Source organism: Strongylocentrotus purpuratus, unplaced genomic scaffold (genome assembly GCF_000002235.5).
Source record: "Strongylocentrotus purpuratus isolate Spur 01 unplaced genomic scaffold, Spur_5.0 spur5_scaffold_11, whole genome shotgun sequence".
Lineage (NCBI taxonomy): Eukaryota > Metazoa > Echinodermata > Echinoidea > Camarodonta > Strongylocentrotidae > Strongylocentrotus > Strongylocentrotus purpuratus.
Window position 1 is genome coordinate 24,926,337 of NW_022145596.1, and position 121,209 is coordinate 25,047,545.

Here is a 121,209-nt window from a genome sequence, read left to right on the forward strand (position 1 = left end):
ATATCACTGGACCCTGGTAAACTAGCTATACATCACAATATTTTATATTACCCCCTTAATTATACCTATATAAGTTGTCTGTGTCAAACATATTTAAATCAACATATTTGTCATTTTCATCATCATTATCATCAACATCATCACCATCATCATCAGGAGCATGTACCATTACCATTTATTCTTTTAACCATCCACCCCCCCCCCCCCCCCCACCACCACCACCTCCACCTCGGGCTATCAGTATCACGCTCAGGCTTTCAAATGTGATAGGAGATTTTCTTAATGAATAATATATTATGTTATTAATTGCATTTTGCTTTAATGTCAATATTTTTGTTAATATTGTATTGTGTACACGTGAACAAAAATTGATATATTTTGTATATGTGGGCCTATCGCTGAAATGTTAATTGATATGTATGTTGCAGAAGAAAATAAGTTCAAATCATTTAAAAGGGAAATGAGGGAACTAAATCTGACAGAGACTCAAACAGAGAACAGAGGAAAGTGGAGACGGAGGATTGGCAGCCCTTAGCGGCCGACCGCATTCATGTTCCCCAAATCTCTGGTAAAGGAGTATTCAAACATAGTACAAAGTCCGGTCCGGGTGGCGTTATTTTTTTCTGCGGCACAGATTGGGGTAATTAGGTGCGTGTTGAGCCCATGGGAAAGTTTAGGGTTAGGGTAAGGGTTAGGGTTAGGGTTAAATCAAGACCTCTTTTTAAAAAAAAAGCCCCAATCTGGCCGCAGAAAAAAAATGACGCGTCCGGGTGCTTTAAAAAATCTAGCACGTATTGACTTTAGACACCGGAGATAGGGGGTGCTTTCAAAGGGAGGGAACATGCATACACCCTAAATAACACTGAGTGGAGAGGGGGGCAGCCCTAATAAGTAGCAGTAACCGAGTAGTGGTAGGTATAGGCATATCGATTTATTGAATGGAATCCTTAGAAAAGCAAATGGTAGATGTTGAAAATGTGTGATCAAAGGGATTAAATTGCCTTTTTTTCTTTCATTCTTTATCTTCTTTCTTTATGTCAGTATATTTTCTCCTTTTTCTCCTTTCCTTCTTTTCCTAAATTTCTTTATTTTTTTATTTTTTTTATATATTTTTTTTATTATGGCGGCGTAGAATTTTTTTCATCAGGCAGCAGCCCCCACCCCCTCCCCTCCACAAGTACGTCAGTGTTAATATAATATATATATATGTTGAATATAAAACGAGCATGCACATATTTATATGTGTATATATATATATTGACATGTAGATCTACATATTATATACATATAAATTTATATTATATATATATATATATATATATATATACACACGTATATATATGTAAATAAACTAAATATTATGTAGATACATATATGTTTATATGTACTTTGGCCCTCCTACAGTTACCCTCTTGCAAACATTATTAGAATTTTCTTTTTCGTTTTGCCTATTTGAGGACACTTGAAGACTGTCATTTCTAGTAAAATGAATGTTGAGAGTGGTGCCCCTAGCTCCCTAAAGCTATGGCTAGTCATTTTTCTCTGTATGCCCACGGGATGTTATCAGTGGGTCTCAGCATCTTTGCCCATTCACTCAGACAATTTAACAGGTAAGCGAACAAATCGCACCATTACAAAGTTCGCTATTATAAGTATTATTTATTAGGCAGTGCAGCGAATGTTTGCATGTACTATAAACTGGCATGATCATGTAGCGTTCAAAAAATTGTAGTCTAGATTTGTAGACTTGAACCAAAACAAAAATTATGTGTGTTACTCTGTGTGGGCGTGGGTACACACGCGATGACCAATGATTGAGTAGTGGCTTACTTTAGCTTTAAATACGAGAAGGCCCACATTTCTAATGATTAAATATTCTTCTCGCTTAGAGCTCCTTCGCCCATTTCCCTCTTACTTTGCACCCTTCCTTTTTAAAAGTTTTTCTCTTTCTCCCTCTCGCTCTCACTCTCACTCAGATCTCTCTCTCTCTCTCTCTCTCTCTCTCTCTCTCTCTCTCTCTCTCTCTCTCTCTCTCTCTTTTATCTCTTTTGTCTCTTGATCCCCATAAAACATAGGCCTACAAACAGATAAAATACTCATGATATCTCTCTCTTACTTAGAATTATCCCTTTTCCGTCCGCCAAATGACTTTTTGGTTTCCTCTCTTCAAATTGATGTAAATCACTCATGCCTGAAATATGCATTATATGAGTAGTATCAGATGAAAGAGGAGGATCTAAGCTTTACAAATATGTGTCATTTATCGATTATAATTGTGATTAAGTTATGATACAACATCGATAATTCTCGGTCTTGTTTTTTCTGGGATGCACTGTATATGTTTTTGAATGCTTTTTTATATGATTGTATGTTTGATGTAAACTTGCATTTTTTAGTCTTTGGATTTTTTGACGAGATTGAATAAAACCTAATTTGAATTGAATTGAATAATTACAGCCTCATTATAGACAGACATATATGTAGTGAACAAATTAGTCATTAAGTAGACATGGTCATTAGCAGGACATGTTCGTATCCTGTTAACGATTGAACAAAAGAAGTACTGCCCTCTACTTACGTTTGCAGGCAGAGGAAACTTAAAGGCCTTCCAAGAAACAATAGGTTTAATCATTAGTCATTAGTTTAATTAGTTATATTGTTCTTAATTTAGGGTTAGGATTAGGATTAATATATCAGTTTTTATGATGTCCAGTTAATACACCATGAGGGTATATATAGATGTCCTGATAATATAACAAGTTGGTATATGATATGTATATAGATTTACTGAAGGTGTCATTGAACAGAAATTTGGAGTGAAAAAGAGAGTCATTAAGTATACATACATGCATGGTCATTAGCAGGACAATTTTGTGTCCTTTTAACTATTGCATTTTTTATTTCTCATAAAAGGACTATATATTTATAAATATCTCTCTCTCTCTCTCTCTCTCTCTCTCTCTCTCTCTCTAGATATGGATTCCATATAGGAAAAAAAAAGAAAAAAATTTGGGGGGCTACTTTTCAATCTTGCCTGCATAAAATAACATTCTAAAATTTGTTTTGCATTGAACTCTATGCAAATTAATTTAAAGGGGCTCTTTTCTGATTTTCGGGGGCTATTTCGCCCTGAGCCCCCATGTATTTTTTACACTGATTCCATAGATATGTGTGTGCATGTAATAATATATGAAATACATGCATACGGTATGTCTGCCAAGGAGAATGTAAAAGGGTGAACATTCACAAAGCACAGTCACCTGCCATTTAAACTACCTTTTCCCAGGGAGGTGGGACTATACTCCCTACTTTTCCCCAATACTAATGATACACCTGTAGAATCTAGAAAGTACAAAATTCCATTGTTAGAAAAAAGTCAGTAACACAGTCGGCACATAACGAATTTCTGACCAGGCAGTGGTGGGAGGGGGTTATCTATAGATCTGCATTTTCAATATGATTTTCCATATTATTAACTTCTCTTTACAGGCAGACCCAATGTTCTGTTCATTGTGGTGGATGACCTTCGACCTTCTCTCAACAGCTATGGGGGTCCCATTCTTTCTCCTAATATTGATAACCTTGCGGCGCAATCTGCAGTGTTCCAACATGCAATGGTTCAGGTGAGAATTGATTCCAATCACAGTCGGTAAAAAGTGTACCTTTAACACAGATTTGTCATGAGCAGCCTAAATATTAGTCCACTGCCTGGACTGTTTCCGTGTGGCACGCCCAATCGGCTGAGAAAATAACACACCCTCACTGTTAAAACAAAGACAGTCCTTGCCTGTAGAGATATCTACATATGATCCTTGAGACAATGTGGTAATTTCACGGTTCTTTGTTTATTAACACAAGAAAGGTTATCATATTTTCAGTAGTCTATTTGGTTCAAATGTCAAAATGTGAAAAGGACGGACTTTATGGTGGCATGAAATGCAGATGATATTTACTACCAAGCTATATAGGAGAGGGTGTGGGGGGGGGGGGCAAGGGCTAGTTATGCCCCCTCAAATCACTAAAGGAACTAATAGAGTACTGAAGTGTTAACATCATTTTCACTCGTCGTTCAGGTTACTGGTTCTGAACAACAGAGCCTGCACATAAGGTTAACTGTGAAATCATTTAAGTAACAAGCTGAAACAGGGCAAATTTGTTGTTTTGGGGCTCTTGTGATCACCTCCACATTGTTTAGCACAAAATTGTTTGGAACCAGCAACCTTAATTGGCATATTGGCCAGTACGACGCCACACTTCCTTAACCTTCTATTAAAGGGATCCAGTAACTTTGTCTCAGATCCTTAAACAAAATCCTTGATTTTTTAGCTCATGCTGCAATCATAATTATAAACCTTTAAAGGGATCGTTTAACAATGTTAAATCTGAGATACACGGTCCTACATGTTATTAGTGTCTGTGATATGGTGTAACGTTGAAGCCCTAACAAAATCGCGCTTCAAAATGATCAAGAAGTGCCTCAAAAAAGTAAAAATCTTTGAGTGACCGGTTATACCATACTCGTTTTCCCCAATAGACTGTAGTGTTATGAAGACCGTCAGGCGAACGGTTTTCAAAATTTGTAATTCCAATCATAAATATCTTGATAATCGGACAGGCGATCGGCTTGTAAAAGTCATGGGGTTCCTGACTGACCTAAAGGTTTATAATTATCATTGCATCATGAGCTAAATCCAGAATTTTATTTCAGAATCTGAGACAAAGTTACCGGATCCCTTTAAATCATTCAGGAATCCCATGACCTTTACAAGCCGATCGCCTGTCTGATTATCAAGATATCTTTGATTGAAATTTCATTTTGCATTTTCCTAACGGTTTTGATAACACTACAGTATATTGGGGAAAATGAGTACCGTTATGGTAAAAACCGGTCCCTCAAAGATTTTTACTTTTTTGAGGCACTTCATGATCATTTTGAAGCGTAATTTTTTTAGGGCTTCAATATTACACCATATCACAGACACTGATAACACGTAGGGCCCAGCTTCTCAGATTTAACATTGTTTAATAAACGATGCCTTTAAGCTATTCTGGTCGTTGTTTTGTAGCAAGCAGTCTGTGGACCGAGCCGTATCTCCTTCATGACCAGCAGGAGACCAGACACCACCAAGCTCTATGACTTCTACTCTTACTGGAGAGAAGCAGCAGGAAACTACACCACCTTACCTCAACACTTCAAAGAGAATGGATACTTTACTGCTTCAGTTGGCAAGGTCTTCCATGGAGGTATAGAATATGATCGAAAAAAAGAATTGAAACAAGAAGATTTTTCACCTTTTAAATGCCTCCCATCCCCCCCCCCCCATATCTCAAGAACCTTTAGAGAAATGAGGCTTAAACCTGGTGATAGCATGTCACAACATATGATGATCATGTGATAAGATTTCGGATACATAGGTCAAAGGTCTAACAACACAAAGGTCAATTTTTGAAATTACAGGTTTTAGCCTTAGGCCTAAAAAAAAAAATTGATGACTTGGCGTAACGGGTCACTGAAAATTAGGGTAGGTAGGGCGATTTTTTTTTTTTTTTTTTGTGTTTTTTTGTTTGTTTGTTGTTGTTGTTGCTTATATTTGCATACATGAAATTAGCCATTTATACACATACATACATACAGTGGCGTAGATAGGTCCTCAGACCTTGGGGATGATCTGATGAGAGGGGTAGACCACAATATGTTCAAATAACTCCACGCACACACACACACACATATATGGACACACACACTGTGTGAGCAAACGGTGAGCAAGAAATTGTTGAAATCTTGATCACCTTGGGACCTGGGGGATGCATACATACACCTGGCCCCCCCCCCTGCATACATACATGTACATGTACATACACCCTCATGTATCGATACCCGAAATCTTGTAATAGTGACACTGTTTCAGACAACAGCAAATCAGAAAACGGACCACAGTTTCCTTAGATGCCTTGATGTTCTTAACCACAAAATTATCAGCGGCCAGATCTTGAACGATTTCTCCGATTGTTGCTTCAATGTCCACCTTCCGAAGAACGCTGAATAAAAAGTGAGCACCAAATTTACCCGTGAACTGAACGCCATAGGACGCCATGTTGGGGATACAATCGCCTAGCGGTACTATGGCGTACCTGCCCGCTGCACTCGGCGCGCGAGCTGGCCCAAACACGGCGCGGCAAAGCCCAGAACGAAAGCAACAAACATCCGGGTTTTCCCCACTGCGATATCAATATTTACGCAATCGCAATCGGATAAAAAAAAATAAAAAAGCGTAGGGTCGGCGATAAAAATAGGGTCGGGCGGGTTACGCCAAGTCATCAATTTTTTTTTTTAGGCCTTACTATTGCAATATCTTATGAACCACTAGAGATATGGGGTTCAAACTTGGTGATTGTATACATGTTGTATCAACATTCGGAAGACAAGCTAATTAGATTTCTGGTTAGTAGGTCAAAGGTTACAGAAGTAAATTTATGAAATTAAAGGTTTTTAGCCTTGCTATCTCAAAATCTAAACATGGTGACAGTATTAGTATAGATGATCCAATTGTATTTTGGGGCCAGTAGGTCAAGATCATAGTCGTCAGTTGACATTTAATCATAGACTTTTTGTTTTTAATATGATATGTCATGAATAATATCATACATTTCCTATACTGAATTTAGGGCTAAGACATATAGGAGACGCGGTGGCATTTGTCTTGTTACGAGGCCTTTTGGATGATTTCCAATCCTAAACCTTTTCCACTTTCAATCTACCTCTAATTTTTGTTTTTCATGCAGCAAATATTGCAATATTCCAAGACAAAAATCCCAATTCGAATCAGGTTCTCTTGAATTTCAGGAAGAAAGACAAGCTTTTCTTTCTTGGTCAAAACATATCAAAGATCAAGTAGAAATTATGGGGAAATTGCAGCTTTCTGCACTGAGCATGAAAGCATTAAAGGCTCCGGATATCTGACAAATACTCATTCATCATTTAAAGTATGTGGTTCCTTGCAAAGAGGTGTTTAAGATCTAATAGACTTGAAATGAGATATTGGTATTTTAAACTATTCAAATAAGGAACTAGAATATTTTAAAGTGTCATTATCTCAATACAGGTAAAGCTTCAAATGGAACCGATGACTACCCATACAGTTGGTCTGTAGAAGCATGGCATCCTCCAACGCAGGAATACAAGAGAGCTAAGGTATGATTAGTAAAGAATAAACCACATTTTGTTTGGCCAGGTTTGCAGCCAATGCTGTGGGGCTTGCAAGTTATGCCCCCCCCCCCCCCCCCCCGGGACTACTAAAACATCCCCTACAGGAAGTCTTGTTCTTAACCTTCCAAACTCTCCTTGAAGAAAAAAAATATATAGTTGAAAATGTTCAAGAGGCTTTTAGAGGGATATAGGGAAATTTAGAGGGTATGTTGTGACTGTGTACTGTGTAAGTGTTGGATATAATCCAAACTCATATAGACGTGATGCTTTTTTAGATAAATCACATTTAACTTGAATAATAATTGTTTAATAGTATAGTATTAATGACTGCTTTGAGAGAAGTAGTTGTTTTTATACGCTCTCGGGAAGGTTACAATTGGGCTGTTGCCCTCGGCACGCCTCGGGGCAATAGCACAATTCTAACCTTCCCTTGAGCGTATAAAAACAACTATTTCTCGAATATTAAAGCAGTCATTAATACTTTTATATGCCAAAAAAAAAAAAAAAAAAAAAAAACTTTTGTCGAAGATGAGATTCGATCTCTTGCGTACCAAAGGTGATGTATCGAAAACCGCCGCCTTAAACCGCTAGGCTATCGCGCTCTGTTACCATACGTTGCAGTTTTTTCTTATATATATACATTAAAATGGATTGAAAACGGCTTCGCGTGGTGGAAGCTTCGCGGCTGCTCCATTAAACAGGCCCTTCTTTTACTTTTGCAATGCATATTGGCACGAATTTAGATCAAGATCTATCGGCAGATGTTTTTTGTTTTTGGAAGTTTATTTTCGTCTTAATGTCAACAATGCAAGATAAAATTGTCGGTAAGATCGATCGAGATTCAATTGTATTGAAATTACCGACCAATTCTTCGCACACGTACGGTATCCTCGATCGCTCAGACCATTTTTTAACATGTAAACCTATGGGGTAACCATGGAGACTGACCTATTTTCCCAATAACCATGGTTATTGGGATTTTGAACTGTTTTTTAACCATGGTTACCGGGAATTTTCGGGAACAGTTTAAGTTTATGAATGCAATTTCGACCAATCAGATTGCTGGATTACTTAAGTGAGGTATATAATAATTACTCTTGTTTCATATATAGTGCTTTTCCAATTCAGTAACTAATCAAATCCCACCGCTGCCACCAGTATTAGTGTGATGCTATCATTTTTTCTTATCTTGTTGGAAACAGGTATGCAAGAACATGGATGGCACTCTTCATCAGAACATCATATGTCCTGTCAATGTCACAGAGATGCCCTTGCAGAGTCTCCCTGACATTCAAAGTACCGACCACGCCCTTGACCTTCTCCAACAATTTGCCTCAAGGTCACCTCAACCCCTTTCACCCTCCTCACCATCTCGCAAGTCTGCCTCAAAAGAGAGTGGCTCCCAGCACACCAAGGATACCTCACAGCCCTTCTTTCTGGGCGTGGGGTACCATAAACCACATGTTCCCTTCAAGTACCCCCAGGAGTACCGTGCTCTCTACCCCCTTGAAGAGGTGGAGATTGCCCCCAACCCTGACCTGCCTCCTAAGTTACCACCGGTGGCATTTGAGCCCTACACAAGCCTAATGGAGCGGGATGACATTGGTGCTCTCAATATCAGCTTCCCTTATGGTCCTATCCCTAGACCTTATCATGTAAGTAAGAAAGGAGGGGAATATTTATGATCTCGTCTATTTGCCTCTTACATACACTGACATAAGAAGAAGACAAAAAGTTAGGGTAATTGTTTCAAGGAACTGTCAAGTAAAAGTTCGCTGAAATCCCAATGAAACATCTGTTTTAAAATTAATACACGCTTCAGTGGGATTTCAGCAAACATGTAATTATTACAGTTTTATTAAATGATGCCGTAGTCTCAATTAGTTTCTGTGTTACATTGGTTTCAGGCGTTAGTCATTTAGATGGCTTCAGTACGAATCCCACTGCTGTCACCCAATGTAAACTAGAATTTCTAGCTATAAAATATAGAACTAATGTGGAGTTGAAATAAAATAATCTTACTCTCCTTTTAGAATTTAGAACTCAATTGTAACTATAGCAGACCTATAATTAGTATTATTTTTCATTTATGCTGTTGGAAGTTTTCTTTTTTTGTTGGCCTGCAAATGGGACATAATTCCTTTAGTCCTTTTCAAGGCACAGCAATGTCAGATGACAGGACATTTATCTTTATTTACTACTCTCCACCCTAGTGTGAAACGGGTACCGGTAGAATGCTAACATTAATGCTAACGTTGGAGTATGTGGTATGTGTGCAATTGTAAAACAGCGCCTGGCCTGAATACTCCCCAGGGTGCAGAGCACATGCACTATCATGTGCAGATTAGCATTGAATCTACCGTGGTAATGAAAATAAGAATGTAAAATAAAAACATACTACTTTTAGTAAGCGATTTACAAATATGACTATTGTTAGTATTATTGATATTATTATGGTAAGTTATATGCTTTGTCATTGTAATGTGTATCAGGTAATATATTTTGTATTCTTTCCATACGTCAGTATTTACTTAGGCAGAGCTACTATGCCGCTGCCACATACACAGATTTCCAGATGGGACGATTGCTTCAGGGCTTGGAAGACAACGGCTTTGCGAACAACACCATTATTGTCTTTGTTGGGGACCATGGTATGTACAACAATTTGCTCACAAAATTAATTGAATTTGTCGAGAATAATGCCAATTTTCTTCTCCATTATATAGTATTTGTTTTATTCATATATCTTCTCTTAGGGAAGGGGTTTTCTGTCTGTATTTTAATAACCTTTATGCTGGTTCTGGGCCTCATTTCATAAAACTAATAACAAGTTTAAATTTGATAACAAATCAAATGCAATAATTTCAGTAGCTTATAACAGTTAGTTTAACTCAGTTTTTTATAGGAAGTTTCATGAAAAGGGGCCCAGGAGTTTGGCAATGGGTTTATAAATGATTAGACTTCTTGAGTCTTAAGGTAAACAGTGGCATCTTTTTTATCTCATGAACATTGGGTCTATAGTGACAACCTGCATAATTATAACGACCACATTTTCTTGTCTCTCTTAGTTGAATGATCTCTATATACAGGTTTCTCTGTATCTTGATCTTAGGTTTGTGGAAAATGAATGTAGTACTTTTTTGTATTTAGCAGGCTCAATAAAGATTCACCAGTACCAAGCACTCCTGGACCTCTAGGAAGAACAGAGCCGTTTTAATAATGGCTCTGAATAGAGCATTCCAGCCGTTTTTAATTCTTGATTTGTATTGTATTTGTAAATTGTATAATTTTTATACGGAAAATAAAACCAAACCAAACCAAACTCCATTTCATATATTGGGCATGGTTCTGTGCCAAAGTTAGAAGAAATGTTTTCCCAGAAAATTTATCAGATTCTGCTTAAGTTGTGTGTTTATTTTTTGACAGGATGGCAGCTAGGAGAGCATTCAGAATGGTGCAAGTTCTCTAACTTTGAATTGGCCACTCGTGTTCCACTCATGGTTCATGTACCGGGAGTTACAGATGTGCAAAAACAGCCGAGGACAAAGAAGTTTCCTCTGAAGGATCTACTCAAGAATAAAAAGTCAGGTGAAAGGAGGTATTCTAGTGTTCTCAAAGAGGGACAAGTCGTGAATGAATTTGTCGAACTGGTAGATATGTTCCCAACTCTTGCCGAATTAGCTGGACTCCAAGTGCCAAGTACTTGCCCTCCAAATCCGTTCAAGGTTGATTTCTGCACGGAAGGGGTAAGCTTTGCACCCCTCATCACTAGAGGCTTTGGTAGAAAAGGGGTTTCTTACACCCGATGGAAGAACGCAACCTTCAGTCAATACCCACGACCAGGCGATGTGCCAACACTCGAGTCTGACCTCCCCCATTTAGTCAACATCACCATAATGGGATATTCCATGCGAACTAGTGACTACCATTTCACAGAGTGGATCGGATTCAACCATTCCATTTTCCAGGGGGATTGGGAGGATGTTCATGCGAGGGAGCTTTATGTGTTGGCCACAGATCCACTTGAGGACGACAATGTAGCTGACAGTCTAGACTATCAAGATTTAATCCAGGACTTGCACATAAAGCTCATGCGTGGATGGAGGGATTCCTTGCCTGTCTAAATTTAAATTTTATACTAAATGACTATATATGCCTATATTGCTGCTTTTTCTAACTTGCCTTTTTTTTAAAAGTGTGCTACAAAGGGATCGTTATTAATGCAATATTTTTAAGGAAGTTTTTAAATATGTGTATTGTAATTTAAATCCCCCAAATCACTCAAATCCATGTTCATTACTAGAGCCAAGGTAATACTGTGCGTCCCCAAAAACACTTTTGAAATGGCTGCCAAATAAAAAATATATGATTCTGGGGAAAAGTTTTATATGTATGGAAAGCTCATAAACTCAACTTTCATATGACACCAAAAAGTCTGAAAATAATTCATGCTTGGGTGAGCACTGCTCACTTTTGTAAAGGGTATGAAAATTAGGTTGTGCAGGATTTAGCCTTCCAATTTGTGAGAGGTAAATCCTTTGGAGCTCACAAATTTAGGGTGATATGATTGCTTAGCCTTCGTTTGCTTAGCGGCCATGGCTCTTGCAGTCTTCAATCGATTCTGATGTTGTCTGATGTAGCCACTCACCGTTCTGTATCGCTGAGCTTCCCCACCTAGGTCGATATCACAAATAAAAATACATGAAGTGGGTGCATGTAACAATATATATTACTACTATTTTGGTTGAACAAGATTTACCTTTATTGCTCATTTCATTTTCTGGGGTTTCTTCTTGGGCTTCTGCTGACAGATCATCTTCTCTGACTTCTGATGATTCGTCTTCCGAAGAGTACACAATGTCTGTGTGTATGTAAAATATTGATAATAATAATAATAATAATATATTACATTTATAAAGCGCTTAATCGCTGAACAAAAATTAAAAATTAATGTTAGCCTACAAGTTTTAACAATATTATATATGATACATAATTGTGATAACAAATTCCTAATAACAACTAAACTGCCATTAATACTCACACTATGTAGTAAACAAATTTAATGTTCAAATCCGAAACCCTATATGAGAGTCGAATATAATTGTGCTAGCGTCAACAACCACATTTAGAGGACCAGCTAGTCTTTTCATTTTGCACACCTCTTTCCTAAATCTGCTACTTCACAGAAGACAGAAGTTCCTTTTCCAAATTGCTCAGCATATCAGTACTGAAGACATTTGAATCACCCCTGTGCAAGTGATGATAATCCTCTATTGTCATCTTGGACATTTCTCCCTGGCCTCTTCTGTTGAATGCAATGGTCTAGCTGTGAAAGCAAAACCTTTGCCAGTTTCTTCAATGTTTGTTGCTTTGAGTTAAGTTCCGATTTCAGGAAGTTGCATAAGGCTACAACATCTTCGGTTAACGGGATGAGTTTTATGTGGTTCTTCTTTCTTTCATTCAGAGTACGCAGAGCATGACTTGATACTTCCTCGTTCCATTTGCTTTCTAGCAGTTTCAAGAAACCTTTCGCTTTGTGTTCAGCAGTCTCATCTCCCCTTATCAACGCATGACCTAGTTCCATCAGACAAACCTTGTTGAGAGTATGGCCAAGCTTCAATGCAACACTGGGACTTGAGAAGGTATGCAAGTGTTCATCAAAGCCACCAACCTTCCTTGTTGCCTCTGTGACAAATAGGAACTCAGTTGGTTGTACAAGGGTTCTCAGTCCAGCATTGCTTTTACCTTCATATTTCCTGTACTCAATAACAAGCTGGGAGATTTCCCTTAGTAGTTGTCCTGGCTCTTGTCGTGACCCAATTTGCAGCACAGCTTCCTTCCAAGTGCAACAATGCATGGATCACTTCAAATGACTCGAGATATGTGATCATCTTTCAACCCACTCAATACCCTATTACATGGGCCCTCAGAGATACCAGGAGCTGATGGGATTATTTGCTGTCCTGCACGAACTGCACCTCTCTTTCCTTTTTTTCGTTCATCCTTTTCCAAGCAGGTGTGTTTCCACATTTCTTTTCTTGAATACCACCCAAGACACTGCACACATGGACTGTAATGTGAGGAGTCTTCAGTACATGTGGGCCTGTGCACAACAATGATTTCTCCTTTCCCCTCTTCTAGAACCTCAACATTGTGTCTATGGTTACCAAGATTTCTGGCCCTTGTGATGAGATTCGATCTCTTCCTCGACTTTGGTGAAAGTGCTAGCATTTCTGCAACCAAAGTATTATTGGGATGCTGCTTCAGATGTACAGAGAGTATTTTGTGAGGTTTTTTACACATGAAACATTAGGCAATTTTATCATAACACCGTTTGTGCCCGTTTTTGGTTGTCATCACAGTAATAGCCACCTTATTGTCAAGGCTTGTTCCGTCTTCTTGGTCTGATTTGTCATTATGTTCTTCACATTTGCCCTCACTAACTTGATATGCATGACTGGATCTCCAGCGCCTCAAGGACAACGGTAGCACCATTTCCTGCTATCATGAGATTCAGATTCTAAACATGACGACGGAACATACGATTCCGAAGAGGAAATATGTGTATCGGTATGGTCACTAACTTCGTCATCATCACTTATTTCATCTTTGCACGTATCGTCACTGGCTGAGTCCCAAGCACTAATGGCACAGAAATCACTTTGACCTGGCTTCTTCGGTTGCTTCATTTGCTTTTCATTGCAAATTCGTTGCCTTTTTCTTGCTGGGGCTTTTGTTGAAGGACCAGCTTCTGGAGCAGATCCCTTGACGGACCATCTTCTCTGGCTTCATATCACTACAGGGCACTATTTATCATTCATAAAATCGATTTAATTGATTAATTTGTTGTTTTTCCCTCTGGGGATATCCCCAGATCCACACGTATCCCCACAAAGAAGGTGTGTATTCAGATGGTTGTCCCCAGAAACCACCCTATACAAACGCACACACACACACACACACACACACACACACATAACGTACACTTCATACATGGCTACCTCATCTTGTTTTATACATTCATGTACCTGATAGCAATCTGTCAAAAGGGTGTTTTTTACAAGATATTTTATACCGAGACAATGTAGTACTACTAATTATATAATGGGGTAACTTATTCCACTTTTTAACACAGACAGTTCTCAATGATTTTAAGGCAGTATGGGTCCTGGCGTACGACTGATGGATAAGGTTACTCTGACGAGTATGATAATGATGGATGGAAGAGTTTTCCACAAACACATTAGTTACTTTAGTCAAAAATGTATACTGGAGTGATTGACATTTAAACATAAATATTACGCAATTAAGAGATACCAATTCATCAAAAGGCGAAATACGTAATTGCTAAAACAAAGGAGTACTAGGTGAACTATATTCTGAATTTGGACACGACTAAACAAGTAAACAGATCAAATTGTAGAGGAGGAGCCTTCACACATACACACATAAACACCCATATCAACACACACACAACACTAAATACAAAGTAAAAGATCAATGGATACATGTGTAATATGTAAAAAAAAAAAAAAAAAAAAAAAAATCTTACAAGCAAGAAAGATGTTCAGAAAAAGAGTCGGTGCAAAACCTCTGGGATTGATAAAGAGTTACCAGGTATTTAAGAATGTTTCAACTCATTACAAGGTTGAAACTTGTCGAAGGGAAGAGAAGGCCCTTTTCATAGAAATTCCTCCTCACTGGTTTTTAAGGCGGCCATGATCTCCTGTCGATGGACCAAGCAGCCTCAACTTTAGGTTGGTTGGTAAGCTTCATCAGGATCTGGTGATTCGTCTTAGTCAGGTCCTCTTGGATCGAGATTCCAGAACCCTTCAGACGTCTCCTATCCTTCATCATGGCTGCCTTTTACTTGTACGGAGTGAATTTCATGAGGATGGGGCGGGGCTTCTTATCGTCAGGACGAGGATTGCCTGAGTGGTGTGACCGATCAATATCAGAAGGCAAAATTTCGCATGGAAGGTGATCAGACACGGCCTTGATCACAAGTTGGTCAGTGACCTCACCCTTCGACTCAGGAACGCCAAATATGCGGACAGAATTCCTCCTCCTGTACTGCTCAAGATCATTAGCCCGCATGTTGAACATATCCACTTCCTCTGACAGCTTATTCATCGAGAGTGAAAGGACTGAACTTCAGCCTCTTTCTTATCTAGCTGATTCCGCAACTCCATGAGCTCACCTTCCTGCCTATCAAGCCGGTCTTCATTGGCCTGAAGCCGCTTGGCTAGGATCTTCTCCACACACCTCTCCAGGGCAGAGATGAATTCATCCTCGCAAAACAGTTTCTTAAGCATGGTAGACATGTTGGAAAAGTCTGGATCATGACTATCTTGACTCTCAACAGAGATTTTGACTCATCGTCCATCTCTAGTTGAAGATAGGCATTGGTTAAATCCATCTTTGAGAAAACCTGTCTCCCCCCCCCCCTCCCCTTAGGCAACTAAACAAGTCCTCTGCCATAGCTATAGTGTATCTGGCATATTACCTTGTAGTAACTGATTTACTGTTACCTTATAATTCCCACACAGCCTTACACTCCCATATGACTTGGGGACAACTACTACAGGGGTTGCCCATTCACTGCCTTTAACCTTAGTGATTACCTATTGGCTTTCTAGCCTTTTCAACTCTTAAAACCTTCTCTTTCAATGCATATAGGCATCAGTCGTGCCTTGCATTGAATTGGATGAGCATCATTCTTCACTCGCACTTTCGCCTTGAATCAAGTTATCGAGTCTCCTGTCTCACTGAATACCCGCGGGTACTCCTTGCTTAAATCCTCTGTCGTCTTCATGTCCACGTTGACTTGGACTCGACGTTGACTATTTCATTTCAATCTAGCTTGATGTAACGAAGCCAATTTCAACCCAACAATGCAGGCTTCTTGCACTTCACTACAAATAGAGGCAACACAACCTCTTGCCTCTTTTATTTCACTGGAACCTATTTGCTTCCTAACACTGTGATATGTTGACCCGAGTAACTCCTCAACCTGACGCGATCTCAGCATTCATGCCAGGCCAGAAAATGACATCTTGGTTGCTTGACCTTTTTGAAATACTCCTAGACTTTCCATTTGATGTAGTTCCTCTCTGACCTTTTCATGCAGTGCCACATGGCCTCATCTTGGGGCTGAACCACTGCATGGTTTGGCATCACTTTGATCCTCTGCTCCCCTGGCATACAACCAACCCAGTCCTTGAAAAACGTCCTCATATCTGGTCAGAACATCAGCTTGGTTTCGAAAGGATACGTTGGATCAAATTCAGTTCTCTGCATGTTTTCCATCCCAGAACTGGTTGCACCTGCTGTTCGACAAATTGAAATTTAAGGTTGCAATACACATCTTTGTGCTCACAAAGGAAGTTTGTTGTTCCTTTGGGTGTGATCTTGTGTCCTGAGTACAATCACTTGCCGAGCACGAGACCTAGTGATAGCTAGGGCTCTCAACTCCTCTTGTACAACTTGTGGAATAATTACACTGTGCCCCAGTATCTAACTTGAAACGCAGCTTTCTATCATCCACTTCCAGATCAATCATCCAGTCTCCATCATCTTCTGCATGGACAACCTCAACAAAGAATTCAGTATGCCCACCTGGTTTATCTTGTCATTTTATGTACTGTTTTCTTTTGGCTTTTCATTTATCTGGGCTGTTGGCCGAGACTAGCTTGCACATTCTGGCAAAATTTGGCCTGTGGCACTTCCTGCACTCTTGACCATATGCAGGACAGAGTTCTTTTTTCCACTCATGTTGTCTATACCACAGAACTTACAAAGATGTTTAATGTCTCTGTCATCTTTAGTCTTCTTCTGAATTGACATGTCAGGAATCAGCTGATTACATGCATGCCAAACAAGAATACTCATGTTGGCCTTGGACAATTCAGATGCTCAGTGCGCGCATCCTTGGACAAGGTGTTTTGCCCACATTTGTCCCTCAGGTGTAAATGGGTACTTAGTGATACTGAGGCAACGAAAATTGCAGGGCCTACAATACATGTGGCTAACTTCGTGGGGCCTGTCTCACTAAACAGTACTGAGTGTAACGGGACTTAGTGTCGATGCGACGCGTCATACACTAAGACGGGTCTTACTGACGTCCTGTTGGTGTTTCAGTTTCACTAAACCGTTCTTTACTAAGTCCTGTGTGCGGCGCATCTTTAACAATAAAACGTCTCAGTGGATTTTGATTCTCCGAAGCCGAATTTTGTGACCAACGACCTTGTGTGAAGATACAAGTATTTTTCCCCTTAAGTTTTCGTCTGCATCGTCTGCGGTGAAAAAGTGAAAGGCCGCTGAATTGTTAGATAAGACCAAATTATTACAAATTAACAAAAGACTCGACTCCGTTTCGTTGACAATCAGCCGTAGACGAGAGTCTCATTGCATGGCTGATTGTCAACGAAACGGAGTTAAGTCTTTTATCAAATCTGCTTTTTGCTACGGCAGGCACCCAGTGAAAACGAATTCGTTTGTTAAAATTATGAAAATGTAAGGCCTACTTTAAACAAACAGAACTTTGTTATTCCTGTCTCATTTTTCTTGATTGAGGTATCGTGTGAAAGAGCAGAAAATGAACTTTCTGGAAATATGAATTTTTCTTTGAAATTCAGATACCACCCGCCAAATTACTTTTTGGTTTCCTTCCTTCAAATTGCTTTTTATCACTCATGCGTGAAATATGCATAACGTGAGTAGCATCAACTGAAAGAGGAGACTCTAAGCTTTCCAAATATGTATCATTCATTAATTATGGTTGTGATTAAGTTATGATAAAACATCGATACTTCTCGGTTTCGTTTTTCTGGGACGCACTGTATAATCGATAATGAAACCATGCATCTAGTATTTTTGTTCCATGAGATATACACTGTATGTTGTATGATTGATTAAGGCATACTGTATATTCAATTACAAGAGCTAAGAACAAAGACAAGTCCAATGTCTTGTGGCATTTTTAGGCCTTTCTAAGTCATTTGTAAATCTATATAAGGACTTTTCATAATTATCCAAATACTTATATTGATCATCATCCTTACTTCAGTAATTTAATGACCTTGCTTTAATGACTGAATCAAAGAACACTGTGTTTTATATAGATCAGCTCAAAGCTAGGTACATTTGTTGGCACAAAGGTCCAAAAGCTTGTAATACATTGGTACATGCGATAATTATAATGGTGAACTTTACGAACTGTGTCTATCTTAACGTTACCTAAATGTTGCCCAGGAAGGAAAAGGTCAGTTCCAGAACAGATCTACAAACAAAGCAATGTTGAGATAAATCATAGTCTGACATTGCAGACCCTTTTAAGTACTATCAGGTTTTATTTATCCTTCCAGTTGCAATACAAAAAAATCATGAACATGTACCCCTAAATATATGTTGTAGCATTATTGTAAAAATCATACAGCAAATACAATTCACAACTGAAGCCGAAAAAATGATAATGTGTTACAAACCAAAGCAAAACAAACACACCCAACCGCACACACATGAATATAACATAGAGACATTGATATTTAACTTGAGGTAACCTTCAAAGTCATGACTATAACCAAATAATTAGTTGTATTAATTTCTAAGTAAAACATAGAGTTGGTAAATGTTTTATATATATTCTGTGAAATCGGGGAATTATCGTCAATGATGAGTAAATAATAACTAGATTATATATTTAAAATTATGAAAATCATACTAACACTTGCCATCAAATTCAGTTGTGCCACAAATGTTGTAACACAATGAGGAACACTGCGATATACTACTTCTGTTTTTAAATTACATGGTATAACTCATTTCGTCTTGTCTCATTCATTTGATATGAGTATAGTTGTTACTCCCAAATTGCAGGGAGATGAGAGGAGAACATTGATAAGATAAATGTTTCAATGAGGATGGTTGCTGTGGTGGAGAGAATATATATATATATATATATATATATATATTTATCAGAAGAGGGAGATGAATTAATAGAGAAGGGGGTAGAGATAGTGTGAGAGGGGGTTAAAAGGGAGAGAGAGAAAATGGGAGAAATGAAGAAAAGCGACCGGGAGTGATACAGAGAATTGATAGAGAGACACACAGAGAGACGGAGAAGTGGGGTGGTTATAGAGGGGATCACACTATAAACATGACGGACAAAGAAAGAAGACAAAATATACAGTTCCATATTCTACCCTCAACGATTGCTGTGGTAGACAAAGGAACATCCCTTCACGGGAATTATGTAAAAATGTGTTCTACACATTTTTACATAATAGTGGTGAAGGGATGTTCCCTTGTCCATAGCAATTGTTGAGGGTAGAATGAGGAACTGTATATTTTGTCCTCTTTCTTTGTCCGTCATGTTCATAGTGTCAAGCAAGAGATGAAACAGGACGGGTGCGCGGGGTTGAACTTGTTATAACTCGTATTCAAAGAACATTGTGGCTGTTTAATTACAAAAAGATCACTACATTCAACCCTTCCCCTGCAAATGATGATGATGAGGGTACTCTATTACTACTACTACTACTACTGCTACTACTACTACTACTACTACTACTACTACTAATAATAATACTACATCAACTACAACTACTTCTCAGTGTGGTACTCAGGGATGCCAGTTTTCAGTCAAAAGCCTGAATTCAGGCCCGGGCGAGTTAATTTCAGGTCATAGTTTAGGCTTTTTTGTGTACAAAATGGCTCATTCTGTGTGATGTTCATGCCCTCTGATCAATTCTAACTGGCATCCCTGGGTACTTGCTCCCCCCCATGAACTGTCCCAAAAACAAGAGGCGAGAGCGAAAGAATAGATGAAGAAAAAATAAACATGAGATTGCTCGAAAATGCTCTTCAAAGATTATACTATAATGAGAATCCACACCGTGGGGACAACGTGCAGAATCCTAAATAAAATCTATTGAAAGAGGTGCATTTAACGATTATCGAAAAAATGGCTAAATGCTTTGGGGTTCGATCTGCGTCATTAAGGTAGTTTACAACAGAGAATAAGAAATGTAAATAGGAATGAAAGGTCGAAGGCAAACAGGAAAAGAGAGAGAAATGAAAAGGCAAAATATCTTCCCACTCTAAAGGGGCAAAGTGTATATCCCCTTCCGGCCTGGTCAATCAGCCCCCTCAATAGCACACTAGCGTTTTTCAACCGGGTTATATTTTAGTTATATTAAAAAATAAATTTTGGTATAATATCATCTTCATAAAAAGGTATCAGAAATCGCTAGTTGCCAAAATATATTACATTGGGAACTCTCATGAGGAGATAACATTTTATAGATATTAAAGTGTCCATTTCCTCTCTCGATTCACTCGCTTGCAGGTATAGCGAGATCCATGAATATCCCATATTGTTTTAACATAAGATAGGTTTTTTCCTCAATACCAGAAGTAGTACATATCAAAATTATGCAATTTATATCATACTGACTTTACATCACATTCAGAATATTAATCAAAATGCAATACAAAAGTATAATTCTTAATTTACATCAATTGCTAAACAACAATGATATATCGAAAATAATATCGCTAGTGACATTCGTTTGTCTCGCAATGTATGGTCAACAAGGGATCTAAAAGATCACGACGAACGAGTGTGGTGGTGGTTATTTTACCTGACTGCTTGACTGCTAAGAAAGCATAAATGCTTGTAAGTAAGCAACCAGACGACCGACGGCTTTATGTCCTCTCCGAGAGACCTGGTAATGAGGATTAATGCCTTACCAAAGGGCACTAGCGCATCGACTTGGTTTCGAACCCGGGTCACCGGATCACGAGACCACTGCTCTATACGGCCGACTGAGCTACTAGCGATATTATTTTCAATACTATATCCGCAATGAGTTATATATTTAGCATTAACAATGATATATATTTTTGTTTCAAATACAAAATTACAATACAAAAGTATACTATAGTATATTGCAGAATTGATCTTCTTGCAGACAAAAAGATTCCATTGAAAAAAAGTTGAGTACTGATTTTAATATACCTTCCTTTTATTGACTATATTTGGCAACGGAAATCAACCTTAGATGTCACGGAGGGGGGGGGGGGGGTGCAAATTAAAAGAAAGTTAACTTAGTGATGAACATTTTCTTTCGACTCGGATCAGCTATCGTAACAAAAGAAATTCTCCAGTTCTGTTCATTTCCATTGTAAATATGATTCAAACAGAAAATGCAAATACAAACACTTGAAGAAATACATAGAAATGTACAAATATTTGATAAAGTTATAATTATGAATGTAAAAAAGAAAGAGAGGAAACAGAATAGGCATATAAATGACCTCGAGGGTTATGTCTAGGCACCAACCCTTCATGGTATTACAAAAAAGTTGTAGTGATGATACGAATCAATGATAAGATAATTATTTTCTCCCAGGAACAGGTTCATCTAGAGTGACCTCTAATCCCTATAGTCATGTATTTCCAGTTTGCCAATGAAACAAATATATGACGTTAAGTAAATTATGCAACTTTTAATAGTTCTTTTCTCATGAATGCTCAAAAACGGGGTGGCACAGAAGGGTGAATATTAAAAAAAATACGGTTACATCAAAACCTATTTAGTGATCCTAACCTATCTTTTAGTCGATCTGCATACACGGAAGAGAGAAAGAAAAAAAAACTTAACAAGACGTTATAGATCGATACAAATATGGGGGGTCCTGTCTAGTTTGGTAAGCAGTCGCGCCATCCCCTCTGCAGGCGTTGGCTCAGATCTTTCACAAGAGTTCCATACTTGATATATCCTGCAACGTTTTGATTTTGATCCGGATCGAGGGCGTTAATATAGAGTTCCCTCGCTCCGACGTCCGACCAATTCCCTTCAAAGGTTGTGTGATTGAAGCCTATCCATTCGGTATAGTGGTAATCTCTCGTCCGCATGGAGTACCCCATGATGGTGATGTTAGCTAGATGAGGGACGTCCGAACTCTCGCCCGTTGGAACGATACTTGGCCGTGGGTACTGGCTGAAGGTCGCATTTTTCCACCGCGTGAAGTTTGTGACGCGGTTGGAATTACCGCCTGATATATCGCCACGTGTCGAAGTCATCTTGTTTGTTATCAGGGGGGCGAAACTAACACCTTCTGCGCAAAAGTCAACGTTGAAGGATTTCGGCGGACATATTGGAGGAATGCTGATGTTAGCTAGATCAGAAAGAGTAGGGAAGATGTCGACAAACTCCACAAAATCATCCACATGGATGCCATTATTTTGTTCCAAATCGCTGTAGTCTTTGATAAATTCATAACGTTCTTGCTCATCGAGTATTTCCACTTCTCTGATGGCGTTTTTATGTAGGTATCTCTGCAGTTTGATATTCATCTGCTTCTTTTCAACCGCGTCTTTTTTCGTCAGCAGCAGAGGATCAAGGAGTTCGAATTTGTCGGCGGCCATCCAGCGCGTGTCAGTCACACCAGGAACGTGGACGAGGAGTGGTGCTCTTGTCGCCAGTTCAAAGTTTGAGAACTTGCACCACTCTCCATGTTCACCCAGCTGCCATCCTGTGTGAATAGAGATCATTAAAATGATATTGAATAGGCTACCATCATGTGTGAATAGAGATCATTAAAATGATATTGAATAGGCTACCATCATGTGTGAATAGAGATCATTAAAATGATATTGAATAGGCTGCCATCATGTGTGAATAGAGATCATTAAAATGATATTGAATGAGCTACCATCATGTGTGAATAGAGATCATTAAAATGATATTGAATAGGCTGCCATCATGTGTGAATAGAGATCATTAAAATGATATTGAATAGGCTACCATCATGTGTGAATAGAGATCATTAAAATGATATTGAATGGGCTGCCATCATTTGTGAATAGAGATCATTAAAATGATATTGAATAGGCTACCATCATGTGTGAATAGAGATCTTTAAAATGATATTGAATGGGCTGCCATCATGTGTGAATAGATATCATTAAAAATTATATTAAATGATCGAGATATGTTCGAACTTCAGAAAGAAGGTAATTCTCCCCGCCATATGCGATAATAAAACAGTCGGAAATATGAAGAAAAAACTATTTAAATATCGTCACTCAATTTCTATGTCTTTCGGTCAACGTAATTCGCTCCTCTAATTAATGATATAATCCAATAGAATGTCACGCTCGTCTTAATGACATAATCAAAAATATATCTCTTGTGAAGGTTCCGAGTCGGATTAACGCTACCCCGAAATAAACTCTGAAATTATCATAGATATTGATTTTTGACTGAATTGTTCTCACCGTGGAACGTTTATGACAACATATAAACCTACCATGGTCACCAACCAAAACGATGATGGTGTTATTAGCAAACCCAGACTCTTCCAGAACGTTAAGCAAACGACCTACTTGGTGGTCCATAAAGGTGGACGCCGCGTAGTAGTTTTGACGCATAGGTCCCTGGAATAAAGACAATAAAGAAAGACGCATGGATCAGTATAGATTGATGGAAAATGACGCAGTGTTCATGCACAGACGCAACTCATGGACTAAGAGATGCAATTACTTACTTATAGGCTATTGTTGTATGGTATTAATTCCTAATTACCATTACCTTCGGGTAGGACAACCTAGGTTCTCGGCCTGTCAGGGTCTCAACAATTAGATACAAAGGCTACACTTAGAAGAAATGAGGATGCTCATAAATTTCAAACTAGATATGTGGGAAGCTTAGAGCCGACAGCGTTCTGTTTTATCTTCGCAAAATGCACATAACTAATCGAAAACCTTATTCTATTTCCAGAAAAATTGTTATCGTCTTTATTTCTCTCTCTCCCTCTCTCTCTCTCTCTCCCTCCCTCGCTCTCTTTGATGAACCGCTTTTATGATAAGATGCTTGTGATTTGAATTAATTGCCTTTCTTTCCTTCATAATTTTGATGTTTAAAATATTGAGAGTGATCGATATTAAGAGTTATTTACACATTTGTATTCTTGTTATTTTAATTTGTATTATGATTTTTTTTTAAATAGTTTTATGTATATTATGTGAATGTTTTGAACGGGCCTGCTGAAACCCAGCCTTATGGCTGATAGCAGGTGATTCAACCGTGATTACATTAAAACAAAACAAAAAACACAAATACGATACCAACATTTGATCAATGAATGATATGCCCGGCTCCCCCCCCCCCCCAACTCCGAGAACGACGGACCCCATGCGTGTTGCCAAAATGTCCTTTTCGTAACAAAAGAAAAAGGTCGACCCGTATTGACTTTACACACCGGACTTTTGCTGAAAGGGGGGGGGGGGTGCTGAAAAAGGCTCGTATACAAAAGAAAAAGGTCGAGCCGTATTGACTTTACACACCGGACTTTTGCTGAAAAGGGGGGGGGGGTCGGTTGGAACACGCATATGCGTACCCTAAATAACACTGAGTGGGGTGGCCGGGATGATATGCCTTTAGAATTTCAAGGGTCACCCGAGGTCATGAATATCCTATAATCTTACATGGTAGTTCAGCGGAATGGTACCGTATGGCAAGGGTAGCTTTAATGGTCTGAGGTCCGAATGCTTTCTCAACCTTCCGAACACTTCCCATGCCGCACTCGGCATTTCCTCGGGCATGGTCGGATTAGAGGCGATTTCTACCGAGCTAAGGGGGTACAAGGATTCGTACTCCTTCGGGTATTTCCATGGAACGTGAGGCTTCCGGTAGCCGACCGCCAGAAAGAAGGGAGGTGACGAAGCTGTTATAAGAACGAGAAAGAAGTACTTTAACTCAAATGATGGCGCGTCGATAGAAGGTGGGGGTTGCCATCAAATTCTTAAGGTAGAATTGATGGTATATATTGTACATGTGTATAATATATTATGCAATCACTACAATACCACTACCAGGTATATTTACCAGGGGGCAAGGAAAATTTTGAAACTCAATTGACAACATAATGTCATGAAGAGTTACCCCCATTATTTTTGTAATATTAAGGTGTGCCCCCTCTCCCCTTCAAAAAAAAATCTTGAATTATCCGTCCTTGAAGATCAAAACCACTATCGCCAACATAACATATTTTTCTAAAGGATAACCATAAATCAAACTAATGGGAGCATAAGCATATAGAAACAATTGTGTAATCACCGTTAGTAAGGCTGCTTTTCCCATCTTCAAATCTTTCATGCAAGTGCGTTTTCTCCGCCCCGGTAGCTTTGGCAGACGACAGATTTCGGAGGATTTCTGCAGCTCGTTCGAAGGCCTGAAGATCTGGAAGAGTTCCCTCTGGCATCTTATCCACATCTACAGGGCACATCACATTGTCTCCCAGTTTGCCGTCCAGATTGGGACACACCTATTAAGAAATCGTGGATCCAGGATCAAGAATGCCCCTTACACTATGAATATGACGGACAAAGAAAGAGGACAAAATATACAGTTCCTCAGGTAGACAAGGGAACATCCCTTCCCTGCTGTTATGTAAAAATGTGCAGAACAGGTGTCACATGCATATTCACCTGTTCTACACATTTTTACATGATAATAGCAGTGAAGAGATGTTCTTTTGTCTACCACAGCAATTGTTAAGGGTAGAATAAGGAACTTTATATTTTGTCCTCTTTCTTTGTCCTTCATGTTCATAGTGTTATATCCCCAAATTGTCTATAGACCAATTCGTAGTTTAATAGCGAATGTACAAATAAACCCCAAATAAATATGCACAGATCTTTGAAACATGGAGAAGTGCCACTTTGCGCACTTTGAAAAATCAATGCCAGAGAGATGGAATCGCTTTATGAATCATTTTGTTTACCCCTTCAAGATGAATACGTCCGTGTTGGTATCATGAAATTCAGTGTCGGTGTATGAATGCATATTGATTTAAATAACTTTTTACATAACTAAGTATCTCTTTCTGTGGGTTTTACAAAGTGGGCACAAATTTGTACGTGCTCATCTGCAGATTTTTATATTCGAACTGGCTTAAATAGCGCCATAAGTAAATTCATTGGGTCATGGGTGATCCGACATTGCTCCGTCGACAGTTGCTTCGGAATGTATTTTATCAGAGATGCATGATTAGGATTGCAATTGGACTTTAGGTTTAATAAGTTAACCGTATTTTCACTAGGGTTTAGACATAGCGTTTGGTTTAGGGTTTAAGTTAGGAATCGATCCGTGTTGGAAATTAATCACGAAGCAATTACCGCAGGAGCTTATGTCGAACAACCGGCATACTGTTTTATATCGGGGTAGTATTTTTTCCTCCTATAGATCAATTTTGATATGTTTGACGAAGTGTGGAACGAAAATAAAGAATTATCATTAAAAAGACAGAAAATGGCAGGTTATAGCGAATAAATTATTATATATTTTTGTAGGAATGGCAAATTCTTACATAAGCAATATAGCAAATGGCTTTACCTTTGCATATATAAATTGATCGGTTGAGGGATGGTAGGCAGGCACTGACCAGCTGTACGGGTAATCGTCGTTGCCACCACTACTGTTCCCTAAAATTACAAGAATAATGTTGATTAGTAAATTACCAAATGGTACTACCATTATAATAATTACGGTACACTAAATTATATAGAGCCATGGTAGTATTGTCTGTATCATAGTACCGTGGTAGCACTGTAGGCCTACCATGGGTTTTTTTTTTTTTTTTTTTTTTTTTGTAAAGGCTGTCACAACATGATGACGGATAATAGAAACAAATGAATCGCTCCGACCGGAGATATTGGACTCATGATTAGAATTTATATCACATGAACATTTTGTTTTCAATACAATAGCATGGTTTTTTCATTTTATTCTGTTTTCCATGAAAGTGTTCATGCCATTCGCGATTAAATAATGACTGTTTTTTATAAGGCCCTTTGCTACTTAATCGACCAAAGCGTCACTGCATGGATTAAAAACAATTCTGCACTTTACAGTGCAACAGTGCACATTCTTTACCTCACCGGGGGGGGGGGGGGGGCATTAAAGTGAAAAATTGACTCTTTTCACTCCTTTTTGTCTATCGTATTTTGTACCTGGATGGAAGACCTTGCCAACTGAAGCAGTAAAGTATCCATTCTCTTTGAAGTGTTGAGGTAAGGTGGTGTAGTTTCCTGCTGCTTCTCTCCAGTAAGAGTAGAAGTCATAGAGCTTGGTGGTATCGGGGCGCCGTCCCGTCAGGAATGACGTGCGGCTTGGGGCACACAGAGATTGCTGCATGCATAAAATGATACCAAAGCGTGTACATGCTGATATAACATTTTAATTCTGAACATGGAGACATAAACTTATTAGACACATACACATGTAACATTGACATAATGGGTGTCCGGTCCAAACTGTTAAGCGTATTCTCGCCGTTATTCAAAGTATTCAATGAGGGTATCTGAATATAGGAATCCTTATCAAGGGACGATCCTACTTTTATTTTCTTCCAAAGTAACGACATCAAAGCAATGAAGATGTCCAGAAATCATTTTTTAGAAACACACATTCTAGCAATAAGGTTTATTTAAAACATTTCATTGTTTGCCATTGTTCATAATTGAGGGCATTTGAAACGCGATCATTTTCAGGAAAATTTAAAATTCATTAAAATACAATGAGAAAAATTCAGAACAATGTGTTCATCTTTATATACCAGAGTTCAACCTTTTCTTTTTAAATAGCTTTTTCGTCAAGGCTCCAAATATCATATCCATACCAATGTTTTGGACTACTGCTTAATGATCTTCGTTTCGTGTTGTGCTTTGTTTGTATTCTGTATTTGCTGTATTCATTACTATAATTGTAAGGGGAATTGCTGTGTTTTATTGTAAGCCACTGGCTTTTTAATGCGATTTTCCAGATGAAATTTATTACATACTACATCTTTGTATTTTATGAAATTAATAAATTGAATTGAATTATATTAACATTTCCTTACTAAACAAGATGAGCGAAAGAGAGAAAGGGGAGCCTAGTAAATTTGTATTCCATCCTCCTAATGAGACCCCCCCCCCTCCCTCCCTCATCTATGATCAGACCGGTGTCTTCTCAAATGCTGGACCCACTATGCTCCGCTGCCCTAATAATAATTTACTTGACAATCAGCCCATTTTTATATTCAATTTAGAAAAAATGTAAATAATTTCAGTCCCGAGAAGGGGATTTAAGAGAGGGTGGGAGAGAGTGGGAGAGGGGGAGAGAGAGAGAGAGAGAGAGAGGGAGTTAGATGGTGAATAAAGAAGGGACAAGGGGGCCAATAACTAATATAGTGGATGCTTACGATAGTACTAGCGACTCAAAAAGACCCCCCCCCCCAACAACAACAACAACAACAAAAAACCCATAAAGAGATTCTCCTTCGGTACTGACTTTTTGAAAAGATATTCGAAATGAATTATTGTACTCGCCGCATTGCATATCTTAACAATTTAAATCAACCAAGAAAATGTTACATGTTACACAAATAAATATGACATATAGGGAGGTCACAAAACAATTATTGTGCCATTAATTTCCCACTTAATATGTTGAAAATTGTGAAATGCCCTATGTAGACCTTTTAACACAATATCATACCCAAAAAACCTCCACATCTTTTCAGAATTAATGACATTCCGTATAATAATCAATTAATCAGTTTCATTTTTTTTTACGGTTTCCCGCTACATTTTCGACTTTTATCAACGTACTTTTTCCCCCTTGACTAGTACCTTCTTTGCTGGTAATCATCCTGTCATTTAAGAAGTTACACCAAAGAAAGTGGTTAACTAAAAAGGTGACTGACCTGCACCATAGCGTTGGTAAAGACAGCAGATTGAGCTGCAAGTTGGTCGATGTTCGGTGATATGATGGGACCCCCATAGCATCCAAGTGATGGTCGTAGGTCATCTATTACAATGAACAACACGTTGGGTCTTTCTTGGTCCAAAGCTATTAGTGATGAAATGATAATCAGTTATGATATGAAATGAAAGCTGTAGTCTAAGACTTATAATTTCAGTTTTCAAAAGTGTGTCTTTGTGATCTCTATGACAACCAAAATACACTGTTGTGTATGTATGTATTAATTTGTTGATGACCTGATTTGGGGGGACTTTTTGTTGACTTGCTGAGTTTATATTTACATTTACATTTGAAATTTAATCTGTATTCTTTCTGGTATATCATGTTTACTATTCACCATGTTATGATGTTTTCATGTATATGTATGTCTTTATATGTATTTTTATGTTATGCAGGGCCCCACAAGTATAATATTATTTAAACCACTGATGGGGCTTCCCTGTTGAAATGAAGTTTCATTGTCACCATAAACTTGCAGAAGCTCTTCATTGGATGACCTTATTCGGATACCCAATTTATGATACCGCATGTAAAAATAGAAACGTGTATACTCTTTTGTAGGATCCATGTCTAAGCCCAAAACAAAGATACGTGAACATAAAAAGGGCCTACCAAATTCAGTTCAGACGTTATATTCCAAATTAACTTCACACGTGGGTAAGCTAACATGATAATTAAATGAAAGGATTACATAACAAATAAATGCCCATGTGGCGCCCATTGTGACAGAACGTAGTGATCTTCCCTAGTTGTGACGCTGCAACAAAAGGCAATTTTCGCACTGTAATCACATTTAACGATACAAATTATTTCTTTCATCTGGTAGGAATAATTGTTTTTCAATATCGTATTTCAGAATGTGAACTGCATATCTTAGTTGTTGCTAGGTAGGAGAATCAATGTCTCTATATGTAACAAAAATGTTGGCATAGTTTTGTGCGGACCACCCCCCCCCCCCCCACCCACCTTCTTCCCTGACTGACCTCTTTAGTATTTGTAATTAACTTTGAAAAGGAAAATAGATTTGACCTCTACTAATTAAATAAGAACATTTTATCCGGAAGTATGTGAGAGGCGAATTCTAACTCCCTGTATACATTTCAACTCAGCCTAGCGGCATCAGATTGCTTTGCCTTCGTTTTCTACATGATTATTCAAAGCATCAGAAATCAAGACTCATGGCTGCTATTGGGGCTATTCCACCACTCATCAAAGAGTATACGTTCACCCCCCCTAAAAAATACAAGGAAAGGTTAGATTTCTCTTACTTTACTTATGTTTTCACATTATGTTAACAAAGTAATTCCTTCCTTCCTTCCTTATCAGTGATCCGGTCTTGCATGAAGCCCCGTTGGTTAACATATGGGAATAAATGCCAATGTAAGCTGATGTGAGCATATTTTTCCCTAGGTGGAATATATTACACACATCATTCATTGACTAAGCAAACTGTACTAGTAGACTTGGAGACCTGGAGACAGTTATCTAAAATACACTCATAAACAAAGAAACAAAGAAACAAATCTGAAATCCACTCATCAAGTACAGAATGAACAGCTTTATTTATATAAAAAATAAGCCGAATCAAGTACTCTCACCGAATGTAGTTTGAATGCCGAGTGACGTGAAAATTGACCAAGCAACGGCTATCAAAATATTTCTACAGCACGTCCAAGCCATCTTTATTTTTAAAGGACTAATAGCCTCAGTTCGAAAACAATCTCCTGAGGTAAAGGTACCTGCAATACGTCCTTACATTGCTTGTTTAGTTGTGTATTGTAACTACACGCGGTGATGGACCGGCTGATCCTGATATCCTATCTATCTAGAACATTGGTAAACCAGGAAGTGCTTCAATAGACTAGTTCGGAGATAGCACTTGTACTCATAATCGACCCCAAATATTGTCATATATAGCGTCATCTTCGCCCTGGACTTCGCTCATCTGGCCTTACTCTCCAGATGCCCATTACTCATCTCAAGGGATATGGAGACCGGGCATTTTCCTCTATTGCTCCTCGCCTGTGAAATTCCCTCCCATCATCTATTCGCGAAATTGACAACCTGGACCACTTCAAAGCTTCACTCAAAACTCACATCTTCCTTCAGACATTTAAATGCTAACTGTATTGGAGGAGCTCGCGCCTTTGAATGTTTTTTTTAAACAGATATAATTATGGCGCCACCGGGGGTTTTAGTAATTTAATTATGGTCAGGTAAGCAACCAGGGGCCCGCCTTAGGGCCCTTGGTAGGGTCCAGGGAGCAGAGCCCCCGAAAGCTCATGGAAAAATCAGGCCAACTCAGCAACATTTGTTAATCACTGGTATCGGATTAGAAATAAATCACGTTTGAATTTCATGGGGGGGGGGGGCAACTGACCTCCACCCCATCCCTATCAGTACGCCAGTGCGAGGGAGCATAGTGAACGAGAGGGATAAATGTGACGGAAGTGACTTCCCCTCACAGGTTTTAGAAGTTTTGTTTTATTAAAAAAAACTTACATTCCTTAGCAAAACTATAGTAAAAAAAACAATCAATATACTTTTTTCACGCTTCACTTTTCTACAATATATACTTGTACACTTTGAAGGATATATGAGAGGGAGTTTATCTCCCGAGCGAGAAGATTTTTGCATTTTTATCTGTCTAAACGCGCACTCTTGGGCCCTCTAGAGCTTAAAAGTGTGTTGTAGTCTTAATCAGTATACGCAATACATTTTGGGGGGCACTTTTCAAATTTTCGTTACAAAAATTGGGAGGGGATGTATTCCCCCCCTCCCCCATCCGTCCCCCCGGGATCTTCGCCCCTGCACACACTGACGCACCACAGCAAGGCAACATGCTCACATTCATATTCACTTCTAATTCTTCCCCCTTTTTTGTAAATGCAACCTGCCTTCCTTGATTGCCAAGTTCTTTTCCTCACGTTTACGCACACGGACACACACACGCACACGGACACGCGTACTGCCAATCTTTCTTCACTTATTTGTCTTTTATTTCTTGAAGAATATAGAACGTACAGCAAAATATGTAATAACGTAATAATATTGTTTCGTTTATTCATAGTTATGCATGGTGACGAATCAATTTGTTAATCAATCAGTGGCTTGAACCAGGGATATGTGAGTTAAAACTCACATATCCCTGCTTGAACCATGCTTCACTACTGGTGACACATGTACCTGGAAGAGAAAAGTTTCTTGCCGCATAAAAGTGGTATAGGCAAACACTTGTGTCACGACGACGAGATCCTTACTTTTCATGGTGCTGGCATATTGCTATCTACGTCGCGTGGCTATATATTAGCAAGGCTTTAGTCATGGTCACACCCTGTGTAGATATAGTGATAGCTAGGGTGTTAGTGAGTAATTTACAGTGTCTTACTCTGTTGTCACGCCCAGTTCAGAAAATTCCTGTATTTGCATTTCTTGAAATATGGCTCTGAAAGATTACATTTTTTTGCACAAAATGTAGACCTTTGTCAAAATAAAGATATAGGCCTATCTGATAAACTAGACAGGAAGGCTGTAGCTGACCAGCGCCCATGAATAGAAATCAGGGGCGGATCTAGCTTTTTGCCAGGGAAGGGGGGGGGGGAGGTTTGACCCAGTGGCGGATCCAGGATTTTCCAAAAATCTCGCCGTTTTACTGTTTTACTATTTTTCTTCTTCTTTTTCCCTTTTTTTTTTCTTCTCCCCCTTTTTTTGTTATCTTTACTTGGCCGCCCAAGGGGGGGGGGGGGGTAATGCGCCGAAACCCCCTAGATCCGCCCCTGGATATTGCGTATCCAAATTGACAAAGGGAAGGGGTGGAATGTACCTTAACTAAAGGCGGTACACATGTGTGACGAAGACTACCCCCTAGGCCTAGGGCAACCACTCTCTCGGACGACTACCCCCGGGACAACTACCTGACAACTCCAGATGCTAATTACTCATCTCAAGGGATATGGAGATCGGGCATTTTCCTCTATTGCTCCTCGCCTGTGGTATTCTCTCGCATCATCTATTCGCAAATTTGACAACCTGGACCACTTCAAAGCTTTACTCAAAACACACATCTTCCTTCAGAAATTTAAATGCTAATTTTATTGGAGGAGCTCGCGCCTTTGAATGATTTTTGAAACAGATATATGGCGCCATACAAATGCTGTTCATCATTATCATCATCACAACAACCACCCGGACAACTACCCCCTAGGACAACTACTGCTCGGACAACAACCCCAGGACAACTGCCGCCCGGACAACTTACCCCCTAGGAAAATCGTTCGGGGGTAGTTGTCTGGGGGTAGTTGTCTGGGGGTAGTTGTCTGGGGATAGTTGTCCGGGGGTAGTTGTCCTAGGGGTAGTTGTCCTAGGGGTTAGTTGTCCTAAGGGGTAGTTGCCCTAGGGGGTAGTTCACTGGGGGTGGTTATCCGGGGGTGGATGGCCAGGGGTAGGTGTCCTAGAACCGCATCTATAGCCAGATCGGGGGTGGGGATCACTGCGGTTTTCTACTGGGAAAGACTTGAAAAACGACCCTTTTAATAAGTAGTAACATACATGGAATTAACTTCACTTATAACTTCTAGGTTCTAGTCTTAAAGACTGGAAGGCTATCTCTCCATCCCCTTTGCAACTGATGGCTTAAATTTCCCACCAAACTGCGATAACATTCCTCATTAGCAACGTTATTATCTTGACGTGGATCCGAGTCGTTCAGGTACAGCTCTCTAGCTTTCACGTCTGACCAGTCCCCTTGAAACGTGGTGTGATTAAAACCGATCCATTCCGTGTAGTGGTACCGGTCCGTCCTCATTGAGTAGCCCATGATAGTGATGAGGTCCAGGCTCGGTAAGTCAGTGTTTTTATCCGGCGTTACACTAGGCCGAGGGTACTGACTGAACGTGGCATTTTTCCACCGGACGATGGCCCCCGGGGCAGCACCGCGGCAGTCTCCGCGGCGTGCGCTGCTGTTAAGGCATTCTTCACCTTGGATCAGTGGCGCGAAGCTGTAGCCTTCGGAGCAGAAGGTCACGTTGAAAGGGTTCGGCGGGCACACAGGTGGCACTGGGAGACCTGTCAGCTCGGCAAGAGTCGGAAACAAATCAACAAGCTCTACAAACTCATTAATCTGGTAGACATTCTCTGATTGTGCCTTTCTCCCTTTCGTTTTCAATCCTGGAGATTTCCTCGATTCGACCACTTCATTATCCGTCTGGTCATGTGGAAATCTCAAATAGCTGTCATCGACTCTAGAATCAATTTGATTTTTACTCTGGTGACTTTGTAGTGTGGAGAATATTTCGTCAACTCTCGAATCGACCTCGTTTATTCCATCTTCCTTCAGATGACCCTGAAAACTAGGTGACAGCGGGTCGATGAGAGGAAACTTCCTCGTAGTGGATGACTTCTGGTCGGTGACCCCTGGCACGTGAACCATCAGCGGCGCTCTCGTGGCCAGCTGGTAGTTAGAGTACTTGCACCATTCGCCGTGATCTCCCAGCTGCCAACCTGAAAGAAACAGAATGAATACAGTGGAGTAATTCTAATTAATAACTAAGATTGGTGGCACACCGGCATTTGCCCTCGATCAGACACAGGAAAATCACACAGATGTGCGTAGATGCGCTAATTCTGTATTTTCATGGTTCCTTTGGATCTCGTTTCTCTTGTTTAATGTCCCGCTTTCAGTTTTGGTAAGACATACATCACCCATAAGTTGATACACTCTTAAAACTTATAAAAACGAGTGCTGTATCTTTTAAAAAAACATATCGGGTACAAAAAGGCGCATGCCATGTTTGTGTTGGTTGGAATACTCAATATTGGGTAAAATAATTTCACCCACATTAGGTTATATTCTACCAAAATCTTCCCTTTATCCAATAATTGGGTATATATTGTGGAAATATTTACTAAACTTTCTTTTAGAGTGTATAGTAGGTCCACACTAAAGAGACCCATTAGGTAGTGCTTACCATGGTCCCCTACGAGTGAGATGATCGTATTATCGGAGTAACCCCCGTCTTCAAGTGCTTGGAGAAGCCTTCCCACCAGGTAGTCCGTATACGTTGTGGCTGCATAGTAGCTCTGCCTCAGCGAAGCCTGCCAAAGGTAAAACCATGAGTTTGGATACAATATTATTGTCAATGTACATCTAATATGTTCGCGTTACAACACTGAGTCTTTTTCTATACGACGAATAAGAAATATGTTTCACAAATTAATGTTGCCGAAGAACTGCATATAAAAATGAGAGGCTATCATTTTTTTTGATCGCTGCATTACTAATAATAATTATAAGATAACAACCCATAGGAAAGTGAAAAGTATGCCGCAGACCTGCCGCAGACCTTCCGCAGACCTTCCGCAGACCTGCCGCAGATCTGCGGCAGACTTTTAGTCTGCGGCAAAGAGTATGCCGAAGTATGCGGCAGAAGGAAATTTTGCTGCAGACTTGCCGCATACCAGTATGCCACAGGAACAGTCTGCGGCAGATCTGCGGCAGGATGAAATTTTGCTGCAGACTTGCCGCATACCAGTACGCCACAGGAACAGTCTGCGGCAGATCTGCGGCAGGATGAAACTTTGCTCCAGACTTGCCGCATACTAGTATGCCACAGGAACAGTCTGCAGCAGATCTGCGGCAGGATGAAACTTTGCTCCAGACTTGCCGCATACTAGTATGCCACAGGAACAGTCTGCGGCAGATCTGCGGTAGGATGAAACTTTACTCCAGACTTGCTGCATACTAGTATGCCACAGGAACGGTCTGCGGCAGGGCGAAACTTTGCTCCAGACTTGCCGCATACCAGTACGCCACAGGAACAGTCTGCGGCAGGTCTGCCACAGAAATGTGGGAAATTATACAGTCTGAAGCAAGGCTATAGGCGGCCATTTTATAGGACATGCAGTACCATATGAGGTTGAAGGCTGAGCCCATGATCTTGTAAATTCCTGTGTTAATTAGCACTGTTAATTGTCTTTTTAGCTTCTGTCAAACCAAACAATTTGCTTCAAGTTCAACTGGTACCATAAGAGGAATTTATTACATAAGAGGAGACTGAGGAATTAACGGACTGTTTCAAAAAAAAAAAATTGTGCCATATGTGATGTTATCTTCAGCCCACTAACTCACTTTTTTGTTGTAACTACCCAAGACGAAAATCCAATTGAAACTAATTGAACACCAATTGAATTTCCAATTGGTTTCAATTGGTCTCAATAGGTTTTAACAGGTTTCAATGGGACTTTAATAGGACTTCAGATGGTTTCAATTGGTCCAGATTGTCCCTAATGGACCAATTGGGCCCATTGGCCTATGCCCCATTAGACTTTAATGGGACCCCATTGGCCTGCGGCAGGTCTGCAGCAGGTCTATATGAGATATGAATATTCATGATGAAGAGTCTGCGGCAGGTCTGCAGCAAGTCTGCGGCAGACCTGCCGCAGACTCTTTATCATACTGAAAGAGTATGCGGCAAGTCTGCAGCAAGTCTGCGGCAGACCTGCCGCAGACTCTTCATCATACTGAAAGAGTATGCGGCAAGTCTGCGGCAAGTCTGCGGCAAAACTAATTTGCATGTGAAAAAGATGACTGTCTGCGGCAGGTCTGCTGCAGATCTGCGGCAAGTCTGCCGCAGGAGTATGCGGCAGGCTCATTTCTTTCCTATGGTAACCGTCAACACACTAATGGATCAAAATTCATACATGGATTCATGGTTTGTTTCTAATATGTTCAAATGAGAAAGTAAAGCAAAAAAGCACCTGTAAAAATCCATGCACACTACATTTCCACTGACGCACTCACAGCACATTGAAGTTTACCCTGGCCTGCAAACAATCTGCAGGATTGAAGAAGGCAGAGGAAACCAGAAGAAGAAGAAGAAAAAGAAGAAGAAGGAGGGGGGAGAGAAGAAGGAGGAGGAGGAAAAGGAGAAGAAGAAGGAGAAGCAGGAAGAGATAAAGAAAAGGGGAAGAAGGAGGAGAAAGAGAAGAAGAAGAAGAAGAATAAGTAGGAGGAGGAGGAGGAAGAGAAGAAGAAGAAAAAGAGGGAGGAGGAAAATAAGGAGAAGAAGAAGACGTAGAAGAAGGAGGAGGAGGAGGAGGAGGAGAAGAGGAAGAAGGGGGGGGCGTTGCACATTCAAACTTACATGATATTTCAAAGGAATGGTGCCGATCGGAAAACTGAGATTCATCGCTTTGATGTCATCCCGTAGTCTCAGCTGTCTGAAAACGACCTGCGCCACGTTCGGCAGCTCGTCGGGAATGTTCGGGTCAGGAGCGATTTCTACCGAGTCGAGCGGATACAGGCCTTTGTACTCCTTCGGATACTTCCACGGGATGTGCGGCTTCCGAAACCCGACGGCTAGAAAGAAGGGTAGTCTCACTACAGGGGCTCTCTTTCCTCGACCTTCCCCTCCGTGGAGAGCATCTTCCAGCTCCGGATGAAAGGCATCATCACGCTTTGTGACGTCATGTTTTTGTTTTGGAGAGAGGATCTTAATGAGGTTCTCGGCGGTCTCGAGTGTCTGTAGGTCGGGAAGTGTTTTGTCGGGCATCTTGTCCACATCGATAGGGCACATCACATTGTTGTATAGGTTACCGTCATTGCCGGGGCACACCTGGTTTACAAAAGGACGGATGCAGAAAGAGAGAGTATGAAGACCTAAAATTCATCCCCATCCCTCTTTCTCTTTCTCTCTCTCTCTCTCTCTCTCTCTCTCTCCCTCCCTCCCTCTCTCCCCCCTCTCTCTCTCTGCTTATGTGGAAACTTTAATTCCTCCAAATATTAAGTAGGAAATAATTATCATTTTAACGGCATTGGACAATTCTGAGTATAATCATGAAATTCATGTGAAAATAAACGAAAGAGGACAATTAAACATGAGAATGATGAGAAGTAGTGTGTGTGTGTGTGTGTGTGTGTGAGGTACAGACAGACAGACAGAGAGGGGTGAGAGGAGATAGGGAGAGGGGGAAGGGAGAAAGAGCGAGCAAGTGAAAGAGACTAGAGGGACAAAGATGAAGAGAAAGAAACAGAAAGAAGTGGGTAGTAAGAATTATAGAAGTTATACGTTCAATACTATAAACTAGAGAGATATAACGAAGTAAAAAAAAAAGATGCAGAGGGTGTAACAGTGCTTTGTTTGGTGGACAAGAGTTTATACAACATTTTCTGAGACGATGTCATCCAAGGCTGTCCAAATTACCTTCGAATCGGAGTAGCTTTGTGTTGATTGTTGGTAGGCTGGTAGAGTCCAACTATATGGGAAGTCATCAGTACTTCCACTAGGTTTTCCTATATGATTACAAACAACATATCAGAAGCGATTCCAGGGGTATAACCATGGACCCTACTACAAACCCCGGGCAACCCCCCCCCTCCCCCCTCCCCCCCCCCTAAAAAGGAGAGGAAGAAGAATCATGACCAGACTGATTACCCACTTCCCCCTTTCTTTTTCATTTCCAGAAAGCTTTTAAGCAAAAACAGTACACCCAAACCTGATGACCCCCCCCCCCTCTTTTTTTGTCTGTTCCTCATCATCTGACTTTCGAACTTGCGCTCTCTCCACGCAGATTACGACCTCTAGACATAGGCCTATAGAAGAAGACAAAAGACCGATTCGTGACATACCACTGGGAATTCTTATATGATCAAACATTTAAAAAACTACAGGACTATGGTCACAAAACTATTAGACCTAATTTAATTGTTTTCAGTGTATTTTAACCATCGAGGGTCCATGGTTTAACCAGTGATATGAGAAACACCTCCCTGGTTTAACATTTTGCACTCTACCCATTTCTATTTGCTGTTGTCTTAAACACAATCAATAGGGAACTGAGAGGAGACATACCATGGGAATTCAATGTTGTTCGCTGATAACTTTAATCGTTCTGATGGGAGAAAGAAAAACACCAACCTGGGTGGAAAACTTTTCCGACCGAAAGCGTGATGTAGCCATTCTCTTTGAAGTGTTGTGGTATGGTAGTGTAGTTGCCTGCATGTTCCCTCCAGTAAGACCCAAAGTCATAGAGCCGAGTAGTGTCGGGACGACGCCCCGTCAAGAATGATGTACGACTGGGGGCACACACCGATTGCTTAATTAAAAAAAATAGAAAATACGATCATCATCATCATCGTCATCATCATCATCGTCATCATCATCATCACCATCCATCATCAAAATCGTCATCATCATCATCATCATCATCATCATATTCAAAGTCGTCCTCATCATCTTCGTAGTCATCATCTTCGTCATCATCATCATCATATTCAAAATCGTCGTCGTCATCGTCATCATCATCATTTTCAAAATCGTCGTCATCATCGTAATCATATCTTCGTCATCATCATCATCATCATCATAAATATAAATAAGTAAATGAATATCACCCCTTGTTTACGTTTATTAACCAAAATATTGCTTACCTGCACCATAGCGTTGGTAAAGACAGCAGATTGAGCTGCGAGTTGGTCGATGTTCGGTGATATGATGGGACCCCCATAGCATCCAAGTGATGGTCGCAGGTCATCTATTACAATGAATAACACGTTGGGTCTTGTCGCAGTAGCACCTACAAGTTCTGTTGCCAAAAAAAGGATATATGTATAGTTTAAACATCGGAAATTTTGAATGTATACATATAAGTTCAACGATTACCCCGCCAGTTTATCTACCATATTCATATTCATAATCTATATTCACCGTAATTTACTATGAAAACAGACAATCAACTGGGTCAGTAGCGCAAAAGATGAAGCAACATACACAAGAATACCATTGACCAGGATATACAACATTATGAAAGATATTTTTTGTGAATGAACCATAACAACAGAATGCAGTCTATGCCATGCAGGCAGGGCAGGCATTTAGGATGATAAATATTATTCGCCAATCGCCACTTTCTGTAACTGTCCATAACGAGCGAATTAGTCTGAATAATAACGTCAAAATGTCTTACAAGTGCTTCATGACATTTTCATCTATCTTTACAAACGACATATAATCGTCGCTGTTTTCACGAAGTGACGGTAGTGAAAAAAAATTGCATTCACTTTGCGTGACGATTTTCCTCACTACACTGTGAAAAGGTTGGGCAATATTTTCCAACACTTTGCCAATAGTCAACCCAACCATCTATTGGGCAACATTTTCGTATTTTGCCCAACAGTTGGTCAAATTTTTTCCCAACAAGTGGGCTACCGTAGTCGGGCAGTTGAAGGGTCATATCTTTGCCCCCATTTTGGTCAAAATTCGAAACAATTATGCACGTGTGAAGTAGGGTACTTACGTTTACCAATACCACTGGGCAAAATATTGCCCAATAGATGGTTGGGTTGACTATTGGCACAATGTTGGGCAAAGTGTTGAAAAAATATTGCCCAACCTTTTCACAGTGTACCATCACTTCGTGAAAACAAGGACGTAATGTATAATGGGAGGAATGTAAGTACTTTATATTCATCATGTTCATGAAAAAAAAAATTTGGTTGTACTACTTGAATTGTTGCTGTAATTGTTGTTGTTGTTTTTTTAGCAGATGTTTCTGCATTTATTGATAAGTCAAATATAAAACATTCAAATAACAATAATAGTATATAATATAATTGATTTACATAAAGAGTAACAACTTAAATACATACATATAAAAATGCATATATATATATATATATATATATATATATATATAATTGAAAACTTAAAAGTATGGAGGTAAGTAAAATGATCAAGATAAATACAGAGGCCAACTATCATAAAGTTTTCAAAGTATTACTCTTTTATATTTGCCACACTCTTGAAATAGGGATCATCCTCCCCCTGTTGCACAACTTAGGCTACATTCATAATCCCCCCCCCCCCACCAATTCCCACCCGCCTCTTCTACCAAAAAGCTCATCGGATACATACGTCAAAGAGGGATTTTCATGCACCAGTGGATCTGAGATTTTATTATTAAAAAACTATGATTTTAGAAGAGTACGAATATACCAATAGTTTTGTTTTTAAATGAAAGGCGTAATTTTTTTAAAAAAAGAATGAAACGCCGATAATACCAAACAACAACAACATATTATTTTTGTTCTGAAGGTTATAAGCAGATAAGAATGAAACTCGTTATATATTTAGATGCTGCTTGTAAGTCCTTTTCAGAACTCCTCAATCCTCTCTCTCTCTCTCTCTCTCTCTCTCTCTCTTTCTCTCTCACACATGGTGCACCCGCAAGCCTACTGTATATCGTTATATATTGTTTGCACAGTGCCAAGAGGGAATGAAAGAGGGATAGAAAGAAGGGAGAGGTGGGGGGGGGGGGGGGGTCGAATGGGAAAGGATGGGGTGAAGAGAAAGAAGTACACATTAAAATGTAATCGGATTATAACGTATCTAGTATTGCAGCAAGAAGCCATAGTATAACCAGGGCATGTGAGTTAAATATAAACGGTGCTCTTGGGAACATAGTGTTGCAGCTTAGGCCTATATAATATTTGCCAGTTCTTATCAAGTCAAAATGTCGAATGAGCGTGCAGGAAATTAGGATAGGTTCTCGTTACGATGGACGAATGTGAGGTGTTTGGGGAACCTCAAACGACTGTATATACAAACATACAAAACACACTGTTGTGTAAGTATGTATTAATTTGTTGATGACCTGATTTGGGGGAATTTTTGTTTACTTGCTGAGGTTATATTTACATTTACATTTGAAATGTAATCTGTATTCTTTCTGGTATATCATGTTTACTATTCACCATGTAATGATGTTTTCATGTATATGTATGTCTTTATATGTATTTTTATGTTATGCAGGGCCCACAAGTAAAACAATATTTTAACTACTGATGGGGCTACCCTGTTGAAATAAACTTGCAGAAGCTCTTAATGGGTGGACCTTGTTCGGATGCCCAACGTATAATACCGCATGTAAAAATAGAAACGTGTATACTCTTTTGTAGGATCCATGGCATGTCTAAGCCCAAAACATAGATACATGAACATAAAAAAGGGCATACCAAATTCAGTTCAGACTTTATATTCCAATTTAACTTTACACAGGGGTAAGCTAACATAAAAAAAAAAAAAACAGACACGCTTTCCCATTATCGCTCAATATGTCCACGATATGCGCGTATCGCTATTATAAAGACCTCCATTAATAAATACCGTATAGGTGGCATGCGCAATGTTTATGAAATTTAATTCCTGTGAACTTTCCTTTTCTTTGAATGGAATTTTGTATGATTTAATTCAGGTTTTTATTATTGTTATGTTCGTTTGGGTTAAAAATACAAACCATCTTTACTCCTTTACTGCTTTTGTTCTTTTTTTTGGAGGGGGGGGGGGGCGTTTTGGGGGGCAAAAATGCGTTTTGCCCCCCCCCCCCCACTTTTTTGACTGTGGGGGCATATGAATAAATGCACATGGGGCGCCCATTGTGACAGAACGTATTGATCTTCCCTAGTAGTGACGCTGCAACAAAAGGCAATTTTCGTACTGTAATCACATTTAACGATACAAATTATTTCTTTCATCTGGTAGGAATAATTGTTTTTCAATATCGTATTTCAGAATGTGAACTGCATATCTTAGTTGTTGCTAGGTAGGAGAATCAATGTCTCTATATGTAACAAAAATGTTGGCATAGTTTTGTGCGGACCCCCCCCCCCCCCCCACCCACCTTCTTCTCTGACTGACCTCTTTAGTAATTGTAATTAACTTTGAAAAGGAAAATAGATTTGACCTCTACTAAAATAAGAACTTTTTATCCGGAAGTATGTGAGAGGCGAATTCTAACTCCCTGTATACATTTCAACTCAGCCTAGCGGCATCAGATTGCTTTGCCTTCGTTTTCTACATGATTATTCAAAGCATCAGAAATCAAGAATCATGGCTGCTATTGGGGCTATTCCACCACTCATCAAAGAGTATACGTTCACCCCCCCCCCCAAAAAAAAAAAATACAAGGAAAGGTTAGATATACAGTTCCTCGGGTAGACAAAGAAACATCCCTTCACTGCTATTATGTAAAAAGGTGAATATGCATGGACACCTGTTCTACACATTCCTACATAATAGCAGTGAAGGGATGTTTCTTTGTCTCCCTGAGGAACTGTATATTTTGTCCGCTTTCTTTGTCAGTCATGTTCATAGTGTTAGTGATCCGGTCTTGCATGAAGCCCTGTTGGTTAACATATGGGAATAAATACCAATGTAAGCTGATGTGAGCATATTTCTCCCTAGGTGGAATATATTACACAAATCATGCACTGACTAAGCAAACTCTACGTGTAGACGTGGAGACCTGAAGACAGTTATCAAAATACACTCAGTAACAAAGAAAGAAACAAACAAAGCTGCAATTCACTCATCAAGTACAGAATGAACAGCAATATTTATATAAAAAATAAGCAGAATCAAGCACTCTCACCGAATGTTGTTTGAATGCAGAGTGGCGTGAAAATTGACCAAGCAACGGCTATCAAAATATTTCTACAGCACGTCCAAGCCATCTTTATTTTAAACGAAATGGTAGCCTCATGCAGTTCGGTAAAGATATATATGCACTACGTCCTTACATTGCTTGTTCAGTTGTGTATTGTAACACACGGTGATGAGCCTGCTGATCCTGATATCCTGTCTATCTAGAACATTGGTAAACCAGGAAGTGCTTCGATAGACTAGTTCGGAGATAGCACTTGTACTCATAATCGACCCCAAATATTGTCACATATAGCGTCATCTTCGCCCTGGACTTCGCTCATCTGGCCTCACTCTCCAGTTGCCCATTACTCATCTCAAGGGATATGGAGACCGGGCATTTTCCTCTATTGCTCCTCGCCTAGAGTTCCCTCCCATAATCAATTCGCGAAATTGACAACCTGGACCACTTCAGATCAAAGCTTCACTCAAAACTCACATCTTCCTTCAGACATTTAAATGCTAGCTTTATTGGAGAATTAGATCGCGCCTTTGAATGTTTTATGAAACAGATATATGGCGCCATACAAATGCTGTGATTCATCATCATCACCTACCTTGACACAAGCTTTATAGAATTGATGCCTTTTTCTAACATTATTTGATCATTTTGCAAAAAGAAATTTAAAAAATATTCTGGAATAAAAGATATCACTTTGAATTAGAATGAGTTATATAAAACACGAACAAAATAAAGCCGATACAAAGATGGTCGAACATAATATCAAGATGTCATTGTCAATAGACAATTTTCGTAATGCAATCCAATTCAATGCAAATATCTTTCTTAAGCACCTCGTTACAAATTAGTTCATCCATCTGTTACGAATACTTGTAGATTTAATAGTGAAAATGCGAATTGCATACATAAATTGTTGCTAGGTAGGACAAATTATGGCTTTTCCTACCTCACATCACGTAATGCATCTCACTCATCCTCAAACGTATACTAATGCAACACAATACGCAAGAATACCCCCCCCCCACACACACACACAAACACACACACACACTCAGAGGCGGCGATTTCTTTTCATGACCGGGGGGACGAAATGCGAGGGACGAGGGAGCATGCAGTGGCGTACGTAGTGAGCAAAAACTTTTTTTTTTGGGGGGGGGGCAGGAAAAAAAAATCCACATCACCACCACTCTTACATGTAACATGCAGGCCTCGAGGAACTTTTTTCAAAGTGGGGGGGGGGGGGGGGCTAAAGTATTTACGAGCGAAGCAAATGGAGCTTTAATTGGTGTTGGGTCCAGGGGGAGGAGCCCCGAATGCTCAGGGTTTTAGGCATTTAATTACGGTCAGATGAGCATATTTTGATACCTTATTTCTGGCACTGGCGTGCTAGGTCACTAATTGGAATTGAGCCAAGGGGGCGGAACCCCTAGAAGCTCAGGGGTTTTATGTATTAAATAACGATCAAATGAGCATCCAGGAGCCGCCTTAGGGCCTTTGGTGGGGTCCAGGGGGGCAGAGCCCCGGAAGGTTAGGGGTTTTAGTCATTTAGTTACGGTCAGATAAGCAACCAGGGGTCCGCCTTAGGGCCCTTGGTAGGGTCCAGGGAGCAGAGCCCCCGAAAGCTCAAGGAAAAATCATGGAAATCCAGCAACATTTGTAAATCACTGGTATCGGATTAGAAATAAATCACGTTCGAATTTCATGGGGGAGGGCAATTGCCCTCCACCCCCTCCCCATCAGTACGCCAGTGCGAGGGAGCATAGTGAACGAGAGGGATAAATGTGACGGAAGTGACTTCCCCCTCACAGGTTTTAAAAGTTTTGTTGTATTAAAAAAAAAAACTTACATTCCTTAGCAAAACTATAGTAAAAAAAATACAATCAATATACTTTTTTCACGCTTCACTTTTCTACAATATATACTTGTACATTTTGAAGGATATATGCGAGGGATTATCTCCCGAGCGAGAAGATTTTTGCATTTTTATCTGTCTAAACGCGCACTCTTGGGCCCTCTAGAGCTTAAAAGTGTGTTGTAGTCTTAATCAGTATACGCTATACATTTTGGGGGGGCACTTTTCAAATTTTCGTTACAAAAATTGAGAGGGGATGTATTTTCCCCCCTCCCCCATCCGTCCCCCGGGATCTTCGCCCCTGCACACACTGACGCACCACAGCAAGGCCACATGCTCACATTCATATTCACTTCTAATTCTTCCCCCTTTTTTGTAAATGCAACCTGCCTTCCTTGATTGCCAAGTTCTTTTCCTCACGTTTACGCACACGGACCCACACACACACACACGGACACGCGTACTGCCAATCGTTCTTCACTTATTTGTCTTTTATTTCTTAAAGAATATAGAATGAACAGCAAAATATATAATAACGTAATAATATTGTTTCGTTTATTCATAGTTATGCATGGTGACGAATCAAGTTGTTAATCAATCAGTGGCTTAAACCATGCTTCGCTACAGGTACTGGTGTACATGTACCTGGAAGATAAAAGTTTCTTGGCGCATAAACGTGGTATAGGCAAACAATTAATTATGAGATCCTATATTGCTACCTCCGTCGTGTGGCTATATGAGCAAGGGTTTGGTCATCGCCACACTCTGTGCGGGGGGTATAGTGGTAGCTAGGGTGTTGGTGAGTAATTTACACAGTGTCTCGCTTCGTTGTCACGCCCAGTTAAGAAAATTCCTGTATTTGCATTTCTTGAACTATGGCTCTGAAAGATTACATTTTCTTGCACAAAATTTAGACCTTTGCCAAAATAAAGATATAGGCCTATCTGATAAACTACAGGCAGGAAGGCTGTAGCTGACCAGCGCCCAGGAATAGAAATCAGGGGCGGATCTAGCTTTTTGCCAGGGGGGGGGGGGGGGGGGAGGTTGACCCAGTGGCGGATCCAGGATTTCCCTAAAATCTCGCCATTTACTGTTTTACTATTTTTTTCTTCTTCTTTTCCCCCTTTTTTTTCTTATCTCCCTTTTTTGTTTTCTTCACTTGGCCGTCCAAGGGGGGGGGGGGGGGGTAAACCGCCGAAACCCCACTAGATCCGCCCCTGGAAATTGCGTATCCAAATTGACAAAGGGAAGGGGTGGAATGTACCTTAACCAAAGGCGGTAGACATGTGTGACGAAGACTACCCCCCTAGGCCTAGGGCAACCACTCTCTCTGACGACTACCCCCGGGACAACTACCTGACAACTGCAGATGCCCATTACTCATCTCAAGGGATATGGAGACCGGGCATTTTCTTCTATTGCCCCTCGCCTGTGGAATTCTCTCCCATCATCTATTCGCAAAATTGACAACCACTTCTTCCTTCAGACATCTAAATGCTATATTGGAGGAGCTCGCGCCTTTCAATGTTTTTTTAAACAGATATATGGCGCCATACAAATGCTTTTCATCATCGTCATCATCATCACAACTACCCCCTGGACAACTAGCCCCTGGACAACTACCCCTGGACAACTACCCCCTAGGACAACTACCCCCAGACAACAGCCCCCGGACATACCCTCTAGGATAGTTGTTCGGCGGTAGTTGTCCTATAGGATGATTATCGTAGGGGGTAGTTGTCTGGGGGTAGTTGTCTGAGGGTAGTTGTCGTAGGGGGTATTCGTCTGGGAGATAGTTGTCCGAGGGTAGTTGTCCTAGGGGTTAGTTGTCCTAGGGTAGTCGTCTCGGGGGTAGTTGTCCGGGGGTAGTTGTCCCGGGGGTAGTCGTCCTAGAGGGTGGTTGCCCTAGGGGGGTAGTTGCCCTAAAGGGGTAGTTGTCCTAGGGGGTAGTTAACTTGGGGTGGTTATCTGGGGTGGATGTCCAGGGGTAGGTGTCCTAGAACCGCATCTGTAGCCAGATCGGGGGTGGGGATCACTGCGGTTTTCTACTGGGAAAGACTTGAAAAACGACCCTTTTAATAAGTAGTAACATACATGGAATTTACTTCACTTATAACTTCTAGGTTCTAGTCTTAAAGACTGGAAGGCTATCTCTCCATCCCCTTTGCAACTGATGGCTTAACTTTCTCACCAAACTGCGATAACATTCCTCATTAGCAACGTTATTATCTTGACGTGGATCCGAGTCGTTCAGGTACAGCTCTCTAGCTTTCACGTCTGACCAGTCCCCTTGGAACGTGGTGTGATTAAAACCGATCCATTCCGTGTAGTGGTACCGGTTTGTCCGCATTGAGTAGCCCATGATAGTGATGAGGTCCAGGTCCGGTAAGTCGGTATTTTTATCCGGCGTTACACTAGGCCTAGGGTACTGACTGAACGTGGCATTTTTCCACCGGACGATGTCCCGCGGTGTAGTACCGCGGCAGTCTCCGCGGCGTGCGCTGCTGTTCAGGCATTCTGCACATTGGATCAGTGGCGCGAAGCTGTAGCCTTCGGAGCAGAAGGTCACGTTAAAAGGGTTCGGCGGGCACACGGGTGGCACTGGGAGACCTGTCAGCTCGGCAAGAGTCGGAAACAAATCAACAAGCTCTACAAACTCATCAATCTGGTGGACGTTCTCTGATTGTGCCTTTCTCCCTTTCGTTTTCAATCCCCGAGATTTCCTCGATTCGACCACTTCATTATCCGTCTGGTCATGTGAAAATCTCAAATAGCTGTCATCGACCCTAGAATCAATTTCATTTTTACTCTGGTGACTTTGTAGTGTGGAGAATATTTCGCCAACTCTCGAATCGACCTCGTTTATTCCATCTTCCTTCAGATGACCCTGAAAACTAGGTGACAGCGGGTCGATGAGAGGAAACTTCCTCGTAGTGGAAGACTTCCGGTCGGTGACCTCTGGCACGTGAACCATCAGCGGCGCTCTCGTGGCCAGCTGGAAGTTAGAGAACTTGCTCCATTCGCCGTGATCTCCCAGCTGCCAACCTGAAAGAAACAGAATGAACACAGTGGAGTAATTCTAATTAATAACTAAGATTGGTTGCACACCGAAATTCGCCCTCAGACACAGGAAAAATTCTGCGTCTAACGCCGCGATCATCGGTTCAAAACAAACAAGCCAGTTTATAGGATCCATCATGAAGGAGGGTGAATGAGACACGTGCCCCCCCCCCCCCAACAAAACAACAACAAAAAAATGAAGGGGAGATAAACGAACATTTTTTAAGGGGAAGGGGCAACATTGCCAGATGATACGACCCCCTCCCACACCTTCGTCACACTTGATGGCTTTAATTTTCTAATATTCCATCCACCTAGCAAGGAAAGTGGCCCAGGTCACGTCACAAGTCATGATTCTTTTTGATCATTTACTTGGTATATTGTATTGTATTGTATTGGTTTATTAAGATAAAAATCATCGGACATGCAGCTAAAAGCTGAAATTGTTCAATTTACAGAGTAAAAAGTACATGGCATAACATTGCATTGATAACACATTAAAATATATAGAACACTTAACAAATATTGTGTATATTTAAATACGATTTACAGTTTCATTGATGATATAAAATTGTCATTTGTTTTACATGAGATAGAAAATTGATAATTAACAATTTACAGGTTTATTGCAACAGTGATGCGTAGGTGGGATAACATCACCCATAGCTTTATACACTCTCCAGGGGCAGATCTAGCTTTTTTCCAAGAGGGAGGGGGGTTGACCCACAACAACAACAACAAATCAAAAAATAGCGCCGTTTTACTGTTTTAATTTTTTTTTTTCACTTGGCCGCCCAAGAGGGGGGGGGGGGGGGGGGGGTTAAACCGCCGAAACACCCCCTAGATCCGCCCCTGCTCTTAAAACTTATACAAATGAGTGCGGTAGCTTTTTTTAATTACCATTATCGGATACAAAAAGGCGCATGCCATGTGTTAGTTAGAATACACAATAATTCTACCCAAATTAGGTTATATTCTACCTAAATCTTCCCTCTATCCAATAATCGGGTATATGTTGTGGAAATATTTACTAAACTTTCTTTTAGAGTGTATAGTAGGTCCACACTAAAGAGGCCCATTAGGTCGTGCTTACCATGGTCCCCTGCGAGTGAGATGATTGTATTATCGGCGTAACCCCCGTCTTCAAGTGCTTGGAGAAGCCTTCCCACCAGGTAGTCCGTATAGGTTGTGGCTGCATAGTAGCTCTGCCTTAGCGAAGCCTGCCAAAGGTAAAACCATGAGTTTGAAAACAATATTATTGCCAATGTACATATAACATGTTTACGTCACAATACTGAGTCTTTTTCTACACGACGTATAAGAAATATGTTTTATAAATGTTGCCGATACAGTTGAGAGAAGAACTGCATAGAATAATGAAGGCTGTCGTTAAAAAAAACCTCGTTGCATAATTAATAATTATATGATTACAACCTTCAACACACTAACGAATCCTAATTGCACATATGGATTGATGGTTTGTTTATAATATTATGTTCAAAAGAGAAAGTAAAGCAAGATAGAATTTTAGCTTCAAAAAGCACCATGCACACTACATTTCCTCTGACGCACGCCAATGGCGGATCCAGGATTTGCCGATAGGGGGGGGGGGGGGGGGCCTAAAATTTGAAAATCGCGCCGACCAATATTTCGCTCAGTGGGGGGGGGGGGGGTAGTGAGCATTATTTTTGTTCGTATTTGCCCCCGAAAATGACCAATATTTCGCTCAGTGAGCGGGGGGGGGGGGGGAGAGTGCGAGCACTTACTTTAAAAAAAAAGAAGAAGAAGACGAAGAAGAAGAAGAAGAAGAAGAAGGAGGTGGAAGAGAAGATGAAGAAGAGGAAGAAGGGGGAACGTTGAACATTCAAACTTCAAACATACATGATATTTCAAAGGAATGGTGCCGACCGGAAAACTGAGATTCATCGCTTTGATGTCATCCCGTAGTCTCAGCTGTTGGAAAACGACCTGCGCCACGTTCGGCAGCTCGTCGGGAATGTTCGGGTCAGGAGCGATTTCTACCGAGTCGAGCGGATACAGGCCTTTGTACTCCTTCGGATACTTCCACGGGATGTGCGGCTTCCGAAACCCGACGGCTAGAAAGAAGGGTAGTCTCACTACAGGAGCTCTCTTTCCTCGACCTTCCCTTCCGTGGAGAGCATCTTCCAGCCCCGGATGAAAGGCATCATCACGCTTTGTGACGTCATGTTTTTGTTTTGGAGAGAGGATCTTGATGAGATTCTCGGCGGTCTCGAGTGTCTGTAGGTCGGGAAGTGTTTTGTCGGGCATCTTATCCACATCGATAGGGCACATCACATTGTTGTATAGGTTACCGTCATTGCCGGGGCACACCTGGTTTACAAAAGGACGGATGCAGAAATAGAGAGAGAGAGAGAGAGTATGAAGAGCTAAAATTCATCCCACCCCTCTTTCTCTCTCTCTCTCTCCCTCCCTCTCTCCCTCTGCTTATGTGGAAACTTTAATTCCTCCAAATATTAAGTAGGGAATATTTATCATTTTAATGGCATTGGACAATTCTGAGTATAATCATGAAAATTAATGTGAAATAAACGTGATAAATGTGAGGAGAAAAATTAAACATGATGATGAAAATTAATGTAAGGGTGAGAGACGGACAGACAGACAGACAAAGAGGGGTGAGAGGAAAGAGATAGAGGGAGAAGATAAAGAGCGAGCAAGTGAGAGAGACTAGAGGGGCAAGTATGAAGAGAAAGAGACAGAAAGAAGAGGGTAGTAAGAATTATAGAAGTTACGTATTATACTATAAACTAGAGGGATATAATGAAGTAATAAAAAGATGCAGAGGGTGTAACAGTTAGTTCGTTTGGTGGACAAGAGTTTTTTTAAAACATTTTCTGAGAGGATGTCATCCAAGGCTGTCCAAATTACCTTCGAATCTTCGAAGCTTTGTGTTGATTGCTGGTAGGCAGGTAGAGTCCAACTATATGGGAAGTCATCAGTACTTCCACTAGGTATTCCTATGATTACAAACAACATGTATATCAGTAGCGATTCCAGGGGTATAACCCCGGGCAACCCCCCCCCCCCCCTCCGCCCCCAAAAAGGAGGGGAAGAAGAATCATGACCAGGCTAATTACCCCTTCCCCCTTTCTTTTTCATTTCAAGAAAGTTTTTAAGCAAAAACAGTACACCCAAAACCTAATGACCCCCCCCTCTTTTTTTGTCTGTTCCTCATCATCTGACTTTCGAACTTACGACCTCTCCACGCAGATTACGACCTCTAGACATAGGCCTATAGAAGAAGACAAAAGACCGATTCGTGACATACCACTGGGAATTCTTATATGATCAAACATTTAAAAAACTACAGGACTATGGTCACAAAACTATTAGACTTAATTTAATTGTTTTCAGTGTATTTTAACCATCGAGGGTCCATGGTTTAACCAGTGATATGAGAAACACCTCCCTGGTTTAACACTCTGCACTCTACCCATTTCTATTTGCTGTTGTCTTAAACACAATCAATAGGGAACTGAGAGGAGGAGACATACCATGGGAATTCAATGTTGTTCGCTGATAACTTTAATCGTTCTGATGGGAGAAAGAAAAACACCAACCTGGGTGGAAAACTTTTCCGACCGAAAGCGTGATGTAGCCATTCTCTTTGAAGTGTTGTGGTATGGTAGTGTAGTTGCCTGCATGTGTCCTCCAGTAAGACCCGAAGTCGTAGAGCCGAGTAGTGTCGGGACGACGCCCCGTCAAGAACGATGTACGGCTGGGGGCACACACAGCTTGCTTAATTAAAAAAAATTGAAAATACGATCATCATCGTCATCATCACCATCCATCATCAAAATCGTCATCATCATTATCATCATCATCATCATATTCAAAGTCGTCCTCATCATCTTCGTAGTCATCATCTTCGTCATCATCATCGTCATATTCAAATCGTCGTCGTCATCATCATCATCATCATATTCAAAATCGTCGTCATCATCGTAATCATATCTTCGTCATCATCATCATCATCATAAATATAAATAAGTAAATGAATATCACCCCTTGTTTAAGTTTATTAACCAAAATATTGCTTACCTGCACCATAGCGTTGGTAAAGACAGCAGATTGAGCTGCGAGTTGGTCGATGTTCGGTGATATGATGGGACCCCCATAGCATCCAAGTGATGGTCGTAGATCATCTATTACAATGAATAACACGTTGGGTCTTGTCGCAGTAGCACCTACAAGTTCTGTTGTCAACAACAAAAAGATATATAGTTTAAACATCGTAAATTTTAAATGTACACACAAATTTTAACGATTATCCCACCAGTTTATCTACCATATTCATATTCATAATCTGTATTCACCGTAATTTACTATGAAAACAGACAATCAACTGGGTCAGTAGCGCAAAAGATGAAGCAACATACTCAAGAATACCATTGACCAGGATATACAACATTATGAAAGATATTTTTTGTGAATGAACCATAACAACAGAATGCAGTCTATGCCATGCAGGCAGGGCAGGCATTTAGGATGATAAATATTATTCGCCAGTCGCCACTTTCTGTAACTGTCCATAACGAGCGAATTAGTCTGAATAATAACGTCAAAATGTCTTACAAGTGCTTCATGACATTTTCATCTATCTTTACAAACGACATATAATGTATAATGGGAGGAATTTAAGTACTATATATTCATCATGTTCATGAAAAATAAATATTTGGTTGTACTACTTGAATGGTTGCAGTAATTGTTGTTCTTGTCTTTTTAGCAGATGATTCTGCATTTATTGATAAATCACATATAAAACATTCAAATAACAATAATAGTATATAATATAATTGATTTACATAAAGAGTGACAACTGAAATACACACATATAAAAATGCATATATATAATTGAAAACTTAATAGTATGGAGGTAAGTAAAATGATCAAGATAAATGCAGAGGCCAACTATCATAAAGTTTTCAAAGTATTACTCTTTTATATTTGCCACACTCTTGAAATAGGGATCATCCTCCCCCCCCCCCCCCCCCTGTTGCACAACTTAGGCTACATTCATAATTATCAAGAATTGTTCAACGTATGATATAACTTCGAATATTTTGTGCAAAAAAAAAAAATCATTATAATATTGGAAGTAGGCATACCGACAAATTGAATAACATTGGAATCTCGTTAAACGCATTTAAACCTGAATAACAAGTTATCTGATTTCATAACATAATTTTGCTGGTCCCATCTTCGATGCGTGCATGGTTGAATATTTGAGTTCTTTATACCATTTCCAATAATCTCCTAAGAATTTTTCTAAAGTCCAAGTAATTTTTGAACAATGTATCGATTATAATTTTAAAAATTCCTAAATTATGAAGAAAAATGGAGTATAATTAGAATTCTATTGATAAACAATGAAGTAAAAATCGGAAAAGGTTAGCATATATTACCAGGTGCTAGGCAGGTCTAGACACCACAAGAAAGAAATTTAAAGGAATTTAAAATTCAATTGAGGTTTGTGCCCTATATAGATAGGCCCGTGTGCGGTATAGTATATGAAGCGATCCGTGGGGATATGTCCACAAACTCCCGTGACCATTACCCCCCCCCCCATTCCCACCGCCTCTTCTACCAAAAAGCTCATTGGATATATACGTCAAAGAGGGGTTTTCATGGACCAGTGGATATGAGATTATATTATTAAAAACTATGATTTTAGAAGAGTACGAATTTACCACAAAAAAAATTAAAGTGAAAAGCGTAAATATTCTAAAAAGGAATGAAACGCCGATGATACCAAACAACAACATATCTTTGTTCTGAAGGATATAAGCAGATAAGAATGAAACTCGTTATATATTGTTTGCAAAGTGCCAAGAGGGAATGAGAGAGCTAGGGTAGAAAGAAGGGAGAGAGGGGGTCGAAGAGGGAGGGATGAGTTGAAGAGAAAGAAGTACACATTAGAATCTAATCGGATTATAACTTACCTTGCATTGCAGCAAGAAGCCATAGTATAACGATAAACGGTACCCTTGAGAACATAGTTTCGCAGCTTAGGGATCGAGCTTAGGCCTGTATAATATTTGCCAGTCGTCTATAGTCAAAATGTCGAATGAGCGTGTAGGAAAAGGATAGAGTCTCATTTGTCATTGAACGGATGTGAGGTGTTTGCGAACCTCAAACAACCTTGCATGCCTGGACAAAGAAAATATTATGTCGGCTGATTCTTTGTGATGTTATATTAAAGAGGGTCGTAATTATGCGGGTATTTTAAAACCATGCATAGATCACGCATTAGATCATTTATATGAGGAGGGGGGAATTATCCCTCTCATTACACCGGAGAAAGTTAGAAAGATTTGATTTCCCTTTGAGAATGGGTGGAGGATCGATGAATGACAAAGCATGCAAATACCACCGTCGACTTGTCTGTTTAATACCATATACTCTAGGTATAATCAGTCCATTCCAACTCCATGGTATAATAGGGGAATATAATGATAAAGAGGTAATCATCATTTTATAGGGTACGTAGGATTAAAACAAACACCTTGTATTTGTAATATATGTCATAGACACTGTCCCCATTTAATCGGTATACGTACTCCATCGGGGGAGGGGGGATGTCTCCCAACTAGCCTTACCCCATTTCATCGAGTACATGTACTTTCATTTGAAACCATCAGGGGCGGCGATCCCGGGGGGGGGGGGGGGGGTGGGGACACGTCCCCCTCTCAATATTTTTTAGGGGGGATCTCCCCCCCGGTAATTTTGAAAATGCCCCCCCCCCCCCAAAAAAAAAGGAATAGCAAATACTGACTAAACACAGCAACACACTCTTATGCTCTGGAGGGCCCAAGAGTTCAGCGGTTAGAATAATAAAATGCAAAAAATAATCTCGCTCGGTCGTTAACCTCCCTATCCGACCCTTAATCCTTATCTGTATTCAGTCCCCCTCTTTCGAAGCGCGGAAGCTTTCACGTTTCATTAAATTATTAGAGAAAGAAGACGATTCTTTGTTCCGTTCTCGACTCTTAATACTTAATTTGAACTCAATTTCCCCCCGTTCCGCGCGAAGCGCGGAAGCTTTGACGTTTCATTAAATTATCGACTCCTTTCCCTTTTTCTTCCTACGTCGTCTTACTTTTTTTCTTCTCTTTCTCTTTTTTTTTTTTTTTTTTGGCCGGCGTTTTTTTTTTTGGGGGGGGCGACCGCCCCCACCGCTCCCCCCCTGGCTACGCGCCTGATGAACGGATGTGAGGTGTTTGCGAACCTCAAACAACCTTGCATGCCTGGACAAAGAAAATATTATGTCGGCTGATTCTTTGTGATGTTATATTAAAGAGGGTCGTAATTATGCGGGTATTTTAAAACCATGCATAGATCACGCATTAGATCATTTATATCAGGAGGGGGGAATTATCCCTCTCATTACACCGGAGAAAGTTAGAAAGATTTGATTTCCCTTTGAGAATGGGTAGAGGATCGATGAATGACAAAGCATGCAAATACCACCATCGACTTGTCTGTTTAATACCATATACTCTAGGTATAATCAGTCCATTCCAACTCCATGGTATAATAGGGGAATATAATGATAAAGAGGTAATCATCATTTTATAGGGTACGTAGGATTAAAACAAACACCTTGTATTTGTAATATATGTCATAGACACTGTCCCCATTTAATCGGTATACGTACTCCATCGGGGGAGGGGGGATGTCTCCCAACTAGCCTTACCCCATTTCATCGAGTACATGTACTTTCATTTGAAACCATCAGGGGCGGCGATCCCGGGGGGGGGGGTGGGGGACACGTCCCCCTCTCAATATTTTTTAGGGGGGATCTCCCCCCCGGTAATTTTGAAAAAGTGCCCCCCCCCCCCAAAAAAAAAAAAAAAAAAAAAGGAATAGCAAATCACTGACTAAACACAGCAACACACTCTTATGCTCTGGAGGGCCCAAGAGTTCAGCGGTTAGAATAATAAAATGCAAAAAATAATCTCGCTCGGTCGTTAACCTCCCTATCATAATCGGTAGAGCAGTGGTCTCGTAATATGGTGACCCGGGTTCGAAGCCAAGGCGATGCGCTAGTGCCCTTTGGTAAGGCATTAATCCCTATTATCAGGTCCATCGGAGAGGACCTAAAGCCGTCGGCCGTCTGGTTGCTTACTTACAAGCATTTATGCTTTCTTAGCAGTCAGGTAAAATAACAACCACCAAGGCACAGAACATATCCGAATTGTACAAGTAAATATTGTAGAAAATCTGTATTCCGTTGATATCACGTAAGCACATCTTACACTGTGTGTTTACCAGTTTTAGAGTATCAGTGCTACAAAAATGAATATTCCGCTCGCTCTTTTCAGTAAGGAGTCACTACAACATAGTCTATGTATTTACCAGGCTGATATTTGAATCTATTTTTTTTAAACAACAAAACTTCAAAAACATGTGAGGGAGTGTAGTCACTGCCGTCACCTTCGCCCCTCTCGTTCATTATGCTCCCTTGCACTGGCGTACTGATGGGGGGCCTTAAGGGCAGTCCCCCCCCCCCCCTATAGAATTATCTCTCTCTCTCTCTCTCTCTCTCTCTCTCTCATTCTGACTCTCTCTCTCTCTCTCTCTATCTATCTATTTCACTCTCTCTCTCTCTCTCTCTCTCTATATATATCCCTCTCTATCTGATTCTCTCACCCCGACTATCTCTTTTGCTCTGACTCCCCCCCCCCCCTCTCTCTCTCTCTCTCTCTCTCTCTCTCCTTTATCTGCTCTATCGTGCATTAAAATCATGTATGAATACATAAGTCTTAATGGGACTATTGTACTTGTCCAAATACATCAACTTACATGACAATGTGGAGAAGAACAATTGATTTTTTTGGGGCAATATCATTTTATTAATCAATTCTTCAAATGAAAATTTGTTTCTTCTTAATCAATAACTAGTACTGTCATAAGTTTATATAAATTCATACTATATAGGTATGAAGTAGAACAAGTATAATACAATATATTTAAGGAATATTGCTTTATAGAAAATATGAATGTATAAAAAATGTATTTATTTTTGATAAGCACATCAATATAGAATAATGTTTTGTACTATTTCACTATTCTTTTGTGTCATTAATAATAATAATAATATATAGCTTTTATATAGCGCTTATGTCTCTAAGTGCTTTATAAATATACTATTACCCCGGTCAATGGATACAGGGCTTGCTCGCACACACTGTGTGCACAATCTCCACTTCCTGGGGAGCATTCCAGCCAGGCGTTACTTGATGCTCAAAAACTGTTTGACCAACAATGACAGTCGCATCCTACCGGTACCCATTTAACACCTGGGAGGAGAGTAGCAAGTGCAGGTTAATATCTTGCCAAAGGATATTAGTGCCGTGTCGGGATTCGAAACCTCGACCTTCGTATTTCCAGTCAAGCGCCATAAACCACTCGACCACGACACTCACATTACTATATAAACACAAGTACAAAACTTTTTGATCATGACTTCACCTCTGAATCCACCATCCTGGATACCAAATGAGTTGTATAAATCTAATACATTTGTAAATTGTAGCATGTTACAGTCCAAAAAAATAAAAAAATAAACATAAAAACATTAAAGTATAAAGATCATATGAAGCTCTAATCAATAAAGTTTAGACTCCCAAATTTAAATTGTTAAATCAATTCTTTTTTAAATGAGCAAAGTGACTTTATCAGCTGTGAGATATGAACAAACTTCAGAAATTACAAGTTACTAGTAAAATGAATGTTGATGATGATTATATTGGGGTTTACTGTCTTTCCTTAATATCATTCCAAATATCATCCCAAATATTTAAGATATCATTCAAAATATTGTCCTTAAAGGGGAAGTCCACCCTTAATACCTGATACTGAATTGTTTTTAAAAGAAGCAGACAAATGAAAGAAACAGGTCAGCAAAAGTTTTAGCAAAACATGCTTACAAATAATAGAGTAATGAATTTTTAAAGGTGTGATCAACCAAAGCAAATTGGCAGCTCTGTGATGTGTCTTGCGAGAACCCCTCCCATTTTGCCCTGCGTTGAAAAAACTTTATATATATGTATATGCCGACTTGTGTTCTACTAAAGACAATTTCAAATATTCATAACTTTCCTATTCCAAATCAGACATTAGTTTTCCAAATATTGCTCAAACTTTCGCTGATTTTTTTTCCTCTCATTTTTCTGCCTTTATTAAAACCAACTTGAAATTAGGGTGGACTTCCCCTTTAATACCAGCCTACTACCTACTGGGCCTACATGATAACATGGACAAATCGGATTAGACAAAAATGAAAACTCAAAAGATTTTTGAAAGAACATGCATGAACAAGAAATACTCAACTGAGAAAGAGTCACAACTCACAATTAATGAGAAAGATTCACCAGTCTGAATTTCCAATTCAAAAGTACATGTACCATGATAACCCTATTCCCTGACACCCCCCCCCCCTTTTTTTTTTACAGGTTCATCTGTGTGAAAATAACTTTTGGGATTTTGCTATAAACAAACAAGATTTTATCACAGTGACTTTAATGTACAATTTCTTACCAGAGCTATTTTAGAGCTTTTGAGAGCTAAATCTCTCATTGTGTATTATTTTAGGTGAGGTAATGGGTAATCAAATTTCACTTAGATTTTAGCTTCTAAAAAAGGTCTGGTGTGCATTCAAAACTATTGGATATAATGGATGCTTCCCTCTGGGAATACTCTTTTGACCGATTCACTTGACCAAGATTAGATGATGTACCTCCAACGTCAGGACTATTTTCTGATGAGAAAAGGCTTGGAGTAGCACATGACAATGGGCTTTCGAATGACCTTTCTAAAATGGTTTTCTTCTTGCTTGTCATGGGTGTGCTGGACATTTTCCAGGAGCTGGCTCTCTGCATGAACAGCTGTCGAAGGGGAGTTGTTCTTTGTCTGCTGTGAAATGCTCGCCTGGAGTTTCTGATGACTGGGATTGAAGAGTGCTGAGAAGGGATCACTGGATCGTCTTGTGCTTGGGAGAAGAGACATGGAGTTCCTTGATCTGGACTTTGTAGATCTCCACAGAAATTCTCCCCCTGGATGTTTCGGTCATTTGGCTTGTTCACGGTCAGTTTCTGTCCGCTCAGATTGAAGTCTAGTCTCAATTGAGGAGTTGCTCTGTGTTGGACGGGCAGTGAGTTGTCAATATCAGGCGTAGATAATCTGTCTCCATTTTGAGATCTATACCTTTGAGATGTGAGGTGTCTTGATGGCATTGCCGGTAAGATGGGGGATTGTGATTGGGAAAAGAGGAGCGGACTTTGGCTGCAGTCTTCACTCCAGGCAGAGTCTAATTCCATCTCTCTAACAGTGGAACCGTTACATGACCTTTTCTCATTTTGCAAGGAGGTCTTTGAAAGGACCCTGCCATCATCACACACATTTTCATCCACACATTTCCTGCCTCTGTTGTTCACATCTTCAAGTTTATCCCTAATCAACTGTGTCTTTTTAAGTTCCTTTCCTTCTTCTTGCGCTGTATTGCACTGGGTGTCACACACTGGACTTTCTTTACACTTTCTTTCTTTTGCATAGCACATGTCAGTTTCAGTATCTCCTTTAACCAAGCTACTTGTTCCAGCTGTATTACACATGCTAGAGTTTATTCCACTCTCTGTCCTTTCACTGTGATAGGAAAACTTGGCACAACTGAAATTCTCTTCTGTGCTTCCTGTTTCACCATTAGGTGCACTTGACCTTTCACACTTTGAGACTGTTGTTATCTCCTTATCACTGCCAATGGTGCTAATACATGTATTATCTTTTAGAGCTGGATGTCTCCTCCTGCCGACTTCCCTATCCTTCGACTGTGCATGTTCCTCTTCTACGTCATGCAGGAACTGATTCAGGTCTTCTGAGAAGGGTAGATCCTCAGGAAATTCATAACACGTACTTTCACGAGAGAAGTCTGGCTGAGAGGTTCTGTTGGCTTCATCACCCTCTCTGTCTTCTTCATTGCAAGAGGGGACAACGTTGACAGCCTTGTTGTCCAGGCAAGGTGATCTTCTGTGAGTTTTACCAAGATGTTGAATGGGTTCATGGTAGGACCACCCATCAAAGCTGTTCTCCTCCAACCATTTGTTCATGTACTGCTCGCATTCTTGAACCATCGATGAATCATTGGTGCCCACTGCATCCTGTTCAAGACCCTTGTTCCTTGAATCAATGGTCATGCCTGCATCCCTGCTTCTACCATCGATACCACAGGTGTCGACAGCAATATTCTCCATCCGCCTACTATCTTCAGGTTTATTCATGGCACATTCATCCTTAGCATTATTCACAATGGTCACACGACTACCTGGCTTCTGATTGCTCTTCCTACAACCTTCTACTAGTAGGTCGTCTTTGATACACAAATTTGCACAATCTTTTGCAGCATTTGGAATACATTCTTTGACTGATTTTGATTCATGTACGTTGTGCATGCTAGTTCCTTGATGGCCGACGTTGCTATCAATGGTGCATATTGGCAGATTACATGACTCTTTGTGCATTTCACAATGCACAGATTCTACATAATGTTTGGTGCCACTGCTATCACTATGATTTGAATACCTTGGATGATCAGAACCGTTGGACAGTCTACTACAGATGGCTCCGTTTATTGCGGACAAATTCTTATCACAGCTTAGCCTAAAACTAGGCAAACTACAGCTCAAAAATGTCTCTCCTAAGAGAGAGGTTTCTCGGGAACCTTCATCACGTGTTGCATCTTTTTTTGAGCAAGTCAAATAAGTCAAATCTATACCTTCTGGCATATTTACCTCTCTCTTTTCAGAGTCGTCAATTGTTTCTTGGACATTCACAGATTTCAACCCTTCATTCTTGTTTTGAGGGACAGCTATTAAAGGGCATATATCACACTCATCTTTACTACAGCATTGCACATACCCTCCCTTCTCAACAAGTTGGCTATTCCGATTGGACATGATATTAGATAAGTACTGTACTATAGTTGGAAAGTTCCATTTCTGAAATGGGGAGGTCATTTGCACTGCAACCAAATTTTCATGATCCCTAGCCACAATATTTGCTAAAGATGCATATGAATCAGTGTAATCATTACTCTGAACAGAGAAGTTGGCTGATGCCTTAAATCCAAAGTAGAAGGGATGCCCTACTAGTGTTTTTGTAACCGAGGCATGAAGAAGTTCCAACTCATTGCAGCCCGTCTGATGGTGTACTGCATGCTGTGTGTACCTGGAAAAAAACAGAACAAAATAATGAAAAAATTCTGGCTTAACTTTCAAGATTACTATCTTCACCATTGTATACATACTAATACCCCTTTCAAACTGGCCTGATTTACATCGGATGCATCTGATGAAACAGTCACTATGAATGGTACAGAGGAGAAAAAGCTGATAATAGCCGATGAAAAGAAGAAAAATAGGCGATTAAATATATCAATAATAGGCCATTTCCCGGCAAAATTTGTATCATCACGTTTTAGTCAAAACATATTCTTTCACATGATTGGTAATAAGAGCTTCCATTTTATTTTTTTAGAGGGGGGCGTTTCCAAAACCGGTCTATACCTTTAAACTTAACTTAGGGTTAACTTAGTTTGCCATTGTGAATACAAGCCTATGACATTTCAGTTGGTTTTACCTTGAGAATGTTGTAGCATCGATCCCGAACAAAGGATCCAGGCATGATCCAAACACTGTAACCTCTCTGCACACGGACTGGTTCATCACTTTAATGGCCAGTCGATAGCGCTGGTGGACTTGTTTGGCCTCATACACCTTCCCACATCTTTGGCACTGGAACCTGTAAGAGAGAATAACATAACAGCTAGGTAATATCGATGCCTGTCGGTCCCCCATGATCCTCTATTTCTTATGTTAGTTGAGAGCTGAGTTAATGCGATAACCACCTGTCAGTGACCTTGCTGTGTGGTCTAATCCCTTCTGGCCCAGTAGTATTGACGATCTTTGATTGGAATCATGATTTCCCACCCACTCTTATTTCTTGTATATTCCTGTATAGAAGTAATAAAGTACCCACTCATCATGAAGGGTTCTTTATATTTTCTTATCTTGACTTTATACCAATGAGAATGCCTTAAAAAAGTAGGATTGATTTGTCTCCTCTTATGGTTGGAATTTCTTCTTACTGGGTCATGATACAGATCGATGTCTTTAAATAAAATTGATCATTCATCAGTTTGAAGAGGGTTTAAAATTAATTATGCAAAACCTATTTTCAGTATTTTGCCCCTCTGCAACAATTGAAGATTGTGTCAGAGGTAAAAAAAAAATGAAATAGATTAATATATCAACGGAAAGCTGATAAGCCATAGATTACAATAATATTAATCATTTGCTATTTTAGTGTCTGTCAGAGGAGTAACATCTCTCTTTAAACTCGAAATCAAAAGGTTTGAAAATTGGAGATTGCCGACCTAAAAACTGTATATAGTCTTGATAACATCATCTTATGTTTAGTATTCACAATGGGTGGTATTCTCGAAAGCGGCCTAAGTTAAATCAGTGGCCTAAACCTGGTTTAAACCATGGACTATCTTTTTTGCTATTCTCGAAGGTGGTCTAAAGATAAGCCAGGCTTAAATACGTCATAGTTCGGCCTAACTTTAGGCCGCTCAGAGGGCAGGTTTAAATACGTCATAGTTCGGCCTAACTTCGCGTGACGTCACTTTTTAGTTAAATCGACTGTCCGCGGAGAGTGAACGGTAAGTTTTGCATTTGAATTTCTATATTTGATAACAATTTACACTCTTTTGTATGGATAAGCGCTCATGAAAGTTACACCAGCTAATAAAGTATTTTTGTTACTTTCATGTTGCTGTACTGGTGATAATCTAAAATGCTTTTAACTGAATACATTTTGGGGAAACTTGGTAAAGTTTCATGGTGTTCGCAGACCAGTCCCATACGTGCAAATAATTGTCGGTTAACATTTTCATTTCCTGAGATTGAGCAATTTCTTACCGGGTAATTTTTTTCTTGGCACTATTGTACTTTCGTACGCATATACCACCTTAACACCACCTTAAAACTATCATTGCTAGACGTAGAAACTACTTTTATGGTGGATTTTTGAGACGCTGTTGCCTAAAAGTGGACTAGCATACAGTCTCTTTCGTTCGTTAGCCTCTGATTTGGGTAGTGTCGGCTGTTGTGTTGTGGGTTGGAAAGTAATAACTATTAAGCTAAATTAATGCAAGTATAGAGACAAACAAAATGGAGCCTTCAGAAACACGTGTGGTTGCTTTGGTAGTTTAATCCAGACTCAATATCCATGTGCTTTTACATGTATAATGTAGTGAACAGAGGACCTTGCATACATTCATTGTGTGTATGCATCTAATATGAATAACAATGAACTGTGCCTTAACAGCTGCAGTGCATTTCTAAGTGGCATGTTAATTTCAATTGCATGTTAGTTTCAATGAACCTGTTTTTAAACATAACATCGGCTCCTCTCTTTCAGGAGCCGACCCTACCCAAATCAGAGGCTAACGAACGAAGAGACAGAAATTTCGGTCTGGTATCACCTCTGCCTGAGCTGCAGTGCTAGTAGTTGTGGCTGTTGGTGCAATAATTTTCTACAGGACGATGATGATTTTCAGAACCACCCCCCCCCAAGAAAATCATTTTTTTAAAACAATATTACTAGACCTATATCTAAATTTCATCAATAAGAGTCTAGTCTAGACAGGTCTAATAGAAATTGAAAGGAAATGGACAGAAGCTTCCTTTTTTTGACATAGATCTAGGTCTACATTTGCTGATAATGTTACAGTAGTTTAGGCTTATAATACTTGTTAGTAAACTAGACGTCTACAGAGAAATTGTAATTTCTTATCAAATATCAACATATTTTTTCATCTTGATTTTCTGCTATTTCAGGTTCTTTTCAATTGATGCATGGCATGGGGATGGAGAAAAAAGGCCTCTCCCAAGCTATGGTGTCCAGCCTTGTGAAGTCCATCTCAATAGCCATTGCCAGGAGATGGGAGCAATACATCACAATTCCTTCAGCAAGAGAGGCAGTCCTGCAGAGTGCAGACCCAACATGAATTGTATAATTACTGCCATTTCCCTGGCGTTAATATGGTCGGTGCTATTGATTGCACCCACATAGGCATCTCCAAGCCAGTTGGCCCAACACCAGTTATTTCCTGAACAGGAAAAAATAGATACTCCATTTTCTTGGAAAGTCTGCTGGTGAGTAAAGCTGTAATTACGCCTAAATTTTGTAAACTAAATCATGTTTATACAATTTGTATTAAAAAGATCTGCTGAATTTATGAATCTGCAGATGTGTCTACAGGTACATTATGAAGTGATTTAAAATTGTTTTGTCTGATAAATGTAGGTGCAACCTACACTCAAACTTTTATTCATTTTACATGGGCACGAGCTAATATTTCAGCTCGATTGCCATGGCTACCAGTCATTCCTGACATGCAGTGACAGCTTGGCCTAGACTTTTGGGCGAAACTATCTGAAAATAAGACACAAATAATCAACAGTTGAATAACTACTTTCAAATTTGGGTCAGAAGAAAATTCAAACCTACCACTAACAATTCTGGAACAAATAAGACTTAGAGACCTACAGACTACAGTACAGTGCAGTAAATTTTATTTTTACTTTTTCCCCTTTCACGAAGCTCATTTTGGGAGATAACATAAACAAAGACAATCTTTGGTTTAATGTTAGATTGAACTGAAATGGAAAAAGTTGGGCTCTAACGAATAGGGCCTTGTAAAATCTCCATTCCAGGCTGCGTTTACATCTAGGTTAGGCCAACTGTCGGCTCGTTATCTAAGTAAGATGTAGACTTGATTTCAGGAAAGGGACTAACTTCGCTATAGACTTTAACTACTTAGGGCTTTCTTAGGCCATGACATGGCAAGTACAACTTGGTGCAAGCACATTTATGAGATAGTACTGCAAGAATGTGTATGTTTGTTCTTGACTTTAAAAGAGATACCGGTAGTCATTCTGTAAATCAATGATTACTAGTAACTGAGTGGGGAGGGGGTGCCTAGTCACTGCCTACATGAAAGGCGCCTTAAGTTTTTTTTTTAAAGTTAGAATATTTTTGACACTATATCTAAGACCAATTATCAATGGAGTAGATCTTTGATATTTTAATGAGGTCTAAACCTTTTTATTTTTGTTTCAGGATGATGTTTTTCTTCAGTAAAATAAATGAAGGCAAATTCCCTGATAACTGAGACAAATTCAGAGAGAGGAAGGAGAACTACTGAGCTGCTGAATTTCTGACAGGTAGGCTGTACGAATAAGTTGTTGTTTGTATGCCCAGGTACTTCAAGGATGGCATTTGTTCATTCACATTTTTCCATCAATACTTTCATGTAATTGATTAATATGCACTCCACTTTTACCACAATGTACATGCAAGACCTTTTTAATGTTTAACAGAAATAGGTTTCAATGTGCTTCCTTTCATTCTTTTCTCTTTTCATTCAACAGACATACTTGCAAGGACTATGAAGTTCTACTTAGCCTCTTCAATGAACCAGACTCCATCTGCTGTAACTGTGACTGCATGGGGATCAAACCTGTGTATTATAATCCTCATAACATGAAGCTATGGTAACAAACAAGCAACCATTGATAAAAAGCCTGATATGTCCTTGTTGTGTGTGTGAACCACAAAGCAACCATCACTCATAAGGATGTTTTTATGTACATCAGATGTTCATTGTTTCACTGGAAAAATTGTGATTTTGAATCATTTAAGAAATCATGTTTTATAACGAGTTTTATAATATAGTGCAAGTCATGATATAACAGATTCCCTGCAAAAGAAACACGGCTCAAAAGTAGACTAAGCTTTGTTTTAAAAAAATGGGAGAAATTAGTGTAACGAATACATAACATTTAATTCTAATAATTTTAAGTAGCAGATTATGAGGCTATTGGAGCTTAATATTTGACCTTCAATTTTATAATCGTATTCATCGTGAATTACAATCTTTTCTGTTTTAAGAAAAATAAATAAATTGAACATAATTGTTGATATGTTATATACAATATTCCTTTCATATCTTTTGATTGTAAGTGTGCATACTGTTGGGTTCATCGAATTATACATGGAAAAAGTCTTGAAATAGAGCAGTGAGAGAACAGAGAGCGAGCGAGAGAGAGAGATAGAGTAAAAGAGAAAGGGAACCAAATGAGAAAGAACAATTTAATGGTGAGAGAAATAAACAATGATGTGAGATAGTATATGTGTGTGAGAGAGAGAGAGATGGAGATAGGAAGAAAGAGTTGGGGGGGGGGGGGGGGTACAGTGCCCCCTTTTTCAAATGCCCCTTTTTATATAGGAAAGTTCCCTTTTAACTTTGTAAGAAGTGCCCCTTTTTCCATAGGTAAAGTGCCCCTTCCCCTTTTCACCTCTGATAAGTGCTCCTTTAATTTTGACACGGGCCCCTTTTCCTTTGACAAGTTTCCATTTCCTTTGCAATAAGTGCCCCTTTTCACTTTTGAGAAGTGCCCCTTCACCTTTGATAATTGCCCTATTTAAATCTGAGAGGTGCCCCTATTAACAAAATTATCGGTGCCCCTTTTCTTTCAACAAATGCACATTTCCTTTATTATAAGTGCCTCTTTTTCATTCTCATAAGTGCCCCTTTTAAAATATGTTCAATGCCCCTTTTCAGGTGCGATATGTGACCCTTTTCACCTCTGATAATTTCTCTTTTAACAATGATACAATTCCAGCAAGTGCCCTTTTTGTTGGTGCTGCCCCCCGCTTTGGAAGTCGCTCCGCCGTCCTGGACGTCATATTGCTCAAGTTGTCGAGGTGATGCATCCTCTCCACACTGCGCGCAGCCGCGCATCCATTGTCTTAGCCCATTGTCTTAGTGCATTGTGACGTCATATTGCTCAAGTTGTCGAGGTGATGCATCCTCTCCACACTGCGCGCATCCATTGTCTTAGCCCTTTGTCCTAGTGCATTGTGACGTCGCAGCTTCGGTACTGAGCATGTGCAGAAACCGTAACCATGGTGAATAATCCATGGACTAAGTTAGGCCAGGTTTAAACCATGGATCAGTTAGGCCACCTTTCGAGAAATGAAAATGACTTAGGTCAGCGGCCTAAGTTAAGCCTGGCCTAACTAAACCACGGTTTAACTTAGGCCAGGTTTAACTTAGGCCGCTTTCGAGAATACCACCCAATGACTTTGCCTTAAAGGTATTACAAAATTTTGGTATGGGGTCATGAATTTGGTTCAAATTAACATATTGGAAGCATATGCGATCCTACCATATTCAGTGATCGTTGTTGCGGTTGAAATCGAGTCTAAAGTTATGAAATTGTAAATAATTAACTCTTTATAATGAATAGCTCCCTCTCAAGGTCAAGATATTAATTAACCAACAAAAAAAATGTGTCTTGACTAAAATCGACCGATTAGCTCTTCCCGTTTGGAAATTATATATCTCAACTAAATATTCTGAGATTTTCATGGTCGCAGCTACCATTGTACGGCCGTGGGCGCTATTTGAAATTTATCAAAATTTACCGGGAGCACCGGTAAATTGTTATATTCAATTTTTCTCGAAAGCAGTAGGGTTTTAAGGGCTAAAATTTCTTGTGCTTATAATACATCCACAGGGGCATCCAAATATATCAATATTGTAAAGAATCACTATCCACCCAATTTTCAATATTTCCCAAAACTTTGTATTACATGGCTCATCACCTCAGCTAAATAGGAGAGCCGTAATTTGGAGGGCTGCAGAAAATGAGGTGTTAATTTGCTTTTGTGCAATGAATATTGAAAAGGATAATATGTGTCATTCCCTTATATTTCTATTCTACACTTATTCATCTTTTCATTGACAAAGTTGTATATTCATTAGATAGGGTCTTTAACATTACATTCTATGTGAAAGGCAGTTGATGAAGAAAATTGAGTTCTAGACTTCACTGAGCTCTTTTCTGCATGCCCCAAGTTTCTTGACTTTTGTCTTGAATATGTTCAGTCATGGGTTGTCTACTGCACGAGATGGTTATTATTATTAGCGCTGGGGGGTGTTTCACAAAGATCATAAGTCGAACTTAACTCTAAGTTGGACTTAAATATTATGGAGAGCCATTTGTACTGAGCCTTGAAATGAAATATATTCAAAAGCAAAGTATTTTAGACTTTTCATAAATTCCACATCCAGAACATGAAATCTCCTTGATAATAAAAAATATGAATGATTTGAATTAACATTTTATGCTTTTTAAAATAACTTTTACAAAATATTTTCAAAGATGGTAACGGCTTTTCATAATTGTTAAGTCCAGCTTAGAGATATATTCAACTTAGGATCTTTGTGAAACATCCCCCAGGTTTCTAAAAGTGCCCAAAGACATGAAACAGCAATAAAATACACAATATAGAGAGTAAAGAAAAGAGCTTTACTTACTGATCTGAACTGCCGAGACGATGAAGTTTTGTGTAACAGGTGACACATGCTGGATAGGTCAACTGACCAGGAAGAACTTCAACGATGGTGGCGAGGATAAGATGCTTTCCAGCAGCCATCTTGTCACATTATATTCAGATTCATGGAGGGACAGCTGATCCGAGTGCGATGGACCACAAGTACTACATGTAGGTAGGGTGAATCCCAGAGTTAGAACGTAGTACTAGTATCAGGGATCTTAAGCAATGTTCATCATGTCCGATCTTGAAGTCGGTCTAACCGCATGCAGACTGGACAGGGAGAATAAAATGAAATTTAGTGATATAGGGAATAATCAGATTGCATGGTAACACTTTTATAGTACAGACACACATAATCTCAACATTTGGCCATGTCATGGGGACACAGCAATCTTTTTGCTCCGGTTCATAGAGCATCAGCTTTCTCTCTTGAATCTCTTCACTAGTATAACGCTGCACCATGCCATGTACACATTGCGATTCATTTGATTTTCAGGGTCTGTTGCATTGGTCTCCAACCGCTCTTTCAATCAAGATTTTAGTCTACAGAATTTCTTGGCCGAAAGTATGTCCTTATAAACATATTTCAACATAATGAAATGATTTTTGAACATAATTGTTACCTGAAAGTTAACTCAATGTCTAAGGCTAGTTAGATTAAGATCTGTTAGATAAAAATTAGACCCTATTTTTATATTGGTCATTTGACATAGCTGTCAATTGTCCCTTGGCAATTCACTTGTTTTATGAATAAGTTAATCAACATACATTTGTACATAAACATTGGACAACTTATACACATATACCCTGTGAGATTTCCTTCAATAGGAGTTGTGAGCATTAGATCATTGGAAATTTTGATATCAGGCCTAAGGTGAGGTTGGTTTTAATTTTGCTCACTGAATCTGTGCTACCCCTAAACTGGAAATCTGCCAATATTACTGCTAAACACAAGAAAGGCAGTAGAAAGGATCCAGAAAATTACTGCCCCATCAGTCTGACGGCAGTAGGAGTTAAAATAATGGAGTCTATTTTTCGAGACACTATTGTAAGTCCCATGAGCATGTATAAACTTTTTACTGACGCTCAACATGGTTTTATTCCTGGAAGGTCATGTTCCACTGAACTGCTTACTCAGCTAGAAGATTGGACCGGCTACTTAGACAATTGGAATCCTGTTGATGTTGTGTATTTGGCCTTTAAACGGGCATTCGACTCTGTGCCACATGTTAGACTTATAAACAAGGTAACATCCTAAGGAATAAGTGGTCCACTTTTTTTAATGATTCAAGATTTCTTGTCACAAAGGGTTCAAAGAGTATCAGTTGATGGATGTTATTCCGAGTGGACCGACGTCATTAGTGCCATATCTCGCAAGGCAGTGTCCTCGGACCAACCCTTTTTGTGATGTTTGTCAATGATTTACCTGATGTCCCAACCAGGCAGCTGCACTCAGTTGTACGCAGATGATGCCAAAGTTTATTCACCTATCCAATGTCAGACTTCGTGCCATCAACTGCAACGTGACTAAGACAGCATATCTGCTTGGTCGTCTAAGTGGCAACTTTCTCTAAACTCTCAAAAGTGTAAAACCCTTCATCTAGGTTACAACAACCCTCAACAGACAAATGTTATGGAAGGTAGACCTCTGGAGTCTGGAGAATGTTGATATGGTGCGCTTAGAGACACCAGTATTAAGCGCCTTATAAATATTGTGTATTATTATTATTATATAGAAAGAGATCTGGGGGTTTTAGTTGACAAGGATCTGACTTTCCTGGAAACATATCACAGCTATGATACAAAAGGCAAACCAGATGTTGAGGATCATCAAAAGAACTTTTGTCAATACCAACCAGGACATCTTCATACCTCTGTACAAAACCCTGGTACGCCCACATCTTGAATATTGTACGGTTTCATGGAATCCCCATTTCATGGCAGATGACCACAAGATTGAAGCTGTGCAATGGAGAGCAACAACAATGATTCTAGGTATGAGTTTATTATCCTATCCTGAAACTCTGAAAGGCTTCAAAAGTAAATCTATTCTCACTTCACTACCGACGTGAGAGGGCTGATATAATCCAGGGTTATAAAATATTTCATGGTATTGACAGACTCAGTCCAGAACATATTTTCAAGAGACCAGAGTACCGATTCACTCGTGGACATCCGTTTAAACTTTTTAATACTCACGGCAAGCTTAGTGTCAGACGTGTTATCGAGCTATGGAATAAACTGCAAGAATCTCTAGTCACTGCACATTATAGCACAAACCATAGATATTTTTTAGACTGGTTTAGAAAAACACCGGCTTGCCAAACAATTTAATGTAACCTGACTTCCACGCATTCTGCACTCCGCTTAAGTGGCAAACTGTCAATTGAACTTATATCTTGATAGTTGGAAGACGACCGGGAGATCTACAAGATTACGTCACTCCCATACATGTAGAAGTTGATGATGATGATGATGAATATAACCAAATTTAAATCTAAAAGTACAAAATGACAGCAATCTTTTTCTTATCTTTTTCAGAGTATTTTTCCTAAAAAACAAAGACTTATAATATGCTCTTGATTCACGGCGCGGCAAACTGCAGCACAATACAATTACATACCGTATGCATGGGGTGCGGTATAATCTGATTTTACAGTCGCTAAGTGAACACGCGCGCGCGCGCACCCTACCGTCGGTACAGTATGCAATTGTATTGTGCTGCAGTTTGCCATGAGAAAGTGTCTTTGTTTTTAGGAAAAATAGACCTACTCTGAAAAAGATAAGAAAATCGACACGAAACAGGTAACAAACATAGCCTATTGACTTTTAAATCATGACCTTATCAGACCTTTATTTGGACATTTGATGAATATTTACTTCCTTTTGGGTATGTTTTAGTAGGGTATCTCCATGCCGGAGTTACAGGTCAAATTTTGGCTAGAACTAAGATAGACTTCTGAACTAGCGCCGTTCTATTTTTTGCCTTTAATCCGCTTTAGGGCCTAACGTTAGACTTTAGCCTATCTGAGGCAAAGCAATAGATCTAGGATCTAGATAGATCTAGACTAATGGAACTCTAATTAGGGTGTCTGAACAATTTTTCAATTTTCAATTTGGGATCGTTTTTCACCATTTTTGTTTGATATTTGAATTAAAAATGTAATCAGAATAATACATTTCAAATTTCAAGTCTCGCCGATGTTTCTATCAAAAGATACAGCCCCTTCAAAATGCTGAAATATTCATAGCATTTTGCTCAGAATCGACGAAAAAGACGTACACGCAGAGTTATGTTGTTTTGCTAAATTTAGCCAAACAGCTGTATCGCGCGATATGCAAGCGTATGCATATCGTACGCAAGTTGCTCAGCCAATGCGCGACTTGCAAGCTTGAGCCACGCTGTCTCCGCGATATGTGCCATTGACTAGTATGGGTGGTCTCCGCGATATTGCCATTGACTACAACGTGTATTCACTTCCGGGTTCTATGGCGAGAATCGGCCACCCATACTTTCATTCACTATAAGCGCACATGTTACGATGTAACCATGGTTTGGACTGAGCGGAGCTCACGCCTCCCTAATTAGCCGATTCCAAAAATGTGGGAAGGGTATTTTCAAACTGTTATAACAAATGATCCCTTGGGGCTAGCGAAAAAAAAAGCATCTGGATATTATCCTTACGTCTAGCCCTGCTTAAGCCGCGGGGGCGCAGCTCAGGAAAGTGGCAAATTTTGGAGCTAGGATGCAAACAACATTTCAATCGCTGTTTTGACCAAGATATTTTTAGAATTCTGGGGGTGGCCCCCTATGGGGAATATGGAGAAAAACCTGCTCTTTCATATGACACCTCATTTATTGAGTTTCACCTTCAGGATCATTTGTTATAAAGGTTTGAATTTCAAATTTTTTCATAAAATCATTGACCAATTTTGGATGGTCGCGCAATGCACGTAGACCACATAGGGAAGCGTACAATCTCTATGGGAAGGGTTTTAGCACACAACATTGGGTGCGCGATCAGACACCCTACTCTAATTGTTTGTGACCTTTCTCCAAGCTTTCGTAGCTAATTACAGCCGTAAAATCAAAAAGCCTCTCCCAAGACGTCGAAATAAACTCTGCGACGCATTAGTGGGCACTGATAAACAGATAAAATAGACACAGCCTGCGCCTGGCCCTGGCAATGGACTTGCATCTGCAGCCATACACGAATAACAGTATGTGGGGTTTGACCGCCCTTAGCATTCTTAGTCTTTACCGTCTGGGCTGGGGATTGTTTCGTAGTAGGTCCATGGTAAAACAATCAAAATGACAAGATCAATGACATCCCGACGCTGTTGGTCGACTTGCCCACTAAGCTAAGATTAGATGAGCTAGCTACAACTTTCCCGACAAGAGACTTTAAATTATTACTTACTTTCTTGTAGACCACTTGTCGCTAGATTTTGTTGTTGTTGTTCGTCGTTGTTGAGATGAAGATGGCGCTCTTCAATCTTGATCTTTGAGGACTCTCTCGATCTCTATAAGTGCCACATCGTTTGACTTTGGCGATCATGCTGTTCCACAACCCTCGGCTCCTAGCCTTCTGTATTAGTACCACTCCCTGTTCTTTCACTCCTCTCACCCTTCCAACAATTTCTGCAGACTGTCCATCCGAAGTATCCTCCTTCTTCCCCTACTCCTTCTTCCCACAATTTTCCCTGTCAAAGCAAGATTCTCTAGGCCTTCTTTACGTGTAATGTTACCCATGAACTTCAACTGCCTAATCAACATCTCACGTATCACTTTCCTTTGCACTCCAGCTCGTGTAAGAACTTCCTCATTACTAACTTTGTCATGCAGTCCAGGGGATTTTCATCATTCTTCTTAATTCGCAACTTTCCAAACGCTTTTTAGTGTCAGAGGCTAAAGTCCATGTTTCACTACCATACATGAGTACTGGGTAGATGTAACAATTCAATACTCTTATTCTGGTCCTCATACTCATTGTTCGATTTGTCAGAATTTTGCCTAACTTTGAAAATGCAGACTTAGCGAGAGCTATCCTTCTTTTGTTCTCTGTCTCACATCTGGCATCCTCGGTGATCATGCTACCGAGGTAGTTAAATGAGGAGACTTGTTTAATAATCTGTTCTTTCAGTTTCAAGTTACATTTTGGACTGCTCTTCTTGGAGACCACCAGGCACTTTGTCTTGGTAAAGTTAATTTCTAGTCCCATTCTCTCACTCTCTTTTACAACTACATTCAGGAGTCTCTAGAGATCTCTCTGATTCAGAAAATAAAACAGTGTCATCAGCATATCTGATATTTGTGATTGAATGGCCACCCACTTGTATCCCATTTTCATCCTCCAATTCTCTTAGAATGATTTCACTATACCGATATTGAACAGGTCCGGCGACATAACACAACCCTGTCTGACTCCCCGTCTGATGTTAATATATTCACTCCACGTACTCTCCTTCTACCCTTCGAGGACTATCTGCGCCAATTGATTTAAAAAAATAACTTTATTTTCATTATTGTAAAGTTGAAACTTTGCTTCGAAAAGGTTATCAAAATTCAATGCTTGGAAACATTCGAAGTTAATCCTTGTCTGAATTCAGTTTCTCCCCCTCCCGCGCAAAGCGCGGAAGCTTTGACGTTTCATTAAATTATGAGAAAAAGCAGACGATTCGGTGTTCTGTTCTCGACTCTTAATCCTTATCTGAATTCAGTTCTGACCCTCCCGCGCGAAGCGCGGAAGTTTTGGCGTTTCATTAAATTATTAGAAAGTAGACGATTCGTTGAACCGTGCTCGACTCTTAATCCTTGTCTAAATTCAGTTTCTCCCCCTCCGGCCCTCCCGCGCGAAGCGCAGAAGCTTTAGACGTTTCATAAATTATGAGAAAAAGCAGACGATTCGGTGTACTGTTCTCGACTCTTAATCCTTATCTGAATTCATCTTAATCTTTATCTGAATTCGGTTCTCCCTCTCCCGCGCGAAGCGCGGAAGTTATGGCGTTTCATTAAATTATTAGAGAAAGTAGACGATTCGTTGAACATGAAGTGCTCGACTCTTAATCCTTGTCTGAATTCAGTTTCTCACCCTACCCCTTTGGCGTATCATTAAATTATGAGAAAAAGCAGACGATTCGGTGTCGGCCAACTGTTCTCGACGCTAAATCAGTATCTGAATTCAGTTTCCCCCCTCCCAAGCGAAGCGCGGAAGTTTTTACGTTTCATTAAATTATTAGAGAAAGTAGACGATTCGTTGAACCGTGCTTGAGTCTTTATCCTTGTTTGAATGAAATTTCCCCCTCCCGCGCAAAGCGCGGAAGTTTTGACGTTTCATTCAATTATTAGAGATTCGTTATACCGTTTTCGACTCTTAATAAGCCCTATTATTTTGTCTGAATTCAATTTCCCCCTTAAGCGCGAAGCGCGGAAGCTTTGACGTTTCCTTAAATTATTAGAGAAAGCAGACGATTTGTTGTACTGTTTTCGACTCTTAATTCTTGTCTGAATTCAGTTGCAGCGCGAAAAGCTGAGACATTTGATTTTATTATTATAGAAAAAGACGATTCGTTGCACCGTTTTCGACTCTTGTTAATAAGCTCTATTTATCTGAATTCAGTTTCCCCTCTTGCGCGAAGCGCGGAAGCTTTGACGTTTCCTTAAATTATGAGAGAAAGCAGACGATTCGTTGAACCGTGCTCGAGTCTTAATCCTTGTCTGAATGAAATTTCCCGCTCCCGCGCAAAGCGCGGAAGTTTTGACGTTTCATTCAATTATTAGAGATTCGTTATACCGTATTCGACTCTTAATAAGCCCTAATTGTCTGAATTCAGTTTCCCCCTTTAGCGCGAAAGCTTAGACGTTTGATTTAATTATTATAGAAAGAAGACGATTCGTTGCACCGTTTTCGACTCTTATTAATAAGCTCTATTTATCTGAATTCAGTCCCCTCCCCCTCCCCCTCTTGCGCGAAGCGCGGTAGCTTTGACGTTTCCTTAAATTATGAGAGAAAGAAGACGATTCGTTGAACCGTTCTCGACTCGTCTAAAAAAATTTCCCCACCCGCGCGAAGCTCGGAAACTTTGGCGTTTCATCAAAATAATAATAGAGAAAGTTAAAACGATTCGTTGTACTGTTCTCGACTCTTAATCCTTATCTGAATTCAGTTTCCCCCCCCCCCCCTGCGCGAATCGCGGAAGCTTAGACGTTTCCTCAAATTATTAGAGAAAAAAAACGATTCGTTGTACCGTTCTCGACTCGTCTAAATGATGTTTTCCCCACCCGCGCGAAGCGCGGAAACTTTGGCGTTTCATCAAAATAATTATAGAGAAAGGAAGACGATTCATCGTACCGTTGTTGACTCTTAATCCTTGTTTGAATTAGTTTCCCCGAAAATTTTAGACCTCTAATTTCTTTAGCTGATATTACAGGAAAGTGAAACTTCGAGAAAATACAAATATTGTACATGTTGTCACTCTCGAAGTCGTCACAGCGGATAAAAAGTCACAGTTCGTAGGGAAAAAAAACTTGTCGGCCGACCGACAATATACATCTCACCGACTTCAAACTTCTGCATTGATATAGTACACGAGGATCGTGCAAGAATACTGACACAGCTGACCCGACACAGCAACATATTTTCCCATGTCTTTCGAGCTTCCTTGACGAGACGACTCCACCCACAACCCCCCCCCCCCCACTCCTTTCTTTTACTCCCACTCCTCCTCTCTCAGGCTCTTACCTCCCCCCTCTCTAGTCTCCTCTCCTCATTCCCCGTTTCTTTTGTTTCCCTTTTCTCTTTTTTCTTTTTTTTTCCCCTTTTCTTCCTTTTCTTTCTTTTCCTTTCTTTCCTCTTCTCCCTCTTTTTCTTTTTTCCTCTTTCTTTCCTTTCTCTTTTCTTTCCTTTCTCTTTTCTTTCCTTTCTTTTCCTTTCTTTCTTTTCTTTTCCTTTTCTTTTTTATTTTCTTTCCCTTTCCCTCTCTTTTTTCCCCTCCCCCTTTTCTCTTTTTCCCGACGGCAGCGCAATTTTGCCGACAATATCCTGACAGGTGGAGGGGTGTCGCACCCCACACCTCCCCTTTGGCGACACTAGAAAGGGTCACGACACGAGCAGCAGCATTCTGTAATTTTTGTAATTTTGCAAGTAGGATGTGAGGCGAACCAAACCAAGCATTACCAAAATCCAAGCGAGATGAGATTAAAGCATGAGTAATTTTTCTCAGTGGCACTACGGTTAAGATATTCACGAATAAAACCTAAATTGCGTAACTGATAACGTACTGATTTTGAGACATATTGAATTTGTGTTGACATTGTCATATTTGAGTCGAGAAACACACCAAGGTTGCGACATACATTATATAAGGTAATTTCATGTCCAGCAATTGAAGTGATGGAAATTTTCTCTGAGTCTTAGAACCATACATTACAAATTCGCATTTGGCGTGATTTAATTTGAGTGAATGTGAGTTCAACCAATAATTAATGGACATCTTGTACACAGCACAAGTCCCAATGTTATGGATAGCGCTGGCTGCATTGCTCTGATTGGGTTTGGAAGAAGTATATATTTGAATATCATCAGCATAAACACGATAAGAAAGAGAATGGTGATGAAAAATATTCTCCAGACCGGTTAAATATAACGAGAACATGGTGGGCCTGCCTCCAGAGCCTATATAATATAAGTGCGAGAATTCTCAACTCTGACATGACAACGGGTGTTCCAGAATATGTAGGCGTGAAGAAAATGGTCTAGGAACGTGAGACGTAGCTGTACTTTACAATTTTATTATAATGCGGTCAATATGGATCACACATTCCTTATTCTATGTATATCCACTCAACAACGACAAAAGTGAAATCAATATGAAACATATAAAAGTCACTTTGATTCTACGAACAATAATTGCAATAAGAGCATTAACCATAATGTATTAATGAAAACAGACCGGTAACTAATCAAAACATGGATGAAATATTTTGGGTAACCTTGAATTTTGAATAAAACCAATTTTGAAAGTCAATCAAACATTTTTCGAGTTATATTGAAACAGATCAGGTAATTTAATATTTCGGGAGAGTATTTGCATTCACTGATATACATTTACGACCTACATTTAAAGTTCATAGGTGGATTGAGGAGAGGTGTGGGTAGTATGTGCGTGTGTGTGTGTATATAATACAGTGTGGTATGTGTGATTACATGTGAGCTACGAGAGTAGTTAGATAAACCTTTGTAAAGGATTTAGAGATGTTTTTGAGAAAATTAGAGTTATACGACGTATGGAGGAAAAGTAATCCGGATTTAAAACAGTACACGTTTTATAGGCAAAAGACGCCATTAGTTCAAAGTCGGTTAGATTATTGGTTTATTTCAAATCAATTGGAACAAGCTGTATCTACTTGCGAAATATTGCCCTCTATCACTCCTGATCATGCCGGAATCATTCTGGGAGTTACGTTTGTAAAGACAAATCATATGCATGGAAGGTCATATTGGAAATTTAATAATAGTCTTTGTTCAGATAAAAAGTTTTTAGAAGGTACGGTAAATGAAATCAATTTGATTAAAAGAAATTGGGGAAATATATTTGACAAGAAATTGTTATTTTGGGATTATTTGAAAATGAAAATGAGGGCATACGCAATTAAATTTTCGAAGGGAAAGGCAAAAGAAAAGAAAGAGAATATTCAAAGGCTAGAAAATGAAGTAAAAAAGCTGGAAAGCGAATTAGTTAGGTTTCCATTGAAGTTGGAAGAAACGGAGGAAAAGAAAAGGCAATCAAAGAAATTGCATGAGGAGTCTATAGAAGGTATAAAGTTTAGGTCATGGGCTGCGTGGTACGACGGAGGGGAAAAAACAAGGAGTATTTCGCTCAACTGCTAAAGTCATATAAGAAGAAAACAGTGGTAAGGGAATTGTATGATGAAAATGAATGTGTTGAATATGATATGAACATAATTTTGGCGATGATTAGGAAGTTTTATACAAATTTATATGCGGACAAGTTAAGTGTTTTTAATGAGAACACGAACAATTTGTTTTTCAAAAATGTTAAAAAATTAAGTGAAAATGGAAGGAAAGCATGCGAAGGTAAAATAACAAAAGATGAGTGCTTAAAGGAATTAAAGGATATGAGATTAAACAAGTCTCCTGGCAAATGATGGCCTAACAGTTGAATTTTATATTACGTTTTGGTTAAGTATCGGAAATATTTTGGTATATGCTTTAAATGAAGGTTGTGTCATGGGGAGTTTATCCATATCACAAAAACAAGGGGGTTATTACTTTGATTGAGAAGGAAGGGAAAGACCCTCGATACATAAAAAATTATAGGCCGATTTCATTATTAAATGTTGATTACAAAATTTTGTCAAAGGTGTTAGCTACAAGAATTGAAGGAGTACTTGAGGAAGTCATACTTGTAGACCAGGTGGGCTACATGAATAATCGTAATATTGGAGAAGCGGTACCTTTAATTGATGATATGTTCTGTTTTTTTAATGAGGAGTCAGATGATAACGCCTGTAGTTATTTGATTGCGGTTGATTTCGAAAAAGCATTCGATTCCGTATTTCATACTTTCCTCTTTAGAGTCTTAGAAAGGTTTGGGTTCGGTCTCTCATTTTGTTCGTGGGTAAAAACTATTTACAGTAATATAAGTAGCTGTGTTATGAATGGGGGTTTTGCTACTGGTTATTTTGATATTAAGCAAAAGGTAAGGCAAGGAGATCCACTCACGCCCTATTTATTTATTCTCGCTATTGAAATATTGGCAACAGGAGTGAGAAATGATGAGGCTATTCAAGGCGTTAATATTGGAGGAATTGAAGTCAAACAAGTTTTATATGCAGATGACATGACAATATTTGTTAGAAATAAAGAGTCCGTAGAAAGAGTAAAGGAGATTTATACGTTATTTAAGAAAATAAGTGGTTTACGGGTTACTGCAGACAAAACTAATATTATGAAATTGGGGATAAACAAAGACAAATCAGAAAAACTTCCCTTCGGGAATGTGGTTAAAGAAATAAAGATTTTGGGAGTCTATTTTGCGTTAGACGTCAGAGTAAGAGAGGAATTGAATTATAAGGAGATTTTAAGCCAGATTAAAAGACTTCTCGGATGGTGGAAACAAAGGGACCTTACGGTGTTTGGAAAAATTCATTTATTAAAAACATATGCATTATGTAAATTAAATTACGTTTTTGCTTCACTAGTGGTTCCAAAGTGGGTCATATCGGAAATACAGAAAATATGTTTTGAATTTATATGGAATGGGAAAGATCGAATTAAGAGATTAATATTGTATCAAGGTCATGACGAAGGAGGGTTACGAATGACTAATTTAGACTCGTTTGTAAAAACTCAACGGGTAATGTGGGTGAAATGACTATTGTACGGAGAAAAATATACGAGATGGAAGCTATACTGATTTCTGCTTCAAGATGGTAGGGGGTAGATTTATGATTCCAAGTTATTCAGTTTCAAAGTACCTAAGTTCTATTTAGAAATGATAAAAGCATGGGAAGAGTTAGAAGGTTGTAGGAATTTTGAAGAAAAGAATAATCCAATTATTTTTAACAATAAAGATTTCTTATTGAAAAAGAAAATGATTTTTGATTAAGGGAGTTGTTTACACGCAATATAATTTCAATTCAAGATATTTTTGTTGAAAATGGCATGCGGGCAACATCTCATTTTCAAAATTTGAGGTTAAAAGGAAACAAAATTGTTGATGTATGGCATATTGGGGAAGCTATTTTGAGAAGCGGAAAAAAGGATAACTGGAGTTTAGTGGATGTAAAAGAGTATGATATTTTAATGCAGTTTAACAGTACTGTGAAGCTCCTCAGAGATGTATCATCGAGGAAGGTTTATGAATATTTTATAGAGAAGTTACAACATTTATTTGTCTTGAAGATTCATGATGGACGGGAATTTTCAGATTTTTCAAATAAGGTATGTAGGGAGAAATTTTGTAGGCCTAGGAAAGTTACTCTTGTTAACAGACTAAGAGAAATTCAGTATAAACTGCTTCATGGAGCAATATAAACTAGAGAACATTTATTCAGATTCGGCTTTGTTGTAGATAACTTGTGCTCATTTTGTAAGCAAAAGATAGAAACCTATTTACACTTGTTCTGGGATTGTGTACATGTTCAAAGATTATGGCAAAATGTAATAGCTAAGTTTGAGCTAAGGGAATTAAGGTCTATCGACTGGATAGATATTCATTTAGGGTTGTCCGGTAACTCCCCACGAATAAAGATTTTTAATACAATTATTTTTGCATTGAAACATTGGATATATAGATGCAGGGAAAAGTCCGTAATATTGTCTTTGGGGGAGTTTCAAAAAGAACTGTTCGAATTTAGGGAAAGAGAAAAGAAGATTGCAGGGAGGGCAGGTAAATTGGCCTAACATTTACAGAAGTGGGAACAAGTAAAGTTTTCATGAACTTTTAACACTGGACTATTGCGGCTATTGTAGCCTCGTTTTAATAAATGATTTTGTTTTAAAATGTCTTAAATAAATTGTTTCTGTTTGTCTGTCGCTCCAATTTGGGGTATTCTGAGGGGGCTAGGAACAGTGTGTGCATGGTGGAAGTGTGGTCGGGTGGTGTGTGTGTCGCATGGTGGGGAGCCGGGGGGGGGGGGAGTAGTAGTGTGTTTTGTTGGATGGGGTTATTTTGTTTTATGTAACAACTGATTTCATTCAATTTCATCAATTGTACAATGTAATGTAAATGTTTTGAATTCATGTCAAGGAAAAACAACTGTACTTTATTTCTAAAAATTAATTTGTATTGTTTGGAATCAATAAAAATAAACTATTGAAAAAAAGTGTGTGGGTGTGTGTTTGTGTGAGGGAGCATATGGAAACGTTTGCTTGTATTTGTCTCATAAAAGAAGTTGATCAAAAACTGACTCCCACACGGTGTTGAGTGCTTAGGGGTCACAGGCCACTGGCTTCATCGGGCAGGTAGTTCCATTACGTGAAACGGTAAATTAAGTATTACAAAATGAGGGGACACATTACATTGTACAATAGGGACACACATTGTTTTTATTGTGCAGAACATACTCTTTTATTGACTTAATTATTGCATGAAACTATAAAACCAAAATGCATTTTATATTCTAACAATTGGAGTACAAAGAATAATATCAGGTGAATAAAATGCATAATCACCACAAACACCTGGGGAGGAAACATTCATAAATTTGAAAACATATAGTTGATAAACGACTCCGATGAAACTATAAAACCAAAATGAAATTTATGTTCTGGCAATTGGAGAACAAAGAATGATAACAGGTGAATGAAATGCTTCAACAGCAACACAAACACCTGAGAAGCTAGGAAGCATCCATAAATTTGAATAATTGAGTTGATAAACGACTCCGCATGTGGACGTTTGTTGGAGCAGAAAGCAGTGGATTCTTAATAACACGAACCCATTTAACAGAATGTCGGAACGTAAATTAAATTTGGCGCATTTGGAAAATGCATATTTCTACCCTGCTACTTTAATGGTACGATCCAGTAAATTAAAACAGCAAAATGGCTCTTATTTCAAAATTACTCATTAAATAAAACCCAAAACTTCAGTGATATCAGAAAAAAATATGTTTAATCTTACTAATGGTTAAACAAAGATGTATAAACATTGTGAAAGTGTCGCATTTTACGATAAAAGACGCCGATTTAGCGAAGATGACTTCATTAGTGCGCCTGCATCAGGGAATTCAAGGTCAAAAGGTCAATTCAGACACTGATAAGTTATTGGTCGAGCCTTTTTGTTTCATTTATTCCGACAAAATTATACAATCAATCAAAACAAGTTTAATACCAGAAGAAAGCTAACGATTAGTATTTTCATTAACCGCTTGCCCCAAAGTCGCTTGACCACAGTAAAACGAGTGAGAGCTTGCGAGAGCGGCCAAAGTGTGATTTAAACTCGCTATTCGCTCTTCTCCAACGCAAAAAAGACGACATTGTGTTGGATAATTGTATTTTTCCGACAAAAGTGCAGAAAATTTGCATATGGTCTTTTTATATTATACTTGATGAAATGTTCCTCGAGTGACTTCCGGGCGCCACAATGCTGGAAAGAAACGCACATTTTATAAAACTTCACTTTTTCATGGAAAAATGCTTATTTGTTCTATGCACGCAAGTCAGATTGAGCGGATGATACAACGTTTCCATATGGGGGCAGGGAGGAGCAGGACTTTGTTTTTACCATTAAAATTACCCCAGATTTATTTAAGTTTTTTGTTTATATAGAGTGAATTACATGTACAATTGACTTATAAACTATGTTTATGTATTCTAAGTCTACTTTGTTTCTCAGTTATATATACTGCAAATTAATTTGATTATGTGTATGTGTAAGCAATTAATATTGAAAACGTTTATTTATTTTATTCAATTTTGTATGCTGTTCTTGTTTGTATTACATTTGGAGGAATAAAACAAAATCATTAAAAGAGAAAACAAAAATAATATTATTGTAATACATACAAATGGGATTTTGCATGTTCCATTTTTTTTTATTGGTGTACTGACAATCATAATTAAGTGAAAGAAAGTTGACACTGCTGGCTATTTAGAGAATATACATTGCATATTGAATTACATATTTACAGAAGTGAAGCAAAAAGCGTTGAATAGGAAATAGTTTCATTTTTTCGGCATGTAAAGATGTACAGGAAAACCCAAATTGTTTTTTTTTTCATAAGAAGAAACCTCGTCCCTATCGGGTCAAGTTAATAACACATGTAGCTATATTCAAGTTTTTTTTTATAATTGTTTCATCTTGTAGCTCACGTACGTCTTATTAACATGAAAACAGCATGAATTATTCTATATTTTCTTCTTTTTTATTATACGAATTGGTGCTTAAAAACTTATTTTACACTTTTGTCACTTTATTAATTACAACTCCGCCATACCCAAAGTAAAAGGCAAGTTAAAATCATGCCGTTGAAACTTAACTCAAACACGCTCCTCAAAAAGTATTTAAAAAGTTATTATTATTATTATTAGAAAGCTATTAAAAAAACACATTCATTTTTAATCACATCCGTAAAATAAGAGAGGAACTCGCTTTCGTCAGACTGATTTTAAGTCCGGAGGATTAATTTTAAATCCAGGAGATCTTTTTTTAACCGGGAACAAAACATTTGGATTTCAACTTAGATTATCATAAGACTTAAAATGTCATTCCCTCAAAATACTTATAATTCAAGACATGACATAATCTTTTAATCGTGTATTCATGTAAACAAATCGTAAGGTATCTTTAAGACTTAGGAAGGATTTAAAGTTTAAGTCCTAAATTAAAAGAGAAATTTAACTTTTAAGGATACCTACACAAACTTAAATACTTTAACTGAATCATGTTTTTTAAAAGAGTCATTTTACCCGAAACCAATTTCACAAAAAAGAGAGCGCAATGTTTTTTTTAATCATATTTTCTTTTGAAATACTGTAGGCGTTTGTTTATTGTGTATTATAATCTAATTTATTTCCATAAAATAAGACAATGTTACTGCGTGTTTTTCTTAGCACTTGAGAGAAACCCACATCAACGTCCAAGTAACGAGGTCAACATATTTTCCAGAATGGGTACGAGGTCTAAAGTTACTTCCAAAAGAAAGATATCACCTGAAATTTATAGTGATACAGGAACACTCATTTTAAAAGATGTCATAAATAATAACCCAGCATTTTTCATGGTTTAATAAATACTGTATTATATTGCGGATCATTTTCAGATTATGATATCTATCGAAATATTTGTATAAGTGTTCAGCATTTGTTTTAATGAAGCAAATTTTGAATACTGAACAAGAGCTCTATATGAATAAATAGATGATAGAAGATCTAAGGTCCATTACAGTAACTTGCACCCCCCCCCCCACCACTCAGTGTTATTTAGGGTACGCGTATGCATGTTCCCTCCTTCTGAAAACACCCCCCCCCCCCCCCCCAAAGTCCGGTGTGTAAAGTCAATACGGGCCGGATTTTTGTGTACTACGAGCCGGACTTTGGTGCGTGAAAAGTACACCTTTACCGGACATTTTGGGAACACGCATGGTATCCCTCCGTTCTCGGAGTGGGGGGGGGGGGGGGGGGCGGGACTTGCATATACCTCATTTCAATGCATAGAACCATGAAAACATTTTATTAAATGCATACGCAAGATTGCTGCTGAAGATTCTTTTCCCCTCCTCTAATTTCGTCCATGAATAAACAATGTAACGTCCAAATCATCTGTTGTATCTCTTCTTAATCTATAATATCATAATCGCTGTTTTCTGATGAATCCTCTGTAAACCTATTACGATCATTGTTATGTCCTACAGCACTGGGCAGAACATATTCATCTATGCTTACATCTTCCAGCGATGAGGATTTTGGGCAAATGGTTTTTATGTCCACGTGCTTGTGAATTAAATCTTGTTTCGTACGTTCCTGTTGTAGTGTCCTCTTCTTTTCAACGCTACACGGGGGTTCCGGTTTTCCACTCGTTTTACTTGGAAGAAGATATCCGTCAATATCTACTTCTTTTTCCGTCTTAATTGTTTTGTATACAGTGTTCATAACCATATACTCGTGTGGATCATTTTGTCCAAAAATGTGCACAGTACCTAACGGCTCACACGTTTCATAATGGAAGATTGCTTTGGATGTTAACGCTATATCATGTGGCAACGTATCTGTGTCTAGTGTATTTTCAACAGGGAGGCTTACAGCATCAGTCCTTGCATCATTGGCCGATGAGGCAGTCTTGCTTATAAATGTCGTTTCCATATAGTCGTGGGTGTTTTCACCTTTTGGGGTCTTCAGTACAGATAACTTCCGTTCAGATAACTTCCGTTCGTCCTCAAACAGCCGATTTTCAGTCAATACCTTTAAACGTCGTTCTGGGAGTTTTGGAGGAGCATTCAGATCCTGATAAGTAGAGGATACATCGGTATCCTGTGTAAACACTGTATCCCTATGAATATAACTGTCCGAATTCCTACTTGCCCTTGTTTTTATAGTCCTACGTACACAATATGCTAGTGTTGCCACGAGAAAGACGCTCGAAAGAAATACGCAAAGCCCGATAATTATGGTCAACGTCAGATTTGTATGGAAAATGGTATGGACTGGTGTTCCGCCTGATAAGAAATCATATTGACAATTGTTCAAATATTGTTGAACATCTTATAGATGATATTTTAGGGAATTTAAAGAGCTTTATATAAAAATATTGATAATGTTTAGAGAAAGTGATGGTTAGAAAGAGTATAGTGTTTCGATTCAACCTGGAAACTTAGTTTCCTGAACTATCTGATGCTGGATTATTTCAAAACAATTTTTAAAGGTTTTTAATAGTTGACCTAATAACATCGGAGACTAATTTATTGTCTCGGCAATACCCCCAAGAGGCATATATAAAAACCAATAAAACAGATCCTGCGTTTGGCAGAATTTATCGAGACAGTTGGGGAGGGATGAACGATGGCATTTTTTAAAAACAACTTGCTTCGAACACAATTGAAACCATTATTGTAAACCTAATTTTAAAAAACCCAGATAAGACCTAAGATCCAGGAGAAGCAGAATAGTTGTCATATTCTTGAAATGTTTACCTTTAGGAATGCAAATTACGCTGGCATCTTCGTTGTGGGAGCAGTTGTGTACACCAATGCCGTCATGGTCGCAACGTTCGATGTCAGTTTCTGTACCCTGGCACTGAACTTTATCCAGAAAGATGCTCCCAGATCCTTTTCCAAATCGAGCACCAAGTGGAGCACCTAAAGCTCCGTCAAAGCCCAACATTCTGCAAACAACTTCGGCATCCTTGAGATCCCAGGAATCGCTGCAGACAGTTCCCCAGGAGCCATCGTGTAGAATCTCTACTCTGCCTTCAGCGTTATTAGCTCCTCCAATCAGACGTACTAGAAAAGTTATGCGGTGTATTTTTTAACAAATTGAAATAAAACCATATTTCCTCTAATTAAGAAATCTTTCAAGACATTGCTAAGCCCTCGTTTGGTTACCCAGCCGTAACTCATTTCGACAATAATATGTTCTCAAAATTAATAGCAACAGAAATACATATATATATATATATATATATATATATATATTGCAACTACTGTACTATTTCGTATTTTTGTATCCCAACGTTTGATACGTATAGATCAGGAAGATGTATATCGGTTTATTGCAACTTTTGGCGAGAAAGCTAAAAACGTGTTAACATGAAAAATATCATGTACTGTAGAACTAAATCGTACCTCCTGAGAAACAAATGGCACCTGAATCACTGGCATGAGTACAGTTATGGACTCTTATTCCTCTGTGATAACAATCTGCTATGTTCTTTTCTGTTCCGTAACACTGGACATCACCAAGCAGGACATTGCCATTGCCTTGACCAAACTGTGCAGAAACTGTTGCTGCCAAAGCTCCATCAAATCCCAACATTCTGCAAACAACTCTCGCATCGTCCAGATCCCAGCCATTGTCACAGACTGTTCCCCAGGATCCATTGTACATAACCTCTACTCTACCCTCTAAATCATTCGCTCCACCGTTGAGACGAACCTTCAATGGGTCTATGAAATTTTACAGATATGAAATAAAATGGCAATTTTTAGTATTAGGAGAAAATAAATATTTGCTGAAAAAGGACAAAACGCGATCGGTAGAGCTTCCTAGAAACCAACCCACGAGAAGTGTCAATACCCTACGGTTTACTGCTTGTATATGTAATACATCATTCGTCCCAATTGTCCACAACTTTTTTTAATAAATTATGTTTGTAAAAAAAAAAAATCTAAATTTTGAACAATGAAAATGTAAGACTACAAGTATTATCCCATACCTCCTCTAAAACAAATGGCCCCAGAATCATTTTCGTGTTTGCAATTGGAGACGCCGATCCCTCGATGGTAACGGTCTGCCAGGTTATCGTGTGTACTGTCACAGGATATACCATCAAGTAGTATATCTCCTGAACCTTGGCCAAACGCAGCAGAACCTGGTGCGGCTAAGGCTCCATCGAACCCCAGCATTTTACACACGTCACCTCCACTCGTCCTTCAAGGTCGTTAGATCCATTAACGAGCTGAACTAGAAATGGTGCTGTTGGGGTTGAAGGAATTAAAAAAAAACATATGCAATCAGTTAAATTTGGACTTCTCTCTGTAAAGAAGTCAACAACAGCTAGTAAATAATGAATCCTTAAATATCATAATATGTGTGCAGCATGCGTTGACATTCAACTTAGTTCCTTTTCGTGATAGCGTCTACTGTAGTGACCTATACATACTAATATAACAGTTTCTGCTTTGGATTATAGAACTGCATGTGTGTGTCTATTTTCATTAAAACTTCATGCATATCGATAAGGTAGGAATATAGACGCAATTCCTGTAATAATTATTAAGAGCATTTCAAGACTCTATACTTTCCCATTCATTCATGGAAGAGCATCTACTTTTAAAGTCGACAGGAAAAATAACTTTTGTGAGGTAGAGTGGTGTCGAGTATTGAAAAGTGATTGAATCCTAAAATCATTGTATGGTACTAAAGAATGTATAGACATAACGATACATTTGAAATAACGTTCCATCACTTAATGTACATATACATGAACAAATTGCCAACTAATCCCACGCCCCACGTCGATCGAAACCTAGTAGGATATAGAACAAACGGGAATACAAACTTAGAACACCCCATTGGTCACGTGAAACAGCAAGACCAACACGAGGAAGACCATGAGGTATATGGTAACAACCGTTGAACGAATTCTAAATTTTCAAAGATTTCGTGAACTAATATATACAATCATATTTTCCTACCTCCTGTAAAACAAATGACACCAGCGTCACTGTCATGTTCACAGTTGTTGACTCCAAATCCTCGATGATAGCACTCAGCGAGGGTGTCTTCTGTGCCATTGCACCCAACGTCATCAAACAAGATTTTACCACTTCCGGTACCAAACGTAGCACTATCTGGTGCGGCCAAAGCTCCGTTAAATCCAAGCATTTTACAAACTACTCTTGCGTCTCTTAGATCCCAGTTATCATCACAAATAGTTCCCCAGCTTCCCTTATACAAAACTTTCACTCTGCCTTCTGAATCGGTGGCTCCATTGGCAAGACGAACAAGGAATGGCTCTGTTGTATTTAATTATTGGTTAGAATGAAAGCAGAATAGGTTTATCAGATAAAATGTACATGCTCTTACAAGAAAATGTAATCATGAACCTCTTTTTAAAAATATAGTAAATGGATTGGTTAAGAGCACTCCACGTGATCAGAAATATTTGTAGAACAATTACCCCGTAACGATTACAACGTTTTAATCGGTGAGACGTCGGAGTATAAAGAAAACCTGCCTATAACTCTTACTTGCTTGCGGAGGTCAATTTCGTGCGGCCAACCTTAATGACCGACAGAAGAGAATGCAAAATATACCTGCAGGGGTATATATGCAAATGAGGAAGAATTGTTTAATCCAATGGTAAACCTATCAAACTGAAATCTAAAACCTACCAAATTGGAAATATGGCATATTTCAAACAAACCTCCTGAATAACAAATGGCGCCGGCATCGCGACCATGACCGCAAAAACTATAATCTCCAACCCCTCCATGAGCACAGTCAACCAGGTTATCTTCAGTTCCATCACAGCTAACATAGATCAGAGAAATAGGACCAGATCCTTGGCCAAACTGTGCAGCTCCCGGTGCGTCTAAGGCTCCATCAAAGCCAAGCATTCTGCAAACTACCCTGGCGTCTCTCAGATCCCAGCTGTAATCGCAGATAGTTCCCCAGGATCCACTGTTCAAGACTTCTACTCTTCCTTCAGCCTCATTTGATCCGCCAATTAGACGAACTTGAAATGGGATTGGATGGGCTACACGTGAATAAGAAAGCGAATATACCTTATTTGCATAGTATTATGACAAACGTCATTATAAATGATAGTTAATTAATTGTAATTGTAATGACATTTTTTTTTAGCTAGCAATCCTACAACCAAAGCTTTTGTCCTCATTATACTGAGATGTACGAAAATGTTAGATAAATTAGCATGATCCACCAACCACAAGCAGTATTGGCTTAAATTTATTTGGACTGAAACAAAAATACTAAAGAAAAAAGTGATGTTATATAATTAAAAAAAGTATGAAAATGAAAAAGCCTGATTTAAGCAACACTGTACTAATTGTATCTACTGTACTTCCTGTTTGTAGAATACAATGCCTAATCTGTGACCATTGGTCTCCAATGATCCTCTTTTTCATATGTTAATTGAGAGCCAGACTTGATGAAATAGCCATCTGTCAATGACCTCCCTGGATGGTCTAATCCTCCCTAGCCAAACAGGTACACACCGCCTTTAAAAACATACCTCCTGAATAACAAATGGCGCCGGCATCGCGACCATGACCGCAAAAACTATAATCTCCAACCCCTCCATGAGCACAGTCTACCAGGCTATCTTCAGTTCCATCACAACTAACATAGACCAGAGAAATAGGACCAGAGCCTTGACCAAACCGTGCAGATCCCGGTGCGTCTAAGGCTCCATCAAAGCCAAGCATTCTACAAACTACCCTGGCGTCTCTCAGATCCCAGCTGTAATCGCAGATAGTTCCCCAGGATCCTCTGTTCAAGGTTTCTACTCTTCCTTCAGCGTCATTTGATCCACCAATCAGACGAACTTGAAATGGGTTTGGATGGGCTACACGTGAATAAGAAATGCACACAGATCGTTTATTATTGCAAACATCATAACTTACGTTAGATTTAATTGATTGTTATTGTAACGAGATTTGAAGGAAAATTATTTGCAGTAAGAAATCCTACAATCAAAGCTACTCAGTGTACTTAGAGTCAGTGGCGGATCCAGGGGGGGGGGGGGGCCTGGGGTGTATGGTGAGAGTTATGATGAGAGCCCCTCCCCCCCCCCCCCTGGCAAAAAGAAGAAGGGGAAAAAAAGGGTAAATATTTTATTTTTTTGTATGTGCTAAAGAAAGCAACAGCAAAAAAGTATTCCTCCCCCCCCCCTCCTAAGCCAATGAACGAAATATCTGATGACGTCATTTTCTAGTTTCCGGGGCCAAAAAAAAATTGTTCATCTGACCGTGATTAAATACCTTGAAACGCCTTGACTTCCGGGGTTCCATCCCCTCGATCCCAACAGGGGCCCTAAGGCGGCCCCTGCATGCTTGTTTGACCGTCATAAAACGCCTAAAATCCCTGAGCTTCTGGGGGCTCCACCCCCTGGAACCGATGCCAATTAGTGACCTGCCAGTGTCACAAATAAGGTATCAAATATGCTCATCTGACTGCGGTTTGTTGCCCAAGACCCCTGAGCTTCCAGGGCTCCGCCCCCTGGACCCCACGCCAATTTGTGACTTGCCAGTGTCACAAATAAGGTATAAAATGTGTTCATCTGACGATAATTTAAAGAATAAAACCCCTGAGATTCTGGGGGCTCCGCATCCTGGACCCCACGTCAATTCGTGACCTGCCAGTGTCTCAAATAAGGTATAAAAATATGCTCATCTGACGATAATTTAATGTATAAAACCCCTGATGGTCAGTGGCGGATCCAGGGGGGTAAAAAGGGGGCACGTGCCCCCCCCCCGGCCCCCCCAAAAATGTGTTAAAATCAGCCCTAAATTCGCCCAAAATTTACTGAAAAACAGGGCGTGCCCCCCTGGCCAATCTCTTTCCCACCGTGTGCCCCCGCCCCCCCCCCCGGCAAGAAATTCCTGGATCCGCCCCTGATGGTATCCCTCCATTTACGGGGGTGGGGTGGGGGGGGGCGGGATTGGCTTAAAATCATTTGGGCTAAAATACAAATAATAAAGAAAGAAGTGTTATTGAATAATATAAAAAACTAAAGAAAATTAAAGAGCCTGATTTAAAACCTACCTCCTGAATAACAAATGGCGCCGGCATCGCGACCATGACCGCAAAAACTATAATCTCCAACCCCTCCATGAGCACAGTCAACCAGGTTATCTTCAGTTCCATCACAACTAACATAGACCAGAGAAATAGGACCAGAGCCTTGACCAAACCGTGCAGATCCCGGTGCGTCTAAGGCTCCATCAAAGCCAAGCATTCTGCAAACAACCCTGGCGTCTCTCAGATCCCAGCTGTAATCACAGATTGTTCCCCAGGATCCACTGTTCAAGACTTCTACTCTTCCTTCAGCGGCATTTGATCCACCAATCAGCCGAACTTGAAATGGGTTTGGATGGGCTACATGTAAAGAAGAAGGACACGCATACCTTTTTTGCATAGTATTATGGCAAACGTCATAATAAATGTTACTTATAATTGATTGTATTTGTAATGAATTTTGAATGAAAATTCAAAGTACTGAGGTATACCCAAATGTTAGATTGTTTAGCATGATCCACCAACCACAAGCATTATTGGCTTAAAATCATTTGGGCTGAAACAAAAATACTAAAGAAAAAATATTGTCATATTATAAATCAAGTATGAAAAAAGAAAAAGCTTATTTAAAACAAACCTCCTGAATAACAAATGGCGCCGGCATCGCGACCATGATCGCAAAAACTATAATCTCCAACCCCTCGATGAGCACAGTCTACCAGGTTATCTTCTACTCCATCACAACTAATATAGACCAGAGAAATAGGACCAGAGCCTGGACCAAACCTTGCAGAACCAAGGGCATCTAAGGCTCCATCAAAGCCAAGCATTCTGCAAACTACCCTGGCGTCTCTCAGATCCCAGCTGTAATCACAGATAGTTCCCCAGGATCCACTGTTCAAGACTTCTACTCTTCCTTCAGCGTCATTTGATCCACCAATCAGACGAACTTGAAATGGGATTGGATGGGCTAGACGCGAATGACAAGAAAGAAGAAAAAATACCTTATATTCCTAGAACTATGTCATAATCAATGTTAATTGTAATGAATTTTGAATGCAAAATATTTAAAGTCATAAATCCTACAATCACAGTATTCGGACTCATAATACTGAGGTATACCCAAATGTTAGATTATTTAGCATGAACCACCAACCACAAGCATTATTGGCTTAAAACCATTATTTTGGTCTGAAACAAAAATACTAAAGAAAAAATATTTTCATATAATAAATCAAGTATGAAAAAAGAAAAAGCTTATTTCAAACAAACCTCCTGAATAACAAATGGCGCCGGCATCGCGACCATGACCGCAAAAACTATAATTTCCAATTCCTCCATGAGCACAGTCTACCAGGCTATCTTCAGTTCCATCACAACTAACATAGACCAGAGAAATAGGACCAGAGCCTTGACCAAACCGTGCAGATCCCGGTGCGTCTAAGGCTCCATCAAAGCCAAGCATTCTGCAAACTACCCTGGCGTCTCTCAGATCCCAGCTGTTATCACAGATAGTTCCCCAGGATCCATCGTTCAAGACTTCTACTCTTCCTTCAGCGTCATTTGATCCACCAATCAGACGAACTTGAAATGGGTTTGGATGGGCTAGATGTAATAAGAAAGGCACACATACCATATTTGCATAGTATTATGGCAAACGTAATAATAATGTTAGTTATATTATTGATTGTATTTGTAATGACATTTGAAGGAAGATTATTTGTAGTAAGAAATACTACAATAAAAGCATTTGTACTCATAATACTGAGGTATACTGAGGTCTTAATTTTGACATTGAAGGCTGTCTATAATCAGGCCCCATGATATATGTTTTCCCTGCTAGAAAAATATCATTCTCGTCAGGGTTTACGCTCGTTAGGACTACTTATTCTCCAAGTTCGATGTACAAGACTTAAGGTGTATGGTGATTTGTTTTTAAATTGCATTTATTTAAGTTTTATTCAAAATAGCGGATAGGTAAATTCAATGAAAAAGCTGTTTTCCGAGTACATCCTTAAGGACTACATAACTAACATGTGATATACAAAACAACAAGAAATACATGAAAATACAACATTAATAAAACTAAACATTGACATATAATAAAGAGTACAAAATATATATAACATAAGAAAACAAGTTTACCGGTAGAGGAAAACAAATAACGGAGATTCGACTAATGAATAATTTTGCCAATTGGCATCCGCGCTTAAAAGGTACTATGTCCCATTTGCAGGCCCAAAAAAAGAAAAAGTTAAATTCCAACTGCATTTGAAAGATAATAATAATTTAGAACTTCCATAAAAAAAGTTAGTTTAATCTGTACCCATTACAACTCTTTTCAGTATGCTATTACCAAAGAAGAAAAAAGCCAGTCAGTCACTCAATAGTGTCTGACAATGAAGTCTAGCAAGTAAACGGGTTTCCTTGCATAATTTGAATATGAGGACACTGCTAATGTTTAAATTTCACAAATAGGACATACATGACATATTCATAATTCCTGCAAAGTTCTACAGAATTTGAGGTTGGCTGCAAAAGGGACATAGTACCTTTAATAAATGTGTCAATTGATTCGGATCCGCACTTAAATGTGTTATTTGATTTAGACGATTGAATTGAGAAAGGGAGTTATTAAACAGGCTGCCTTCTGTTCCCCCGCACTCGACACGAAGAACATCACCAGAAAACTGACCAAACTTAGCCGATCGTGGCGCGTCCAGTGCAACGTCGTACCCTAGCGTACCATCCTCGCTTGGAGCAGGCGCGTACGCAGGGGGGGGGGGGTGTGTTTGGGAGGTTAAACCCCCCCCCCTTTGGTATTTTTATGTGTGTAAACCCCTCTAAAAAATCCCTAAACCCCCCCCCCCCCTTCCTTTGGATTTTTTTTTTTTTTTTTTTTTTTTTTAATTATTAAAAAAAAAAAAAAAAAAAAATTACCCCCATGGCTGACCTAAGAAAGGTGACCTTACCCCCCCCCCCAACGGAACAAAATGTCAAATTTTCAAATTTCGAGACCAAAAAAAAAAAAAAAGTGTCCTTTTTATACCCCCCCCCCCCCCCCCCCCCCCCCCCCCCCCCCCCACTGAGCGACTTTTCGGCTGGCTGAGCCGCTGCGATTTTTTTTTGGACTCCCAAAAAAAAAAAAAAAAAAATGTCCGCTTACCCCCCTCCCCCCACTGAGCGACTTTTTGGCCGGCGCGATTTTCAAATTTTCCTGAGTCGTTGCGAAATTTTGGACCGGATTTTAACCCCCCCCCCCCCTTGAAAAAATCCTGCGTACGCCACTGGCTTGGAGCATATACCAGTAATAACTACAGTCAGGCACGTACGCAGGGGGGGGGGGGTGGGGGTCGAACTCAATTTTTTGGGGGCCCCCTTAAAAAAAAAATAATAAAAAAAAGAAGAACAAAAACAAAATTGTGCTAATGAGTGACCAATAAAAGGTGACCCTACTCCCCCCCCCCCCCCCCCCCCAACGGAACGAAACGAGGCCAAATTTCCAAATTTTCGGGACATAAAAAAAAAAAAATGTGCTCTCGCAAGTGCGGAAAAGGCAGAAAGCATGCATAGTCTCCTTGCATGCTAGTCTCCATACGCACCGGAAGCAGTTTGGGATGGGGGGGGGGCAAACGTTTCAGGGGGCTCACCTTCCAGCGGCAGTGGCGTAATGAGAATAAACGTTTAGGAGCCCCGGCATGGTGTCAAGGGGCTGAGCCCCGGAAGCTCAGGGTTTTTCAGGCATTAAATTACGGTCAGATAAGTATATTTAGATACCTTATTTGTGACACTGTTAGGTCACTAATTGGCGGAGAGTCCAGGGGGCAGAGCCCCCGGAAGCTCAGGGGTTTTAGGTATTTAATTACGATTAGATGCGCATCCAGGAGCCCTCTTTAAGGCCATTGATGTGGTCCAGGGGGCAGAGCCCCAGGAAGCTCAGGTTTTTTAGGCATTAAATTACGGTCAGATAAGTATATTTAGATACCTTATTTGTGACACTGTTAGGTCACTAATTGGCGGAGAGTACAGGGGGCAGAGCCCCCGGAAGCTCAGGGGTTTTAAGTATTTAATTACGATTAGATGCGCATCCAGGGGGCAGAGCCCCAGGAAGCTCAGGTTTTTTAGGCATTAAATTACGGTCAGATAAGTATATTTAGATACTTTATTTGTGACACTGTTAGGTCACTAATTGGCGGAGAGTCCAGGGGCAGAGCCCCCTTAAGCTCAGGGGTTTTAGGTATTTAATTACGATTAGATGAGCATCCAGGGGCCCTCTTTAAGGCCATTGATGTGGTCCAGGGGGCAGAGCCCCCGGAAGCTCAGGGGTTTTAGGTATTAAATTACGGTCAGGTGAGCATCCAGGGGCCCGCCTTAAGGCCCTTGGTGGGGGTCCAGGGGGCCTCTTTAAGGCCATTGATGTGGTCCAGGGGGCAGAGCCCCCGGAAGCTCAGGGGTTTTAGGTATTAAATTACGGTCAGGTGAGCATCCAGGGGCCCGCCTTAAGGCCCTTGGTGGGGGTCCAGGGGCCTTTTTAAGGCCATTGATGTGGTCCAGGGGGCAGAGCCCCCGGAAGCTCAGGGGTTTTAGGTATTTAATTACGGTCAGGTGGGCATCCAAGGGCCCGCCTTAAGGCCCTTGGTGGGGGTCCAGGGGGCATAGCCTCCGGAAGCTCGGGGGTTTTAGGTATTCAATTGGCGGTCAGATGAGCATCCAGGGGACCGCCTTAGGGCCCTAGGTTTGGGTCCGTGGGCGGAGCCCCCGCAAGATATGGGGTTTAAGGCATTTAATTAATTTAATTCAGATGAGCATATTGATACCTCATTATTTTTTGACATTGGCAGGTCACTTATTTTTTTTCTCTCTCTTTCTTCCTTTTTCTCTGTAACATACTTTTTCAAAAAGTGAGGGGGGCTTCAGTCCCCAATCCCAGCCGTTTATGCAGGCCCTTACACGAAAGCTTCTAAATAAGCATATCTTTCGCCCGACTGTAAATTTGGGAATTTCTAATTTTCCAACAAACGCATAAAAAGATATGGCTCACAAAAAAAATTGATAAAAAAATACCGGGAAATCATGTCATTTCAGCAACATTTGTTAATCAATCCCAATAAACAGAACACCAAAAAGTAACCTCTTTTGGGAGTGTATTTTAAGTGATTTTAAAGTATAGTGCCTTTTGAACTAGATTTAAACGTTATCGACACGTGCCTTCATTTAAACAAAAAAGGTACTCCTTGTTCACGTTTTCATCTAACCTAAAAACCACCAGTTTATCACGCGACTGGAGTAACGGGATTCCACTTACCTCTGTAAATCAAGTGTTTATGACCAAATAACCACTTGACCAAGGAACGAGTTTTTTTGTCAGTTAACCGATGGTGGCGATAAATACGTAATTATTTGGTCTTGTAAGCACCTTTATTGATTGGTTTCACAGGTTATCCAAGGTTGATGGTAATAATCACGTTACTTACACCGGCTAATCGTCTTATTGTTCTGTCCGTGAATCTCTGGTTATATTCAACTAGTAATTCTGAAGTGTCTTACACACCTCTTTAAAAGGTTTCAAAGTTACCATAAATTTCTTGGTTATGATCACGTGGCTCAAGCTGATTACTAATCTAAGCTGTGAAAACGTGATATGTAGATGTGAAAATTAGTAATTATTAAGTGTTTTAAAACACCTTTTTAAATGGTAGTCAAAGTTGCCATAAGTTCCGCGGTGATGATCTCGCGACTCAAACGGATTATTGATCTAAGCTTGTCATACGTGACTTTTAGGTGTGAAAAATTAGTCATTATTAGGTGTCTTAAAACATCTATTTAAATGGTTTCAAAGTTACCATAACTTTCTTGGTGATGATCACGTAGTTAAAACTGATTACTAATCTAAGCTGTGAATCCGTGATATTTAGGTGTGAAAAATTAGTCATTATTAGGTGTATTAAAACACCTATTTAAATGGAAGTCAAAGTTGCCAATAAGTTCCGCGGTGATGATCTCGTGACTCAAACGGATTATTAATCTAAGCTGGGCATACGTGACTTTTAGGTGTGAAAAATTAGTCATGATTAGGTGTCTTAAAACACCTATTTAAATCGTAGTCAAAAATGCCAGCAGTTCCGCGGTGATGATCGCGTGACTCAAACGGATTATTAATATAAGCTGGGAATTCCGTGTTTTCCATGTGTGAAAATGAGTTATTCTTGGGTGTCTTGATGGTTCCACAGTTACCATTTAAGTTCCGTGGTGATAATCCCGTGACTGTTGGCATATTTCTATGTTCACCAGTTGATAACTGACTGTTGGCATGTTTTCATTGCACCAGTTGATAACTGGAGTGTGCATATTTCCAGTTGCACCAGTTGAAGACTGAGCGTTGGCATATTTCGAGTTGACCCAGCTGACACCAATTCATTTGCATATTGAATATGGGGTGCGTGTAGATCTATGTTTTTTAAACAATTTATCTGAATTTACAGCATATTTCTTAATTACTGATGATTTAGTTATATGCAATTCATTTCGAAAATACTACAAATATAAATTACCAGTTATTAGGACATTTCGCTACTTCGTATAAATAGTTAAACATGAATAAGGGAAACATTAACTATGAACTAAAATAATTTCAATAAAGTACAAGTATACGAATTTATTTCAATTAATTCAATTATGTAAGTCTACTTATTACCAATGCCCTTACATTGGAAATACAGACGTACCAGTATTGAAGTATTGTTGCTGTTCAACTGGTTGGAAGTTTTACCAAATGGTTCCAATGGCTCAGCTAGACCAGTTGAATTATAACTGGCCTGGATCAACTGGATCATTTAGCCCATTTCAATTTCCAGGGTTACCAGTTGGCATTAAATGGTTCATCAACTGGACCAGTTGCAACTAGCTTTCTCTTCTGGGATGTTTGCACCCCCCCCCCCCCCCCACCCAACCCCCTCTAATCCCATACTGCTTCCGGCGTGCCTGGACATAATTATGGAAGATCCACGACACAATGTTCAGAAACGGGATGAGAACGTCATTATTTTGGTTCATTTATTGTGTAACATTTGCGTAATTATTGGGTTGAACGCGGGTTACAGTAACATACTTCCTCTTCGACGTAAATTTCACGTGAATGAAGAACATGATTCATCTCAAGTCAGCCTCGTAATATTCACGTGAATTTCACGCAGATATTCTGACTAAAACTATCACTAACGCTTCACGTGTTTCTGTGACGCGATAATTTCATAACCAAACAAACACGGGAGTATTAGGTTACAAACCATGGTCTCCAAGGTGGGGATAATCACGTTATTATAATGGTGATATTGCAGTGACAATTGCGTGATTTAGTGTACGTGTGTTTTAAGTTACCTAATGCAAAAAACGTATTAACACATTTACGTAAATGTCCGGTGTTTGAAGAACGTAACTCTCCTCAAATCGATACTTTGATATTGACGTGATTTTCACGTGATTTTGTTTATTGGGATGGTATTGAATAAGAAATACCCCCCCCCCCCCCCCTCATTAGTACACCAGTGTTCAGGGGCCCATGTCTTCTCACCCTTATAACAAAAAACACACGCTTTCTCATCCTCTCACAATATTTCCATGATATGCGCGTATCGCTATTATAAAACATCCATTGATAAAGATAGGTGGCATGCGGAATGTTTAGGAAATTAAATTTCTGTTAACTTTCCTTTTCTTTGAATGGAATGTTATATGTGATTTAATTTAGGTTTTTATTATTTTTATGTTCTTTTGGGTTGAAAATACAAACCATTTTTACTCCTTTACTGCTTTTCTTCTTCCTATTTTTTGGAGGGGGGGGCGTTTTTTTTTTTTTTTTTTTTTTTTTTTTTTTTTTTGGGGGGGGGGTGGGCAAAAATGCAATTTGCCCCTCCCCCCTGCCCCCCCCCCCCTCGACAGTCGTTCCTCTTCACACGTGAGGACCTGTCGAAAGACCATGCATCATTGAGATTTATCAAGTTTATTAAGACACAAATCATAGTGTTAATAGTGGAACAGCCATTTTTCGAGGGAAAACATTTTCAAACTATTGTATCAACAATGTTTTCCCTTTAACAACATAGCATAAGATATTTGAAATATTTCTTTACCGACTAAATGGGAGAGCTCTCTATTTAAAACATAGGAGATTCCGAAATAACGATCATTAGTGATCCAAGCTACATAATTATAGAAACTCATTTTGATCTTACTTAATTCCTTTTTTTTAGGGTTTCGATTTTTGGGAATTCTTGCTGTAAAGCTTCTGACATTTCTGTTTCTGTAGGAAACTGTTTATAAATTATTATATTGTTATGTATCTAGTGTGCTTGGTACAGCAAATGCTACGCCAATCAGGCTTTAACAAAAACATATGTTGTATTGCCCTTTAGGTGCCAGAACCTGGGTTGGTCGGTAGAATATCTTTCTTTTTTTTATTACTCTTTTTCTCCCCTCAAAACAGCAACCGTCGCCAAAAGAAATCAAAACCGGTAACGTCGCCAAAATCTCGCTGGTTTCTAGCTGGTGCAGTGCATGGTGTATGTACGTTCATGGATTTCGGAACTAGGTCAGAAGACGAGTAAGAATTTGGGATTAATTTGATAATTTTATATATCTATATCCCATTCAAACAAACAAAATAAATACTTTGTTTTTCATTAAACATTTGTTTCTGTATGAACTGTTTATAAAAAAAATACTTTATTAAAAAGCTGACCGTAGATTTTAAGATTTTGGGGTCAGTCACAAAGGGCAAAACAACATCTTTTGCTGACACTTGACTATACACAGGCGCGGATCCAGGGGGCCGCATGGCCAAACAAAAAAATTGTGAGCAGAAATTTACCTTATCACTTTTGCTCAAGGAGGGGGAAGTTTGGCAAAAAAAAAAAAAAATTAAAAGCGCTCACTATATCGGCCGGCGCAATTTTCAAATTTTCGGGATCAAAATAGAAGAAAAAAATTAGTGCTCACTACTCCCACTCCCTTTATTTTTATTTTTAGGGGATAAATGCTACACTTTATCACAGACACTGATAACACGTAGGACCGTGCATCTCAGATTTAACATTGTTAAAGGGAGTGTATCATGGGAAATACTGGTTAACGCCATCTACGTCTTTTTTTGGACAACTGCGCGAATGGACTTGATTAACTGGGTCAGCGCGCGCTAAAACTGGGTCGGCGCGCTAGCGTTCGCGATCACAGACCGAAGTTCTCCTCGCGCTTCAGTTTCGCGTATGTTGCACGCACGTGAATGCTGCGGTCGCGTCGTCCGTAGTCGTAATGGCCCCGAGTAGGGCCACGGGAAAGACACATTTTACTTTGACAAGTGCCCCTATTAATTTTCAAAAGTGCCCTTCCCCTTTCCACCTCTGATAAGTGCCCCTTTTATTTTGAATCGTACCCCTTTTCCTTTGACAAGTTCCCATTTTCCTTTGCAATATATATGTCTATTTTCCATTCTCATAAGTGCCTTTTTTTAAATCTCTAGTAAGTTCCCCTTTTCAGGTACGAGGAGCGACCCTTTTCACTTTCGAGAAGCGCCCACTTAAACTCTCATGATATTCAAATCTGAGAGGTTCCCTTTTTGCTTTAACAAGTTCCCCTTTTCTTTTGTAAAATGTGCCCCTTCCCCTTTTAATAACTACCCCTTTTTAACTCGGATAAGCGCACCTTATATTTTCACATGTGCCCCCTTTCCTTTTTAATAAGTGCCCCTTGTCCTTATGATAAGTGCCCCATTTAAAAAGAGCCCCTTTCACTTCTCATAAATGCCCCACTTTATCTATGAAAATAGTTTATTTTCATTCTCATAAGTGCCCTTTTTCATCCCTTGTAAATGACCCTATTCAATTCTGAGAGATACTCGTTTTACTTTGACAAGACAGTGCCCCCTTCCCCTCCTGATAAGTGCTCTTTTCATCTCTTATAAATGCCCCGTTTATTTTGACACGTCCCCATTTTCTTTCCTATTAAATGCTCTTTTTCCTTATAAGTGCCCCTTCCCCTTTTCATAATTACCACTTTTCGTCTTTGATAAGTGCCCCGTTTATTTTAATAAGAGCCACTTTCCCCTTCTCATTACCCTTTTAACAATGATTATGTGCCCAATTTCCTTTCTAATAAAGAACCTATCCCTTTTTCATAAATGCCCCTTTTCACTTCTTATAAATGCCCCCTATCAAAATCTGGTGGGTGCCTGTTTTCCGTCGATAAATGCCCGTTACACCCAACTGCAAAGTATGATACTTAAGCAATATCTCATATGATGTATAAAGATGTATTATTATTATTATTAAAAAGAAACAAATATTGAAATCATCCCCGATAATGTAATCACAATATAGGGGTATATACTAATGTCTGAAAAATTGTATATTTTCCCTTTTAAGGTGCCATCTTTTCCCCAGAAAGTCGGCAGATAATGCCCTCTTTTGTTGGTGCCCCTCCCCCCCCCCCCCACTTTGGAAGTCGCTCCGCCGCCTCTGCCCCCCCCCCATCCCAAACTGCCTCAGGCGCGTAAAGACATTGGGTAGTATTCTACTATCAGAATACCACCCAATGCAAATTATGGGGACGCGCAGGGCAAAGAGGCAAGGGCCTTTCGCCCCCCCCCCCCGATCCACACGTTGTTGGCGGAATTAATCGCAACTGATTTCCTCTTCTTTTCGACCTTTTCTTTTCTTCTTCTTCCTCTTTTTGGATCCCTTTTAGCTCTCTTCTTTCCCTCTCCCTTCCCCCCCTCTCTCTCTCTCTTTGGCGGGGCAGGGGGTGGGGGAGAGGCAAGGGCCTTTTGCCCCCCCCCCCGATTCACAACTTGTTGGCGGAAAATTGATCCCCCTTCTTTTCTTTTTTTTTCTACCTCTTATTTTCCTTCCCTTTATCACGATCGTTTCCTGTTTTCTTTCCCTTTCCTTCCTTCTCTCTTATTTTTTTTGATGGGGAAAGGCAAGGTCCTTTTGGCCATCCCCCCCCCCCGATCTCCTCCCCCTTTCTTTTTTTGTTCTGCTTGATTCTTTCCCTTTCTCTCCTTTTTCCCTTTCCCATCTTTCCTTTTTTATCTCTCTCTCTCTCTTTTTTTTTTTTTTTTGCTGGGGGAGGGGGGCAAGGCCTGCTCGCCCCCCCCCCCCTGGATCCGCGCCTGGAGTCTGGGGACGCGCGGGTTCGGCCGCCTATGCCGGGCCTCTTTTCTTTTGTCGGGGCTTGTTCGGTGCGCAATACTTTACGTTGCTCGTTGCTAGGTCGGACAAACCTTGAGCTTGCTCGACCTGGCAACGGCAGACTGCCATGCTGAATGGGCATTGGTGGAGAGACCCGGGGATCTGGCGCAGGCGGGTGAGTTCGCGCGTCTTTGGTCTCTCTGGGAGCGGACATGTGCAGGATTTGACGCACGTTGTTGATGGTCTATTAAGGATATATTGACTGCTTTGAGAGGCATAGTGGTTTCTATAGGGTCAAGGGAAACTCACAACCTGCTATGACCCCAAGGCGCTTGCGCCGCGGGGTCATAGCAGGTTGTGAGTTTCCCGAGACCTTATAGAAACAACTATGCCTCGAATATTAAAAGCAGTCAATATATATTTTATATACCGAAAAAAAGGAAAATGTTGACTCACCCATTTAGGTTTTCATCTCTTTGAAGTCATGAATATTAACACCAACAATAACTTGTGTACACAAAATGGCGATCGGTCGTCTGCGCTGCGTGGATTGGTAGATTCGTCGCCTGAATGCAGCGACCAAAATCGAATTGCACTCAAACACCGTTAACGGTATTGCGTACGGAAGCGTTAAAGTGCCATTCTACTTGACGACATGACGAGATATTTCATCTTGTCAAGTCGACTTAATATCCATATCATGTCGACATGTAAAGATATTTAACTTACCATGTCGACTTATCAACTTTTATTAGTCGACATGGCGAAATAAATTATCTTGCCAAGTCGACTTCACAAAAAGTTCATGTTGTTATGGCGACATAAGTTATCTTACCAAGTCGACTTCTAAAAAAATACATGTCGTCATGGCGAAATAAATCATCTTGCCAAGTCGACTTCACAAAAAGTTCATGTCGTCATGGCGACATGTATTATCTTGCCAAGTCGACTTCACAAAAAAGTTCATCTCGTAATAGCGACATAAATTATCTTACCAAGTCGACTTCCCAAAAAGTATATGTCGTCATGGCGAGATATGTAGTGTGACGACTATTTCATGCAGCGCGCGTATGACGGGCGGATCGTGCCATTAAGATGACAACTATACAACTATACATCCATCGAATGGATGTAAGGTTTTAACCAATCAGAACGCAGGGAACTGTACAACTATACAACTATGCAACCATACAGCTATAGAACGCATGTATATACGTTTGCGGGCCGAAATGCCATAATTGCGAACAACCATACATCCATTAAGCTCTATGGCTGTACGGATTTAACCAATCACAATGCAGGAAACTATACAGCCATGGTGGCGAGAATGTCTGTATAGTTTTATGGCTGTACGGTTTTAACCAATCACAATGCAGGAAACTATACAGCCATGGCGGCGAGAATGTCTGTATAGTTTTATGGCTGTACGGTTTTAACCAATCATAATGCAGGAAACTATACAGCCATGGCGGCGAAAATGTCTGAATTCAACCGACACTTATGCCTCTAAAGCCATTGAATGCTGAACATAGCATAGCAATGATGGAATAAATAAAAATAGAAATTGATCTTATAGGCCTACTAGTACTAAATAATATTGGATCGCCCGTCATAGTCGTATAGTTGTATAGTTTCCTGCGTTCTGATTGGTTAAAAACTTACATCCATTCGATGGATGTATAGTTGTATAGTTGTCATCTTTATGGCACGATCCGCCCGTCATACGCGCGCTGCATGAAATAGTCGTCACACTACATATCTCGCCATGACGACATATACTTTTTGGGAAGTCGACTTGGTGAGATAATTTATGTCGCTATTACGAGATGAACTTTTTTGTGAAGTCGACTTGGCAAGATAATACATGTCGCCATGACGACATGAACTTTTTGTGAAGTCGACTTGGCAAGATGATTTATTTCGCCATGACGACATGTATTTTTTTAGAAGTCGACTTGGTAAGATAACTTATATCGCCATGACAACATGAACTTTTTGTGAAGTCGACTTGGCAAGATAATTTATTTCGCCATGTCGACTAATAAAAGTTGATAAGTCGACATGGTAAGTTAAATATTTGTACATGTCGACATGATATGAATATTAAGTCAACTTGACAAGATGGAATATCTCGTCATGTCGTCAAGTAGAATGGCACTTTAACGCTTCCGTAATTGCGCATCGGTCATCGTACAAAAGAAACTTATACGGTAACACGTAAACCAAAATGGGGATCGCAGCAAAATGACGTCACGTTTCACAGCCATGGAAAAAGTGCTATGAAAAATGGATATAAACCGGTAGAGCCGGGAAAAATGACTATGAATTTCAATTAGCGGGCATGGTTAAGAACATGACTGCATTTTCAACCAATCAGAAGACAGGATTAGTAAAGAATCTTAAAATGAGGTATATAATACTTAATTTATACTGGGAATCTCGCTCAACAAGCCTAGCTTTTCTGAGATCCCCTTTTTCCCCCCTCTCAGTTAGATCAAGCAATATACAATATTGTGTCTTATTCTCAAACTTAGATGTATTCTGTTAACTTGTTTTATTACGAACATACTTGTCAGTATTTCGTTACTTTTATAATTCATTTGCTATATTATTGTAAAACTGTATTATATTTGAGACATTTAATTACGGTAAGATGAGCATATACAAGAACCCACTATTATTATTATTATTAATAATGGGCATGAACAATGATTAAATTCATCTTCAAACCATTAGATTAGACACTGTCAGAAAAATACAGGGTTTTTTTTTTCTTCTCCATCGTGATACATCATTCAAGGCGAAATACGGACTCCACATGCAGTAATACGGACTCAACATAAAAATGTCAGCTTAAACGACAATAATTACGTTATCAGTGTTGAAATAATGAATAAATCATTTTGATGAATAGAAGGGTCATTCAAGTGATTATGAATAATCTGTGTAAATATTTGTTTACATAATGAATTTACAATCTAAAGTGACGATAGAGTCAATATCTAATCAAATTGATATAACACGTCTATAACCACTAAAGGAAAATAACATAATTCATATATTTCATTTGTTTCCCTTTTTTTACATTGCTGTGGTAAATTGGTACATTGTGCTCTTATTTGGTCAAGCAATTACATTCGTCATTCACTATGTTACGGAAACGATTATTTTGTGTATCACAAAGAGGTAAAATTAAAGAAAGTTTATGATACTTTCTTTTTTTGTACCCAAATCCATGTTTTATTCATTATTTTATTTTAATAATAATAATAGTGTGTTCTGGTATAGCGCTCATGTCAGTCAGATTTGACCCTCCTGGCGCTCCCGATTATTATTAACTTTAAAAATGATTTAGCAAAACAGTTGCGAGTGAACGATAATGTAATCGACATTAACTGTCATTAAGCTGAGACCGTAATGAACTAAAGAAAAATGAAAAATGAAATTGCAGAACTATGACCTTCATTTAAATTAAATTTGACATCACTTTCAGTTTTCATCGTATTGGAGATGGAAAAATCCTTTCGATCGTCGTGATTCGATATCATTAAAATATGGATTCAATACATTTGTGTAAATCCTTACAAAATTAATGACGGATAAGTGCATTACAGATAAGTGCATTGGCAACAGTCCTTTGTTTCAGCACACTTGTGTAAATCCTGACAAAATTAATGACAGATAAGTGCATTACAGATAAGTGCATAAGCAACAACTGAACTCGTACTCATAGTGTCTAATTCGGATCCTTGGTTAATTTTATGTACATTTTACGTACAGTTTTCATATCCATACAGGGGCGGCGATCCGAGAGACGGAGGGATAGGGGACGCGTCCTCCCTCAATTTTGTTAGGGGGGTCGTCCCCCCACCCCCACACCGGAAAATTTGAAAAAGTGCACACACAAAAATGTATAGCAAATACTGACTGCAACACACTTTTAGGCTCTGAAGGGCCCAAGAGAGTTTGGACTAATAAAATTGCAAAAATTGTCTTGCTCGGTTGTTACTCTCTCTTGCATAATTTCCTTCAAAATGGACAAGTAAATATTGTAGGAAATCTGTATTCCGTTGGTATCACTCAAGCACATTTTACACTGTTTGTTTACAACATTAAGAGTTATAGAAATAGATCAGTGCTACAAAAAATGAATATTCAGCTTGCTTTAGGATCCGGTAACTTTATCTCAGATTTTGAAACAAAATCCTGGATTTAGCTCATGCTGCAATGATGATTATAAACCTTTAGGTCATTCAGGAGCCCCATGACTTTTACAAGCCGATCGCCTGTCTGATTATCAAGATATTTATGATTGGAAATCGAAATCAAATTGTGCGTTTTCCTAACGCCGGTTTTCATGACACTACATTGGGGAAAACGAGTATGGTAAAACCGGTCACTCAAAGATTTTTACTTTCTTGAGGTACTTCTTGATCATTATGAAACGCAATTTTGTTTAAAGGCAGGCTTTACTACTTCAGCTAGAAGGGATTAGGCCACCCAGCGAGCCAGCGAGGTCACTGTGACAGGTGGCTATCTCATTAACTCAGCTCTCATTTACATAAGAAAAAGAGGATCATGGGGGACTAACAGGCACCGATTGGGGAAGTTTTCTATATAGAGGGAGCAAGTAGCTACAAGTAGGACAGTGTGTCTTTAAGGCTTTAATATTACAACATAGCATTGACACTGATAACACGTTGGGCCGTGCATCAAAGATTTAACATTGTTAACGATGCCTTTAAGAAGTCCCTCCCTGCCTACTTACTAAAATTTACCTACTAAATATTTACAACCCTTCGGACTGCACACTAAATACCGGGAAAGTATTGGAGGGATGTCGTGGACGAGTGGATATGTCACCGGACTGTGGATCAAACAGTCCGTGGTTCAAATCCCACCGCGGCACTAATGTCCTTTGGCAAGACATTGATCTACATTTGCCACTCTCCACCCAGGTGTTAACTGGGTACCAGGTAGGATGCGAAAGCTAATGTGCTTAATTAGATAGATTAGTGTGCGCTTGTAAAAATGACGCCTGGCTGGAATGCTCCGCAGGTAGTGGAGAATGTACATACATTGTGTGCGGGTAAGCCTGAATCCGATGACCAGGGTAATAATATAAGGCAGTCATACAAAACAAAGGCTACTCTATTGACTATTAGGAAAAGACATTTGACTAAGGTAATCTATTTTAAAAATGACATTTTTTTTAAAAATCAGTGAATAAAGTACCCCTGAAATTAAGTATTCTTGGAGTGTCACTTGTCTTTTTGTCACTTGTTTGTCACGCATAATTCATAGACAAACTTGACAAAACTCATTAATTTCATCACAAAAATAAAAATTCACAAAACGGCAAGGGAATTATAATCTTAGGCACAACTGTAGAGCCTCATTTTGCAATATTATCTTTATATTTATCCGATGATAATGATATTCGCTGAATAGTACTTTCCATGGAATTTGCACATTATGTTGATACTTCGGCATGCCTGTACTTCGGGGGTATTAATATGTATATTTAAACGAAACTTACCCGCGATACTCGATGCAACCACTCCACATACGCTCAAGACTGCTGTAAGTATACATAACTTATATATACACTTTATATTAATCAGTCCCATCCTGTTCAGAAAGAAGAAACAACTTGGTTGAAGTAAGATTCTTAGCGCAGTCTCCTGTATACAAAACAAACAAACTTGTGTTAGATTAACTTAAGATTCTCGTGTATAGAGTTTAGAGGACGCATGCGCAACTGGCTAACGCCCAGTTCATTTGATTATCCTATGTAAATGCATTTTGGTAAACATGAAGGAAGCAAACCCACGTACTTTGATATTCATCCGCAGTTGCATTGAACTTATTCACGTGATTTTTTTCATCATACAAAAGAGTTGCTACTACTTACATCCAATATCTAGTAAGACCAGTTGAATCAAAGAAATCCAAAGCAGTGACATGTCAAGTCTCGGTTTCTATTTCACCTTTGAACAACACCTTTGATCACGACAACAATACGTTGGAAAATCATCTCAAATGTCAGTCACTCTTTGTCCAATAGTGCATGACCGCATATATATTATGTTTGGTTTCACAGTTGCAGTCTTTTACAAAGTATTTCATTTGTATTAGTTTTATTTCAATTTAAAAAAAAAGTTTACTTTATAGCGTCATGTAATTTTTTTCCTTAGAGATAAATATGCAATGATTTAATTTATAAAATGGGTTCAAGAATGTAGCCAATGATAAGCGTCGAGATGGATCACGTTTGCGTGCATTAATTTTTACGATATGCACGGGGAGTGCATTTTGGTGAAAACAACCGTCAATTTCTCTACTTTATACTCATATTGTAGACCCATCTTATAAAACAAACAATACATGTTTTTAGCTCGTTAAGTCACATGAGACGGACAATGAAGTCAGCAAGTCTCGTTCATTATCCAATAGTGACTTAACATGCATGCAGTTAATTTTCGCAAACATGCATTATTTGTATGCTTATTTGTAACCCAATTCATCATTTTGATGGCATGAACCTGTCACAGGTGCTTGCCACACAGTTGCTCTTACAGATAGCTGTAGCTTTGAGTGCCATCCTAGTCAGAAAATATCCTTTCTGTCAGGCGCGGATCCAGGGGGGGCAAGCGGTCCTTGCCCCCTCCCCCCCCCCCCCCGCCAAAAGAGAGAGAGACAGAGAGACAGAGAGACAGAGAGAGACAGAGAGAGACAGAGAAGGAAAAGAAGGGAAAGAGGGAAAGAAAGAAGAGGAAGAAGAAAAGAAAAGGGAAAAAAGAAGGAGATCGGGAAGGCCGAAAGGGCCTTGCCTCCCAGCTGTAACCTCCTCCCCCCCCCCCCCATCAAAAAATAAGAGAGAAGGAAGAAAAGGGAAAGAAAAAAGGAAACGGAGAGATATAGGTAAGGAAAAAAGAGGAAGAAGAAAAGAAAAGAATGGGGATACCTAGTTCCGGGGGGCCAAAATGCCCTTGCCTCTTCCCCCCCCCCCACCCCCGTCTTCCCAAAAAGGGGGAAGGAAGAAAAAGGGAAAGAGAAGAGCTAAAAGGGAACCAAAAAAAAAAAAAAATAGGAAGAAGAAAAGAAGGGGAACAGTTGCGATTAATCCCGCCAACAACGTGTGGATCGGGGGTGGGGGCGAAAGCCCCTTGCCTCCCCCCAGCAAACCTAAAACACTAAGAGAAGGAATGGAAAGGAAAGGAAAAGAGGAGAGAAAGGGAAAGAAAAAAAGGAGATTCGAGTAAGGTAGGGGAGATCAGTTACGATTTTTCCTGCCAACAAGGTGTAAAGGGGAGGGGAGGGGGCTTGGGGGAGGGGGTGACAGATGCCCCCCAAAACATAATTAAAACGTGCTTTATTTCTAATTCGATACCGGTGATTTACAAATGTTGCTGAAATGAAATAATTTTCCGAGGTTTTCTTCTATGTTTGGTAAATTATACTTTTTTATGCGTTTGTTGGAAAATGGCAAATTCATAAAGAAAGAAAAAAAAATAGTGACTTGCCTTTGTCAAAAAATAATAAGGTGTCAAAATTTGCTCATCTGACCGTGATGCCTGAAACCCCTGGGATTCCACCTAGGGCGGGCAACTGGATGCCCATCTGACGGTAATTTATTGCCTAAAACCCCTGAGCTCCTGGGGGCTCCGCCCCCTGGACCCCACACCAATTAGTGACCTGCCAGTGTCACAAATAATATGTGTCACAAAAAATCAAAATATCTGACCGTAATTAAATGCCTAAAACACCTTGACTTCCGATGGCTCTGCCCCCTGGACCCCACCTAGGGCCCTAAGGCGGACCCTGGATGCTAATCTGAGGGTAAATTTTAATGCTTAAAACCCATAACCTTCTGGGGTTTCCGCCCCTGGACCTCACGCCAATTAGCGTCCTGCCAGTGTCACAAATAAGGTATTAAAATATGTTCATCTGATCGTAATTAAATGCCTTAAACCCCTGAGCTTCCGGGGCTCCACCCCCTCGACCCCACCAGGAGCCCTAAAGCGGGCCCTGCATGCTTATCTGACCGTTATAAAATGCCTAAAATCCCTGAGCTTCTCGGGGCTCTGCCCCAATTAGTGACTGCCAGTGTCACAAATAAGATATGAAAATATGCTCATCTGAACGTAATTAAATGCCTATAACCCCTGAGCTTCTGGGGGGGGGGGGCTCCACCCCTTGACAACCTAGACCCCAAGCTAATTTACGCAACGCTCTATCTGATCTTAAATACCTCCCCCCCCCCCCCCCACCACCTACTTAGAGAAACGTTCAGCGGGGCCTGCATGTAAGAGTGGGGTGGTGCGGATATTTTTAAGCTACCCCCCCCCCCGTCCCCAAACGTTTTTGCTCATTTCACCACTGCCGGTGTCACCATTACGTACCAATATTTGGCTCGCATAATTTCAAATTTGCCCCCCCCCCCCCCTAAGAAATCCTGGATCCGCGCCTGCTCTCTGTTATATCGCGGTAAAAAATCATAAAAAGAGCCCTAAGTATCAATGTGTAATGACGTTCAACAGCGAAGGACAATGGAAAAACTACCGTGAGAAAAAAAATCAAACTTAAATCTAGAAGATTGCCTGAATGATTGTAGATGGATATTATCATGAGCAGCCGATGCTTGTACACGAAACAACTTTCGATTTCTGAGTAAACTTTCTTCCGTGTATTCACTAGTCTAGAATCTCGCCGACTTAATTTTGACAATCTGATAATCAGCGAGACGACTATGTTATCGTCAGAGAGGTAGAAGAGAGAGATATGATGATAATGATGATGATGGTGAGCTTGAGGAAGAGGAAGAATGATGACTTATATGACATGCCGCTATGTACCTTTATTTAAATGTGATTAATATTCATTAATTTTATTTCTCAAGTTGTTTGATTGCTGTACAATTTTAGTTGTTTTATCAATCAAATAAAATCAGAAAAAAAGATGGGAAGGTGGAGAAACGGATAGAGGTGAAGCTAGGAAACCACGTTTTGATAAAGCTCTGCGTCCCTCAAAATAATAACAGAATAATTACTAAAAAACTGTTATACGTACGAAAAGAATACTAACTAGACTGTGTTCTTTTAATTTGATTTGAAAAGGATGGTAGCCTTGGGGAATTACTTTTCATCATTTTGTGTTGATATAATAAATACCAAATGTATGAATGCCATCCAATCTACTGCATTGTCCTTGTTTAGCTTGACAGCGCTTATTTAGGAGATGAACATGATGACCAAATTAGGTTAATGATTATATAAAAGTATGATATGCCCACCACTTCCTGATAAAAGCGGTAAAGGGATCTCGATTGGTTTGATCTGAACATTAGTACTGCTACTAATAATAAGCTGGATTTATAAAGTGCTTCAAGGCTAAGTCCACTCCAAAAATAATGCAGAAAAACAAGAGAAGCAGTGCAACCAAAATTTGAGTAAAATCGGGTATCTAATAAGGAAGTTATGAATTTGTTAAAGTATGAAAAACTATGGAACTTTGAAAATCACTACACAAATTGCCAAATTGGTTATCAGTTTATGACGTCATTGCCTAACAATTTATCAATTGCTTTATATATGTTTATTCTACTAATTACCCTTTTTATTCCGAAAAAACTTGATTTCCCCATGCCTGTGCCCAGGTTAAATGAGTTGTATCATATTGCGTGCATGACATTTCACAAAATATGTAAGGAACTTTGAAGAATCTATACTATTTTCTGAATATTGGTTGTTCACAGTAATTGATTTTTATATAGTTGATCAAATTCACATTTTTCATGATGTAACGGAAAGAAATGACTCTTTATTAATGCATCCACACATAAATATATTATTATCAATATAATTTGGATGCTGGTGTAAGGAAATAAGATTTTTAGGGGGTAACATTGGAAATTTATATTCATATTCATATTCATATTCATATTTATTTTATTTCCAACAGAAAGGTAAACAAAGATATTACTTTTTTTTCATACATAATTCATTTTTTCAGGAAACTATACAAATAAACTTTGCACATAATAAAATTATTACAAGAAATTCTTAATTTCTGAGGAAATCAATATACAGAAAACAATTAGTGGATAGTGAGGCAATGACGTCAGACTCCCCAATAAACAAATTCAAGTGAAAATCACGTCAATGTCAAGGTATAGACTTGAAAGATTTACGTTCTTCAAACACTTGACATGTAAGTGATTTTGTTAACACGTTTCTTGCACTAGGTCACTTAAAAAACACGTACACTAAATCACGCAATAAATATTGTCACTGTAATATCACCATTATAATAACGTCATTATCCCTAGCTTGGAGACAATGGTTTGTTAACCTAATAATTCCGGTTTTGTTTGGTTATGAAATTACATCTTCATAAACGAACTGATCTCATTGTTTAGAAGTTTTACAATTGCGTCACAGAAACACGTGAAGCGTTATATAGTTTTAGTCAAAATATCTGCGTGAAATTCCCGTGAATTATAAAAGGCTGACTTGGGATGAATTATGTTCTTCATTCACGTAAAATTTACGTCGAAGAGGAAATATGGTATTGTAACCCGCTTTCAACCCAATATTTACGCAAATGTTACACAATAAAGTTTGGGATTGGGGGGGGGGCAGGCGCGGATCCAGGGGGCGAGCGGGCCTTGCCCCCCTCACCCCTCCCCGCCAAAAAAAGGAGAGAGAGAGAGAAGAAACAGAAGGGAAAGGGAAAGAGGAGAGAAAGGGAAAAAAGAAGAGGAAGAAGAAAAGAAAAGAGGGAAGAAGGAGATCGGGGGGGGGGGGGAGGACTTGCCTCCTAGGCTGTTGCCTCCCCCCCCCCCTCCCAATCAAAAAATAAAAGAGAAGGAAGGAAAGGGAAAGAAAAAAGGAAAAGAGGAGATAAAGGGAAGGAAATAATAGGAAGAAGAAAAGAAAAGAAGGGGGATATCAGTTGCAATTTTCCCGCCAACAAGTTGTGGATCGGGGGGGGGGGGGGGGAGGTGGCGAAAGTCCCTTGCTCCCCCCCCCCTTTCCCCCCCCCCCGTCCCCGATAAACAAAAAAGAGAGAAGGAATGAAAAGGAAAAGAGGAGAGCTAAAAGGGAACAAAAAAGAGGAAGAAGAGAAGAAAAGGTAGAAAAGTAGGGAAGATCAGTTGCGGTTAATCCCGCCAACAATGTGTGGAGTGGGGTTTGGGTCAAAATGACCTTCCCCCCCCCCCCCCAGCAAACCTAAAAGAGAGAGAGAAGGAAGGGAAGGGAAGGGAAAGGGAAAGAGGAGAGAAAGGGAAAGAAGGAAAAAAGAGAATGAAGAAAGGTAAGGGATATCAGTTGCAATTTTCCCGCCAACATGGTGTAGATGGGGGGGGGGGGGGGGCGGGGCTTTGGGGAAATAAAATTCAAACGTGGTTTATTTCTAATTCCATAACGGTGGTTTACAAATAATGCTGAAATTACATAATTTTCCGAGATTTTTCCTCACTTTTAAGTTAATTATACTTTTGTATGCGTTTGTTGGAAAATGACAAATTCCTAAATTTACAGCCAGGCAAGAAAATGCTTCTTGAAATGCCTACATGTTAGGGCCCGTGGAACGGCGGGGATCGGGATCCTCGAGCCTCCCCCCCCCCCCCCCACATATATGAAAGAGAAATAGAAAGAAAGAGAGCAAGAAAGAAAGAATGGTTAACTGCCAGTGTCACATTATAATGAGGTATCAAAATATGCTCATCTGACCATGATTAAATGCCTAAAACCCCGAAGGCTCTGCCCCCTGGATTCCACCTAGGGCCCTAAGATGCTCATCTGACGGTAATTTTGTGCCTAAAACCCCACGCCAAATATTGTCCTGCCAGTGTCACAAAATAATAAGGTATCAAAAAATGCTCATCTGAACGTAATTTAACGCCTAAGACCCCTGAGCTTCCGGGGGCTCTGCCCCCTTGACCCAACCAAGAGCCCTAAGGCGGGCCCCTTGATACTCATCTGACCGTAATTGAGTGCCTAAAACCCTTGAGCTTCCGGGGGCTCCGCTCCCTGAACCCCACGCCAATTAGTGACCTGCCACTGTCAAAATATGTATCAAAGTATCAAAATAATGGTCATCTGACCGTAATTAAATACCTAAAACCCCTGAACTTCCGGGGCTCTGCCCCCTGTACCCCACCTAGGGCCCTAAGGCGGACCCCTGAATGCTAATCTGACCGTAAATTATTGCCTTAACCCTAATAAGGCCGCCCCCCCTCCACGATTTTCCGATTGCTCGGGAACGCATACGGATGGCGCCCCGCCGCTCGCTGACTTTTTTCTTTCGAGTCTTGCACATCTTTCAACAACAAAAATTTGAAAATCGGACCAACATTTACAAGGTCACGTGACCTTTTGTCTTAGAATGTCAGCCCGAAAATCGCTCATTTTTGTGATTTGTGTACAAAACATATGGAAATGTCATTTTTCCTAAAACTTGGTTATTGGGTCTTGTTTAAAGTTTAGGTGGTTGTTTTTGGAGTCAAAATAGTTGAATTGTAGTAAGAAATGAAATAAAACAACAAAAACAATAAAATACATAAGTTAAAAAAAACAATGAAATACATAAGAAATTATAAAAACAAGAGATAACATAAGGAATAAGCTAGCTCTTCCAAATTTTTTTGTCGTATTTTATTTTAATTGGTCTAATAAAGATATGTAGTGAAAAAGAATGCTCAAATATGAATAATAAATGATTTATGGGCAAAAATGTGATTTATGACTTTATTTTGCATAAATTACCATAAAATATGCAAATAAGTGAATTTTTCAAGAAATTGAAATTATCATATTATTCTATACACTTCACTTGACAAGCGTGCAAATTTTCGCGGAGATCGGCCGCTTCGCGGCCGAGATCTTAGGGGGGGGGGGCCATAATGGCCCCCCCGGCCGTACTAAGACCTCAAATAGCCCGGCCTTTTTAGGGTTAAACCCCTGAGCTTCCGGGGGCGGACAGCAGGCGCGTACCTAGGGGGAGGGGGGAGGGGTGAGGTGGTTCCCCCCCCCCCAAAAAAAAAAAAAAAAGTTTTAAAAAAAAGAGAGGAGTGAAAAGGAAGAGGACGTAGGAAGAAAAGGGAGTAGACAAAAAACATTTTTGAAATTCAGACAGAATTAAGAGTCGAGAACGTTACAACGAATTTTTTTCTTTCTCTAATAATTTAATAAAACGTCAAAGCTTCCGCGCAGGAAGGTTGGGTTGAAACTTAATTCAGACAAGGATTAAGAGTCGAGAACGGTACAACGAATCGTCTTTTTTCTCTAATGATTAAATGAAACGTAAAAGCTTCCGCGCTTCGCGTGGGAGGGGAGGGAGGGGGAACTGAATTTAGACGAGGATTAAAAGTCATAACGGTACAACGAATCGTCTTCTGTCGCTAATGATTTATTGAAACGTAAAAGCTTCCGCGCTTTGCGCGGGAGGGGGTAAATATATTCAGACGAGGATTATGTTCGAGAGTGGTCACTTTAGAAATCCAGCAATTTGCAACTGCTCGAAATTGAAGTCGTGATTTTAGCCATTCCCATAAAGAAAAGTAAAATGCCAAAACCGGTTAATAGTCCAAATTAAAGTGAGATCCCCTCCCGCGCCAAGCGCGGAAGCCTTGACCCTTCATTAAATTATTAGAGAAAGAAGACGATCCGTTGTACTGTTCTCGACTCTTAAAGCTTGTTTCGCCCCTCCCGCGCTAAGCGCGGAAGCTATGACGTTTAATTTAATTATTAGAGAAAGAAGACGATTCATTGTACCGGTCCCGACTCTTAATCCTTGTCTGAATTCAGTTCCCCCACCCTTCCGCGCTAAGCGCGGAAACTTTGACGTAACAATACATTATTACTCTTAATCTTTGTCTTAATTCATTTTCGCTCATCCCGCGCGTAGCGCTGAAGCTTTCACGTTTTATTAAATTATAAGAAAAAGAAGACGATTCGTTGTATCGTGTTCTTGTCTGACTTCAGTTTCCCCCCTCCCGCGCCAAGCGCGGAAGCCTTGACCCTTCATTAAACGTCCAGCCATTTACAGTTTGCACTAATTGTTGTTTAGGTAAGCATTAAAGCCTTTCAATATCTTTAGAGCAGTGAAACGTAGACAAAAGGGTGAGAATCATTGACTGTTAGGTGATTACGAAGCATGGATGATTGATTGCTCGAGAGATGATCAATTGGTTGATGCTGTGCATAAAAAGGATGTAGATTTACTCCCCACAGGGTGTGGAATCAATCATAAAGGGTATAAAAATTCAACCCCACGGGTGTAAATTTGAATCCATTTTTCATGAAAATGGAACCAAAAGGTGTTAAATGAGCACCTTGGGGTGCAAATTTACACCTTCTTATGAAGAAAAAAAAATGTACTCCCTATATTGGGGAGTAAATTTACTCCCTGAGGGGTGTCACTTATGTGACAAGCAGTTACTCCCTATAGGAACTCAATTTACACCTACTTTTCTCTAAGTGAGCAACTATTCGGTGTGGCTTGTACACAAATCTCCTGAGTTCGAAGCTCGATTGGACAAATTTTTAACCCCTTTTTTATTTTGCTTATATAATAGTAAGGTTGACAATGACAATGATAATAGATTAGTTAGGGGGGGGGTAGTGAGCACAATTCTTTGAGGGGGTTAACCCCCCCCCTCCCTCCCCCCCCCCCCCTGCCTGGACACAGCAAAACCACAAAATCACAATACTGATGTAACACAAAAAAGGCGAATTGAAATGAAACGTAAAATTACTGATGAAAATGTTCCTTGTCTGAATGAAGATTTACTCTCAGAAAATTGGAATGATGTTATAGTTTGTGACGATGTAGAAAGTGCTTTTGGTATTTTGGAATAAGATTTATTATCTTTTTAACAAACAATTTCCATAAATTATGTGCAATTAAACGACAAGAGAAATGGAAATCATGCATGGATTACTAGAGGGATACTTGGATCGATAAAAAGAAGAAACGTCCTATATAAAAGAAGTATGAAAAAACGATAACCAGATAATGTTGAGAAATACAAGAAATATAGAAATAAATTAACATCAACTATACGATGTTCACGTCGTTTATTTTACTCTAAGAGGATTGAAAGTGCAAATGGCAATATTTCATCTACCTGGAAAATTGTAAAGGATATTTTATGCAAGCAAGGAAAACATGAAGTTCCAGGAAAAAAATGTCATGGTAATAAAGAAATAACTAAATGCAGAAGATATTGCAAATGCATGCATATAACATTTATTTTGTCAATGTTGGCCTAAATAAAGCCAAGATGATAAATAAAGATGGAACCAACTTCACATAGTACCTCAATGAACCATCTAATACTTCTATTTTTCTAAAACCAACGGATTACATTGAAATTCTCAATGTAGTGAGATCGCTAAAAAACAATGATAAAGAGAGCAAAAAGTTTTTTGCCTCAAAAATCCTTAAAGTTACTTTATAACAGTCTAGTGTTGCCAAGATTAGATTACTGCTCTGTTGTATGGTCGAACCGATTTCATTCTCATACAACTAAGCTGCAAAAAATTCAAAAGAGGGCCGCAAGAATAATATTGAACAAGACATATGACACACCGTCGGCTGATTTGTTCACAAGTCTTAAATGGATGACACTAGACAAGCGGTTTGAGTTAAGTCGCGTTATGATGATATATAAATGCCTTCATAACTTAGCACCTTCTTACCTTCAGATAGGCTTAATCAATCCTAATGATGTACATGAGCATCATACAAGGCAAATAGACAGTGGATGTTTACGTGTGCCTAGATTTCACACTGATTGTTATAAGTGTAGCCCAATTGTTTCTTCCATATTTGAATGGAATAAGCTAGATAATTCATTGAGAAGGGCTTCCTCTGTCAATTCATTTAAGAGATTGTTTAAAAAAAGTTGTAATTTGTGAATGGCTCAGCCGTACATACACTACGTGCATGTTCTGTAATATTTACATGACTTATTCACATAATTGCGACTTGATTAATATTTTCCTATTGACATTACTGTTTACTAGGTTAATGATTACATTTATTTTGCAAACGAGTATTATTTTTGTAACTGTTCTGTATAAATGTTATAAACGATGTAAGTATGTTCATTCAGGGCCCCATGGAAGACCACTACTTGTTGGTGAATGGGCTACCCTGTCAAAATATTAGAAATAAATAAATAAATAAATAAATCACTCTTCTGGGCATGATGAAATCAGTACATTTTCATTGAAAAAGATCATTGGTTCAATTCTAGCGCCTCTTATAGTTATACACATTTGCAATCTCTCTTTCATGACCGGAGTGTTTCCTTCTTCTTTCAAACTGGCAAGGGTGATTCCTGTTCATAAAAAAGATGACGTGATGGTCAGGGGCGTCGCCAAGGGGAGGGGGGGGGGGGGGGTGGGGGTGCGACACCCGTCCACCTGTCAGAATATTGTCGGTAAGATTGCGCTGCCGTCGGGAAAAGAGAGGGGGAGGGGAAAAAAAGAGAGGGAAAGGGAGGAAAAAAGAAAAAAGAAAAGGAAAAGAAAAGAAAGAAAGGAAAGGAAAAGAAAGGAAAGAAAGGACAGAAAAGAGAAGAAAGAAATAGAAAAAAGAAAAAGAGAGAGGAGAGGAAAGAAAGGAAAAGAAAGAAAAGAAAGAAAAGGAAAAAAAGAAGGAAAAGAGAAAAGGGAAACGAAAGAAACGGGGGATGAAAGCAAGAAGAGAGAGGGGAGGTAAGAGCCTGAGAGAGAAGGAGGGGGAATAAAAGAGAGAGGGGGGTTGTTGGGTGGAGTCGTCTCGTCGAGGGAGCAAGAAAGACACGGGTTAATATGTTGCTATGTCGGGTCAGCTGTGTCGGTTTTCTTGGTCGACATATCAATGCAGAAGTTTGAAGTCGGTGAGATGTATATTGTCGGTTGGCCGACAAGTTTTTTTTCCCTACGAACTGTGACTTTTTATCCGCTGTGACGACTTCGAGAGTGACTACAACTACAATACTAGTATTTTCTCGAAGTTTCACTTTCCTATAATATCAGCTAAAGAAATCAGAGGTTTAAAATTTTCGGGGAAAATAAATTCAAACAAGGTTTAAGAGTCAACAACGGTATGGCGAATCGTCTCTCTTTCTCTATATTGTGATGAAACGCTTTGCGCGGATGGGGAAAGCTGAATTCAGACAATTAGGGCTTATTAAGAGTCGAAAACGGTACAACGAATCATCTTCTTTCTCTAATAATTTAATGAAACGTCAAAATTTCCGCGCTTCACGCAGGAGGGGGAACCTTTATTTAGACAAGGATTAAGAGTCGAGCACGGTTCAACGAATCCTCTACTTTCTCTAATAATTTAATGAAACGCCAAACCATCCGCGCTTCGCGCGGAAGGGGGACAACTGAATTCAGATAAGGATTAAGAGTCGAAAACAGTACACCAAATAGGGCTTATCAACCCTTTGCTTACGGGAACCTGGTGGTTCCTGTGTTAAGCCTATGGGACCTATAAAATTAAGCAGTCAACGGGTTAAGATTCGAAAACGGTACAAACGAATCGTCTTCTTTCTCTAATAATTTAATGAAACGTCAAAATTTCCGCGCTTCACGCAGGAGGGGGAACCTTTATTTAGACAAGGATTAAGAGTCGAGCACGGTTCAACGAATCCTCTACTTTCTCTAATAATTTAATGAAACGCCAAACCATCCGCGCGGGGGACAACTGAATTCAGATAAGGATTAAGAGTCGAAAACAGTACACCAAATAGGGCTTATCAACCCTTTGCTTACGGGAACCTGGTGGTTCCTGTGTTAAGCCTATGGGACCTATAAAATTAAGCAGTCAACGGGTTAAGATTCAAAAACGGTACAAACGAATCGTCTTCTTTCTCTAATAATTTAATGAAACGTCAAAGCTTCCGCGCTTCGCGCGAGAGGGGTAAACTGAATTCAGACAATTAGGGCTTATTAAAGGTAATACAAAGTTTTGGTATGGGGTCGTGAATTTGGTTCAAATGAACATATTGTAAGCATATGCGATCCTACAATATTCACTGATCGTTGTCGCGGTCGAAATCGACTCTAAAGTTATGAAATTATAAATAATAAACACTTTATGTTGTATAGCTCCCTCTCAATGTCAAGATATTAATTAAGCTGTAAAACAATGTTTCTTGACAAAAATCGGCCGATTAGCTATTCCCGTT

The 121,209-nt window shown here is 39.5% G+C and overlaps 8 protein-coding genes and 1 long non-coding RNA gene across 12 annotated transcripts; 2 read left to right on the top strand and 7 right to left on the bottom strand.

The window, feature by feature from the left end:
- Nucleotides 1-1,448: 1,448 nt before the first annotated feature.
- LOC579992 (iduronate 2-sulfatase) lies at nucleotides 1,449-11,352 on the top strand. Its single transcript, XM_780077.5, has 7 exons — nucleotides 1,449-1,610; nucleotides 3,490-3,623; nucleotides 5,067-5,244; nucleotides 7,104-7,192; nucleotides 8,410-8,862; nucleotides 9,732-9,858; nucleotides 10,634-11,352. Exons 1-7 carry the CDS (start codon nucleotides 1,487-1,489, stop codon nucleotides 11,329-11,331), a joined length of 1,803 nt encoding a protein of 600 aa, XP_785170.4. The 5' UTR covers nucleotides 1,449-1,486; the 3' UTR covers nucleotides 11,332-11,352.
- A 9,722-nt stretch (nucleotides 11,353-21,074) lies between these two features.
- On the bottom strand, nucleotides 21,075-31,174 carry LOC100892667 (iduronate 2-sulfatase). Its single transcript, XM_030980953.1, has 8 exons — nucleotides 30,621-31,174; nucleotides 28,964-29,109; nucleotides 27,228-27,405; nucleotides 26,611-26,699; nucleotides 25,333-25,540; nucleotides 24,702-24,940; nucleotides 23,525-23,651; nucleotides 21,075-22,747 (listed from the first exon to the last, which is right to left on the bottom strand). The coding sequence occupies exons 1-8, from the start codon at nucleotides 30,700-30,702 to the stop codon at nucleotides 21,912-21,914; spliced, it is 1,905 nt and encodes a 634-aa protein (XP_030836813.1). The 5' UTR covers nucleotides 30,703-31,174; the 3' UTR covers nucleotides 21,075-21,911.
- A 2,231-nt stretch (nucleotides 31,175-33,405) lies between these two features.
- LOC115922305 (iduronate 2-sulfatase-like) lies at nucleotides 33,406-43,874 on the bottom strand. 2 transcript variants are annotated; one of them, XM_030980955.1, is made up of 7 exons: nucleotides 43,595-43,874; nucleotides 39,449-39,603; nucleotides 38,937-39,114; nucleotides 38,223-38,311; nucleotides 37,164-37,634; nucleotides 34,989-35,115; nucleotides 33,406-34,521 (listed from the first exon to the last, which is right to left on the bottom strand). In XM_030980955.1, exons 2-7 carry the CDS (start codon nucleotides 39,455-39,457, stop codon nucleotides 33,596-33,598), a joined length of 1,800 nt encoding a protein of 599 aa, XP_030836815.1. In that variant the 5' UTR covers nucleotides 39,458-39,603; nucleotides 43,595-43,874; the 3' UTR covers nucleotides 33,406-33,595. The 2 variants fall into 2 exon arrangements, with proteins under 2 accessions (XP_030836815.1, XP_030836814.1); XM_030980954.1 differs by having other exon boundaries at nucleotides 43,447-43,873.
- Nucleotides 43,875-47,225: 3,351 nt separating this feature from the next.
- LOC100892602 (iduronate 2-sulfatase) lies at nucleotides 47,226-54,839 on the bottom strand. The gene is made up of 7 exons (XM_030980956.1): nucleotides 54,358-54,839; nucleotides 52,454-52,608; nucleotides 51,973-52,150; nucleotides 51,281-51,369; nucleotides 50,252-50,722; nucleotides 49,464-49,590; nucleotides 47,226-48,355 (listed from the first exon to the last, which is right to left on the bottom strand). The coding sequence occupies exons 1-7, from the start codon at nucleotides 54,410-54,412 to the stop codon at nucleotides 47,430-47,432; spliced, it is 2,001 nt and encodes a 666-aa protein (XP_030836816.1). The 5' UTR covers nucleotides 54,413-54,839; the 3' UTR covers nucleotides 47,226-47,429.
- A 3,992-nt stretch (nucleotides 54,840-58,831) lies between these two features.
- LOC100892527 lies at nucleotides 58,832-73,352 on the bottom strand. 2 transcript variants are annotated; one of them, XM_030980957.1, is made up of 4 exons: nucleotides 73,306-73,352; nucleotides 68,865-69,154; nucleotides 62,051-62,212; nucleotides 58,832-61,639 (listed from the first exon to the last, which is right to left on the bottom strand). In XM_030980957.1, exons 2-4 carry the CDS (start codon nucleotides 68,981-68,983, stop codon nucleotides 59,053-59,055), a joined length of 2,868 nt encoding a protein of 955 aa, XP_030836817.1. In that variant the 5' UTR covers nucleotides 68,984-69,154; nucleotides 73,306-73,352; the 3' UTR covers nucleotides 58,832-59,052. The 2 variants fall into 2 exon arrangements, with proteins under 2 accessions (XP_030836817.1, XP_030836818.1); XM_030980958.1 differs by lacking the exon at nucleotides 73,306-73,352 and adding an exon at nucleotides 70,757-70,983.
- LOC115922306 lies at nucleotides 63,656-66,251 on the top strand. Of its 2 annotated transcripts, XR_004063418.1 has the most exons (3): nucleotides 63,656-64,632; nucleotides 65,600-65,703; nucleotides 65,911-66,251. It is a non-coding gene; the product is annotated as an uncharacterized LOC115922306 (long non-coding RNA). The 2 variants fall into 2 exon arrangements; XR_004063417.1 differs by lacking the exon at nucleotides 63,656-64,632 and having other exon boundaries at nucleotides 65,173-65,703.
- Nucleotides 73,353-85,038: 11,686 nt separating the features above from the next.
- On the bottom strand, nucleotides 85,039-86,906 carry LOC115922307. The gene is made up of 2 exons (XM_030980959.1): nucleotides 86,541-86,906; nucleotides 85,039-86,066 (listed from the first exon to the last, which is right to left on the bottom strand). The coding sequence occupies exons 1-2, from the start codon at nucleotides 86,728-86,730 to the stop codon at nucleotides 85,189-85,191; spliced, it is 1,068 nt and encodes a 355-aa protein (XP_030836819.1). The 5' UTR covers nucleotides 86,731-86,906; the 3' UTR covers nucleotides 85,039-85,188.
- Nucleotides 86,907-87,180: 274 nt separating this feature from the next.
- Nucleotides 87,181-89,811, bottom strand: LOC579687 (deleted in malignant brain tumors 1 protein-like). The gene is made up of 4 exons (XM_030980208.1): nucleotides 89,495-89,811; nucleotides 88,764-89,084; nucleotides 87,964-88,041; nucleotides 87,181-87,512 (listed from the first exon to the last, which is right to left on the bottom strand). Exons 1-4 carry the CDS (start codon nucleotides 89,685-89,687, stop codon nucleotides 87,181-87,183), a joined length of 924 nt encoding a protein of 307 aa, XP_030836068.1. The 5' UTR covers nucleotides 89,688-89,811.
- A 467-nt stretch (nucleotides 89,812-90,278) lies between these two features.
- On the bottom strand, nucleotides 90,279-93,466 carry LOC105438832 (deleted in malignant brain tumors 1 protein-like). The gene is made up of 4 exons (XM_011667139.2): nucleotides 93,103-93,466; nucleotides 92,468-92,800; nucleotides 91,858-92,190; nucleotides 90,279-90,658 (listed from the first exon to the last, which is right to left on the bottom strand). Exons 1-4 carry the CDS (start codon nucleotides 93,464-93,466, stop codon nucleotides 90,279-90,281), a joined length of 1,410 nt encoding a protein of 469 aa, XP_011665441.2.
- Nucleotides 93,467-121,209: the final 27,743 nt, after the last annotated feature.

Bases quoted from the DNA above. Each gene is read 5' to 3' on its own strand.
- LOC115922305 (XM_030980954.1), bottom strand. From the start codon at position 43,528: ATGGCTTGGACGTGCTGTAGAAATATTTTGATAGCCGTTGCTTGGTCA. The intron at 37,635-38,222 runs GTAATTTGGACA...TTTGTAAACCAG, and splicing joins AAAGCTACTCCGATTCGAAG to GTGTGCCCCGGCAATGACGG. The intron at 35,116-37,163 runs GTAAGTTTGAAT...TACCTTTGGCAG, and splicing joins CCATTCCTTTGAAATATCAT to GCTTCGCTGAGGCAGAGCTA.
- LOC579992 (XM_780077.5), top strand. From the start codon at position 1,487: ATGAATGTTGAGAGTGGTGCCCCTAGCTCCCTAAAGCTATGGCTAGTC. The intron at 5,245-7,103 runs GTATAGAATATG...ATCTCAATACAG, and splicing joins TGGCAAGGTCTTCCATGGAG to GTAAAGCTTCAAATGGAACC. The intron at 7,193-8,409 runs GTATGATTAGTA...TGTTGGAAACAG, and splicing joins AGGAATACAAGAGAGCTAAG to GTATGCAAGAACATGGATGG.
- LOC115922307 (XM_030980959.1), bottom strand. From the start codon at position 86,730: ATGTTGGGCTTTGACGGAGCTTTAGGTGCTCCACTTGGTGCTCGATTT. The intron at 86,067-86,540 runs GTAAACATTTCA...ATTTCTTATCAG, and splicing joins CGTAATTTGCATTCCTAAAG to GCGGAACACCAGTCCATACC.
- LOC105438832 (XM_011667139.2), bottom strand. From the start codon at position 93,466: ATGGTATGTGTGCCTTTCTTATTACATCTAGCCCATCCAAACCCATTT. The intron at 92,801-93,102 runs GTTTGTTTGAAA...ATTCGCGTCTAG, and splicing joins CGCCATTTGTTATTCAGGAG to CCCATCCAATCCCATTTCAA. The intron at 92,191-92,467 runs GTTTGTTTTAAA...CTTTACATGTAG, and splicing joins CGCCATTTGTTATTCAGGAG to CCCATCCAAACCCATTTCAA.
- LOC100892527 (XM_030980957.1), bottom strand. From the start codon at position 68,983: ATGGCTGCTGGAAAGCATCTTATCCTCGCCACCATCGTTGAAGTTCTT. The intron at 62,213-68,864 runs GTAAGTAAAGCT...TCTCTCTTACAG, and splicing joins CGTCTCGGCAGTTCAGATCA to GTTCCAGTGCCAAAGATGTG. The intron at 61,640-62,050 runs GTAAAACCAACT...GTTTTTTTCCAG, and splicing joins GATGCTACAACATTCTCAAG to GTACACACAGCATGCAGTAC.
- LOC100892602 (XM_030980956.1), bottom strand. From the start codon at position 54,412: ATGTTCTCAAGGGTACCGTTTATCGTTATACTATGGCTTCTTGCTGCA. The intron at 52,609-54,357 runs GTAAGTTATAAT...TGTTGACAACAG, and splicing joins GCTTCTTGCTGCAATGCAAG to AACTTGTAGGTGCTACTGCG. The intron at 49,591-50,251 runs GTATGTTTGAAG...TACCTTTGGCAG, and splicing joins CCATTCCTTTGAAATATCAT to GCTTCGCTAAGGCAGAGCTA.
- LOC579687 (XM_030980208.1), bottom strand. From the start codon at position 89,687: ATGCTTGGCTTTGATGGAGCCTTAGACGCACCGGGAGCTGCACAGTTT. The intron at 89,085-89,494 runs GTTTGTTTGAAA...TAAATACAACAG, and splicing joins CGCCATTTGTTATTCAGGAG to AGCCATTCCTTGTTCGTCTT. The intron at 88,042-88,763 runs GTAGGAAAATAT...CAACCCCAACAG, and splicing joins TGTCATTTGTTTTACAGGAG to CACCATTTCTAGTTCAGCTC.
- LOC100892667 (XM_030980953.1), bottom strand. From the start codon at position 30,702: ATGGCTTGGACGTGCTGTAGAAATATTTTGATAGCCGTTGCTTGGTCA. The intron at 24,941-25,332 runs GTGATTACACAA...TTCTTATAACAG, and splicing joins GAAAAGCAGCCTTACTAACG to CTTCGTCACCTCCCTTCTTT. The intron at 22,748-23,524 runs GTAGGTTTATAT...CTATTCACACAG, and splicing joins CGTTTTGGTTGGTGACCATG to GATGGCAGCTGGGTGAACAT.